The 111,659-nt window shown below is 50.9% G+C and overlaps 2 protein-coding genes and 1 long non-coding RNA gene across 8 annotated transcripts; 1 reads left to right on the top strand and 2 right to left on the bottom strand.

Annotated features, from left to right (window-relative positions):
* Positions 1-39,559: 39,559 nt before the first annotated feature.
* LOC118526968 (uncharacterized) lies at positions 39,560-59,969 on the bottom strand. 2 transcript variants are annotated; one of them, XR_013448669.1, is made up of 4 exons: positions 59,627-59,969; positions 58,866-59,054; positions 58,700-58,785; positions 39,560-40,376 (listed from the first exon to the last, which is right to left on the bottom strand). It is a non-coding gene; the product is annotated as an uncharacterized LOC118526968 (long non-coding RNA). The 2 variants fall into 2 exon arrangements; XR_013448667.1 differs by having other exon boundaries at positions 58,700-59,054.
* An 8,831-nt stretch (positions 59,970-68,800) lies between these two features.
* On the bottom strand, positions 68,801-83,551 carry TPRA1 (transmembrane protein adipocyte associated 1). 5 transcript variants are annotated; one of them, XM_036078519.2, is made up of 12 exons: positions 83,386-83,551; positions 75,431-75,572; positions 75,158-75,290; positions 74,543-74,653; positions 72,526-72,612; positions 72,354-72,426; positions 72,166-72,245; positions 71,505-71,615; positions 71,286-71,346; positions 70,991-71,093; positions 70,772-70,852; positions 68,801-69,501 (listed from the first exon to the last, which is right to left on the bottom strand). In XM_036078519.2, the coding sequence occupies exons 2-12, from the start codon at positions 75,553-75,555 to the stop codon at positions 69,258-69,260; spliced, it is 1,209 nt and encodes a 402-aa protein (XP_035934412.1). In that variant the 5' UTR covers positions 75,556-75,572; positions 83,386-83,551; the 3' UTR covers positions 68,801-69,257. The 5 variants fall into 5 exon arrangements, 4 of the variants coding, with proteins under 4 accessions (XP_035934412.1, XP_035934411.1, XP_077930417.1 ...); XM_036078518.1 differs by lacking the exon at positions 83,386-83,551 and adding an exon at positions 82,865-83,167; XM_078074291.1 differs by lacking the exon at positions 83,386-83,551 and adding an exon at positions 82,501-82,790.
* Positions 83,552-87,476: 3,925 nt separating this feature from the next.
* Positions 87,477-108,328, top strand: MCM2 (minichromosome maintenance complex component 2). Its single transcript, XM_036078517.2, has 16 exons — positions 87,477-87,616; positions 88,582-88,811; positions 91,686-91,861; positions 92,004-92,264; positions 92,998-93,217; positions 93,497-93,704; positions 95,385-95,519; positions 95,835-96,026; positions 102,397-102,490; positions 103,339-103,589; positions 103,711-103,837; positions 104,435-104,547; positions 105,448-105,696; positions 106,573-106,755; positions 106,937-107,092; positions 107,470-108,328. Exons 1-16 carry the CDS (start codon positions 87,611-87,613, stop codon positions 107,578-107,580), a joined length of 2,712 nt encoding a protein of 903 aa, XP_035934410.1. The 5' UTR covers positions 87,477-87,610; the 3' UTR covers positions 107,581-108,328.
* Positions 108,329-111,659: the final 3,331 nt, after the last annotated feature.

Here is a 111,659-nt window from a genome sequence, read left to right on the forward strand (position 1 = left end):
CACCAACAGCTGTCATCTGTGCATGGCTGGCTCTTCTACTGGCACTCAGATCTCTTCTCAAATGTCGATCCTCACCCCTATGTCTATTGTCTCTCTTCTCTGACCACCAGAGAGCACATAGAACTTGCTTCCACCCTGTAGCAATTTCAAGGAAGGGAGGAGTAGGAGGAAATTGGGAGATGGAGTGTGTACCCAAAAGTGCACCCAACCAGAGCTTGGAGCTACCTGAGAGGGACCAGGTTGCAGCCACTGGCAAACAGCAGGAAGAAGCCAGAGACAAATGCCCTGACATCTGTCCCCTTTCACTCCCAGGTCCCACTGCTGCCTCCCACTGGCCACACCCAACTGGAGAGAGCCTGAGCATGTAGTCCAAAAAGTGACCAAAGACAGAGGAGGGTACCCAGAAGGGCAAATGGAGAGTATCCTACTGAGTTCACATCCCGGCTCCACCACTTACTAGCTGTGTGAGTTTGGGCAAGTTTCTTAAACTCTCTGTGCCTTAGTTTCCTCATCTGTAGAATAGAGATCATAAAGTGCCTGTCTCACAGAACCGCTTTGAATATTAATGAGCTAAGACAAGTAAATCACTTAGAACAGTACCTGAACATAGTAAGTGCCATGTAAAGGTAGCGTTTTTTTTTTTAAAGATTTATTTATTTATTTGAGAGAAAGAGCATGTGCAAGCGGTGAGGAGGGGCAGAGGGAGAGAATCCTCAAGCAGACTCCCCACTGAGCCCAACGCGGGGCTCGATCTCAGGACCCTGAGATCATGACCTGAGCCAAAATCAAGAGTCTGAAGCTTAACCGACTGAGCCCCCCAGGGGCCCCAGGAAGGTAGCATTTTTTATTCTGGAAGGGGCAAAACCAACATTAAAAGGGGCCATGGCAGATTGGACCCAATGATCCAGCATCATGGTCAGCACCCCTGCTGGGCCTCAGCAGCACCCGCTCTTCCCTTTGAGGACACCTGCGTTTGGCAACCTGTGTCTGTGAAGGGAGAAGTTGAGGGTTTTCTGAGCAGCTGGAAGGCAGGTAGCCTAGTTTGTGGTCCTGGCATTGCCATCTTGGGGCCTCAGTTTCCCTATCTGTTCAATGGAGGGCAGAGGGCTGGTAGTGTGTATACCTGTGGCCCTGTCTTCCTCCCGAAGACATCACCTCCACAGTCACTCCCAGGAAGGCTGTGGCTGGTCTCCAAGGCAACGGGGCATCTGAACCACAGGGAGAGTGTGTGAGGGACCACACTGGATCAATACCACTTCGTGGCAATGCTTGGAGACCTCATTCCTGCCTCCACCACATCCCCTCCCTCCAGCATGGCACAGCGACTCCCAGCCAGCTCACCCACCTGCCCTGCCTCCCCCCAGCGTGGTGGTGGCTGCCTGGGACCCAGGATCAGAGATGGACACCTCTCTCCCATCAACACCCATCTGCCTGGAGCCTCATACCACCAAGTCCTGGGAGGGAGGTCAGGTGCTATTTGCAGATGAGGAAACTGAGGCTCAAAGAACGGTAACTTTGGCCAAGTTCCCTCGGCTTCTTACCTGTCTTCCAAAGCCAAGTCCCTGGGCCTTCACCTGGTGGCCAGTGGGACCAGGAGCAAGTAGGAGAGGAAGGACAGTGGGCTGAGCTCAGAGCGAGGTTTTCAGACCTGTGGATCCCAGAGGTGAAGCAGCTCCAGGTGAGGAAATGGCAGAAGGAAGGCCTAGAAAAATCCTGGCACGTGTACTTACCACTGTGTCCCTCCCAAGCCCACGGCAGACATTGCTAATCAATTAGAACATTCATTTCCTGTTGGGCCAGCCTCAGAATCCTTCTCAACACAGCACTTCAGGCTGCCTCCTCCTGTTGGTTGAAGTGGGTGCTCAAGATGAAACCACTTGAGTCTCAGATCATCATCTGAAGGACAGTGAAGAGTGAGGGAGAACACAGAGGTCTCAGGATCAGAGTAGATGACACCCTGGGGACCAGGGACATGGGTGGAGGCAGACTGTGGCGGCCTGGGAGGTGCGCTGCCCAGCTCTGTCTCCAGGAAGGATTTGCTGCCCAGCTGGGGGCAGGGGTGGCCAGCAGACACTCTCCAGCTCTTCCTTCTTCGGGGTCTGCCTCGGCTGCAGAGTCCCCTGGTGTGAGGTGACCGTCTCCCCAGGGCAGCCCACATCCAACAACTCAGCAATAGAAAGGCCCAGGCACCTTGGCCGGACACGGGACAGCTCCGGTGGGCGGTATCCAGTCCCGAACACCCGGCAGGGTGACCAAGGTTTGCGGGGTCTGCACTGCAGTTTGACTTCTCCCTCTGCCCAATTTCTCCCCCTTCCTTATATAATACACACTGAAACCATCTCTGCATCTGCTTCCCGAGCACCCAAGCTGGAGGAGCTGGAGAGCAGGAGCCCAGGTAGTGAGGTGCCAGGCTGCGGAGAGGAGCTGGTGGCCTAGGGTACTTGCATTGGAGCAGGGGAGAGGGAAGGTGGGGCTGTAACCTTCCCAGGAGGAGAGATGCCAAGGAAAACAGAAGGCATCTAGCAGCCAGAGCTGCCCTGAGCCAGGCTCAGCCCAGTAGTTTGCCTTGGGCAGGCTGCCATACCATCTGAGCCTCAGTTTTCCCATCTGTGAAATGGAACATTACAGGGATCAAAAGGGATAAGAAAAGTGCTTTGTAAATGCTGCATACCCTCTCCTGATGAGAGCCTGGGGGTGTTGTCATTGTGCCCGGATCTTCCTTTTGCCTCAAGTAGCCAGCAGGACATGGAAACATGTTACCTTCCTGCTCCAGCCTCAGAGTCCCCGACTGCCCACCTCACCATGCAGTCAACACCTGTCAGATGCACCCTGCCCGGCTCCAGGGATTCCAGACAAGGTCCCTGCTCTCGGGGGCTTTCACTCCAGGAGATAAGTAAGGAAACAGAAAAAATAACCAGGATAACTCAGGCCTCAGTAAGTGCTAGGAAGAAAACAAATCAGAGCAAGGACTCAGGAATGATTGGAGAGGTGAGCCCCATTAGAGAGGGTGGTCAGGAAAGGCCTTTCTGATGTAGTGGCCTTTGAGCTGACACCTGACTACAACCAGAGAGTGATGTGGACATCAAGGGAAACAGACTGGCAACCATCATTTCCCCAGCCTATAACTCCTGGAGCCCTGGGGCATCCCAGGGCCTGTGCTGCAAACTGAAAACAAGAAAATGAAGAGTCCCAGGTCCTGCGGGCACTCTGAGGTGAGTGGAGGCATCAGACAAGCAAACAGATTATCATAAGTCAGAGAAGCGTTGCTGTAATAGGTAGGGGCTCAATAAGAGGCCTGGGGGGCAGTGGGAGCCCAGGGGAGGAGGCAACTCCCCAGCTCCAGGGCAGCGGAGGGGGTGGTCAGGGAGGGCTTCCTGGAGGAGGTGAGGTAGTGTGCTCCAGAGAAGAGAGGAAAGGGCATGCTCAAGAACCTACAGATGACACCTGTAATAGCAAAATCCTTGGGCTTTTGCACTCCACAGGGACTAACTCATTAACCTTCTGTTATGGACGGAATTGCATCCCCCCAAATTCTTATGTTGGAGCCCTAACCCCTGATGTGACTATATTTGGACATGGGGCCTATAGGAGTTAATGGAGGGTTATATGGGGTCATAGGGTGGGGCCCTGATCCCGTAGGACTGGTGTCCTTACAAGAAGAGATACCAGAGAGCTCGCACTCTCTCTCCCTCAATCCACGCTCACACTCCAAGGGAAGGCCAGGTGAGCACACAGCAAGATGGCAGCCATCTGCAAGACAGGAAGAGAACCTCACCAGAAACCCACCATGCTAGCACCCCGATCTGGGACTGCCAGCCACAGAAGTCTGTGGGGGTTGCCCAAGACACCCTCAAGCCAGCACCAAGAGGAGGCAACTATTTGCACCCTCACTTTACAGATGGAGCAACTAAGGCCTGGAGACCCCAAGTAACTTGCCTATGGTCCCCCAGCTGCAGGTGCAGAGTCCCCCTCCCCCTCCGTGCTATAATTACACACGGCCCTGACAGTGTACACCTGCACAGGTTTTGTGCCTACCCACCTCCTTTCTTTCCTTCTAGTTCTGGCTCTGGCCCTGGCCTGTTCCTGAGAGCCACGGGGGACCATGGGAAGAATCCCAGAACATTACTCAAGCAGCTGGAAGGTAGGGGATGGATTCTTCTGGAAGGAACTCAAGGCTTCCCAGCTTGTCCAAGCAACCCTGGGACCAGAACCCCAGGGCCTCTCCTCTCTCTGGGGCCTGTGACTGCCCCATCCCAAGTGAGGGACATAGAGACCCAGCCCTGAGGCACCTGCCACAAGGAAAGTGGATTGCTCATCTCCCACATCTTTGAGCTTCTCAGCCCCTACCCTACCCCTGCTGCCTCCGCACATAGACCCCTTCCTTGCCCCAGCCCCCATCCAGGTCTGAAGTGACAGCCAGGCTTAAAAGCTCCCGAACTAGATGCATATCTCTGCCTGGATATTCAGTTAGGAAACATCTGAGCATCAGAGAGCAGACTCTCAAGGGAACCCCAGCCCCTTCCTAGCCTGCTTAGAAAGGGATATGAAATGACTCTGCTGTTCATCGATGGATGAATGGAAAAACTCAGACAATGGAATGTTATTCAGCCTTGAAACAGAAGTCTGACACACGTTATAACATGGAAGCACCCTGAGGACTTCATGCTAAGTAACGTAAGCCAGTCACAAAAGGACAACTACTGTATGATTCCACCTACATGGGGTATCTAGAATCACCGAATTCATAGACAAAGTAGGATGGTGGGTGCAGAGGATGGGGCACTGAGTTTCCATTTGGGGAGACGAAACAGTTCCGGAGACGATGCTGGGGATGGCTGGGCAACAGTGGGAGTGTGCTTCACGCCCCTGCACTGCACACTTACAAATGATGAAGTGCTAAATCTTACGTTATGTGTATTTTACCACAATAACATACGGCAAACAAAACACAACAGACTCCAGGCAGGGGAGGCAGGGGGATGAGCTTCATGCTCCGGAGGCATGGGGAGTGCGAAGGCAGAGCTTGGTGGGTGGGTTCCCTGCCCTCACCAGCAAAGCAGGTGCCCCTTCCCTCTGGAGGAAGAAGAACACGATATGGGGGAGGGGAGCTGGAGGCTGCAGGAAGGCGGGGCCTCCGAAGGAGAGGAGTCAGGAGCTCGGCATCACTCTGCGCCTCTTCCCTCACTGGGCAGTGGGAGCAGCTCCTCTGATCCTGACAGATTGCCCACTGCTTTACTGCTGGCTATGTCTAATTCCCACCACACCCTGCGAAGCAGGAACCGAGAGGTACAGATGAGGAAACTGGGTTCGGAGAGGTGAAATGATGCCCAGTTTACACGGCAGGTGTGTGGAGAAGTGGAGAGTCCATCCAGAACCTACGCTTTCCACTGTTCTGCTGTGCTCCCTGGGCTGGCAGCTTCCAGTCCTAGAAGGGCCTGGAGGTCGGGTCCCGGGGCGCGCAGGTGGTGCAGCCTAGCGTGCCCTCAGAGACATGCTCACAAAGTGGCATGACAAGCTTACCCCTCCAGGTGGTGGGGCAGGGGGGACTAGCACAGCATGGGACCCTTGCGTTAGAATTGACCGCTGGGATCCCTCTTCTCCGGGAGGACCCTCAGCTTCTTCCATCTGTGCTTCTTCACTGCCTCCCTGGCCGTAGGTAGTTGGTCCAGGTGCAGAGAGATGGGGTGGCCATTCAATCATTTCTAATGTCAGGAGTCTTGAGCAGCAGGAGACATTGGGACCCGTATGAGGAGACACTGAAGATAATGTTCAGAAAGAGGCAAAGACCCCCCAAAAAAATGCCCCCAAAACGTGTATGATTGGGGTTAGAATGTGGAAAAATTGAAAGCTCAAATAACAATAGCTTAAAAGCGATGGAACTAATTTCTCTGTCAGGTACATTGTCCCAGGCTGGGATGGCGGCTGGCATGCTGGCTCCTTCTCCTTGATACTCACTCTTTTCACGTGGCTTCCACCCCCTAGTGCAAGCTCCAGCCATTGCATTCACATTCTGGCCACCTGGAAGGAGTGTGGGGAGTTTTACTGACCCACTCCCCAGTGAACCTGCTAAAACTTATAAAACAGAGCAAGATACTCTAAAGGCTCTGGAAATGGTCATAATGGCAAACAGCAAATAAAGAAACATTTATGCGAGGAAATCTATGAAAATTTGGTAAGAAAGGTGAGAGTACACGGTATCCCTCCACCATCCCACATGAGTGAGGCAGAGACTCCACTCCAGACGCCTATAGCTAAGAACACAGTGCTCCCTGTCCCCCAGCTCCTATTCAGAGGGCGTTCTTGTCAGGAGGAGCTTAACTTCAACAATTCTCATCCTGTCCCCAGCTACCCATTGCTGAGACTTAGTCCCAACTGACTATGGTCAAGAGGTGGGTGTTCCCTTCTTCCATTCAACCCCTAAAAATTAAACAATGGCAATAACAAACCCTGGAGTACGGAGGTGAGCAATACAATGTATTATCTAAAATGTCCAATTTCCAGCCGGATAGATAGATAGATAGATGGCAAAGATATAAGAAAGTATGACCCCTACACCAGTAAAAAAGCAAACAATCCAAATTGCCTGTGAGAGTGACCAGATGTCAGAGTTAATAGAAGACTTCAAAGTAGCCGTTATAACCATGTTCATAGCACTACGGGGAAGCATAATTAAAGAGGTAAAGGCAAGTGTGCTGACAATGCTGCATCACGGAGATGATATCAATAAAGAGGTAGAAATTATCGTAAAGGACCAATGGAAGTAATGGAGATGAAAATTAGAATAACTGAAACTTAAAACTCACTAAAAGGGCTCAAAGTAAATGGGAACTGGCAGAATAAAGAATTAACAAACTTGACGATACATCAATAGAGATTATGCAAGAACAGAGACAAAAAAAGAATGAAGAAAAACAAACAGTCTCGAAGAAATGTGGTACACCATCAACTGCAACAATATAAACATAACGGCGTTGCCGGAATACGAGAGAGAAAGGGGCAGAAAAAATAGTTGAACAAACAATGGCAGAAACTTCCCGAATTCATTGAAAACCAATAACGTACACATCCAGGAAGCTCAATGAACTACAAATAGGATAACGGTAAAAACATACACCATAGTAAAAATGCAGAAAGTCAAAGACAAGAAATCTTGAAAGCATCAAGAGAAAGGTGACTTTGTCACTTACAAAGGAACTTCAATAAAATTAAAAGTTGACTTCTGGGGAGGGGGGAAAGATGGCGGAGGAGTAGGGGACCCTATTTCAACTGGTCCCCGGAATTGAGCTGGATATCCACCAGACCACTCTGAGCACCCACGAAACCAGCCTGAGATGTAAGAAGATCTGGATCTCTACAAACAGAATATCGCAGGGGGTTGGTTTTGAGGTACGAAGCGGAGAGCCATGATCCTGCGGGCAGATATTGGAGGATAAACGGCAGCGGGAGGGTGCCTGGCCGTGGGGTCCTACACCGCCGGTGAGTGACAGCCTTGCGCACTGCGGACGGGGCACATACTCACAGACCAGTAGCGTCGGGAAAGGACTTTAGGGCAGCCCCCGGGGTGGAAAACCAGACCGGCGGGGTCGTGCGCACGCGAACCGCAGCCCCCCGACAGAAACCCGGAGCGACAGCCGCGCACATGCGAACTGCAGCCTCTGAGACGGAAACCCGGTGCGCCGGTGAACTGCAACCCCCGGGGTGGAAACCCCAAGTGGCAGAGTCACACGTGCACGAACTGGGAGCGGCTGGCGGCTTTAGAAGCACAAAGGGCAGAGACATGCCCCGACCTGGAGGCAGGACTGGGGGCGCTGCAGAGGGGCGCACAACCCAGGACGCTGCAGTTTATAGCAGCACAGACAGAAACGGAGACGGTGTGGCCTGGAGGGCTCACTGAAGAACAGACTGAGGTCTCTCTGCTCTGAGGCAGAGGGTTGGAAACGGTCTCTTCTGCTCTGACTCGCGGAAGAGACGCGGAAAGCCGCCAGGGAAAGGCGCCAGAGAACAAAAGCCCCAAAGACTGATTCCCACTGAGCCCATCCCCCGCCACAGGGGCGCAGGGCAACTCCGCCCAAACGGGGTTGCCTGAGTAACAGCGCGGCAGGCCTCTCCCGCAGAAGACAGGCTGGGAAAACACGCCAGCAACCCTAAGGTCCCAAGAAAACAGGTGCATCTTGCTTGGGTTCTGGTCAATAATTTGGACTCTATACATTCCCTCAAACACCCATCAACAGAATGACTAGGAAGAGGAACCCCCAAAACAGAAAAGACTCAGAGATTATGACTTATGCTGCAGATTTACAAATGGATGCAGATATAACCAAGATGTCGGAGATGGAATTCAGGCTAGCAATTGTGAAGACAATGGCTAGAATGGAGAAATCAATTAATGGCAACATAGAGTCTCTAAGGGCAGAAATAAAAGGGGAATTGGCAGAACTTAAAAATGCTATCAATGAGGGGCGCCTGGGTGGCTCAGTCGTTAAGCGTCTGCCTTCGGCTCAGGTCATGATCCCAGGGTCCTGGGATCGAGCCCCGCATCGGGCTTCATGCTCAGCAGGGAGCCTGCTTCTCCCTCTCCCACTCCCCCTTCTTGTGTTCCCTCTCTCGCTGTGTCTCTCTCTGTCAAATAAATAAAATCTTTAAAAAAAAAAATGCTATCAATGAGATCCAATCCAATCTAGATAATCTAACAGCTAAGGTAACTGAGACAGAAGAGAGAATAAGCGACCTGGAAGACAATATAATAGATAAAAAGGGAAAAGAGGAGGCCAGGGAAAAACAACTCAGAATCCATGAAAATAGAATCAGGGAAATAAGTGACACCATGAGGCATTCCAATGTCAGAATAATTGGAATCCCGGAGGGAGTGGAGAGAGAGAGAGGGCTAGAAGATGTATTTGAGCAAATCGTAGCTGAGAACTTCCTTAATCTGGGGAATGAAACAAACATTCGAGTCCTAGAGGTAGAGAGGACCCCTCCTAAGATCAAGGAAAACAGGCCAACACCCTGGCATGTAATAGTAAAACTTGCAAATCTTAGAACCAAGGAAACCATCTTAAGGGCAGTTAGGGGGAAGAGATTCCTTACGTACAGAGGGAGGAACATCAGAATAACATCAGACCTATCCACAGAGACCTGGCAAGCCAGAAAGGCCTGGCAAGACATATTCAGGGTACTAAATGAGAAGAACATGCAGCCCAGAATACTTTATCCGGCAAGGCTTTCATTTAGAATGGATGGAGAGATGCAGAGCTTCCACAACCGGCAGAAGTTGAAAGAATATGTGACCACTAAGCCGGCCCTGCAAGAAATATTAAGGAGGGTTCTATAAAAGGGGAAAGACCCCAAGAGTGATCTACAACAGAAATTTACAGGGACAATCTATAAAAACAACGTCTTCACAGGCAACATGATGACAATTAATTCATATCTTTCAATAATCACTCTCAACGTGAATGGCCTAAACGCTCCCATAATATGGCACAGGGTTGCAGATTGGATAAAAAAACAGGACCCATCCATATGCTGTCTACAAGAGACTCATTTTGAACCTAAAGATACATCCAGACTGAAAGTGAAGGGATGGAAATCTATCTTCCATGCCAGCGGACCTCAAAAGAAAGCTGGGGTAGCAATTCTTATATCAGACAAATTAGATTTTAAACTAAAGTCTGTAATAAGAGACACAGAAGGACACTATATCATTCTTAAAGGGTCTATCCAACAAGAAGATCTAACAATTGTAAATATCTATGCCCCCAACATGGGAGCAGCCATCTACATAAGCCAACTGTTAACCAAAATAAAGAGTCATATTGATAACAATACGTTAATTGTAGGAGACCTCAATACTCCACTCTCGGCAATGGACAGATCATCTAAGCAGAAAATCAACAAGGAAACAAGAGCTTTGAATGATACATTGGACCAGATGGACCTCATAGATATTTACAGAACATTCCACCCTAAAACAACAGAATACTCATTCTTCTCGAGCGCACATGGAACTTTCTCCAGAATAGACCATATACTGGGTCACAAATCAGGTCTCAACCGATACCAAAAGATTGAGATTATTCCCTGCATATTCTCAGACCACAATGCTCTAAAACTGGAACTCAATCACAAGAAAAAATTTGGCAGAAATTCAAACACTTGGAAGCTAAAGACCACTCTGCTCAAGAATGTTTGTGTCAACCAAGAAATCAAAGAAGAACTTAAACAATTCATGGAAATCAATGAGAATGAAAACACATCGGTCCAAAGCCTATGGGATACTGCAAAGGTAGTCCTAAGGGGGAAATACATAGCCATCCAAGCCTCACTCAAAAAAATAGAAAAATCCCGAATTCACCAACTAACTCTACACCTTAAAGAACTAGAGAAAAAGCAACAAACGACGCCTAAGCCACACATTAGAAGAGAAATAATTAAAATTAGAGCAGAAATCAATGAATTAGAAACCAGAAACACAGTAGATCAGATCAATGAAACTAGAAGTTGGTTCTTTGAAAGAATTAATAAGATTGATAAACCACTGGCCAGACTTATCCAAAAGAAAAGAGAAAGGACCCAAATTAATACAATTATGAATGAAAGGGGAGAGATCACGACTAACACCAAGGAAATAGAAACAATTATTAAAAATTATTATCAACAACTATATGCCAATAAACTGAGCAATCTGGATGAAATGGAGGCCTTCCTGGAAATCTATAAGCTGCCAAGACTGAAACAGGAAGAAATTGACAACCTGAATAGGCCAATAACCAGTAATGAAATTGAAGAAGTGATCAAAAACCTCCCAAAAAACAAGAGTCCAGGGCCTGATGGATTCCCTGGGGAATTCTACCAAACATTCAAAGAAGAAATAATACCTATTCTACTGAAGCTGTTTCAAAAAATAGAAACAGAAGGAAAACTTCCAAACTCATTCTATGAGGCCAGCATTACCTTAATCCCCAAACCAGGCAAAGACCCCATCAAAAAGGAGAATTTCAGACCGATATCCCTGATGAATATGGATTCCAAAATCCTCAACAAAATCCTAGCTAATAGGATCCAACAATACATTAAAAGGATCATCCACCACGACCAAGTGGGATTTATCCCCGGGATGCAAGGGTGGTTCAACATTCGCAAATCAATCAATGTGATAGAACACATTAATAAGGGGAGGGAGAAGAACCATAGGGTCCTCTCAATTGATGCAGAAAAAGCATTTGACAAAATACAGCATCCTTTCCTGATTAAAACTCTCCAGAGTATAGGGATAGAGGGAACATTCCTCAAGCTCATAAAATCCATCTATGAAAAACCCACAGCGAATATCATCCTCAATGGGGAAAAGCTGAGAGCCTTTCCCTTAAGATCAGGAACACGTCAAGGGTGCCCATTCTCACCACTGTTGTTCAACATAGTACTAGAAGTCCTAGCAACAGCAATCAGACAACAAAAAGAAATAAAAGGTATTCAAATTGGCAAAGAAGAAGTCAAACTCTCTTTTCGCAGACAACATGATACTTTATGTGGAAAACCCAAAAGACTCCACCCCCAAATTACTAGAACTCATACGGCAATTCAGTAATATGGCAGGATACAAAATCAATGCACAGAAATCAGTTGCTTTCTTATACACTAACAACGCAACTGTAGAAAGAGAAATTAGAGAAACGATTCCATTTACAATAGCACCAAAAACCATAAGATACCTCGGAATAAACCTAACCAGAGAGGTAAAGGATCTATACTCTAGGAACTACAAAACACTCATGAAAGAAATTGAAGAAGATACAAAAAGATGGAAAAATATTCCATGCTCATGGATCGGAAGAATAAACATTGTTAAAATGTCTATGCTACCCAGAGCAATCTATACCTTCAATGCCATCCCGATCAAAATTTCAATGACATTTTTCAAAGTGCTGGAACAAACAATCCTAAAATTTGTATGGAATCAGAAAAGACCCCGAATCGCCAAGGAAATGTTGAAAAAGAAAAACAAAGCTGGGGGCATCACATTGCCTGATTTCAAGCTATATTACAAAGCTGTGATCACCAAGACAGCATGGTACTGGCACAAAAACAGACATACAGACCAATGGAACAGAATAGAGAACCTAGATATGGACCCTCAACTCTGTGGTCAAATAATCTTTGACAAAGCAGGAAAAAACATGCAATGGAAAAAAGACAGTCTCTTCAATAAATGGTGCTGGGAAAATTGGACAGCCACATGCAGAAGAATGAAACTCAAACATTCTCTAACACCATACACAAAGATAAACTCAAAGTGGATGAAAGACCTCAATGTGAGACAGGAATCCATCAAAATCCTAGAGGAGAACATAGGCAATAACCTCTGACATCGGCCACAGCAACTTCTTTCAAGATACATCTCCAAAAGCTAGTGAAACAAAAGCAAAAATGAACTTTTGGGACTTCATCAAGATAAAAAGCTTCTGCACAGCAGAGGAAACAGTCAACAAAACAAAGAGGCAACCCACAGAATGGGAGAAGATATTTGCGAATGACACTACAGATAAAGGGCTGGTATCCAAAATCTATAAAGAACTTCTCAAACTCAACACCCAAAAAACAAATAATCAAGTCAAAAACTGGGCAGAAGAGATGAACAGACACTTCTCTGAAGAAGACATACAAATGGCTAACAGACACATGAAAAAATGTTCATCATCATTAGCCATCAGGGAAATCCAAATCAAAACCACACTGAGATACCACCTTACACCAGTTAGAATGGCCAAAATGGACAGGGAAAGAAACAACAAATGTTGGAGAGGTCGTGGAGAAAGGGGAACCCTCTTACACTGTTGGTGGGAATGCAAGTTGGTACAGCCACTTTGGAAAACTGTGTGGAGGTTCCTCAAAAATTTAAAAATAGAGCTACCCTATGACCCAGCAATTGCACTACTGGGTATTTACCCCAAAGACACAGATGTAGTGAAAAGAAGGGCCATATGCACCCCAATGTTCATAGCAGCGATGTCCGCAATAGCCAAACTGTGGAAAGAGCCGAGATGCCCTTCAACAGATGAATGGATAAAGAAGATGTGGTCCATATATACAATGGAATATTATTCAGCCATCAGAAAAGATGAATACCCAACTTTTACATCAACATGGATGGGACTGGAGGAGATTATGCTAAGTGAAATAAGTCAAGCAGAGAAAGTCAATTATCATATGGTTTCACTGATTTGTGGAACATAAGGAATAACATGGAGGACATTAGGAGAAGGAAGGGAAAAATGGGCGGGGGGAATTGGAGGGAGAGATGAAACATGAGAGACTATGGACCTGAGAAACAAACAGGGTTCTAGAGGGGAGGGGGGAGGGGGGATTGGTTAGCCCGGTGATGGGTATTAAGGAGGGCACATACTGCATGGAGCACTGGGTGTTATACGAAAATAATGGATCGTGGATCACTACATCAAAGACTAATGATGTATTGTATGGTGACTAACATAACATAATAAAATTAAAAAAAAAAAAGTTGACTTCTGAACAAAAACTATGGAGGCAGAGGCAAGAGAATAATATATCCAAAGTGCTTGAAGAAAAAACTGCCCACCAAGAAACCTGTCCAGCCAAGCTATCTTTCTAAAATGCAGATGACTTTTCAAGATGAACAAAAAGCAAGAGAATTTGTTGTTATTAGACCTGATTGACAAGAACTACTAAAGAAAGTTCTATAGGGTGAAAGCAAATAACCCCAGATAATAATTTAAATACACACACACACACACACACACATTAGTAAAAGTAATTATGTAATTATAAAAAATAGTATACATTTTCTCATAACTGATTTTAAAAGCAATTGTATAAAATAGTATGTATATAATATTGGGTCTTTGACATGGAGAAATGTAATAATATCATGTGTAATATATGCATCAATAACAGCAACCCTAACCCTGAGTCTGACCCTAACCCTAACTTTAAATTACTTTAAATGTATATGGATTAAACACAGAGTGGCAGAATGAATTAAAAACAGGATCTTACAATCTAAAAAAGTAAAACCCATAAAACCAGAGAGTTAAAAAATGACTGTCAAGGATGGGAGGATAGGGGAAAAGGGGAGACGTTGGTCAAAGGGTACGAACTTTCAGTTATACAATGAATAAGTTTATGGTGACTATAGTTAATAATACTGTATTGAATACTGGAAATCTGCTAAGAAAGTAGATTTTAATTGTTCTTGCCACACACACACACATAATGGTAACTGTGAGGTAACTTGATTGTGATAATTATTTCACAATATATGTATATTAAATCATCACATTGTACACTTTTTAAAAATCACATTGTACAAGCTAAATATTCACAATTTTTATTTGTCAGTCATATCTCAATAAAGCTCAGGGGGAAAAGAAGAAGAAATATAAAATATTAAATGTTCTATTAAACTATTAGAGAAATTGAAAGTATAAGTAAAGGGCGCCTGGGTGGCTCAGTTGGTTAAGCGACTGCCTTCGGCTCAGGTCATGATCCCGGGGTCCTGGGATCGAGTCCCACATCGGGCTCCCGGCTCAGCGGGGAGCCTGCTTCTCCCTCTGACCCTATCCCCTCTCATGCTGTTTCTCTCTCTCTGTCAAATAAATAAATAAACAAAATCTTTAAAAAAAAAAAAGAAAAAGAAAGTATAAGTAAAAATCTTTCACAAAGTACATTTGAGACCTAGATGCCTTCGCCAATAATTTTTACTAGAAATTTAAATCCAGAGATGAGGGGAAAAAAGGACCACTTCACAACCTGTTTTATGAGGAGAATATGATTGATATCAAAACCCAAAAAGACATAATGAAAAAGGAAATATCACTTAAGAAAATAAATGGAAGGGCACCTGGTGGCTCAGTTAAGTGTCTGCCTTCAGCTCAGGTCATGATCCCCTGGGATTGAGTCCGGCATAGGGCTCCCTGCTCAATGCGGAGCCTGATTCTCCCTCTGCCCACCGCCCCCCCCCACTCTCTATCTCTCTCTCTCAAAAATAAATAAATAAAATTTTTTAAAAAAGAAAATAAATGGAAAATATCCTGACTCAAACATTAGCCAATCACATCCAGTGACATATCAATCACAGCAACTCAAATTTATTCCAAAATTTGTAGGTTGGTTTAACATCTAGAAGTCACCATATTAACAGAATAGAGTAGAAAAAGCATATAATTATCTCCAAAGATGAAGAAAAATTGATTACATTTAACATATATTCATTAATTTTTAAACCTTATCAAGGTAGGAATAGAATGAAACTTTCATAATCTGAAAAAGGAAATATATAGAAACATATAGCAAGCATCATATTTAATGATGAAATATTGAACTCTTTCCCCTTTGAGATCAGGAATCAGTCAAAGGGACTCACTATCACCACTTCTATTTGGCATTTTATCAGAGATTCTAACCAGTGCAGCAAGGCAAAGAAAAGAAAAGGAATAAAAAAGAACTAAAACTGGAATTGAATTAATACAACATATATATAAAAATCTACTGAGTTTCTACAGGTAGTAACAAACTGAAAATAGTTTTTTTAAAGAAGCCACTATGCTAGCATCAATAAATATCAAATACTTACAAATAAAACTAAAGAAAACCTAAATAAATGAAGATATATATCATATTCATGGATTGTAAAATTCAATATTGTAAAACTGTAAATTCTTTCCTTTTTTTAAGATTTTATTTATTTATTTGAGAGAGAGAAAGAGAAAGCACAAGCAGGGGGGAGGGGTGGAGGGAGAGGGTGAAGCAGGCTCCCCACAGAGCAGGGATCCCAATGTGGGGCTCAATCCCTGAGATCATGAACTGAGCCAAAGGCAGACGCTTAACCGACTGAGCCACCCAAGCGCCCCAAAATGTAAATTCTTTCTAATTCCTGTGTAGCTTCAAAGCAGTCCTAACCAAAATCCCAGCAGGTTTTTTGTGGAAATTAGCAAGCTGATTCAAATATTTTTTTGGAAGAGCAAAAGGCCAGGAATAACGAAGACAATCTTGAAAAAGAAGAACAGGGGCACCTGGGTGGCTCAGTCGTTAAGCGTCTGCCTTTGGCTCAGGTCATGATCCCAGGGTCCTGGGATCGAGCCCCACATCGGGCTCCCTGCTCCGCGCGAAGCCTGCTTTTCCCTCTCCCACTCCCCCTGCTTGTGTTCCCTCTCTCACTGTGTCTCTCTCTGTCAAACAAATGAATAAAATCTTTAAAAAAAAAGAAAAAAAGAAAAAGAAGAACAAAGTAAGAGAACTTGTTCTACCAGTTATCAGGAAGTTATAAAGCTACATTGCTTAAGACAACACAGTTCTGTGCAAGGTTATGTAATCAAATAGACCAACGAAGGAGAAGAGACTTCCAGAAACATAGATCAGATGCTCAATTTATTGTTTTAAAACAGTTAACAGCTCAGAATGGGGTGTGGGGAATTATTTTTAATAAATATAAATAAAGTTGTTGGTTATCCATGGTTTTCTATGAGGAAAATATTAAACTGATCCCTGCCTCCCACCATATATAAGAAAATCAGGTCAGGTGGAATTGTAGATCTAAATATGAAAGGTAAAACGATAAAGCTTCTGGAAGATCATATAAAGAGAATATGTAATCTCAGGGTCAAAAAAATCTCTTTTCAATAAGATACAAGAAAACCTAACCTTAAAGAGAAACACTGACATATTGGAATGCATGGAATACATGTTATATATGTGAATATATATTTTTATATATTATACATATTATATGAATGTTATTTATATTGTGTATAAAAATACATAGGTGGGATACATATTGGAATATATTAAGTTAAAATGTCTAGAATAAGAAATTCTAGACATCAAAGACACCTTTAAAAAGTTGAAAGGCAAGCTACAGAATGGGAGAAGGTATTAGTGACATCTAACAGATAAAGGCTCACATCCAGAATAGGAAAAGTACTCCCACATTTCAATAAGAAAGACAGAAAACTCAAAAGAAAAATGGGCAAGAAACTTGAACAAGGGCTTCACAAAAGAGAATATCCAGAAGATCTACAAACACATGAAAAGATGCTCAGCTCATTGGTAATTATGGAAATGCAAATTCAAACCACAATGAGATAGATACTTTTACACATGCATGAGAATAGGTTAGAATTTAAAGTTCTGGCAAAATTAAGTGTTGGCATGATGTGGAATAATAGTAATTCTCACATTCTGCTGGCAAAACTGTGAATGGACACAACTCTTGGAATCCAGTTTAGCATTATCCACTAAAGTCGAAGACAAGCATACTGTGTGACCCAGCAATTCCACACCAAATTTGTTCCCAAATTTGATGAGATAGATAGAAATATCTATCTCATCAAATAGAAATATCAAATAGAAATGCATGCACATGTACGAAAGAGGTCACAGCAGCACATGAAGTGTTCAAGACAGGTGGGAAAATGTTCAGAGCTGCATTGTTCATAATAGCTCCAAACTGGAAATGAGCCACATGTCCATGAACAAGAAAATGGAAATGTAAGCTAAAGGGCATTTACAAAGAAATACCACACAGCAAGAAAAATGAACAAGCAGCTATACAACAGCATGGATGAATATCACAAACAATGCTAAATGGAAGATGCCAAACAAAAAGGAGACAAACCGCATGATTCCATTTATATTTTTTAAAAACCACAAAATGATGCAAACATGTTCTAGGGATGTAAGCTTCATACAGTGATAAAACTATTTTAAAAAGAGAGAGAGGAAGTAATTACCATAAAGTCAGGATAGTGGTCCTTTGGGAGGAGGACAGAGAAGGAAAGGATTAAGAAGGGCACAAAGGGATTTCTGATACTTAGAGTGTTCAATTTTCTGCCATGACTGGTGGCTCTCTGGGTATTTGCCTTGTGGTAACTCACTCCCGATGTACGTTTCTGTTTGGTACAATTTTCTGTATGTGTTCAAAATTCATGATGAAAAAATTATTTTAACTACTTCTGTTTCTTTGGCCCTGATATATTCATATTCACATGGACTCTTAACTCTTACACTCTTAAAGTACAATGCTAGCAGGTGGGCTGTTATCCTTTTCCAGATAAGGAAACCGAGTGTGGGCCAGGGCATGGGGGAGAGGGCCATGACCATGCTCAGGGGTAGAGCAGTAACAGAGCATTCAGTCACATCTGATCTTTTGCTTTACACAATTAATTTGTTGGGGGGAGAACAGAGGTGCAAATCACGTTTTCGTAAATTGATTTCATTTCATTTAAAATGCACTGGAGAGCCTGCCACTTCAGGAAACCCCAGAGTGTATTCATTTATTAATTGATTCAGCAAATGTTTATCAAGTGCCTATCTTATTCACAGAACTGTGAACCCCATTGAAACCTCAAAGGCTTGCCTTTTAATTTTCTTAATGGTGTCTTTTGATGTATAGAATTTTTTCATTTTTTAAAAGAGATTTTATTTATTTATTTGAGAAAAAGAGAGAGAGAGTGCGAGTGAGCACAAGCAGGGGTGAAGGAGGCTAGAGAGAGAAGCAGGCTTCCCGCTGAGCAGGGAGCCCGACGCGGGGCTTGATCCCAGGACCCTGGGATCATGACCTGAGCTGAAGGCAGACGCTTAACTGACTGAGCCACCCAGGTGCTCCTAGAATTTCTTCATTTTAATTTAATATATTGCAACATGTATCCCACATAAATGTATATTTTACATATGTAAAATGTATTCCATATGTATTTAATGCCTTCCAGTATGTCAGTGTTTTAAGGTTAGGTTTACTTTATTATTTAAATTTTCTCATAAAAATATTTTTTTTCAGTGGCACCTAGGTGGCTCAGTTGGTTGAGCATCAGACTCTTGGTTTTGGCTCAGGTCATGATCTCAGGGTGGTGAGATGGAGCCCTGTGTCAGGCTCAGTGCTCATCAGGGAGTCTGCATGAGATTCAGTCCCTCTCGCTCTGCCCTTGCCCCCTCTCATGTGCTCTTCTCTCTCTCTCTCAAATAAATAAATCTTGAAAAAAAATTTTTTTTCATAAATAAACCCTGCCTTAATTTATTAGTTATACAAGTCTATATTTTCAGATATTGATACATTTTAACTTTTTACTGTTTATTTTTCCTTATTCCAATAGTAGCGCATATTCTGCAAAACTGTAGAGCATTTAGAAAATAGGGGGAAACAAAAAGAAGAAAGGAAAACCACCTGTATCCCACCCACCCAGAGATAACCATTGTGGACATTTTGGTCTATGTCTCTATGTCTTTTCTATGCATGTATATATTTTTCTAACCAAAATGGAATCATTTTAAGTTTCTTTTTAACTTTAATTTTTTTTTTATTTTAAACATCTAATTGAAATTTATCCAGGAAAACAGAGAAGTATCTCAAATACATGAGCCATCCCACTCCTGATTTGGGTGGGAGGACTACAGATGTCAGGCACAGATTAGGGACGCATCACATGCACATGCCGGGGTGACTGGGTATCCCTTTCCTAGGACACTGTCTCAGGAGTGACCTCATTGTGCACCCACCCCCAGATGACTTCCGTCATCACCGTCAGCTGAGCACAGCACTGGGTCTGTGCAGAGACTCAAGTCCCCACTACTGGAGAGACCCAAAGAACTACATACAGTTACAAGACAACTGCCAGTAAGAATATACAGACAACTCTCTCCAGATCACCTTTGAGATTGCACCAAAATTCTCCTCCAGCCTTTGGGTAACATGGTTCTCTGTTGATTCAAGTCTCACTACCAGAATTTCAGCACATTCTGCTTATAATCCTATGGATATATTCTATTGTATGAAAGCCTACACTAGCAACCCAGGTTGCTGGCAGGACCTCATTACTTTTCAAAGAATAGAAAATTTGGTAAGTTGCACCTACCAGAAAGAGATGATATCTGGCCAGAACACTGCTGTCTGGAGTAGAGCTGTCCTTGTCCTCTCCAAAGGCAAGGCACTGGTGGGGGAAAGCAAATACAGGGCATGAGGGAGAGAAGGGGACCGATGACAGATGACTCCCCAAGATAGTGAGGTCTTGATCAATGATCAATATCAATGATCCAGAACCAAGCCAGCACCATCAGAGAGTAAGCTTGAGTTACCAGGACAAAAAGGAGGAGCCAGGAGAAAGACAGATTTCAAGAACTTGATCTAACATCTGAAATCCAGGAATTACCACTGGGGGAGAGAGGTAGTCATCAAGGTGATCTTCATAACCCTTTTCAGGAGAAATACGGCATGTTAAGACCCAAGAACAAGTGACCTGATAACCTTGGGATGAGGTGATCATGTCCCCAGTGGGTTATGTATGAATACCTCCTTTGCCATAATACAAGCTATTTTTATCTTTTCTTAGGGTACCAAGAACAACCTAGGAAAAGTTGGTTTTTATGGAACACAATTCTTGTAGCAAAGACACAGTCACTGATTTGGTCAGATGCCAAATGAATTACAAGCAAGAATTAAAATCATCTTAGCCAGTGAACAATTACTTCTTCACCAATTTGTTTATAGTTTATAAACCCCTTTTAAAGAAAGCATCTCAAAAAATGTACTGGAAATAGTCAGAGGGACCCAACTAAAGTCCTACTTTTAGGTTGGTAATTAGACCCAGTTTGATGACTCTTTTATTCTTTTTGGATACCCAGCATCTGAATCTTTTTTTAGTGTTAGGAGAAATTTCACCAGAGAAAGAATCGGCATCTCCTCAAGACCCTGGGCTTCGAAACTTTGGGAGACCCTCTTTTTAAAGGATAAATGCTTTCGGTAATAAGATAGTTGTATTGTGTCAGCAGCAAATACAAACATGCATTTATATATGGGGAAATGTGGAAATGTAGGTGTGGCTTGATACTGGATAGTCAAAGAATGGGGTAGTGAAGGAAACCTGTTTGTTGGCTTGTTTTGCTGCTTAGCAAATGAATCACCCTCAGCTATGGACTGAATGTTTTTGTCTCCCACAAATTCATATATCAAAGCCTTAACTCCCCAGTGTGATGGTGTTTGTAAGTGGGGTCTTTGGAGATAATTAGGTCATGAAGGTAGAGCCCCATGAATGGAATTAGTGCCCTTTCAAGAAGAGACGCAAGAGAGATGATCTCTCTCTCCACCATATGTACACACAGCAAGAAGGGGGACATCTACGAACCAGCAAGAGAGTCCTCACCAGGAACTGAGTCTGCCAGGATTTTGATCTCAAACTTCCCAGCCTCCAGTACTGTGAGAAAATAAATTTCTGTTGTTTAAGCCACCCAGTCTATGGTATGTTTCTTATAGCAACTTGGACTGACTAAGACACCCTCCTGAGAGTGACAAATCACTGCCTTATGAGTTGTAGCAGAGACAGAGCCCACCCACTACTTAGAAGCAGTTAAGAACCAGGATCCTGCTTTCCAGCTTCTCTCATAGTTAGCAAGTGCACATGACCCAGCATCTGCAGACCAAGATGTACAGATAGGGGCTGGAGGAACAGTCCCAGTTTCTGCAGCAGGACTCTGGAAGTGGTGTCCAGAGATTTAGCCATGTAAACAATTCTGTGATCCTTTTATACTTTTGTGAGATACCCAGTATCCTTGTCACAAGCTCTCTTTCTGAGTAAATTAGTTGGAGTTGGTTCCTGAGCTTTCCAACTAAGAAGCCAGATTGCTAGACTATGAAAATAGTAACATGCTATGCAGTAATGAGAACGACACTGTCTTCTAAGATGCTTCATTTAACCTCAATGAATAACCAAGAATTTCTTTGTGAAATCTGTACTTTCTAAAGACCTAGGTATGAATTTGTCTTATCACCTATACAAAATATGATATATAAGTTAGATGGCATCGATTGGCAGCAAAATTGTCACAGAATTTAAAAATACAAACAAGACTTTTGAAAATAGCCCCATTAAGTTGGCGTTCTCCTCTTCTCACTGAAATCTCTCAGAAACAGCAAGAAAATCAAACATTACCTTGATTAGAACTAGGATTTAGCTAAAACACCAAATCAAAAAATAGGTGAAGTATATGGAGGTACCTGAGTGGCTCAGCCGAGTGAGTATCCTACTCTTGATTTTGGCTCAGGTTATGATCTTGGGGTCATGGGATCAAGCCCCGCATCAGGCTCCATGTCAGTGTGGAGTCTGCTTATCTCTCTTCCTCTGCTCCTCCCCCTGCTCACTCTCACTCTCTCCTCTCTCTCCCTATATCTCTAAAATAAATAAATTAATAAAATCTTCAAAAATTAGGTGAAGTATAAAGAAGCAATAAAATTTGAGCAAGAATGTGGGGGAAAACAGTGTTAGAGAAAGTGCCCATGGCTGCAGGTACCAGAGAGAGTTGATAAGGTACATGTACCCAAGTAAGAACTAAAATCCTTTATCATAAAACCAAAATCCTTTCTGATGAAGAAAAAAAAAAGTATCACCTTCTCTGTACTCAGTTTGGGTCTGAAAAACAGTGAGCTGAGCTCCATAAGCAATCCCAGACAGAGGAAAAAGATATTTGCTCCAAGCCACCAGGCCATGTGGCCAGGTTAAAAAGAGAGACTTCATTCTGTGACCAGACCTACAGGTGACTGCACTGTCAGGTGGGAACAAGTGGACACTGAAAGATGCACACGTTAACTACAGCCAGCCCTAGGCTCAACCCTGTCCTCCATTGAACCTGAAATGAACAACTCATCCATGAAAAATTCCTTATGCAGAGATGAGTAATCAAAAATAATTGAGTATCAGATGTTTATAAAGATATCACAATAAATGAAAAATGAGAAGTCTCACAGAAAAATTAATAGCAGATGAATATCACTCACCAGAAAACATATCGCTTCTGAGCAGAACACAAATACTGAATTTTACATCATAAAGTATGAAGATTTAATGAAGTCACTGCCAATATAAAACAAGACAACAAAGTAGATACGTGAGCTCAACAAAGATATAGCTAGAGAAAGAAGACAAACCATGATGAGCTGGCAGAAACCAGAAAAGATCAGAAACAGCACAAAAGACTTTAGATGGAGTCCATCTATCATTTATCTGGACCCTCTTCCATGCAAATTCTCAAATGTCCACTAAAACCATGGTTCCAAACTTGCCCACACACCTTATACATATTTCCTTCCCTGTGAATTGCTTCTGTATACATGTACTGTGACTACCAAACTGACCTAGTTCCACAGGATTTGTCTTCTATTTGAGTTCTTTTATGTTGAAAAAACTGTGAGATGGGGCACCTGGGTGGCTCAGTCGTTAAGCAGCTGCCTTCAGCTCAGGTCATGATCCCAGGGTCCTGGGATCGAGCCCCGCATCAGGCTCCCTGCTCCACGGGAAGCCTGCTTCTCCCTCTCCCACTCCCCCTGCTTGTGTTCCCTCTCTCACTGTGTCTTCTCTGTCAAACAAATAATAAAATCTTTTAAAAAAAAGAAAAGAAAGAAAAAACTGTGAGAGGTTTTTCGCCCTCATTATTTCTACATGGCTTCTCACAATTTTCATTTCTCTGGTGACTGTTTAAATTCTTACGCAATCCTTGAATATGCTAGGTATGTGAGTAAGAAAATGAGAATGCACAAAACTCTTCTCCTCGATCTCATGGTCTTCCCTGGCTCTCTCATAAGTTGAAGCTTTCTTCTGGATGATCGCCACTTCCTTCACATGTGTCTCCTGGTTTGCTTTGTGTTTCTTTAACTGATCCCTATGATGCCGGACCTCTCCACATGGGAAACAAGGCTCATCCTGGTCACTCTTTGTAGCTTTACTCCATGGGATGGTTTTTCATCATAAATGTCCTGTGTTGGGTCTCAAAGAGATACCTGTACACTCCGGTTCACAGCAGCATTATTCACAATAGCCAAAAGGCAAAACAACATAAGAGTCCATCAAACGATGAATGGATAAGCAAAGTGTGGTCTCTACAGACAATGTTACTCGACCTTTAAAAGGAAGGAAATTCTGACACATGCTGCACCATGGATGAGCCTGAAGGACACTGTGCTCAGTGAAATAAGTCAGCCACAAAAGGACAAATCCTGTATGATTCCACTTATATAAGGTATCTAGAGTGGTCAAATTCATGGGGACAGAAAGAATGGTGGTGGCCAGAGGCTGGAGAAGGGGAAGAGCAGTTAGTATTTAATCAGGACAGAGTTTCAGTTGGGAAGGTGAGAACGTTCTGGAGGTGGATGGTGGTGATGGTTCCATAACAGTACGAATGTACTTAACACTTCTCAACTGTACACTTAAAAATGGCTAAAATGATAAAGTTTGTGTTACATGTATTTTACCACAAATAATTTTTTTGAATTTTTTTTAAAGATTTTATTTATTTATTTGACAGAGAGAGACACAGCAAGAGAGGGAACACAAGCAGGGGGAGTGGGAGAGGGAGAAGCAGGCTTCCCGTGGAGCAGGGAGCCTGATGCGGGGCTCGATCCCAGGACCCTGGGATCATGACCTGAGCCAAAGGCAGACGCTTAACGACTGAGCCACCCAGGCACCCCAATTTTTTTTTGAATTTTTTAAATGCCCCAGGTGGAAACTGATTTTTCTCATGCAAGCAAGGTTCCCAAATCCGGATAGTTACCTTGAAAAAAACTTTTTTTGACCCTTCATGATTTATCCCTTTGACCCAACTGGGACTTCTCCCTCAGCCTGATGACCAGCTCTCGATCGAGGAAGGCTGTCCCCAGGTCAAAGGGTGGCAGTGGCTGGATTCAACCTGGGTTCCAGAGTCCCCACAACCCCTGCATTGTGTTGTCCCTCCCATGATGTATACTCAAATAGGCTCTCAAATGCTTAGAAACTTCTGGAAGCTCCGTCTAGGAACTGTGGGCGGGTTTTTCCTGAGCCTTGATGTCTCTTCCCTGGGCACAAAGGGTGCCGAGGACTTGCCCACCACATTTCCTAAGCACTCTTTCCCCATAAACTGCCATCTCTTTTTTTTTTTCCAGACTGTGGATGTTTCTAACTTTTGCTATTATAATTGCCCCTACAGGGAGCACACTTGTAGCTACATCTTTACTCACTTAATTATTACTTTGGAATAAATTACTAGAACTGGAATTCTTGTTCAAAAGGTATGCGCATTTTAAAGGTTTTTGATACATATTGCCAAATAGCCCTCCCAGAAATGTTCTACAAATGTGCACTCAAACCAGCAGGGTATGCAAATCCCAACTTCCCTACACACCCCCCAAAACCGGGTCTTATCTCTTTGTTTTCCTCATCTCTTGCCAATTGCTCTGGTTAGAAAAAAAAAAAAAAAAAGTGTCTTATTGTGTTTGCATTTGCATTTCTATGATCGCTGGTAATGTTGAGCACTTGTCATATATTTATTAGCACTTGTGGTTTCATCTTTTGTCCGCGCCCTTTGTCTGTTTTCCCATCGAGGCGCCCATCTTCTCCTTAATGATTTATAAAAGCTCTAAGTGTACCTGCTTTCCTGAAGCAGGGCCCAGCTGCGCTCGGCACCGTCTCTGGTTGCCATGCAGATGTGCCAGTGGCGCGACCAGTCTCCATGGCCACAGATGCCCGGGTCTCAGCGAGGAGTGGAGTGGGGAGAACGTTGCCATGGCGATGCTACCCAAGCGGTGCCTGGCTCCCCTCCCACTCGCTGAGCGGCTTTCCTGGCCCAGGGGCCACCAGCCCAAGCAAAGGCTTTGCAGGCTGCAGGGAAGGAGGTATAGGGAGGCTCATGCCCCAAGAGAGCCAGGGACGAGTTTCCTGTGTGCACAGTAGTGCCCAGCCATGTGCCTGGCAGGCCTGGTCCCAGAGGGCTGGCCACCCAGACTCCAGGAGTCAGAAGTTTAGACTATTTCATCCCTAAATATGGAGATGTGTGATAAGACTCAAAGAATAAGCTGCGCATTGCAAAACTTACAAATCATGTCTCGTGGCCAGACCAAACTATCTGTAATGCACTAAATGAATATTTTATTTAAAATATTGGAATTATCTTGTTATGAGCACAATCGTGGAACATTATTTGTGTGAAGTGTGCTTAAAGTACTAATTTGTTAAAATAACCATTTAAAATATAGACTAATTTTTTAAACCATTGAGGCATGCCATCATGTTTTAACATGCCAAGATCCTAAAAGAAAAGAAAATAAAAACACAAAAACTGGAAGTGACTCTCTCAGCCTTGGAGAGGGCCTGTTCTCCCATTTTATGAGCTGAATTATGTCCCCCCGCGAAATTCATATGTTGAAGTCCTAACCCCTAGTACCTCAGAATTTAACTGTACTTAGAGATAGGACCTTTAAAGAGGTAATTAAGTTGAAATGAGGTCATTAGTGTGGGTGCTATCCAATGTGACTGGTGTCCTTATAAAAGGAAATTTGGACACACACGTGCTCAGAGGAAAGACCATGTGGAGATACAGGGAGAAAGATGGCCATCTACAAGCCAAAAGGAAAGGCCTCAAATGAACCGATCCTTCTGATGCTTTAATCTGGAACTTCTGGCCTCCAGAACAGTGAGGCAATACACGGCTGCTGTTGAAGCCACCCAACCTGTGGTATTTTGTTATGGCGGCCAGAGGAAACTAATGTACCCATATCATCCATTTCACTTCCTAAGCACCATGGGGAGCTGGCGTCATGATCAAACCCATTTACAGATGCAGACACAGGGGTTCCAGGAGGTCGGGGGTATGTGGAGAGAGGGATTGGAGTCGGGATTCGAATCTGGGTCAGCTCTTCTTTGGCAACTGTGTTTTCCCCACTGCATACACTTTCTGAAAAAGACTCTGACACTTTTCCTAGGAGGTGGAAAGGCTGCACTGTCCCCTTGCTTATAGTTGGGGAAAGTGAGACAGGGGTTGACATCCTCTGTAAGTTCAACACTGCTCCACCTCTTGAGAGCAGCTGGAAGGAAAGACTCCCTTCTCCTCAAACACCCCCAGCTCTGGGCGGTCCCTTATAGGCCTGGATGAGGGCTACTTGTACCTTTTGCATTCATGTATTCATTCATTCCATTACCTGACTCATATTTATTGAGCACCTACTGACATAGTAGCACTGGTCTAGGGAGACAGCAGTGAATGAGAAAGACAAATCTCTGCCCTCACAGAGCTCACATTCTAGGGGAGACAGAATATATCCATGTAATCTCGTAAAAGAAGATCATTTTAGGGAGTTGTAATGCTAGAATAACACAAACGATGGGATAGAGAGGGGCTGTGGCAGGAGGTGACTTGAGATAGGGTGGTCGGAGAAGGTGACATTTGAGCTGGGACCCTAATGATCTGGAGCAGCCAACCATGTGAAAGGTTGGAGGAGGCATGGTCCGGGTGGAAAGAACAGTAAGAGACATCCCCAAGGCTAGACTGAGCGTGGGAGGTCCAAGGCACAGGAAGGAGGGCAGTGTGGGGCATTGCTGACAGCGTAAGGGAGAATGGGAGATGAGGGTGGAGCCATCTCAGGTCCCAGGAGCAATGAGGGCCTCATCTTATCCCACCCTCAGGAGAACATGCTGGGAAGAATCCTGCCCCCAGGCCCTTCCCCTGCTAGCGCTGTCCACCTCTGGATTGCCCCCTGGGAGGCAGCAAAAGACATGAGGAAGGACATGAATTTTGGAGACAGAACTAGATTGGAATCTCAGCTTTGAACCAGCAAGTTATGTGGCCTTGAGCACATCAGTTTGTAGGAGACACTGTTCTGTGCAACCCAGATCCCCACTTCTGGACCAAGGCACTCATCCCCCCAGAGGCTTGAGGTGTTGAAGGTGGATGACTGGTGGCCGGGTCCCTAGGAATTATCCTTGGATGGTGGCAGTTGCTTTGCCCAAGATCATGCGCCTCCCAGAAAGGAGGGGGAAATGAGGGTGGGCATCCCACATCCAGGAACTAGCTGATGAGGGGTCCGAAATCCCGGCCCCTAATTAGGAGAGAAGGACCACTCTGCAGGGTCATCCCCAGCTGGCCCTGGCTGTGACTGTATGGCAGCCACATCACAGCCCAACTGCTTACTCTGACCAGCCTCGCTTGCCTCACTCCCCATGGTGTTGGTCCCGCATTCACTCCCTGATAAACCTCCCACATCTCATAGTTCATTTCCCAGGAAACCTGACCTGAGACACACTCCATCTCTGAGATACAGTTCCTCAGATGTACAGCGGCCATACAGTCATAAAGGTGAGGAGACGAGGCATGCAAATCTTCTTTACATGGTAAGAACATGGTAAGTCTTCAATAAATGTTGTTTTTCCCCTTTTCTGACCCTTACACGTATTTCTATTTCCCATGGGGCTCAAGCCAAAGTCTCACATGCAATATGTGCTCAGTGTGTTCTGGATTGAGTCAATACACAACACATGACCAATGCAGCACTCATCACACTTACCAGAAGATGAGGAAGAAACCGTTCATTGTCCCCCCAATATCCACTCTCACCTCTCTGTCATGGAAATAGAACTCTAGACTTTTAGCTGGATACTGGGTTTCCCAGAATAAATATTACATTTCCCAGCATCCCCTGCAGCTAGCTGTGGTCATGTGCCTAAATGCTAGGCACTGAAGCATAAGCAGGAATGATGTGTGCAACTTTGAGTGCATTCTTAAAATGAAGGGTCATGCTTTCCTCTTCCCACTGACTGGAAAGCATATGTGATGGCTGGAGCTAGAGCAGCCACTTTGGACCACAGAATAGCAAAGCAAACATAAAGCTGTCATATGTATCCTGAGCTGAATGCTCATTGTCTGTGCTCATCATGGCTTACTGCAGTGAGTCTCTTACCTCAAAGAACCTCACTATTTGCATATGTAAATTGAGAACAAAATTCTAAATGAAACCATATGTGATGAGTTTTACCTAATTTTGCCCAGGGAGGAAAAAAAAAATCCCTTAAACTGTAGGGTCTGGGGCTGTTAGAAATTCTTAATTCTAAATTAACTCTTCTTAATTAACTCATTGTGTTTCTATTTGCTTTGGGGTGTGGTCTTCCTTTCCTTGGAGTGTTAGAGACCTAGTAGGACCAAGGAAAAGCCCAACAGGTAAAGAAACAGATCTGTCCCTCTCAAAGAGAACAGTGAATTCATGTAAATTTAGTGTGAGCCTGGCAGGACTCCAGCAAGGCAGGCCAGAGACCCCAAGGCAGTCACCATGCTTGTTACTCTGTGATGGCTTGAAATGCCCTCAGAACTTCAGGCTCAATGGGAAAGAGGTCTGGTCCAGTGCAGGTGATGCAGGAGTTGTGTAGCATCTGGGCATTGAAGAGGAGGAAGGGCTTTCCTGGAAAGCAGAATGTCCTGGTCAGTGATATAGAAATGACCATGAGAATGGCAGGGTGGGATAGGATGGACACTGGCCTGGATGGAGGAAAGGGTCTTTGGGAAATTTGGGAAGAGGACAAATCCATAGGTTTGAGAGGACAATCAGTGAATGCATTGAGTTAGCCTAAATTAGATGTGGCTACCAGTGAATCTAAGGACTGGCTTGCCTGTGGCCTGGACACCAGCCTGTCCAGCCCAGCCACCTCCCAGCTGCCCCCCTGCCCCCATGCAGCCTTTGGGAATCAAGGGACCTTTCACAAGAGCTCAGTTCTGCTCTATGCACCCTAGGGGTACTATACAAAGTAGGCCATGTTCAAAATTTTCACAAGAATATTTTGGCATAAGAATTGAATAAATAGAGCAGAAACCCAGTATGAATACCAGTCATGCATATATCAGAATCTTGAGGGAAACCAAGGTAAAGGATACCCTGGGCAGTTGCAAAAACCTCTGACCTTTGGGACTTCCACATATGGAAAGAGGGTAGTTCCTCCCTGTTCCTCCCTGTTCCTCCCACTAAGGACTGCTCAAAGTCATGGACATTATATATAAACTCTGAAAAGTGGAGAGAATAAAGCAGACCCACTGGGGACCTCAGGGCCCAAGGAATGAAATGGTGGTGAGTTCTCTGAGTCTTCTTTACTCCTCACATATCCCAGCCTGGATGCTGGGGTAGTTGGTAAACTAGAAACACCAATAGGGTCAGAAAAAATTCCCAAGAGAAGTCTGCTCCCTCCAGTCCAACAACCAGGAAAGAAGAAACCCAGAAAAGTTATAGGCAATAGCTGTACTGCACCACCAAACAACACAGAAAAAAAAAAAAAATGAGGTCTCACCTCCACTCTGGCCAGGAGAAGCCACATTTCCACCCTCACCTAGTTGTAATGAGGTGAGCCCTCTCCTCACTGCGGGGGAGGGGGCATCAGAAGGTAACTGGGAGCTGGGACTCTTGCCACAGCCTAGCAAGCACAAGGCAGCCACCCTGAAATGTCAGCGGAGGCCATGACGGGATGGTAACAAGGTGTTCTTCCTAGCAAGGGCTGCACTAGCAGAGGAAAGCCCAGACCTGCCAGCTGGAATAAGAACCTCCCCTTCCGGGGCGCCTGGGTGGCTCAGTTGGTTAAGCAACTGCCTTCGGCTCAGGTCATGATCCTGGAGTCCCTGGATCGAGTCCCGCGTCGGGCTCCCTGCTCAGCGGGGAGTCTGCTTCTCCCTCTGATCCTCCCCCTCTCATGCTGTCTGTCTCCCATTCTCTCTCTCAGATAAATAAATAAAAAAATCTTTAAAAAAAAAAAAAAAGAACCTCCCCTTCCCCTAGTATCAAAGGAAGCCTAGTGGGGCACTGGACTTCCACCCTCACCTGGCAATAATGAGGTAACATCCCACCATCCCCACCAGAACAGCATCAGAGGAGATGTTTTAAATAAAGCTCAGAATCTCATAGCATATGTCCCCAAATGTTCGGGTTTCAATCGCAAGTCACTCTTCGTACCAAGATCCAGGAAAATCTCAACCTGGATGAGAAAAAACAACCAAAAGAAACTAATCGGAGGATATGGATGTTAGAATTATCTGACAAAAATTTTAAAGCAGCAATATGAAAATGCTTCAGCAATGAACACGATTGGAACAAGTGAGAAAATAGAAAGTCTCAGCAAAGGAATAAAAGCTGTAAAGAAGACTTATTTCATAACTGGGTGATGGGCATTAATTAAGGAGGGCACTTGATGTAATGAACACTGGGTGTTATATGCAATTGATGAATCACTAAACTCTACCTCTGAAACTAATAATTTTTTAAAAAGCTATAAAGAAGAACCAAATGGAAATTTTAGAACTGAAAATACAATAACCATATTTAAAACTCAATGTATGGGCTCAACAGGACAGAGGGAACAGAGGAAAGAATCAGTAAACTTAAAGATAAAATAATAGAAATTACTCAATCTGAACAACAGAGAAAAAAATAGACTTAAAAAATGAACAGTAACTCAAGGACCTAAGAAAGGGACTATAACGGAAGAATCTAGTGTTTGTGTGATCCAAATCCCAGGAGAAAAAAAAAAAAAAATCAAGGCAGGACTGAAAAAGCTATCAAAGAAACAATGGTTTAAAAATTCCCAAATTTGGGGCGCCTGGGTGGCTCAGTCGGTTAAGCGGCTGCCTTCGGCTCAGGTCATGATCCCAGGGTCCTGGGATCGAGTCCCGCATCGGGCTCCTTGCTCAGCAGAGAGCCTGCTTCTCCCTCTGCCTGCCTGCCACTCCCCCTGCTTATGCTCTCTCTCTCTCACTCTCTCTCTGTCAAATAAATAAATAAAATCTTAAAAAAAAATAAAATAAAATAAAAATTCCCAAATTTAGTAAAAGACATAAACCTACAGATTCAGGAAGCTGAGAAAACCCCAAACAGGATAAACCAAAAGAAATCTACGCCAAGACATAGCATATTAAAACTTCTGAGAACTAAAGACAAAGAACAAAATCTTGAAAGCGGTGAAAGAGAAATGACATCTTACATGTAAGGGGAAAACAAATTTGAATGTCAGCAGATTTCTTATCAGAAACCATGGAGACAAGCAGAAAATGGCACAACATTTTTCAAGTGCTGAAAGCAATGTTAACCCGGAATCTTATATCTAATGAAAATATCCTTCAGGAATGAAGAAGAAATCAAGACATTCTCAGAAGAAAGAAAACTAAGAGAATTTGTCACCATCAGATTTATCCTAAAGGAATTATTAAAGGAAGTTCTCTAAACAAAAAGGGAAAAAATAATAGAAGAAGGACTCTTGGAACATCAGTTAGGAAGAAAGAGCATAGTAATAAAAAATATGAAGAAATACAATAGACTTTATCTCCTCTTTAGTTTTCTAAATTGTGTTTGGCAATTGAAACAAAAATCAACACTATCTGATGTGATTCTCAATATATGCCAAGAAAAAATGTAAGACAGTTATATCAGAAGTTGAAAGACTAAAGGGATGTAATGGGATTTAAGTCTCTGCACTCTGGCTGATAAAATGGCCACATCAGTGAACTGATAAATTATGTATGCTTCGTATAATACCTGGAATATGCCAAAAAGTCTATATAAGCAGATACACTGAAAAGCACTACACATAAGTCAAAATGGAATTTTTTAAAGTTTCAAGTAACCCATGGGAAGGCAGAAAAAGGAAAACAGAAATTAATAAACAAAAGACAAAAAATAAAATGACAGACTTAAACTCTAACATATAAATAATAATATTAAATATAAAAGGTCTAACACATCAATTAAAAGACAGAGATTGGTATAGTGAACAAAACAACAGCAACAACAAGAGCAAAAACTGCATGCTGTCTACAAGAAATTCACTTCTGATTTAATGATATAGGTAGGTTGAAAGTAAAAGTGTAGCAAAGATAGTGAAAATACCAAATGCTGGAGAGGGTGTGGAACAATAAGAACTTTCACCAGTTGCTGGCGAGAATGTGAAACAGTACAGCCGCTCTGGAAAACATTTTGGCAGTTTTTTATAAAACTAAATGTACAGGGGCGCCTGGGTGGCTCAGTCGTTAAGCGTCTGCCTTCGGCTCAGGTCATGATCCCAGGGTCCTGGGATCGAGCCCCACATCGGGCTCCCTGCTCCGCGGAAAGCCTGCTTCTCCCTCTCCCACTCCTCCTGCTTGTGTCCCCTCTCTCGCTGTGTCTCTCTCTGTCAAATAAATAAATAAATTCTTAAAAAAAAAAAAAAAAAAAAAAACTAAATGTACATTTACTGTACAACCCAGCAATCATACTCCTGGGTATTCATCCCAGAGAAAAGACATCTTATGTACACCCAAAAAGTTGTACATAATTGACCATAGGAGCTTTATTTATAATTGCCGAAAATTAGAAAGAATCCAGATGTCCTACGACAGGTGAATGTTTAAGCAATCTGTGCCATACCTGCACCAGCAGTAAAAAAAGAACAAACTACTTGGGCACCTGGGTGTCTCAGATGGTTAAGCATCTGCCTTCGGCTCAGGTCATGATCCCAGGGTCCTGAGATCGAGTCCCGCATCGGGCTCCCTGCTCGGCAGGGAGCCCGCTTCTCCCTCTGCCTCTCTCTCTCTCTCTGTCTCTCATGAATAAATAAATGAAAAAAAAAAAAGGAACAAACTATTAATACCTTTAACAACTTGGGTAGATGGCAAAGGCATTATGCTGGGTGGGAAAAGCCAATCTCAAAAGTTCACATACTACGTAATCCCTTTTATATAAAATTTGTGAGATGACAAAACTGTAGAGATGGGGATTAAATTAGTGGTTGCCGGGGTTAGAAATGGTAGAGGGAGGGGTGGTCATGACAGTAAGGGGCAGCATGAGGGGGATCTTTGTGGCAAGAGACAGTTCTGTATCTTGATCACAGTGACAGTTACACGAATCTACATGTGAAAAAAGAACATGGAACTAGATACACACGTCATAGCAATGTCAATTTCTGGGTTTAGTATTATACTATAGTCATGTTAAGATGTTGCCTTGGGGAAGCTGGGTGAAGGGTACAAGGGATCTCTTTATATTATAGTTGCAACTTCCTTTAATTTTACATTTATTTTGAAATAAAAAGTTAAGAAAAAGATTAGAATGCAAAATTACTTTCTTTACTTTGACTGCATCCATATGTATTCATAAAGATAATGAGGAGAGCCCAAAGATTTGTATTTAGGTTAAAAAAAAGTTAACAGTGAAGATGTTTTCATGGTTTATTATTTTGTCAATCTGTAATGAAACACTATTAAATTGGAAAAAAATTGGTTCCATTTGGTACACAAGTAAATGAAAGCATATGTGTATTCACTTATTCATTCCATAAATACTGAGTACCAAAAAAGAAAAAAGTATCTGGCATCTTCAGCAATTTTCAGCAATTTCCCAACCTGAGATGCAACAGCAACCCCCTATTTCTCAGAAAGCTATCAGTACACAAGCGATCCCTAACTGTTGATCCTCCAGCCCTTCCAACGATTTTGTAAGCCCCTCACTCCCCATATTAAATCCTTTTCTGCTTGGGAGGGAAAGGGGTACCTCACCCAAATCATCCAGACATGATGTGTGTGAACATAGCCTGCACCAGGGTGGGAACCACTGGAAAGTACAAATCTGATGGTGCCAATCCCCTTTCACGGGACCATGTAGGCTCCTGTTTGCCCTTCATCCTTCTACTGGGAACTCGGGAACATCCTTCCCTGTCCACCTTCATCTCCTGAACTCCCTGTGCCCCCTTCAGGGCAGTTCCAGGTTCTTTCCACTCCCTGCCTTGCTTCTGCCTTTCCTTCTGCTCAGAATGCTGTTCGCTATGCCTTTTCCACAGTCAACCAATCTGTCTCTGGTCAGATTCTGAAGAAGCATTTAAGTGCATGAGATGTATTAAGTGTTCCCAGGGAAGCACAGTAAGGGCGCAGGGAATGTGAAACAGAGCAGGTGAGGAAGCAAGCAAAGTACAGGGCCAGGCCTGGAGACACTGGAGTGTCTGCTATGCCAGAGGCAAGGGAGCTGGGTTTTCCTCCTACTGCACCCATCACCATTGGCTGAGGGCCTCCTTGGACCCTTGCCACTCTCTGCACATAATGGAAGAGCAGCTCCAGGAGCTCAAGAGAAACCTTCCCAAGAAGGGTCACAGGTGCAGCTTCTGGAAACAAAAGCACAAGGGAGCCGGGGAAGGGGTGCTCAGAGATGAGCATGGGATCCATGAGGATCTGAGCTATGTCCAAGATAATATCCAGAGCAAGTGTCACCTCCTCTGCAAGCCCCCCAACCCAGGCAGGATGCTCAGCTCCCCACAGCACAGGTATTCCTCCATATCCGAACCCACACTGGCCTTCATAAGGCTGGATTGGACAGCAGACCCCAGGCCGGGCTCTCCCCAGAGATGGAGATGGGCGGCTTGGTGGTTTATTTAGAATGCTGGGAATACCCTCCTTGAAGGGAGAAGCCCAAAGAAGTGCCACAATATCAACTTTTATTCTAAGCGGCAGACTAGAGTTCACATCCAAAGATATCCATGAACATTGTACTCCTAGGCATCACCAACTTTAGACAAACATTTCCATGTATCTCTGCTGCATGTTACAGTTTTGATTACCAGACAGAGGTGGGCTGCCTGTGACAGACCTGAACACATCCTGGAAGCTGGTTCTATCTACGTCCCACTCAGGATGTTGCTAACTGTGAATAAAAGACAGGTCACCGGGAGATGCCACTGCAATCTTTCTGTCTTCCCCTGAGACTGTGAGCCCTTTGAGGTGGGGGCTTAGTCCAATTTCTCTGTACCACCAGAAACCAGCATTGAAGTTAGCCAAAGAAGTGGGGGTCAGAGACATTTTCTCTTAAGTGCATGAGTGAGTGCTATCTCCAGGGTCCGACTATTTTCAGAGGAGCAAAGCCAGAGGTGTGGCAAGTTCTCTCCAAAGCCTGATCAGACCCATGAAACAGCCTGAGACCCTCACCAGTGATGCTACAGCAAGAGCTATATAGGCAGAGAGGCAGCGGGCCCCTTCCCTGGATGCTAGGAGGCCCTGGGTTCCCCTGCCACAATCCTTTCTTTCTAGAATATTCCCTGGGCCCCTTCCATGTGCCAAGTGCTAGGGACACACAGCAAATAAAATGGACAGTCCCTTTGTGGCCATGACACGATGCTGAGCTACTCCCTCTGCCTCAGTGTCCTCAGGGGTAAAGAGGAGATTATAATAGCTCTTATATCACAAGGTTGCTCCAAGGGTAACAGAGTTAAAATGCATCAAGGGCTTGAACAGTGCTCAGCACAAAGTAAGTGCTAAATAAAAGCGCTTTGAGTTTTATTATTATTATTTATTAATATTTTTATTTTATCAATAACTTATTCAATAGGGTCATCTTAGAGAGGGAGAAGCACTGCAGGTAGGACAAAGCAGGGGTGGGATGCAGGTGGTTGGGAGGGGAGTTGCCTTAGATGGGCAGGCCTAGCCAAAGCCATTGCAGCTGAGTGATACCCTGAATGGTGGGGTAAGTTCCACAGAGCCCTAGAGGAAGCATGTGCCAGGCAAAGGGAAGGGCTGTGCAAAGGCCCTGAGGAAGAATCGGTCTACCCTGTTGGCCAGCGTGGCTGGAGCATGGGGAAAGAGTGCACTGGAGAGGAGGTTGGGGGTCCCCAGAAGAAGCCAGGTCTAATGGGGCATTGAGAACCACGGGGAGCATTGAGAGCTGTTCCCTCTCCTGGCCCCCCAGGATGGCCAACCCTTTGCCCCAAAGCTGCAAATGAATGCCCTTCACCTCTGCCTTCTGAGGAAGGAAAGCGCATCCCTGGAGGAGCAGACGGGAGTATCCACCGGTCCGCTGCAGGATGGGTTTGTCCTCACCAGACATGCTCAATGCCAAGCCTCAGGCTGTGGAGCCCAGACCCACCGGATGGTGCATCCAGCTTTCACGCCAATCTTGTCCTCGCACCCCATCCATCAGAGGCCCACACGAGGCTCCCTGGGGGGGCGGGGGGCGGTGTGTGGGAACAGCGAGTGTGCCAGCCCCAAGAAGAAGGTGGGGGTGGAGGGCTGACCAAGAGAGAGCTCTACAGTGATAAGGGATGAGCTGGTGGAGGCAGCCCTTCGGGGGGCCTGAGGTGGGCCAGGAACGAGGCTCCGCTCTGAGGCGAGTCTAGAGACCCTCCCCCTCCAAGCACCGCTCTTCCTTCACAGAGACACGTCTTTGTCTTTGAGACCACCCGCTGCCTGGAGTCCCTCCGTTGCTAGGTGATGGGAACTGTGGGGAGGGGAAGATGGGGAGCAGGGCAGGGTCTGGTTGGCCCCATAGTAGGGAGCCCTGACTCTCCAGACCCTGGTGGAATGCACAAACCCCCTCCTCACAGCGCTGCAGGCACTTGGGGACACACCCACCCCACGGCAGACAGGCTAATACGATCGCAGACACACCCCCACAGATGCACCGGCAGCCCCCCTGCAGAATCACACCCACACCATCAAACTGAACCAAAACAATCACATGCTCGTACACAAATACACACACCCCCGCACGGATCCAGACAGACGCAAAGCTCCCCGCGACAGACAGGGCTGATTCACACGAACACGCAGGTACAGCTGCCCGCTCTTGGACACGTGTGAGCTGAAGGGAGGGAAGGGGCCGCACCATGCTGCCCTGGCCGGGGCTGGACACACAAAAGGGAACCCCCCCCCCAGGGGAGGGAAACCTGGGACACCCAAGAAAACTCACTTCCAACATTGCCCACACTGTCATGCCCTCCAGGTCCACTTCCCACCCCAGTCTGGGTCTCAGATGCCAGCCCCACCTGCAGGGGCCACCTCCAGCCCAAACCCAGGGCCTTGACTCGGTGTCGTTGGCCAGCTCCTCACTACACCCCATCTGTTCATTTCTGTGTGCCTTCAATGAATATTCACTTGGGGACACAGCTGTGAGGGAAAGCCCTGCCCTTGTGGCATTCACAGTTTAGTAGAAAATGAACACATCATGCTTATAACAGGAAGCCTTGACCTAGTTTGGGGCAGTGCCCTGAGGAGGTGACATTTGAGCTGGGGTAGATAGGGCAGAAGTGGGGAGTTTCCAAGAATGTGCAAAGGTCCTGAGGACAAAGAGGATGTGGGGGTGAAAAGGATAGAGCAGAGACCAGAGCACAAGGAGCAAGCAAGGAGAGAGTGACAGGGCTGAGGTGAAACTGGGATCAGCAGGTGAGCCTGGCGCCTGGTCAGGATTTCAATTTATTCTAAATGCAGTGGGAGCCATGGATGAATCTAGGCAGGCAAGTGCTGTGAGTTCTGGGTGAAAGTCTAGAGGGGACACTGTGTGCTGGGGGCGTGGGGGGAGAAGTAGAGGCACAGCAGGAATAGAGAGGGGCAGATTTGAGCCCCATGACTACATGGCTGGCGTGAGATCATGTGCCTGGGCATATGTAGGGGGGCGGGGGGAGGAGCAGCATTCATAGGGGCTCTAGGTTTCCAGCTCAAGCAACAGGATAAATTGGGGGGGGAGCTCACTGACACAGAAATATTGCAGGGGCTGGGGACTGGGGCCAGGCCAATCCCGGACTCTTCCCTGCCCGGCCTGTGTCACGCCTCTCCCCACCGGGACCACCACCTCTGTGTTCCCAGCAAATCCAAACTCTTCCTCCGTTCCTTCAGCACAAGCCCCGTGCCTGGCAACATAAGCATAGGGACCAGGGCCCTGCCCTTACGGCCCTCCATTGGGCAACTCGCACGTACTGACCTGTATTCTGGTCAGCGCCTTGTCCTAAGGGAGGCTGGCGCCTACGGGACCAGACTGGGAGGGGTGGGGGCCTGACGCAGTCTGGGAAACCAGGCAAGGCTTCCTGGGGAGCAGGCTGCTTACCTAGTGGCTAGTGGGCACTCTAGCCTGGTAAAGATTGGGGTCTGTCATCCCCAAAATGGAACCCCAATCCTCGGTGCAGGCCAAACCATAGCAAATGCTATAGAAGTAAGCTAGAACCTCTGTGCGTACCGACAGGGTGTGAGAAGAAAATGTTAGAACTTCTATTTTGAATGTATGTTTCTCAAAAAAAAAAAGAAAGAAAAGAATATAATCTGCTTATCAGTACATCCTCTAAAGTGACATGTCACCTTCTCACCTTCGTGTGGCCCTGCAAGGCCCAGGTGTTGCAGAGGAGGGGAGAGGCGGGAGGGGTGGCCTGAAAGGCAGAGGGCATGCGCACACAGCTTCATCCTCCTTCAGCGCACTGCCGCGGTAAGTGGATTTGTGGATTACAGGCTCTGGTTTTAATTAAACTAACCCTAACAAAATGACCAAGTAGCTTAAGAAGTTTCCCGCAAAGGAAATGCGGACTGAATTTAATACAAGCGTGAGCTCAGGACAAAAAAAATAGTAACGCAGGCATTTTCCTTCACTCCTGGAAGGAATGTAGGGAGCACATTACTCAGTGAACTCAGTGTCCACCTAATCGGCTCTGACGAGAAGCTAACACACACACACAAAAAAAAAAACTCCCGGAGAAGTCTATTCGCAATGTGGGTTCACATCTGCGACCGTCAACGCCGGCCTGACCTGGAAGACATCCCGGGGGAATAACAGGTGAAAACACAGGTGGCAGGACAGAGTGTACTTTAAGTCCCATTTGTGATAAAAGACAAAATAATGAGAATAATATATGTTAACGTATGCACAGACCCCAGAGGGAGGGACACCAGTCCAGGCTCCCCTCCACAGGGGAGGGAAGCTGCTGTCAGCACCGAGCCTCTCCACTGATTGGAATCATTACAATGAGCACGTATGACAATTTTAATAAGAAACACAATAAAGAATTGTTAAGCATCTGATTTATTAATGCTTCATTTTCAAATAATTTTAAATTTACTCCAGAATCACAAAGATGAAAGAGAGTTCCCGAACACCCTCCCCGCAGCTTCTCCCACGCGAGCGTGCTGCATAACCATGGTGCGTTTACTGGACTAAGACATAGACATCGGTCAGCAGCATTCACGAACGTTCAGACTTGCCCAGCTTACCCACTAACGTCCAGTCCAGGCTCTGTATCGCACTTGGTCATCTTGTCTTCCAGGGTCCCCCCGTCTGGGACAGCTCTTCTGGCATGCCTTGTCTTTCACGACCTTGGCCCTTTTGAAGAGCAGCGGCCAGTTCCTCTGCAGGATGTCTGTGGCTTCTTCATGATTACACCGGAGCTGTGGGTTTGGAGGGAGAAGACCACAGAGGTGGGCGCCCCCTCATCACATCACATCAGGGGGTGCCTGCTACCCATACGGCTGATGGTTGCAGATGCTGCTGACCTTGAGCACTGGTTGAGGTGGTGTCTGCCAGGATCCCCCACTGTCCAGTTGTAGCCGGTTTTCCAGCAGCGTGAAGTTTCTCAGGGGTGGAGGGATCCGGAGTGGGGAGAGAGGCAGCGTGGGCCAGGTCATAGGTGACCTTGACTGTGAGCTCGGACCTTCTCTCCGAGGGAAAGGGAGTCTGAGCAGTGCTAGGCAGAGACACAGCAGGGCCCGCCATGAGCTGTTAATGTAGGGATGACGCCTGTGTGCAGAGAGGGCCCAGGGGCAAGGGAAGATGCAGGGGGCAGCGGGGAGGCCAGAGCAGTGATGTCCAGGTGACAGGGCTGGAGCTGGAGAGAAGAGGGGGGAAATTCAAGAGCAAGGGTGGGGTAAGACAGAGAAGCCTCTGGGAGTGGTGCTTCTCTCACTGGAAGGAGCAGAGAGTCTTAAAAGTTGCTCTCCTGGGGACGTCATCTGCCCTCCGCACCCCACCCCACCTCTGCAGAGAGCTGGAGGCACCTCCCGCTGCCAGTGCATAAACAAACCTCATCTTACCAGCTGCCTGCAGCCGCCTGGTGGGCTCCCCTGCGTTCTGGGCCTGGTGATCCCCGTGTGGGGATTCAGGGAGGTAAGGACGCTAGCCCAGGGGACACAGTCAGTCAGCCAGGCCTGGGGTCGTGGTGGAGCCAAAAGCCCGAATCTTTCCCCAAATCCTGCAGGCCTTTTCCTCCGCCCCAGTCGCATGAGGCGGACAGGCTACGCTCCTCTGTCCACCCCAGGGCCTCCAGGCCCTCCAGTCTCCCCACCCCTTCAAAACCAGCCCCGAGAAGTCTGCTGGCCCAGGGGTGGAGTGTGTGTGGGTAGCATATTCTGAGTTATCTTTTGTTGTGTTAACAAACCACTCCAAACTTAGCATAAAACAGCAACCATTTGATTCTGTTCTCAGAGTCTATGGGTCAGGAAGTCTGCCAGAGCCCAGTGGGGTGGTCTGCCTCTGGTACACGAGTCTGAGATCTCAGCTGGGAAGATTGAAGGCTAGTGGTGACGCAGACCACCAGGGGCTGGAATCATCTGGAGAGCCTGGCACCCGGGCTGGGGCGACTTGAAGGCCGGGCTATGGACGGGGGCAGACACATGTGGCCCCTCCATGGGGCTGGGGCTTCCCCACTGGGTGGTGGCTGGGTTCCCAGAGGAGCATCCTGAGAAGCAGTATTCCAAGAATCCAGGTGGAATCTTCGGACCTGCTCTCCCACCACATTCTACAGATGGTAAGGGAGTCACTAAGGCCCACCCAGATTCAAGGTCAGGGGTATGGGGGCAGTGGTGGGCCAAGGTCACACAGCAGAAGAGCCTGTGGGATGGGGCGGAGGAGAGTATTATGGGACTACCTTTGGAAAAGAGACCAGCCCCACATCCTTCAGCCCCCATGTCTGCGTGAGCCCAGGCTCCTGCTCCCAGGGTCACCTCCCCACTCCTGCCTCCACTGCACAGTGTTGGCCCAATCCATTCTACCCTCAGTTTTCCCACTGGCTACCCCCTTCCCCAAAGCAACTTGAAGGCCATTGCTTGCCCTGGGCTGGGTCTCTGCATTCAACTAGGGCCACACAAACTCCCCCACCCTGAGAGGGCAAACTTGGAGTCAGACAGCCCTACGTTCCGGTTTCAGTCCTGCCCCTGACCTGCCTCACCACCTTGAATGAACGGGTTCTTCTCTCTGGGTCTCAGACCCTCTGGCCCCAGGCCCAGGGGGGAGTGAGTGCCTCCTTGCACTTTGCACACCCACCCTAGTCTGTTCACACAGTGCCCTCCCTCTGTGCACCTCCTCAAGCCTCCCCCTCCTGCAGCTGGAACCGGGAGGCTGTCCGGCAGACCCAGCCCCTCAGAAAGCTCACAGCCCACCCCACTCCGGAACCCAAGCCTGCCGGTGACTGGGGTCTGGCCTCGATGGCGTGCCTGACAGTCCAGCTTCCCCAAGGCCACCCAGAGGCAGGCGTCCATCCGGACCAGAGCCTGGAGTGGATACCGCTGACTGCTCATCCACCCGTCGGGAGGCAAGTACTCCCACGGCAGGTGTCAAGAGTTCTGGGGGGCACAGCCCTGCCCTCGTGGAACCCACGTCCCAGGGCAGGAGACCAACAGTATATGACAACCAAACCAGTAGATGAACGCCAGCAAAGGAAAGACCCAGCGGCAGTGAAGAGGGACACTACTACAGGTTGGGAGTGGGAAGAGGACCCTGAGATAGAGAAGAGCATGCAGGGGGTTAATTAGGGCGGACTCTGGTGGGCCAGGTCTTAGTGGTTCATATGCAACCAACATTTACTTCTCAGAGTTCAGGAGGCTGGAAGTCCAATGTCAAGGTGTCAGCACACTCAGTGTCTGGTTCATAGAGGGCCCTCCTCTGGCTGTGTCCTTAGGTGGGGGGGAGGGGCGAGGGGGCTCTCTGGGGTCCCTTTTATAAGGGCAGAATCCCATTCCTGAGGCTCCACCCTCCATGACCTAATCACCTCCCTAAGGCCCCACCCCCAAATACCATCACACTGGGGGTTAGGATTAAACATATGAATGGGGGGTGGGAGGGCACACACTCAGTCCACACAGAAGGAAAGAGGAGGAGGCAGAACTGGGCAGGGGGAAGCACGCTGTGATACAGCTGCTCAGAAGCCCAGCCAACCCTACGGGAGCCTCTGCAGCCAGCTGGGCCTTTAGAGCTGCCTGCGTGGGGAGAAGCCCCCACATCAATCGCTCACAGGGAGGGGGGTGACCTCCAGGAGGCAGGTTTCTGCATCTGAGGGCACGAGGCCCCCATCCCCAAAGCTGCTGTCTGAGCAGCGTGCCACAGCTTCCCCCGTAGGTGCTGTTTTCACTAAGAAGGCCTCTGTGATGGTTCACTTCATGTGTCAACTTGACTGGGGCATGCTAGCCAGTTTTTTGTTAAATACCTGTGCAGATGTTGCTGGGAAGGTATTTTTTAGAGGGGATTAACACTGAGGCCAATAGACTTTGGGTAGAGTAGATTCTCCTCCCGAATGGGGGTGGGCCTCGTCCAATCAGTCGAAGGCCTGAATTCTGTCAGCAGGCTGCCTTCAGCATCAGGCTGGCAACATCAACTCTTCCTGGAGTCTGCCCGAAAGATTCCAGACTTTGCCAGCTCCCACAATCACGTGAGCCAATTCCCTGAACTAAGTCTATCTCTATCTCTCTACACACACACACACACACACACACCCATGTACACACAGGGGCAGGACAACAAGAAGGGCCTGAGTGGTGAGGAAAGTCCGAGCAGTCAGCAGGGCACAGACGGGCACTGGCTCTGCACGGAGCCGGGTGTGGGAGGGGAGGGATGCTTCCTCTGGCCACCTGGGGGAGGACAGACTGTTGGGGGCCCGAGGGGAGGCAAGGTGAGGAGGCGGTCACTGCCATCCAGGTGCAGGGTGATGGTAGTGGCAGGTGAGTCTGGAGGCAGAATCAACGGTCCCCCAGTGGCTTGGTTGTGTGCTCGAAAGGGCTGAGAGGACTCAGGAGGGAATGAGGGTGTGGCCAGGGCCCCGTTCCGGACCCCGCATGTACCCACGACAGTCGGTTTCAGCCTGTGTCTCGCAGCAGGCTCCAGGAGGCAGGGGACAGGTCATTTTCCAACCCTGTGTGTTGCTGCGCCCACAGGGCTGGGAACACCTGATGTGAGGCTAGCGGATGCGCCGCCTTTGTCCTCTGCCTGCCCACTAGTGCCAACGCGGGGGGCTCCAGGCTCTGGGCATGGCCGCTGCCCCAGCCCAGGCAACGGGGACCCCCGCCCGCACGGGCCCCAGAGCGCAGCTCTGCCTCGCAGAGCTCACACGAGCTGAGGAGATAAGGCACAAAATAATTAGTGAGCAGAGTGTATAATTAAGCGCTAAATTGTGTGTTTCGGACTCGCTGAACTGCGGGAGCGCTAGGTGGAAGGAGTCGTGCCAGGCTGGAGTGGCTGGGGAGGTGGCTTGTGCAAGTGGGGTGGCCATACAGGAGCAGGGGGACAGGCAGGCAGCCCCCCAGCCCCACAAGAGCAAAGCGGGGGAGGGGAGGACAGGGTCACCGGATTGTGCTGGGTGAGCACCAGGTGACCTCCGTGGGCTGCAGGGGTCTCATCTGTAAAATGCGCTGCCCGCATACCCAACAAGACAGCCTGGGTCTGGGACACCAGGGAGGTCCAGGCAGACAAACAGCCAGGCTACCACACAGACAGAGGGATGCACAGTCAGGAAGACAGGGGAGCAGTCGGATGGACAGGGAGACAGACACACGGGCACACAGACAAGCAAGACACGGCCAAATAGACAAACAGCTGGATCCGAGTCTCCCCGCTCCCGGTCCTGCAGGAGCCTGTCCAGAGCAGGTCCTACCTGCCCTCGTCTTGTTTTGAGAGGCTGGAAGTCTGAGGCTGCCAGGTGGCACAGGGCCTGCCCGAGTCTCAAGGAACCCTGCGTGGCAGGAGGTACTTGCTGAAGCCTTCAGAAGCTGGCAGCTGTGGGAAAGCACCCCAGCCCTGGCTGCAGGTCTTGGGGAGCCAGGGGCCAGGAGGCAAGAGTCTTTCAAAGGGGCCCAAGCAAACAGTAGTCAGAGCTGGGGCCCAGGTGGGCCTGGGCTAGAAGGAAGACGGGGAGGCAGGGGCAGTGAGGGTCACTCGCTCCCCAGCCGGGCCGTCAGGCCAGACACTGGAATCGGGGCAGCGTGTCCCTAGCACCGTGAGGGGCCCCGCGGCAGCAGGAGGCTCCCTCCTGGCAGCGCTGTGTTTGCAGCCTTGCTTCGCGTGCTGCCGCCTGTTAAACAAATATTGTGACAGGCCTGCTCTGTGCACTCGGGGACAGTGGCGACACTTGGCTGTCACCAGGGGCAGCCTGCAATGGGGGCACTGTATGCCACAGCAGAGCCTCTCCTTCCAACACAGGCAGAGCGCTCTGCCTAAACAAACACAGGCCTCGGCCGCCGCCAAATGAGACGCACCTCCCAGCCTGGAAGAGGTGCGCACTCAGGTCCACGGCCACACTCGGGCGCTCAGGCTTCACACACACGGGCAGGAAGCAGGCAGCATACACGGGCATCCATTTATCCATCCAACAAATATTAATTGAGCACCTATTGTGTGCCAGGCAGAATCCTGGGGCCTGGGATACAGTAGGAAACAAAGCAACCAAAAGCCGTGCCTTCATGGAATTTACATCCTAATTGGGGATGGTGACAATAAACAAAAATACAAAATGCCTGGGGGCTAAGAAGAAAAACCACAAGGTAAGGAGGGGGATAGAGTGTGACAGAGAGTGGTCAGGAAAGGCACCTGTAAGATTCTGAGGCAGAGACTCAAAGGAAGTGATGGAGCCAAGTGGGAATCCCAGGGAATAGCATCTAACCATCAGGAATAGCATATGCAAAGGCCCTGGGGCAAGGCTATGCTTGCCATGTTCAGGGACTGACCTGTAAGAGATGAGCGTGACTAAAGCCAAGTGAGGGCTGGGGACAGAGGTGAGCCCTGAGGCCTGAGAGGTACTGGGGCAGAGTGTGTGGGCTTTTCTTCTGAGGAAGGTGGGGGCATGGAGAGTGTGGATCTGGGTTCAGTCTTAACAGGATGTCCCTGAGTACTGTAGGGAGCCAGGGCAGAAGCAGGGAGGCTATTCTGACAATGGAGGGAGGGAGTGGGGCAGTTCCGGCCAGGGTGGTAATGCTGGGAGCAGGGAAAGAGGTCAGACCTGCAAGTATTTGTGAGCTAGAGGTGGCAGGATTTCTTTAGAGACCAGATGTGGGGATGAGGGAACCCCACGGATCACAGGCTTCCCAAATAATGCTAGACATCCCCATTCATTCACCTATTCATACGTGTATTTTTCTTTTATTTTTGACAGGGAGGGACCCAGGGAGAAACAAAGATGTTCTTTGCAGCATTAATTAGAAGAGTAAAGTTGGAGATAAGATACTGGCCCTAACGATGGGGTAAGAAGTAAACTGTGGCTCAGCCATACAACAGAGGAGTGAGCGGCTCTGAAGTTCAGGTCTTTGGAGAGTTTTCAATCCATCCGTCCCTCTTTCTCCAGCCAGAAACCCTGCCGAGCCATGTGGCCCTGAGGCCCCAAGACAAAACAGCCCCGCCCAACCCACAGGGACAGGGGTGGAGCTGGAGCGGCCCCTGACCAGACTGGGGGTGCCCGTTGAGGCAGTGACAGCAAGCCCAGTCCTGGAGGACGAAGGGACCAAGGGAAGGCTGCAGCAGAGATGGGGAGGTGCAGCCAGGCTGCGGCTGGCCTGCCAGAGGAGAGGAACAGGGGGCTTGGGCATGAGGCTATAGGACCTGAGAGGCCTCGACCACCTGGCTGAGGATGTGGACTTGGTCCCGTGGCCTCCGGCAGCCACTGAAGGACAGAGACATCGCCCCCTGGCAGCCGCTTGCAAGGAGCCTGGAGGGACCGGGCTGTGGTGGGGAAGGGGGGCCCTGGCCTGAGCGAGGGCAGAAGGAAGGCTCCTCTGCCACACACTCCCCCAAGGGGACAGAGTCCCCCATGCCCTGCCGCTTAGACCCCCACTGGACCCCTATCCTGCCCTTTCCTGCTGAACTTCCCCCTGCCCCTCTCTTCACTCAGCCCTGGTCCCAGCCTCACTGTGTGACCATGGGCAAGTCCCCTGCCCTCTCTGAGCCTCCAGGAAAGGGCCGGACCCCAGGGTCTGTCAGCCCAAGGACTCCTGATCTTGGGCCAGCCACTCCTAAATCCACACTTCTTGCAGAGCCCAGCGACACTGAGCCAGGGCCGGCCTGCAGCCCTCGGGGGAGCCATGTCTGTGATGGTGGTGCTGCTGAGCGGCCGATTCCAGCATCTTTAAACAAAGCCTCCAGATGGACCTCAGTGGCTAGGGAGGGCTGGACAGCCTGCTGCGCTAACCCGGCCGGCTGCCACGCTGGCACTCAGGGACTTTCTGCTAATTGGCTCCCAGGGGAAGAACGGCCACCATCCCCAGCCAACCCATCCATCCTTCCATCCATCCATTCACTCATTCATTCATTGAGAACCTGCAGTGTGGATGAGGGCACTGAGCTCGGCTCTGGGGACGCTGTGGTGAGCGAGATAAAGCACTGCACAGATGGTGCTCACACGCCGCTGGGGGAGGGCCGCGATGGTGCACAGGAAGAGCTCCAACACAATACGTGGCAAGAAGAGAGTTAAACGGGTGCAGTAACAGTGTTGGATGGGGGGGTTGCCTCTCTGAGGAGGTGACATTTAGGTTGAGACCTGAATGGCCAGATGGAGCCATGGTGTCAGGGGACGGGGCTCTAGGCAGAGAGGATGCCAGGTGTAAAAGCCAAAGGACCTGCTCCAAGTGAGGGGCCGTCCCAGGACCAGCAAGGAGGTCATGTGGCTGAACGGAGTGGGCAGGGGAGGGAGCGGAAGGAGAGAAGGTGGGAGATGTCAGCAGGTACGCAGCAGGTAGGAAGAATCTAGACTTTCTGCAGAATGCACTGGGAGCCGTGAAGGGTAGGTGAGGGCAGAAACATCCCCAGCAGCTGTGAGCCACTCCCTCTGCTACGGTGCCACCCACCCATGCACAACCCTTGCCCCCAAGCCCTTCCACTGGCCCACACTGCCCCCTACGGGGAGGTATGGTCTTGTCCATTTAACAGGTCAGAAAACAGGCTCGGGAAGTTGAAGTTACTGAACCAAAGCGATAAGGATCAGAAGCTGACGTTAGCAGGGACTCAGAGTCCAGCCATTCCAGCTGAATCCAGCCCAGAAAGATATTTCGTTTTCCCTGCCGTTTTTAAAATGTGAATCAGTGGCTAACATTGAAAAATTAGAAAACCTCACATAAACTATTTCTCGGCTTTCCAGTGTCTCTTGGATAGTCAGTCTATGGCCGCACTAATCCCTAGCCTTATACGGGGTCGACGGTGGCCGCCTCTTCAGACAGGGGGAGGGGGGACACTCTGGTTTGGCACAGATCCCCTTTCCGAACTGTATCACAGCTGGTCTTATCCCTCGATGTGTCCCCCCAGCCCTACAGCATCGGAGGTTGACATCCTCGTGGCCTCTGGTTGGGCCCACTGGCACTGTAAGCCCCTCCCTTGCTCAGCTGATGAGGGGAGAATACATCAGGAATTCTCTAAGGGGATTTCCACCACCACCACCCCACCCCCACCCCGCACTCCCTGATTCCACAACTATCACCTCACTTTCCTGCCCCAGCAGCAGAGACACCCAAGCCCAGCTTTAAAGAAATGGATTCAGAAGTCCTCACAGCCAGAGACCATGGATGAAACCATCCCTCAAGGGGAAACTGAGGCCTGGCAGGGCTCAGGGTCACGGTCAGTCTTCCCAGGAGACCCTCTGGAGATACACTGTAAAGAAGTACATTCTACCTAGATTCCTTGGCTCAGAGGCCCAGCCCTGCCTCTGTTCAACTGTGAGACTTGGGCAACAAGCCTCAGTTTCCCCATCTGTTCACTAAGGGGTTCATTGTAATGCTCTCTGAGGCCTCTCATATCTCAAGCACCCATTTAATTATCTGAGAAGAGAAACAGCTTGCCTCTCTGGAATCAAACTTAGCCACTTCCACTTCTGTCTGTGTGACCTTGGGCAGGTGGCTTAACCTCTCTGAGGCTCTGTTTCTTCATCCATAAAATGGAGATGTAATTTATGAGGTTATTGTGAGATCCCATCAGATGATTCCAGAAAAGCACTTAACACACAGTAAGTGTTCAGTAAATGTGAGCTGCCCAGTGCCCCCCTCTGCAAGGGTTTAGGCCAAGGTCATGGCCAACCCCACAATGTCCCAGGCTGGCATGGAGGCCAGCTTCCAGAGAAGGCCAGGCTCCAGGCTACCTCAGCCGGCGTCCCAACATCTGAGCAGTGGAGTCCCAGACTGAGGTCACCCTTCACTCCCATGTTACTGAGTCCCTCCCGTGTGCCAGGCACCCTTGTCAACATTGGAGAGAGGTCCAGTGGAGAACAAGGCGCTCTCGGTCTTTGGAGGGGGCTGCCCCTGACATTTTAGGGGCGGCGGGAGAGGAGAATAAAGCGGAGGAGTGGAACAGAAACATCCGGGTAGGAATTAGGGCTCCTCCAGAGCCGGTGGTCGGGGGAGAGCTTTCTGAGGAAGACAGGTTAGGAATGAGGGAGGGGGGCAGCAGGACAGGCAGCCCAGTGGAGGGCACTGCAAGCCGTGGGCGTGGAGGCAGTCACAGCCCCGAGGTCTGGCTGGAAGGGAAAGAAGATGGATGCGCGCCCTGTCCGGAGAGGACCGTGCTGGGGGATGGTGTCAGCCAGGCGGCAGGGCGTTCACGCAGGCCTCGAAGCAGCGGTAAAACCCAGCGCTGGGATTCTATTTTAAGGTGATAGGAGCCCCTGACGGTTGAAGTCGAGCTCAGCGGTGGGCTTTCCATCTTACAATGAGGCCAGCGAGCGCTCAACTCCTACCCTAGGAGTCTGGCCCAAGTCCACAGCTCAGGGTAAGAAAATGAAGCCTGAGGGAGCCCCGCCCCCCCCCCGGGGCGGAGGGAGCAGGGGCTGGGGGAGGGGACGGGCTGGGGTCTACGGTGGGGGGCACGAGGTGGGGCCTGGGGGTGGGGCGTGGCTGGGATGTGCCCGAGGGCCCGGAGCTGGGGTCCAGAGGAGGGGTGGGGGTTATAAGCCGGGCAGTGTGGGCTCAGGTCTGAGCGAGCGCTCCCCCACGTCTGGAGCCAGGCAGCAGGACGCACGCCGCCCCAACCACCGAGCGCCACCGAGGGGGGCCTGCCGCATCCCCACGGCGCCCCCCTCCCCGCCCCCCGCCGGCCGAGCGCGCCGTGCCCGGTGCGGCACCGCCCCCTGCTGCCGGCGCCGAGTATCGCACCAAGGCTGCGCCGCGCCCGGGCTGCGCGGGCTGCACGGGTGGGACGGGAGCTGGAGTCCGCGCAGCCTGGGGGCCGGAGCTGGGGGCGCAGAACGCCAGAGAGGGAGTGCGGGGAGCCGCACGGGGGAAGGAGGCTCACCCTCAACCCCAGCCCTGGCTACCCTCCTGTGACCTTGATAGCCCCCCAACCCTGGATCTCACTTGGCAGTGCGACATGGCCAAGGTCATGCATTTAGATTGCCGGGCCTGCCTGCAGGGCTGTCTGGCAGCGCTGTCCGCGCAGGCCAGCAGGCTGCATGACTTTCTGAGCCTCAGTCTCCTCATCTGTAAAACAAGGAGCTTAAAATCTCACCTCTCAAACCATTAAATCTGAGGAGTTAGATTCCAAGCTAAATTCTCCAGCAATTTCTAGATCGTTTTAGTTTAAATCTGCCTTACTGGGGCGCCTGCCTGGCTTAGGCGGTTATGGGTCTGCCTTCGGCTCAGGTCATGGTCTCGGGTCCGGGTATCCAGCCTTGCATCTGGCTCTCTGCTCAGCGGGGAGCCTGCTTCTCCCTCACCCCCTTGCTCATGCTCTCTGTCTCTCTATCTCTCTCTCTCAGATAAATAAATAAAATCTTTAAAAAAAATCTGTCTCATTCATGCATTTCCTTTCAGCTCTGGAATGAAGCAAAAGTAAGGTTGAACTATAGGGTCTCCTAACTAAAGATAATGGTTTTCAAGAAGCAAGACCCTCCAAATTCAAGTTTGTAGCTCGATTAAACATGTGCAAGGACCTACCTTGGAAGTCAAAAGATAAATGACACATCAGGAAAAATCTTCGCAACTCCTATCACAAAAGTCTAATACAGGAGTCAGCAAACGTTTTGTGTAAAGGGCCACATGGTAAACATTTTCATCTTCCAGGCCGTAAGGTCAAAACCACACAACTTTGAGGTTGCAGCCTGCCAGCAGCCCCAAACGATGAGTGTGGCCGTGCTCCAATAGAATTGCGTTTACAAAAAATAAGGCAGTGGGCCTGATGTAGCCTCTGTATGAGCCCTAGTTTGTCTAATTTAACCAATATGTAAAAAGCTCCTAGAAATCACGAAAAGACAACCCAAGGAGAAATGTGCAAAGAACATGAAGAGACAGTTTAAAGAAAACTTGTAAGGCCCCTACGCATATGAAAAATGCCCAGCTTCACACATAGAAAAGAAATGAAAATTTCATTTGTCCCTTATCTGAACGGCACTTCTGTCCAGTGCCAAGACACTCTGTCGGTGATGCCATGGGAAAGAGGTCCACTCCGTGCTGCTGGCGGGAGTGCAAAGCGGACACCCTCCCCAGGGGAAGCTGTGTGCATTTGTGCATCATGGTTACCCTCTGACCCAGCAGCCCCGCGGCCGAGCATGATCCCGCAGGCACACCCGGGTCCCCTGCTATGATTCAAAGTTACAGCCAGAGAGCCACTGCTGCAGTGTTTGAAAACAACCCACCCAGGAGCCAGTTACAGAAACCTTGCTTTGGGTGCATGCAGGAATATCACACAGCTGTTAACGGCAGAGAGGAGGCTCCAAGGCTGATATGGAAAATCTGCACGCTGGCAGACATTGAGAGGGAAAAAAGCAAAGTGCAGAACTGTGTATTTAGAGTAAGGCTTTTGTGTAGGAACAGGATATGGGAATAAGAGCCTATTTGTATGTGTTTGTACTTGTGTGAAGAAACACAGAAAGGGTCCCTAAGAAACCAGTACAAGTGCTTACCCGTCTGGGGAATGAGTGGTCAGGGGCAGGGAGGAGAGAGAGAGAATTCTCAGTATAGATCGTTGAAGTTTTTAAACGCTGTACGAATATATTTTCTCTTCAGAAACTTAAAATTCTTAAATCAACCACTATGGCTTTGATGCGGAGTGAGGGAAAGAAGCCAGAAGAGTATATATAGCTTGCTACAGTTTGTATGGGGAAATGCATGTTTCCTTATGTGTGAGTATCTGGAAGGACAACCCCCTCCCCTCGAAAAATGTCCGCAAATGTGGCCTCTGGGAGGAGCACGGGGCCGGGGGTTGGAGGGAGACTCACCTTTCATTATTGATCCTTTTGGATGGCTGGATTTTCTTTAATTTTTTTTTATTTTTTTATTTTTTTATTTTTTTTCTGCCATATACATGATTTGAAGTTTTCAAATCAAAAGAAAAATAGAAGAAGGCAGATGAGAGCCTACGGGCCATTAAAATAATACAGCAGCTCCCCAGGCGTGGTGTTTGCCATGAGCCACCTTCTGTTCCAAGTGTTTACATGCATTTGCTCCTTTCATGCACCTAGCAAGTGCCTAGGAAACTGAGGCCCAAAGAGGGGGGCGCCGTGCCCCGCACCACGCATGGACAGGCACGTGGCCCATTGAGTCCCCGGGGGACCCATGGGCCCACAGCTGGAAAACAGCAAACACTCACTGCTCAACGCTGGCATTCCCTCTGTAAAATCCACTCAACTTGTTGCCCAGCCTTTGCTTGAATACCTCCCCACAAAGGAAGCTCACCACTTTACAGGCAGGGCATTCCATGGCCAGGTGGCTCAGTTAAAAACTCCTCCTCACTCAGCAGGAGTGCCTCCCTGCCCCTGGCTCTGCCCTCTGAGCCACCTGCTCCACCTGCCAAGGAAAGCCACATGGGCCCACAAACATCAGGGCACCTAGGGCTGTTTCTCAGGCTGAGCAGCCCTGGCTCCCCCTGTCGGGTGATGCAGGCCGGTCCCGTTCCCTTTGTGAAGCAATGTGCATAACACATCCCCTTAAACATGGTTGCAGTGAGCTTCACAGGACCAGGGCCCACATGCAGGGAGCCCCAGCCAGTCTTTCCTGGCTCTCTTTATTCTGTGCTTTGGCCATAATTAGCCTTTGGTCTTAGCCAAGACTGGGCATACCTCAGGGCCTTTGCACTTACTGTTGGCTCTATCTGGAAAGCTCTCATTATGACTGCATCTTCTCATCCTCAGTTTCCGAGCAAGAATGTGACCTCCTTCGACAGGGCTTCACTGAATACTCTAGCTAACGTAGCTCTCATCCATTCTCTTTCCCATCTTTCCATTTCACTCTGGAATCATCTTGCTTATGTGTTGCTTTTCTTGTAATAGAATATGAGCCCCAGCAGACAAGGCCCTTGTCTACTCCATTCGCTGCTGTTTGTCTAGAACAGTGCCTGACATATAATAGGTGTTTGACACATGAATGGATGGATGGATGAATGCAGAGGCCTCTCTAGCCTGCAGGGACAAGCCAGGAGGGGCTGCGTGCCCACAGGGCTGTAGGTCTAACTATCCATCTCTGGAGTCCACCCTGAGCGGCCCCCACCCAGGCACCGTCATCAGTCTCTGCCCTTTCGCCCCTCTGCTCTCTCATCCACTGCACAGGGCAGAGGTGAGGCCAAGAGGCCACCCTCCCAGAGAAATATCAGGGCTCTAAATTCAATTTAAAACAGTTTAATTGCCTAATTGCTCTGCTCTTTGGTGCAGTTTGTTAACAGAAGCGATTCTGCAGCAGCCAGGCCAGCCTAGCAGAAAATTGGCATTTCAGCCAGAGGGAATTAAAGAGGCAGAGCACTGAACTGCCACTGATCCCAGCCAGCCCATTGCCCCTGCACCACCACCCCCAGCCCCACACGAGGCGTCACTCTCATGCAGGGCTTGGACAAGGGACGGGAGCGCCAGAGCTGAGCCTCTGTCCGTGCAGACACGCATGCGGGACTGAGCGGTGTCTCTGTGTTAGGAAGAGCAGGTGCTTCTGCCAGCATGTTTGGATCTCTCTGCTGTGTGCTTACCTAAGCATGGCTGTGCTTTCTCTTTCTTTATGTTTAAGCCATACTTTCAAATAGGGAACACATGCAAATGGTGTTTAAATTCAAGGTGTAAGTGGGTTTGCAGCAACAAGAGCCTCCCTTGCCCCCACCTTGATCCCAGACCACCAGTTCCCTTCCCCAGACCCAGACTGCTATGTTTCCTGTGGGTCCTTCTAGAGGTATTTTATGCTTATGTACGTATAAGACTGTTTTTATACAGATGATCGTATACCATAAACCTTGTTCTGCTTTTCTCCCCCACTTGCTGTATCTCGGAGACTGTTTCTTATCAGAGCTTATCTCGAGCTTCCTCATCTTTGTCATATTGAATGACCGCCCTTGATGTCTTTCATCAATCCCCTATTGCTGGACGTCGCGGTTGTTTCCAACCCTATGCTTTAGAAGCAACAGTGCCACCTCAATGTATATACATGCCTCATTTTTGCACATAGGAGGGTACATGGGCTTAGAACTCATATTCCTTTTCCAATCCAAATTGGCTTTTCCCACCCACAAAGCAACACTGGCATCCTACAGGAATAGGAAAAGTGCCCTAATCCTACAGACTCAGAAACAATTTCAATTATGCCCAGACTCTAGTGCATGCAGATTCTGACTTCTATTTCACCCAAATGGGTTCATAGCATTCAGACTATTTTGCAAGCAGCTCCTTTTTTCCTTCACTCGACAATCAATGATGCTCATCTTCCCATGTAAGTAAATAGCTCTGTTTTTGGTTTTGAGGGCTGAATAGCATGCCGTTGTGTGCTCTCCTACTACAGTGGATTTAACCACTCCCTTATTGGAATCCAGATTGTTGCCAACTTTGTGTTATTACAAGCTGCACTGCAGGGAAATTCCTTGAAGCTAAGTCCTGGCACACATCCTCTATTCTGTCCTTAGGGCAGCTTCCCAGAAATGGAATTTCTAGGTCAGAGGGTGTGTACTTTGGGGGGTGGGGGGAGACTGCACATTTTTTAAACCATTTGAAATGTATTTGTGTGTGTGTGTCCCTGTTGTGTGTCTGTGGGCTTGTGCCCGTAGGTTCGTGCAGGTACCCAAGCAAATCTGTTGCGTGGATTTGCATAAAGGGGGGGTGTGGGGGGGTGCTCTCTCTCCACCTTTAGTCTCTAGGAGTACTTGGCACTGCCCCTCCTCTGCCTAATATCTGCGGAAGTGAGGGACTGTCTCCCGTGTTCAGGGCCATGCTTGCCCTCTGAACTCAGCTGGCGGAGGGTCTGTAGACCTCACTCGGATTCCTGAGCTAAGTCTCATCTTCCCTGGATCCTCCCGGTAGCCAGGGTCAGAAGCCCAACCCAGACTGGCTTTATATTGCGGGGGAGACATCTGACTCATCGGCAGTGCGGGACCTCCGGCCCAGGTGGATGCAGGCGTTGAAAGACATCCATTCAGAACTGATTCTGGTTGGCTCTGTGCCGGCAGCACTCGGGTCAGCCGTCACGCGTGGAGGCAGAGACAGCCTGCCACTAGTTCCAGGCGTCCAGCTCCTCGCTTGTGACCCCAATTCCTTCTCTTTTCCCTGCCATTCCAGACATGGCTTGGGATTTCCTCGGATGGCCCAGCTAAGATCGCACGTCCGCCTGAACTATCATGGCATCCGAGGGACCATGGGACCACAAGCCAAAGGTTGGAGCCAGCTCTCCGGCCCCACCCCGCCCAGCCGGGCTCCCGCATCCCTGCCCCTGCCTGCTCGTCCAGCAGCCAACAATGAAGGGGTCGGCGCCGATAACTCTCGCCAGTTGCCTCACTCCTGAGATAGCTGTAGTCTCAAGGGAGGACTCCAGATATCCAAAGGCTTCCAGCCACAGAGCAGGAGAGGAACTGGGGACGAGAAGCAGTTATTTCACGTCACAGAAGTCAAAGGAAACTAGGCTTGACTTGCTTGTCTTTGAAAAGCACCAAATGATTTGGCAGAAGGGGTGACTAGAAAACAGTGGACTGTTTCACTGGTCCCCACTGCTGTTCCTGTTTTCCTGCACTGGCCCTCCCAACCTGAATGAAGAGCAGCGGTTTGAAGCTGAGACTGAACCTTCACCACAGGTGATGCTTCCAACCCCAGGTCCTATCAGGCTGGACTTCCGTGCTTCAGCAAACTCCTACTCATCTTGCAAAACCTCTCCCAAAGTCACTTTCTCAGGGAAGCCTTCCCTCACTCCCTCTGGCAAAGTTGGCCCAGAGTGACCTGTCTCTGCCCGCTGAGTATCCACCATCATCAGTACCCTGGGTTCTGGGTCTGATCTAGGGCTTCTGACTTCCCCCAGCCTCATATCCCTTTGTTCCATGAAAGAGGAGCTTAGGGTAAGGAGGATATTTTGATCAGCTAAAGGAACAAAAATTGTTTTCATTCATTCATGCATTCATTCATTCAGCCAATATATACTGAACACCTACCAAAGACCAGGCCTGTGCCAGGTGCCCCGACAGATATCACAATAACCAAATAATACCACAAATAAATGCAGCATTACAAGGGACAATGCGTGAAGGAGAGACAACATTATACAACGGCTGAGAACATGGGCTTAGAGCCAGACTGTCTGGGTCTGAAACATAGCTCCACCACTTACCAGCAGGATGAATGTGGCCAAGTCACTAAACCTCCCTGAGCCTCAGTCTTGTCATCTGTAAAATAGGGATAACCACAGTGCCTGCCCTTTTCATCCACTGGAAGGATTGAATGGGTCACTGGAGAAAAAGTGCCCGAGAGCCATGCGTGGCCCGTAGCAGGAACGAACATACATCTGTACAGCAAACTCCTGAGCATATGTAGCAGGCATGCCTCCCTTCTTTGGTGGGTCAAGGAAAGCTAGTGTGTGAGCAGGAGGCTGGAGGATAGTTGGGAATTAACCTTCTGCTTGGAGCATTCCAAGCACAAGGAGCCTGTGTGTGCAAAGACGCTGACTGGCTGGTGTCGTGCGGTGGAATCCCACCTCGAGCCCATCACGGTTCACCTGGACAAGAGGAAATGGGGGGAGGGGGCGCAAGGCAACCTCCATGAGGTGTATGGTGGAAAATGGATGACCCTTTCTTTCTATCATAAAGCGTGACCTTCAGCCCCAAAGGAGCAGGATACAAAGGAACAAGATACAAAGCATTTAAGGAAGATATTCAGTGTTTGATGTGCACTAAATTTCCAAATAAAACATTTTCAAATATGCAAGTGATCTTGAGTCGGCCTCTACAAACATGACCGTTTTCACACCACTGTTTCAGGTTTCATCCTTGAGATGGCTATATATGCTGCGTCACCAAGAATTTGTTTCATTGACCAGCTCTTTCGTGGGTGAGAAACAGCAGGGGCAGGTGACAGCAAGGGAGGGCTGGGGGCGCAGCGAGGCGAGAGGGCTACAGAGCGCCCTCTGGTGGCAGGCTCGAGGCATACAAGGCCAAGTCTCTGGGACTGAAGTAGAATTGCAGGGAGTGCCAAAATAATGTCTCAATATCATTCCAAACGAATTTAATCGAGTGGTTGTAAAGAAGTGATTTTATAACTATAAAAATTTACCGGTATGAAAATCTACTACCCTCAATAGCTTGCAGGTTAGTGTTGGAAAGCTAAGTTAGAGGGGCCCAGAGTGGAGTGTTCTAGAGTGTAGACAGGGGAGTGTGGCTCCAGGTAAGACTGGTGTGAAGGGCGGGGCCTTTGGGAGTCATGCTGCGGAAGCTGGAGGAGGGCACAGTGAGCCACAGACTCAGAGCTGCATTTATGTCTCTGGCCTCAATCTGCAAAGGGAAGATCACAGGGGCAGGATGGAAATGACAACATTGTTCCAGAGCTGAGGGGTGAGCGTGGACCAGGCTGACACAGGAGAAAGGGACAGGTAGACTGAGGTTATATTTTGGAAATAAAATGCACAGGACTTGGTAATGGATGTCGGGGGTGTGGGGGCAGGAGGCAGCAGGAGGACCTTCAAGCCCTGGCTTCCAGAACTGGGTGGGCAGGGCTCCCCTTTGGAGGGCTTCAGCAGCGCTCTCCTCGGCAGGAAGCCACCTGACGTTGGGGAGGGAGGATGGCATAGGTGGGCACACCTGCCAGTTCTGGGTGGACAGTCCTGGTTTATGCATATCATCCCTGCATTGTTGTTAATCGTGCCCCCTTTCACTCTCAGAGGGGTCCCTGTCTTCCTCTGAGTCATAAATAAAAATAAATATAATAAATATAAATAAGGAATGAATGAACAGGGAGAAGGGATGTTCTTCTTGATAGCAGAAGCCAACCTGTGAATGTGGAAGGATTAAATGGTACAGTTGGAAGGAAAGTCACCATCTGGCAACCAGCTTGGGCACCACTGTTTCTGGCAAGAATCAAAAGATTCTAGCAGGGAAAAGGTAGAGGGAGACAAGGGTGTCTACAGAGGCTCAAAGTACCTCCCCACAGTCGCCTGACTTACAAAGGGGAAAAGAGTAATTCTGCAGTGAAGAAGCCTGGCTGATGCCTCCATATTCAAGTGAGGAGAGTTAATGCCAACAAAGAGACAAGATGACATCAGGAGCCCTGTGACAGGCTGCGGTGGGGAGGACGCAGCATCGCTTCTGTGATATCTGTCCTGAAAACACATCGGCTGGATCTAATCATTAGGAAGCAGTTATTCTATAAAACAGAATAGTGTTCGAAGGCATCCAAGTCATGAACATCAATGAAAGACTGAAGAATGTTCCAGGTTAAAGGAGACTCGAGGAATAGGAAAACTCAGGGTCCTGAGTGTATGGTCCTGAACTGGATGCTTTTGCCATAAAAGACATTACTGGGGCAATTGGCAAATGTGAACAGGGTCTGTGGATCAGACCAGGGTGTCCTATCAGTGTGGCTTTCCAGATTTGGGGGGCTGTGCTATGAATGGTCTATCTGAGGGAAACACACAAAAAAGTCTTCTAGGTGGTGGGCATCACGTTGGCTGCAGCTCTCCGGTTGTCTGGGCAATAAGAGCTCTTTGTCCTGTCTTTATCTTTTCTGTGTGTCTGAAACTGAGGCCAGAGAGTAAAATGACTCACCTCCGGTCCCTCTTAGAGGCAGAGTCCGACTTATACCAGGCTCTCCGGCTTCTGGCCTCCTGCTGCACTCCTCTGCCCTTCCCAGCCTGGAAAAGAATTTTCTGCTCAGATGTGAAGTTTCCCTGAGTGGGGATGGAATCAGAGAGGTCAGAGACCTGTGACGCACGTTTGGCCAGCCGCCGCAGCCACCTGCCGGTTGCAGTTCTGAGACACACTGAGAAGTTCAAGGGTAGCATTCCTGACGCATGAGCTATCCTCTGACGGTCCAGGGGGCAGGACCAGTAGGCACAACCAGGGTTTTTTTCCATCTGCACCTTGTGAAATCACTTCATCAGCAGCATCCCAAGAAGTAGATCTGGAGGGCAGGGGAGGGCAGGGGAGGGAGGAGAAGGTCACGCAGCTGCCACAGCCCTGATGCAATTCAGGTATGCAGGGTCCCTCCCTCGGTCCCACCCAGTGTGTCTGTCTCTCAGCAATCTTAAGCTTTCGGGTCCCGGGACCCCTTTACACTCTGAAAGATTATCGAGGGCCCCAAAGAGCTTTTGTGGACGGGAATTTTGTCTGTCAACATTTACTGTACTCAAACTTTAATTTTAATTAAAATTAAAGCACACATTCCATTGGCTGTCAGAGCAATGACATCATCACATGTCTGGAAAACTCCACTGTGCACTTAGGACAAATGAGAGTGAGCAAGGCCAATAATACCTTATATTATTATAGAAACAGCTTTGACCTCAAGGGTACCCTCAAAGGGTCTCAGAAACCCCGAGGGGCGCGGACCCCAGGGGGAGAACCCCTGGCGTATGCCGTGTCCCTGCTCCGGGGATCACTACGACCACTTGGAAGAAGTGGAAGATGCATCCGCCTGTGACCCCCGGCAGTTCTTTCCCTCCAGATACACCCTAGAGAGACTCCCACACGCACCTGTGAGCCAGAAAGCCAGACACAAGAATGTGCCTGACCTCATCATCTGCCTCCACCGTTTGGAAACGACCTGAAGGACAGAATTGACAAGTAAACGATGTGCTGTTTGTATGACAGAACCCTAGCCAGTGTCTAGCGGTATCAACACACAGAAGTCCCCCAAATAAAACTGCTTGAAAAACACACATTGAGGGGCACCTGGGTGGCTCAGTCGGTTGGGCGTCTGCCTTCGGCTCAGGTCATGATCCCAGGGTCCTGGGATGGAGCGCCGCATCGGGCTCCCTGCTCAGCGGAGAGCCTGCTTCTCCCTCTGTCCCTCACCCCCCTCTCATGCTCTCTTTTTCTCTCTCTCTAATAAATAAATAAAATCTTTGTAAAAAAAAAACAACAATGAGAACACACGTTGAGGAGGGAAAGGATCGGTATGAAGGCACTCGATGAACTTCAAGCGCACAGGACGAGGCTGCATGTTGTTTGGGGCTACTCTCATCTTTGCTGCATGGATAAACCCGAAATTCAAGATTTCAGCACTCAAGGCCGTGGTTCCCTACTGTGGGGGCAGGGGAGAGAAATGGGAAGGGAAGTTTACAGAGGGGGGTTTCATTGTATCCATGATGTTTAATTCATAAAGTTATTTTTAAAGTACCTGAGTGACTGTGGGGAAACGTAAAACTGGGACAAGTGGGTGGTGGTGTCACCACCAGTTCATCAACTGAGTGTTCGCATTTGTGAGTACGTGTAGTGGAGACTGAGTGTGCCAGCCACCTACCTAATATCTGTTTTCCTTCTTTCTTACCAGTTTATCAGGGGCAGCATGTGCCCAGCTCAAAAACAAAAAAGAGAGAGAGAAAGAAAAAGAAAGCCCTGCATAGTCCAGCCTCCCTGCACCGTAGTGGCCACATCAGCAAATTGGGCCAAGAAGGTGAAAGTGAGGTTATTCAATGCATCTCATGGGAAAGATCCTCAAAGATGAAGGATGACAACCGACAGCACTGTTTTCTTCACCCCTCACGTTCATCCTGTTCTCCCTTTTCCTACCTAGAACTGGGTGGGGAAGACCATCGGAGTCACAGCAGCCCTCTTGTGATCATGAGGCCGCTGTGTGGATGGAAGGCAAGATGGCACAGCATAAAGGTAGGGGGAGCCTGGGCACTGATGATACCATGGAGTCCCGCACCAGCCTTTGTCTGCTGCCTCCTGACCTCACATTTTGTCAGGGAAAAATAATCCCTCTTTATTTAAGCCAAGTCCAGTTATGTCCACTCACAGCGAGGCGACGTCCCGCACCCATGGCTCCCCAAGCACGCTGGGAGCAAGCTGACTCTCACCACAGATGCAAATGGCATTTGCCCCAATTCCCTTACTTGTTAATCCCCCTCTACTCTTTGCCTTTTCATAGTCTATGTTTCCATCTTGTTGAGCTGCTTTTTTTTCCCTCCTCTTGGTGCCAAATAATGAAATTTCAGTACTTAGCCTTGAAAACTCTAAGCTTTTCTAACTGCTGGTAAAAGAAATCTCAGCAAGATAAGAAGCAAAAAATGTTCCCGCTTCCCCTACAGCTGCAAAAACACAGACGCTCCTCAGAATCATAGAGCTGGTTCCGGTAAGTGGTGGATTGAAAATGTTCACCAAAAAAACCATGCATGTTCTCCTCTTCAGTGTGGAGACTGATGTGAAAATGTAAAGCCCTGTTCTATTTTCTGTCAGTATGAACGTGTCCTTAGAAGGGTTATTTGCACAAAGGAGCCTTGTAAGATGCCTGGCCTTTGGGCCTGCCTGCCGTGACCTGTGAAATGTGACCTCAGCCCTCGCAGGCTGCAAGGCCCAGAACTGGGGGGTGCCTTATGGGAGCATTTCTCGCCCTGCCGATAATATTTAACTTGGCATCTGTTTTGTTCTGGAATTTCTGGGTCAAAACCTAAGAGGATCATTGCCACTTGCATAAAGGAAAAAATTAATAAAAGCTAAGATGTTGTTAGATTCTTTATTTGAACCAAGATTCTGAGACTCTTTTGTCTCGTTTTTTTTTTAAGGTTTACTTATTTATTTATTTATTTATTTATTTATTTATTTATTTGAGAGAGACAGAGAGAGCGAGCAGAGAGAGGGAGACAAGCAGACTCCCCACTGAGCGGGGAGCCCAATGTGGGGCTCAATCCCATGACCCTGAGATCATGACCTGAGCCAAAATCAAGAGTCAGGCACTTAACTGACTGAGCCACTCAGGCGCCCCTCTCTTGTCTCATTTAAATCAACACTGATCTACCAGTCTTAGTTCATGGGTTCCCCTGTCCAGAATGTCCTCCTGCTCTGCTCTCCCTTCATTTCATTAACATCAGCTCACCCCTCAAACTTGCCCAGAGTCTCCATCTTGGAAGGACCCTGCCCCCAGCAGAACTGGGCCTCCTTCTCCATTCCCACAGCCCCCCAGCATCTCCCCAGAGTAACTCCCTCCTCACTCACATCAGCCAGGACTCCTCTAGTTACAAGGGATAAGAACCCAATTCAAACTAGCCTGAGCAAAGAAGGATCTGCCTTAGCTCTGGTGCCTGGAAACCCTGACCAAGCTGCACTCAGGCACAGTTGGATCCAGGCACTTGGATGATGCTTTGTTCCTGTGCTTTGCTCCCTGTCTAGCCTCTGCCGTGGCTTGGGGTGGCTTGATCCTCAGAGAGGTTCTAGCAAGGGAGTGACAGCAGCTCCAGGACCACAGCCCACTAATTCAACCAACCCGGCAGAAAGAGACATCTTGTTCTTGAGGGCCAGAAGCCGCTCTGTGATTCTGATTGGCCCTTCCCCAAGTGTCACATTCATCTCTGAGCCATTCACTGCAGCTTCTCATGGGCTAGGCCTGCACCTGTGCCCACCATGGGAGCCTTGATGATATGGGAGGGCCAGTCCTGGAGAGGGGGGAGGGGGTGGTTTTCATCAGTACACTGAGCTGGCACAGAAGCCCCCCACAATGTGAGCTTGTAATTCGTTTTCACGTGTCCCTTCTGTGTCCAGACAGCCAAACATGGGAGCCTGGCACATAGTAGGTGCTCAGTAAATGTTTGCAGGATAACATGGATGGGAAGCACTAGATGAGGCCTGGACGTGTCACCTCGGTGCCACACCTCAGAGTTTCTCAGCTATTTCAAACCCCCATATGCCAGACTGGAGACGCAAAGAATCGATGTAGGCCAGGTGGACCTGTCATAACTGGGGGGGGGGGGGGGGGGCGGATACCCAAACTGGGATTGTTGCATCTTGTGAATTTTCTTTTGAGAAGCTAAAAATCTGGAAGTGTGTGTGATATCTAATATTTAAGTTCTGATGACTGATTAGAAAACATTTTTTAAACATCGTGCACGCCATGGGCCACCTGTTCATGAGGATAACGAGAGTTGGTATTTGAAATGTGCACAAGAAGGAAAAATAGAAGCTTCTGGAAGGCCACCTTCACAGAGGCTGCTCCCATGGCTGCATGAGAGTGCCGTCACCCCACACCGCTCTGGGAGTCAGGGGTTTCTGGGACCGACCCCAGGGGGGCAGGCCCACCACGTGAGGGTGTGGGCCGGGCCAGCCCCACGGCCAGGAGCAGACCCTGGCCCACTGGGAAGGCTGTCTCCAATTTTCCACCTCGAATCAGACTCATCTTCCCCAGAATGCCATTCGACACTGGCCAAGTGGAACTGATTTTGCATCTCAGCCTCCCGGAGCTCCTAACGAGATCTTGACTGGAGCCTGGCTTTAAACATTCTTCACAGCAGGTGTTTGGGTCTTGATTTGCTGGATGTGTTCAGCTGAGTCACTGTCCCCAAACAATATGAGAAATAAAACGCTGGCCACGCTCGGATGGCCAGCAGATGCCTCCTGATCCGCGGGGCCAATTACATGGGCCGCTCCCCTCAAGCAGGCCCGGCGCCTCCCCCAGGAAGGTCCTGCTTAGAAACAGAAGGTGGACAGCCCCCGAGACAGAGAAGCTGTTTGGTGCCAGGTCCTGTGCAGGATCGGGGGTGGGCATGGTCGGTGCCACGTTGCAGGTGGGGAAACTGAGGCATAGAGAGCAAGGAGCCCTGCCAAGGTCACTTGTGAGGGAAAGGCCGACCTGAGTCAAGGTCACATATGAGCGAAAGGCAGAACTGGGTCAAGGTCACATGCGAGGGAAAGGCTGACCTGGGTCTAGGAATGCTTGAACAGTGTGCATTCTGGACCCAGCTCTGCCATAAGCACCCCAGGGGGCTCTCTCTCCCCTCCAGGGCAATCCAGTGGGGATTTCACTGCACCCTTAGACTGTGTGTGGAGGGACTCCAGGCCCCTCTCCTGGGTCCAATGGCCCCAGCCACCAGGCTCAGAGCCCTTTCTATGTGGGAGGTGTTTCTGTGAGTCTCTGCAGTGGAGTGCAGTGGTCAGAGGCCTGTGGTCACATCCTGCCCTGCCTTGTGTTGGCCATGTGGCCTCTCTATCCCTCGGCTTCCCCATCTGTAAAGTGGGCATCTTAACAGCGTGGGACTCTGTTCCCCGTGGAGCGTCCAGAATGCGGCCTGCACACAGATAGTGTCAGGGAGTGCCGCTATCACAGGGCTCTGCATAACAAATGACTGTCATTCTCCCCCCAGGACAACCAGCCAACAACACACGGCCCCTGCCACGGCCCCGACTTTCCCTCCAACATAATACCTGCCGGTCAGCTCCCCTTCACACCCTTCATACCTGCTGCTGGTGGGGTGCGGTGTGGCAGCTCACTGTCCTGGGGCCTCCCTCCCAGCTCCACTTCCCACGAGACAGCAGTTGGCCCAGTCAGAGCCTCAGTGCCCTCACCTGTAAGTGGGGGTGACAGAAGCACGCCCATCTCGCGGGTACTTCTCAGGGCTTTAGCGGAATTGCCTCCTGTGGATGACCTGTGGCTGAAGAGCAGACCAGCTCTCGGAGAGAGAGCACCCCACCCCAAGATCCAGAAGAGCCTTGTCTTGGCCCCTGCAGAGTCTGGAGGCAGAGCCTCTACCTGCATCCCCATCTTGACAGGTGCTTCCATGACCGTGGCAGGACCAAGTCACATACTAGCAGTTAAATGCTTCTACCCAGAAGGGACACGTGTCACTTCTCCTGACATTTCACTAACCATAGTAAGTCACACAGCAGCATTACCCCTCTCCCTGAGGGGGGCAGGGGAGGACAATAATCCTATAGGTGTGTCCAGAAGGAAGAGAAGCAGAATGTGTGGGCAATTCTCCAGAGAACCCCCCCCCCATACAGGCACTGTGAATCCCAGTCCACACACATACAAGTGACTTTCTAGAATGCCACTTAATGTCCTACTTAGCCCTATCCTGCTGAGTAGGTGGAAGATTACACCCCTGTTATTCTTGGGGGCTTTCTGCCTGGTCTGTGGTTCTGGTCAAGTTCCCAGGATCTGGCACAGTGCCAGGATGTCAGGAGAGAAAAGCTCTAGTGCCATTTGTTATGGGCTGAATTGTGTCCTCCCCAAATTCACATGGGGAAGCCCTAACACCCAGCACCTCAGAATGCAACTGTATTTGGAGACAAGGCCTTTAAGAACTGATTAAGTTAAAATAAGGCCATCAGGTGGCCTTTGAAGAAGAGGAAATGTAGGCCCCCAGAGAGGCAGCAGGAATGCGCATGCACAGAGGAAAGGCCATCTGGGGACAGAACAAGCGTGCCAGAGAGAGATTGGCCTCCTGAGAAACCAACTCTGCCCGCACCTTGATCCCAGACTTCCAGCCTCCGGAGCTGGAAGAAATAATCATCTTGTTTTAGCCACCCCGTCTGTGGTACTTTGTTACGGCAAGCCCAGCAGGCCGGCACACCAATGGTCCTGTGTTCACACCTGTTATCACTGAGGCCTCCAGTGCTCCTGGCCATGGGGACCTGCAGATTTCGGAGCTCTGCTGTGTCCGTATCACACTTGGGCCAGGAGACCCCTTTGCAGCAGCCAAGGACCCTGTGCCCAGGGTCTTCCTCCCTAAGCTCACAAGGGTACTGTGTTATCTGGAGCCTGGCCTTACCCATGCCTGGGTCCTCAATACTCAGGGACACATAGACCTCACTCCCAAGGGAATCCCCACCTGTTTCTTTCCACAGCCCCTGCTGCCTTCTGTAGCCCAAGGCATTTGGGACAAAGTCAGGAGCTCATCCACCAGCTGTGGGCTTCCCTGGGCAAGGAAGGACAAGACCAAACTCGCACTGACATGGGAGGGAGTAGAAGATGAAGTTCAGGAAGGAAAAGACAATCACCATCTCAAAATATTATCCTGTCTCCTGCAAGTGACCCCTTGAGGGGCATGTTCTGATCCTCACATGTTTCCATTAGGGCCAAGTTTGATGTCAACAAGATAGCTTTTCTCTCGGGTTAAAGAAGCCTGTTGGTAGCAGCCCACGGCTGATACAGCAGCACCACCATCACTAGGGACAGGGCTTACTGTTTTGTCTATTTGAGCCTCCTCGATGCATGACAATGAGCTTCCCCAAGTCACCTCATCATCCAGGATGGCTGCTGGAGAGCCAGTCATCATATCTGCATTCCAGGAAGCAGGAAGGAGAAAGGCAGAAGGACAAAGGGAGCACAGCTCCTAGCTGTGCTAAAGAAAGTTTATCATACTTCTCCTAACATCCCACTGACCAGAACTTAGTCACATGAGTCACTGCAAAGGGGCAGGGAATGTCTCTTTATATCCAGGTGCTTCCCTGAACCACAAAATATCAGGTGTGGTCACTAAGGGAGGGAAAATAGGTATTAGGTGGCAACCAGTCATGTGATACCCTGAGTCACTCGGAGGAACTTGAAGGTCAGAGAGAGGACATGACTTGCCCCCAGTCCACAGCCCGTGAGCAGCAGCGGTAGGGAGGTAGGACTGGAACTTGGGCCACATAGAGTGAACTCCATCACCGTACCAAGGCTTCAGAAACCCCCACTTTCTGGCCACTCTTCGGCATGATGTTTGTTACCATCCAGATACAGCACACAGAATGTGGTCCTAGCAGAACAGAAGTGAGCAGGTCTTTCAGGAAAATCAAAAATTTGAATGGCAGACAGTGCCGGGAGAAGTTAACACGAGTACAGCCTCTCTGAAGAGCCTGTTGGTTCCGATTAGGTTCAACTGTAAAAGAAAAATCCAAAGGGATTTAAGCCAAGTAGGGACGTTTATTTCTCACGCATCCTCAAAAAGTCATCCTAAGGTGGACAGTCCAAGGCAACTGTGGCTGCACCAGCGTCAGGACACGGGCTCCTCCTACCACATGCCCGCTGGAAGAAAGGCACGGAGCCTAGCCTCTCCACCAGGAAGTCGCATGCGTGCTTGCATCCCATTGGCCAGAATTCAGTCGCATGGCCACACCCACCCGCAGGGACGCCTGGAAAATGCAGTCTTGTTCCAGGAAGCTGTGTGCCCAGCTTAAAAAAACTCCGAGATTCTATTACAGTGGAAGAAAAGGGGGACACGCTGGAGGACAGCTATTAGTCCCTGCCGGAAGACGGTAAGACAAAACTAATTAAGACCGTGTGCTCCCGTCATTCCACGTGCGTGAGTTACCGGAAGCATATTTATAAGGATGTTTGTCGCTGCATTGTCTGTTGTTGCAAAACGTATCGGGAACAAAAATCCATCCCAATGGGACTGGTTAAATAAATTGCCGTATATCCGTAATGTATGCAGCTGCCGGAGTGAAGCTGCTCCGCCACCTGACACGGAACGATCCGAAGATCAAGTGTGAAGTGAAGAAAAAACCGACAGAACGTCTACGTTCCCGGAACAGGGGTAATGTGCATACACACGTGTGAACACACATAGGCACTCGGGCACTCGGGCGGGCAGCGAAGCCCCTGGCCTTGGCGGTGCTTCTGGGGCAGGGACGGGGAAAGCGAATGCCACGGCAGGGAGGAGATTCATGCTCCACTGTGCACCTCCCTGCACCACGTGAACTTTTCTTTGCCATGTGCATGTTACCTATTAAAAAACAAACTTTAAGATGAGAACAAAAAGGCAGCAGGCTTCTAGCCTCTTTTCTTCTGTGCGTGCCTCCCCGTCGACAGGGCTGTTTGCTCAGGTATCGCACTGAGCAAACCCAGGCTGTCACTCCAGCCTCTCAGACGGCACAGGCGTCCCAGGCCGCTGGTACTGAGTGCGGCTCTGGAATGGCCTGTCCAGGCCTCCCGACCTGTCCCCCAACACTTGTCCTGCTTGGAATGCCCTGCAGGCCTCCTGCCCCCGCCCACCATCTTCCAGGAAAGCTCTGAGAAGGAACCTCCTGGCCCACTGACAGCCCTCTGGGCCCTGGATCCTAGGGAGCATGGCACATTGGCCCCACAGTCACAAGCCATGTTGGAGCTAGTGCCCTTGGTGTCCTGCCACGAAAGAGGGCTGGCAATGCAGGCAGGTGCCAGGCCTGAGCCTCAGCACCGTGGTCCCACTGAGACTGCCTCTTCTCTGGCGGTGGGAATGACATAACCGTTAACGCCCTTTTTCTCCAGCTGCCCAAAGACTCAAGGCCAAGCTTAGGTACAATGGCAGTGACATGGACACACGGCACCTCTCTCCTCTTGTTTACAGCTTGCTTTATTCTGACTTAGCCCCATGTTTAGCTTATCACATCGATTCTGATCATGTCAGTCCCTGTCATCGTACCTTCTGAGTGCCTACTATGTGGCAAGCACTACTCTAGGGGCTAAAAACAATCGAGTTATCGCTACTGCTCCATAAGCATCTACCGGCCCTTCACTACTTCCTAATCCTTATAGCAGCCCCTGCCAAGACGGGCCTCCTTATCCCCATTTCACGGATGGCGAGCTGGAGCTGGGGGAGGGGAAGCGGCCAGTCCAGGAGGGCAGAGCAGAAGGCACAGAGAAAGGACGGGACCTGCAGGGCTCACTCCAAACCCCATTCTCCGCGACAGGGTGGGGAAACAGCCGCTCACAGAACCATGGTTCCCTTTCCACGTCCCTCTTGTCTGCTCGGACAAGGGCCCGGGACACGGAGCACTGGGATCCGATTGCTCCCCACTTCCCCAGCAGCCAGCCTAGGGCCTGTGCACTGGCCAGTGTTTCTCCGTTGAGCAAAAGAAGGAGCCCAGAACCTCCCAGGGCTCGGGACGCAGAGGGACCTGCCAGGACCTCTGATTGTCGCAGTTTCTCACCCCAGCCCTCGGGCTCCTAAGAGGAACCTCCACAGCCACACCTTCTGCTCCTTTGGTTTTTTTATTAAAAAATAGATCAAGAAAATATACACACTTCAGCCCACCCGCCGGAGTGGGCTTTGAGGAGGCCAAAGCGCCATGGGGAGGAGGCAGAGGGATGAGAAGGGCCAGACCGGTCCTGGGTGCCCAGGCTTTGGAGAAAGGAGGTGCCCTCAGCCAGCCTAGCCAGGCCTGGCCCTGAGAGATCAGAGTCTGGGCCATGTTGCTGAGCAGGGAGAGGGCAGGTGGAAGGTGGAAGGGGGAAGCAGCCCCCAGCTAGAGCAGAGGTGGCCAAAGGCAACTGGGGGCACAGAAGGCGAGACAGGGCCTGCGTGGGGCTGCTGCCCACAGAAGGTCCCGTGACCTCGTCCTCCTCCCCCAGCGACTTGGCACTCCCTGGTTGTCTCTCCAGCCTGGCCTGCACAGGCCCCAGCAGGCCTTCCGGCCACGGTGGTCACACTCAGGCCCTGACAACCTTCCAGCGCTCACTGTCTGTGCTGTTGATGCTGCCCGTGTGGCAGGGCATGGACGCGACGTCGTCCAGGCAGGCTGCCCCACCGGCCGAGTCAAACTGTGTGCTAGCAGCCCCTGCTGTCTCGGGGCCTCCCCGCCGGGCCACGGCGTAGGGCTGGGGCAGGTGCACGTCCGGTTCCTCGGCCTCGTCCGTTTGGCATTTGTAGGAGAAGAGGATCTTGGGCTCCGAGCTGGTGGGGAGGGGAGAGGGCCAGGGGAGCCCCACTGTTTGGTCAGGAAGGCTTCCTTCTCTGAACAAGGCTTGCTGCCTAACGGCCACCCCAGGAGGTCCCCAAAGCTTGGACTCTGGAGTCCAGTGGGACTTGTTTTAAAACTCAGCCCACGTGTGAGCTCGGACAAGGATAAGTTTCTCACTTGCCTGTTTCTCACTGTAAAATGGGTATAACTCTGACCTCGAGAGGCTCTTAGCAGAGGGTAAACAGAGGTAAATTCTGGCCTGAGGTGCTCAGCAAACACCAGCTGCAACCTCCACCCTTGCAGCTTTTATGACCACCTACTTTGCACTTACTTAGTCCCTCAATCCTCAGGATAACTCTGACGGGGAAGCGCTGTACCCAATTTACAAAAAGGAGCCCAAGGCCAGAGACATAAATGCGTGTACAAGGTCCCACACAGATCAGGGCTGGGCTGAGAGCCAGTCTAGCCCCTCTCACCCCACCTCTGATGCCCTCTCCTGGCATTCCCCCCCCTCAGATCCCCCGCACCTCCTCGGACCCAGCACTTCTGCCACATCAGGGGCCCAGGATCCAACCCTCAATCCCCCATGTCCTTAGCATCTCATCTCCCTGCCACGCCTCCAAACACACACGGGCACCAACGTGCACCTCACGCTATGCTCCACTACACGCCCGCCTCCCGCAACCCTGCTCCTCTCCCCGGCCACTCCCAGCTAGAATCCGTGAGCGTGGTGATTTGTGTCTTCTTTGTTCCCTGTTGTGTGTGGCAGCTGCAGCAGTGCCCAACACCTAGTAGGTGCTCAATGAATGCTTGCTGAAAGAGTGAGCCAAGTATTCTAAAATGAAAAGCAAGCCAGTGTAGAGCCATGTGCATACACTCTCTTGTGGGGAAAGTATATATATATATCTGTGTGTGTTGCATATAAAATGTGTATATGTATGTAGGTGTACGCATGTGTGCATATGTATATATGTGTGTATGCATGTGTAAGTACAGACATACACACTTCATCTGCCTCATCCTTCCCGGTGTCCAAGCCTGAACTGGGAGGAGGGAGGCGCAGGACCCTGAGGCTGAGGATGCGCATGCGCAGGGAGCTGGAGGCGCAGTTCCATAGGCAGCCACGCGGGGGCGCCCGCGGCCCTCAATCCACCAGCCGCTGGGTGGCAAGCCAGGCACCAGCTACCACCCCTGTCCCACGCCCCCTACCTGCCCGCGCTGCTCCCGGCTCCCCGCGCCCCCCATCCCCGTGGGAAGACTCACCCAAAGAAGCCCCGGAGGAAGGCCACGTAGATGAGGGGCGCAAAGAAGCTGAAGTAGAGAAATGTGGTGGCATCTACACAGCTGGGGGGCAGGAGGAGCGGGTCAGGGAGGGGCCCCCTCTGGATGGAACCTGGGCTTAGCCTCCCCCTGCGCGCCGCTCCCACTCAGGCCTCGCCCCACACCCGAGCCAGCGGACACCCCGTGCCCCGCCCCACCTACCAGAGCCCCTCGATGATGTCGGCGCAGAGCAGCGCGCTTCCCAGCCCCTGCAGCAGGTTGAGCAGCGCCAGGATGCCCGCATACACGTAGAAGCTCCTTCGCGCTGGGGGGTTGGGGACCGTGAGGCCCTGCCCTTGCCTCCGCCCTTCATCCCCAGCGTGTCACCTGAGCCCTTTGGGCCCCCAGGAGGACCCCTCCCTCTCACCAAGGGCTCTCCAGCAGGAGAGTCACAGTTGCCCAAACAGACCCTGCCCTGCACCCAGCCCTGTGCCAGAGCCACCCACCAACTGCTTACAAGGCAGGGAGATGCGCTCCTTCAGCGGGGTCTTGGGGAGCACAACCACCAGAGAGTAGACCTGCAGAGACAGAGCAGGACTGAGAAGGATGCTGGGCACACCAGGCCCAGAGCTAAGCCCAGGACCAAGACATCCAGGCCTGCCTCAGGCTCTAGGTTCATGTGGCCACCCCCAGGGTGCCGAGACCCAGAAAGGGGTGGGGGCACCCTACGCCTCACCAGGAAGAAGAAGCAGGAGCTGACCAGCCAGAACTGGCGGCCCCCATGCCCGTAGATGTTGAAGTCCTCAGCCGACAGGTGGGCGTCAGGGTACAGGATCTCCAGTGTCCCCTGCAGGGGCAGGCAGGGGAGGGCCTCAGTCTCCTGCCACATGGAAAGCCCACTCCTAGGGGGCTCCCTGATACAAAGTACCCAGAGCCCTCCACCACACCAAGCCCAGCTCCCCAGCCTGGCCTTCAGAGTTCCCTGTTCCGGACTGCTCCCTGGCCTTGCCCTGCTCCCTACCCACCTAGCTCCAACACCCGGAGCAGGCTCCTAAGGAAGGAGCCTCTAGATGTGCAGCTCTGTGTGTGGTCTGCAAACCTGTATGTGCCCTACCTGGGCTGCTTGTTACAACAGCAGGTTCTAGGCATCCTCCCCGTTCCCACCCCAGCCTGGAATTGGAAGTGGATTGGAATAGTGGGGAGGGCGGGAAGAACCTGCCTTGTAAACAAGCACCCCAGGTGATTCCTTAGGCGCATTTAAAGTTTGAGAACACTGCACCTAATAAACGTTCAAACCTGGACCCAGAACTAGGGAGCAGGGGATGCTTGGCCTTCAGTGACCCCTGGCCTCCTCCAGGGGGACCCCAGAGCTGTACCTGCCCCACTTCCCCTCTTACCTGGGTGACAGAGTAGGCCAGGGACAGCACCGTGGTGATGGCCAACACCCGCTTGATGCTTGACTTGCTCTCCAGGTGACCTGGAAGAAACGTGCTGGTCAGTCAGCGGGAGCCAGCCGGGTGACCGTGGTGGGGTCGGTGCCCGCTAGGGAGGGACAGGGAGAGCGCTGGCCAAGCAGCACACGCACCAAAGGCAAGGCCCAGGATGACCACACTCAGCTCGATGGCCAACAGGAAGAAGCGGGTAATCTCCCACAGGATCTGGACACAGAGCGGGCAGAGTGTCAGCCTGGGGGCCCAGTCACCCCTCTCCCCAGTGCCCAGCATCCCCCCCGCCCTTGTTGGCAGGCCCAGCCACACCTTATCGGCAACAGTCGCAGCGTCCGAGGTGCTGACCGTCATGGACACCACGGCCCGGGCAATGCCCACCAGCGCCACCACGAACACCTGGTGGGGCGAGAGTGGGGATGCCATGATGAGGTCAGGGAACGAGACCTCTGCGAGTTGCAGGGCCTCTGCAGGAGGCTTGGATTCTTTGAGAATGGAAGGATTCCAAACCAGAAGAACCAGAAGAGTCAGGAGTGGGATGCAGGGAGGTGGGGAGATCCTCCACTGCCGGTAACCTCCGCCTGGCCTTCCCCTCTCGGACCTCAGTTTCCTGGCTACACTGGCAGCCTTGGAATGGCTAACAGGGGTAACGTGGTGGAGCCCCACTGCCAGGATCGAATGCCAGCCCTGCTGCTTCCTGCCTCTGTGACCTCGGCCGAAAAGCTACACCTCCGTGCCTCAGTTTCCTCATCTATGAAAGGGGGTAAAACTAGCACCTACTGTATTTGATGGTTGGGAGGAGCAAATGCATAAATCGATGTAGCGGAAGTGAGCCTGGCACCCGGTAAGGGCTAGGTACACATTTGCCTTTAGCTTCGTCTTATTAGCGCTTTTAATCCCAAGCCATGGGGGGAAGGAGGCTGCAGGGAAGAGACCTCAGAGACCCTGGGGAAGGCTGCTGCCCCAGCACGTCTTGCAGATGTGCCTGTGCTCAGCATCGACAGATTTTGTCACCCGGTATCCACTCTTCCTCTGGCAACAGCCTCCTTCCTCTCACATGGCTTGGGGTGGGGCGTGGGGGGCCTGCCCCCCCTCCCAGCTTCAGGGATGGGCCTGTAACCCAGGGCTAGCCATTCGGCACATGCCATTCCCTGAATTGGGGATGGGGGTGGGACCCAAGGGAGTCTAGTGACAGGCACAGCCAGGACACCAAGCGCAGCCACTGGGAAAGGAAGCTGGGGGGAGGCGGGGTTGCAAGCCTGGAGATGCTGGGGCTGCCTGGCTCCATGAACATGAGACTGCGAGAGACAGGGCCATTGGGGAAACCCCAGCTGAGAGGGACACTGAGACTGTGCCCCCACAGCCTTGTGGAGCCCCTGAATCCAGCCATGCCTGAAGCCCTGGGACTTGTCAGTTTCTCCATTAATACATTCCCTCCAGCTTCTGTGAGTTCACTTTGGTTTTCTGACATATGCAAACAGAAGAGTCCAGATCCATGCACAGTCTGTCCTTTGTGCCACAAAAATCATATGGAACCCTTGGGGAGACTGACACCACTCAACAGGGCAGGCTATAGAAGCAACAAACTGCCGTGTGCCTACTGTATACCAGGCTGCCGCCGGGCTAGAGCTATGCACGCTGTCTTCTCCGGTGCTCACAGGACCGCCGCAAGCTAAAGCAGGCCCAGCACACATGGTGTGGGAAGGGGGCCACCGAGGCACAGAGAAGCCAAGCCACCAGCCCAAGGTCATCCAGCACAGCCCGTGCTCACCACTGTCTCCTGAGCTCTCTAGAAAGAAGTCCCCAGGAATAAGAGGGCAGGGGCAGTGCTGAGTCCCCTGGCCCTGCCTCATGCTCCCAGGCCTCGGCCCTGGGTCCCTTCTCCCCTCATGCTCCCCCAGAAAGGGCATCTGCCTGCCTGCTTACCTGTTCAATAAATACAGTAACGAGTCAGAGAAGCAGTGGGAGAGAGAAGAAAGCAGGCCTCAATGCCCACCCCTGCCCACCACCAACTCACGGGGGCGGGGGCTCCGATCAGCTGGCAGCCCCTGGGGCCTCCACCAGCAGCCTCCAGGGGTTCCCCACAGCCTCTCCTGCCCCTGCCTGCCCACTGGCGACTCCTCTGACTGTGAAGTTCTGAGCCAGGCCACAAAGAGGGGGCCCAAGGAGCCACTCAGCTCTCAGGGAGTGGTAACTAAGAGGCAGAGAGAGGGGAGGACTCCGGTCAGTCAGGCCGGAGCCCTGAAGGACGGGAGCTGGACAGTCTGCACCCGGAACCCACACCTGGAGCCCATACCCAGGGCCGCCTTCCCAACCGCACCCCTACTACCTCTCCCAGGCAGCCCACACCAGCTCCACTGAATGATGAGAACTCGGGGTCTCCCGACAGGCAGGAAGTCTGCTCCAAAGAGGTCTCATAGAACCCAATGGGGATGGACGGCTGGATGGACAGACAGACAGATGGAGGTGGCCGTGGCCATTTCTTCCACCAGCCAGCATCTCTTCCCCTGCCCTCTACGAACGGCTCCCCAGTTTTCCTCCAGGGACCACCACCCTCCTCAGTCTACAGAGCCTGGCTGAGTTGACCCTACCCTCCTAGCCTCAGAGTGCCCCTTCCCAGCTAGTCACAGTGATTGGCTCAGGGACCAACAGGGGTCCAAGGTGGGCCGGTCAGAGGGAGTCCCAGGTCTATACTAGCACCACTCCTCTTTGGCTGGTATTGGCAGGGAGGCAGGATGTTAGCTCACAGCTGCTCTTGGCTATTTTTGACACCAGGCAAGGGAGAGCACATCTGAGACAAGGCCAGAGGAGAGCAGAGAGGCAGAGAGACAGAGTCCTAATGATGTCCATCTACCCCTGGATCCAGCCACGTCTGAAGCTGGTTTTCATTACAGAAGCAGTTAATAATTCCCTTTTTCACTTAAGCCAGTTGGAGTGAACTCACCAGGATATAGAAGGTGATAAAAATGGGGCTGGAGGTGAGGCGGATCTTGGCCCGAGCGAACGGAAGCTTCCAGAGCAGGAAGATGAAGAAGAGCACATTGGGGATGAGCAGCAAGAGGTCCCAGTACCGGACCCTAGCAGATGGGTACAGAAACCAGCCGACTGGTAAGGTTCTGTCTGCGACCCCTCAGCCCTGCCCCCCAACACACACGTACCTATGTACGCATGCACGCACGCACGGGGGAGACCCACTCAGGGCCACGGCCTGCCTCACCTGGAGGTTCCGATATCCTCATAGAGCAGCAGCAGACAGCGATGCGGCACGCTGATGTTGGGTGCCACGGGTGGGGGCAGGGCTGTGCTCCCGTTGGCCCAAATCACCCCTTCCAGGATGCCCATCCCGCCAGCAGCCGGCCCTGGGGGAGTGAAAGCCCCCATGTGAGCAGCGCAGGGCTTTGGGTCTCTGGTCTCAGGGACCCAAGAGCAGCTCCCTACAGTGGGCCTGTGGACCACTCTCCCACCCACCAGGCGGAGGGTGAGGTGTGGCCCCCCCACATGCCACAACACAACGCCGGGACAGGGGCCCAGTCCCCTGCCTCAGCCTCTGTCTCATGACCCACACACAGGAAATGCCACTCCCAGTGATTGAGCCTTACACTGTGCCAGGTACAGCAAAGTAAGCTACTCGGCATGACCCCAGCTCATCGCCCCGATCCTGGGGGTCCCGGGGACAGACAGGGAGCAGAAGGGCAAGGAGCCAGGGTCCCCCTGCCCCTGGAATGGGTCTAACAACAGCGTCCACCCTGGGAGGCTGTGGTGGGCACTGATGTCTAGCGCCTCCTACAGCCCACGCATGCACAGTCCGGAGCCCTTGGCGCAAGGCCCACAGGAGGCCCAGTGACTGACGGTGTGCAATCACACAGCCACCGAGCCCCAGAGTGGGGCATCACGCACACCTCAGGCAGACCACACCGCTTGTCATCCTCTGCTGCCACCTTGGAAAGGGAGACGCAAATCGGGGGGACATGCACTGTGCCAGGAAGACGCACGGAGGTCTTTAAGTAGAGAAGGGGAGGGAAGGAGAGGCACGGCAGAGGGGGCCACTGTGGGGGGGGGGCACTGTAGAGAGGGCCACTGTAGAGGGGGCCACTGCAGAGGGAGCTGTGTCTGCAAAGGCAGGGATGGGGGGCTGCGGGGGGAAACGAGAATCAGCAGGGGGGCCCATAGCCAAGCACCTCCGAATGAGAGGTTAGGAGTCCAGCCTAGAAGACAGGAGAGCTGGTGGCCTGGGGCCCTGGGAGCCACCCTGGACAAGGTGGGCTCCCAGGTCTCTGGGCTCTCAGGGACAGGAGCAGAGGAGCTGGGCCCACACTGATAGCAGCAGGGACTTCCTCAGGGAGCTCAGGGGGTGCAGGGCAGGTGAGTGAGGCGTGGCCTGGGCACCAGGACATAACAGATGCCAGCATTAAAATGATGACTGGGACAGATGAGGCCTTATGACCTAGAGTCTTCACTTCTGGGTACATTTGTAACAGCCCCAGGCTAGCAACGGTCCAGAGGCCCACCATCAGCAGTATGCACACGTACGTGGTGGCGCTCACATACACAGTGAAACAGAAAGAGAAAGAACAGGCTACTGCTGTGGGCAGCAACAGGAAAGGGCCTCACAGATATGGGGCTGAACGGGGCCAGTTACAAATGCACGTGTGCGGCCTGACCCCACACAAAGATCCAGGTGAGGGTCACCTTTGTGGAGGATGGAGGGCATAGTGGGGGGTGGGGAACACCAGCTTCTGGTGCTTGATTGGGGGGTACACAGGTGTGCTCACCATGGCAAAATTTATTGAGTCACCCACCTATGATCTGTGCACTCTTCTGTATGGGTTACACATCAGTAAGTTTTAAAAAATTAGAAAGATGTGTTCTGTTTACACTCCACAAGCGCAGGTCTCCCATTCAGCAAGGAGCAGCCCGGGCCGCTGAGCACCCTGTTGCAAGGATCTGCAAATGCCACAGGCACCCGTGCTTGTGCTGTCACTAACACGAGCCCTGAGCAGCAACAGGTGCAGGGCAAGGGCTGCAGGGGCATCCTTGCTACCATTCCAAGCCACGAAACGTGAGCGCTGCCTCTGATTGAAAGGGGGAGGAGACTGAAGCAGATGGGCCGAGACCTGGGGCTCAGGCTCCTCCGTCCTTCTCCTCAACAGGCCACTCGCTGGCTCTGGGATCACATGCCCATCTGCAGCTTGAGGCCAAACCAACAGGGAAAACATATGCCCAACACATAGTAGGTCTGAAGGAAGGATGCATTCTTCATGCATATTCTTCCAAGCACCACTTACTGTGAGCGAGGGATGAGTCTGGGGGCTGGGACACACCTGCCCTCCCAGGGCGGTCATCCAGGAGGGGAGCCAGGCAGCCAGCATGAAAACCATGCTAACAGAGGAGTGGAACTGAACAACGGGTAACACAATAGAGACTACCAGGGTCCTCAACATCCACCCTTCCCTTTAGTACTGGAGCCCATGGATTTTAGTGCACACATGGCTTCCCAGGATAATGGCTATTTTCCGAGCTTCCCTGGCCACTAGCTAAGGCCACATGACCAAGTTTTATCCAATCGGAAATGAGCAGTTAATTTAATGGGTTGGTGAGTTTCAGGCCGAGCAATCTCCTTTTCTACTGCCTGGGACAGGGATGTGCTGGCAGGAACAACAGTAGCCATCTTAGACCACAAAACTGAAACCATGTGTTGAGGATAAGAGAGAAATGAGGAGAAGTGTCTGGGTCCCAGACCCAATGGGCCTCCAGGCATATCCTGGACAGCGTGCACACAGACCACCATGCAATACGCAGGAATAATCTTCTATCTTGTTATCCTGACCTTTGTTTCAACAGCTAAGCCAGAATCCCAATGAATATAAAGAGGTACTGCTTTGGACTGGATTGTCAGACAAGCTGACATTTGCACTAGGTCTAAATAATTGAGAAGGAACCAGACTTGGAAAAATCTGGACAAAGAGCACACCGGGGAGAGAACAGTGAATGCAAATGCCATGAGGTACAAACAGGCTTGGCCTGTTCAAAGGGCAAGAAGCAGGCCAGTGTGGCTGGCGGGGAGATCAGAAAGGTTGGCAGGGCCAGGTCACACGGGCCCATATGACCACATGCAATGTGATTGCATTCTGAACGCCAAGAGAAGGGTGTCACAAAGGCAGGTGACGGGGTCCCATGTCCACGTGGAGAGGACCGCTCAGGCTGCTGGGGAACACGGACTGGAGCAGGGCAAGAGTGGAGGCAGGGAGACTGAGGAGCCACTGTACCAGTGGTTGTAGTGGGGGTGGAGTGGAGGGATCTGGGATACCTTGGGGAGGGTCAGCCAACCTGAGCAGCCCAGAGACACCCCCAGAGAATGCGGGAAGAACAAGGATGTGGTGGCTTCTGGCCTGGCCACTGGATATTTTGTAACAGCTAGGCCAATGCTACAAATGTGTCCCCACCAAACACTGCCCCCTTCTCCCTAGCTATCAAGGTACAACGTTATTCCAGGACCCCTCCGTGATGCCCTGCCGCACAGGCAGGGGCCCCTCCCCTGGGCCAGAAGCTGAATCTCAACTACGGTAGCCAGGGGCCTTGGGGTAGGGGCAGTGTGGAACAGTACCGGACACCTCAGCAGTGCGCAGGGGTGCTCCAGTTTGACACGGGGACGATGGGGGTGGGGTGCTATGATTTTTCGTGGACAGAGTCCAAGGCTGCCACATGTCCTGCAACACGTGGGACAGTCCACCAAATGAATGATCGTCTTCGTCTTTGCCAAGAGTGCCCTGAAAGGAGGCTCTGGTCAATGTCAGGAAGGGTGTTCTCCTTGCTGGGGGCAAGTTTAAGCAAGGGCACATGATGAAATATGGGGAAAGTCTCCCAAGAAACGTCTTCCTTGCTGACCATCAAGACACCCTCCAGGAGGAAAGCCCCTTCTTTGCACCTGCATGTGGCCGTTGAGGGTCTGCTGTGTGAATGTGGCCATGCTGAGCACAGGGCGTTACAGCTGGCAGGGGTGTGTGCCACCCCCCTCAAGACTTCTGCTTGAGAAGGACGAGAGGATGACTGGTAAGTGACTAGAGCTGAAGGAGAGAGATTCCACCGCCCCCTCTGCCCCAATCACCATTCCTTGTGGAGCGAACTTCTGGTCCCAGCAGCCCAATACCAGCTCTGGCCTAGGACGCGGTATCAAGCGACCCCAGAAGGGGCGGGCCCCAGAGAGCAGGCCAAGCACCCAGCAGCTGCTGAGAAGCTGAGAGGTCCCTTGTGGCAAAAAAAAAGCCAGTGAGGATGACCAGGGCCCATCAGCAGGAAGAATCAGATTGAGAGTCTGAAGGGGGAAGCATCCCTTGGTTTTGCCTGTCTGGCACCCCATTTTTCTGAGGGGGTATCTCAGCTCCCCCAGTCTCTGTCCATGAAGTTGAGGTACAGCCGACTCAAGCCCTTCAAAAGTCCACGGAGTGTACACGTGATCTAAGCCTGGCCAATCAGGATACTCCACTGTTCTGGCCAATGAGCATCAGCCTGGAGACTTTTGCTGTAATTGTTAAAACAGATACGTTTTCTGCTAAAAGTGTCATGGTACTGTACAGAGCTGGACCACTTTGACCCCACACATGGCTACCCACCTGAGAATAAAGCCAACACAGAGGAATGTAGAGCTGAGAGACAGATGGAACTCCATCTCAGGAGACAGAGCCCCATGTGAGCTCCTGGATCTAGCCACACCTGAAGTTAGTGCAACCCCTGGACTTTCTTTTTAGGTATAAAATCCAACAAATTCCCTTCTCTACTTAGGTCCGGTTGAGTCTGATTTCTCTAATTCACTAATGAAAACCTTCTCACTGACATGGGTTATGGAGCCAGGCAGCTCTGGGTTGCACTTCTGGCTCTGCCACGTACTTGCTATGTGACCTTGAGTGAGTCATTTCTCCTCTTGGAGTGTCACAGGGACAATAACACCTACCCAATAAAGTTGCCCAGAGGATCAAACAGGAACAGAGAAGTAAATGCCTACAAAAGGTCACACCAAGGTAACTGCTGCTTTTTTTCCCAGAGGAGGGCCTGGGGGGTGTAGAGGGAAGAAGGGTTTGGTTCCGAGTGCAAGGGCCCCTTTTGAAGAAACAGTACCGACTGCCCTCCCCCCACCAGTGCCTCTGCTGACTCGGTGACAGCGGCAGACATACTCGCTGAGCCCTCCCAGCCCGACGAGGGAAGTACTTCTGTTACCCCCGCGGACAAAGCTCGGGGCCCGCCAGCCACCTGCCAGGCTGTCTGTCTCTAGTGTCCAGGCCCCCAAGTGGCGACTTGCCAAGTGCCCCTCTCTGGGCGTCAGTTGCTCCACCTATAGATGGAAGGCTCTGGGCTCCATCTAGAGCTATGCTTCGCACAGCTGAGTGTTGTGAACGTGCAGATTCTGATTCAGCAGGCCTAGGCCAGGGCTGATGGGCCACACTGCTAATACAATCCCAGAGAAGCACTGTTGGCCATACCAGAATTGCCACTATGTGTCAGACCTTGTAAAATAACTGAAGCAATGATAAAAAATAAAACAGTGCACACTACCCGCAGACATAGGGCTAAGTGCTTTACATGTAGTACGCTCTTAACTATCACACCAGCCTCTGCATGAGAAGAACTACTCTTGTGCCCACTGTACAGAGGGGGAAAGGAGAGGCACAAGAGGGTTAAGTCACTGGCCCCACATTCTCCTCCCCCCACCTCAGGCAAGCTCCTGGGCGTGGGGGCAGAAGCCTGGGCAGTGACAGAGAACTAAGAGGTCTGCAGGCTCAGGAAATGGGGGACAGATGATGGGACAGGGGACAGGAGATAGTGGGAAGGCTGGCTGAGGGCAGGGAGAAGGGGTAGAGCCCAGACTCGAGGGATGGGGAAGGGAATTCTTAGAGGAGTTTCCAGGATGCTGAGTGGCCTAAGGCAACCCCAGACCTCTCCGGACCAGGGAAACTAGGACAGACTGTTTCTTCCACCTGGGAGGGACTTTCCTGACCTTGTTAACATTCCAGAGGCCATCTTCCCACCCACCAGTTGGGCCTCCAGCTCCCTCCCACCCTCCCTCTGTAGCCAGCCTATGGGGCAGGATGCCAGGCTGGCGCCAGTCATGCAGTGCCAGACCTGCAATGAGCCCCTGGAGAGGATCTTCCCTTCTGTGGGCCTCAGCTTTCCCATCTCTCATCTGTGCAATGGGATTGACCAGGCCTGGATGGAAAACCCCAGGGGAGACAGAAAGCCCTGAGCAAAAGAGAGAGGCTATATACTTCATAGCTGCTGTAACACCCCTCAGTGCTTCTGACCCCTAGCAGATTGTTGAGCTTCTAAACCCTGGAACCAAAACAGATTAAGAAGGCTCCATAGGCCCGAGGCCAGCCCTTCATCCTTCACCCTTGAGGCTGGGGGGAGGTGGACGCTGTCCCAGACAGGCCACTCCTGGTACACTGCCAGCAGCCCAGGCAGGAGCCCCCAGGATGAAGGGAAGCCCCCCCCCCAATCTGGCCCCTGCCTGCTGCTCTGCCTCAGGCCTTCCGTCCCCCAGCCCCCGGCTTCCACCTTGTTCTCCAAGCTGCTAAGCGTCCTCCTACCTCAGGGCCTTTGTGCTGGCCCTTCTGCCAGTCTCATCATTCAGGGGGCCTCCTCGGAGTCCTCCTTAACCATCTCTCTCGGCTAGCCCGCCCTGTGTTTTCTTTACAGCACTTGGCCTCCATCTGAAGTGAGTGGCCCTAGCTGGGTGTTTGTGTTTACTGGCTGCCCACCCCAGGCTGCTCATGACCCAATCCCCTAGAATAGTGCCTGGCACAGAATAAGTTCTCAACAAAATGTTATAATGTGGACAGATGAATCTCTAGAGAGTGCAGCCAAGCCCTTCGGGGGAGCAGGAGAAGGATCGCCCCGGAGGACCCCCAGCCCCATCCCTACTACAGAGGCAGAAGGCAAAGTTACTCTCCACCCTCCTTCCCCTGCGGAGCCTCCCAGAAGGCCCCTCCTGCAACAGCAGCCCCAGCCGCATAAACAACACCTCCTGCCCCTCTCCGGCTGCTGAAGGCCACGGCAAAGTTGGAGGCAGGTCCTGCCCCACTGTTTGTACACGGGGACAAGGCCCAGATGCAGGGCCACAGCCTAGATCTCTTCCTGCACAGCCTCAAGCCACAGGGTCCACCAGCCCTGCTAACTGGCCAGTCCGAGCCCCGTGCAGCTATATGGGTGTGCTCACTCCCCCTCCCCGAGCGCTCTGCCACCCCCATCCCCTCTGGGCCTCCCAATTACCCGTCGCCTCTCCCTTTGAGTCCTCACCCAGGGGCCCCTTGGCCCTCTGAAACTTCCCCAAGGGGGTCCTCTGAGGTTGCGCCCTGAGCAGGAAGGGGTCACTCCCGGAGGAAGGGGCAGCGACAGGTGGGCCCCGGTCCAGCTGTGGCGATGGGGGTGGAGGTGCCGATCAGCTCCCGGCTCTCCCGCAGCTGTCTCGGGGAGTCACTAGATGCACCCGGGCTCTGGGAGCTCCCTGCCGGGGAGGGGCTGTAGGTGCAGCGGAGGCCAGGGGGCGTCCCTGGAGCGGTGGTCCCAGCCGCGGCAGAGAGAGAGCCCCGCGGTAGGGCTTCAGGACGCGCGGCGACGGGGCTCCCCTTCCAGGTGTGGCGGGATAAGGTCACCTCCTTACCTGAGGGCCCCGGGCCGTGCTCAGGCCCCGCCGCCCGGGCCGCTCATCCGCCACCGCAGGGTGCGCCGCCGACCCGGCACAGGCCCCGGGACTCCGGCCTCCAGCCTCCAGCGCCCGGGGCGGGCGGCGGGGCCAGGGAGCGTCGCGCAAGAGCCGCCGGCAGCCGGCTCCGTAGGAATCGGGGGACGGCGGGAAAGGGAAAACGCGGTCAGCGCGCCGGGCCCACCGGCCCCCAGGACGGCATGCAGCCTTTCCCGGCAGCGGCGACCAGAAGGCAGGCGCGTCCTTTTCGTTCGGCCAAAACTGCGAAAACAGCCACAGCCCCTACTTATGGCACTCAGGCCCGCCCCCAGGCCCCAGTAGCCTATAGAAATGAAGCTACCCCAAAAAGAGGGCCCAAGCCGCGGAAGAAGCCAATCAGATCCCTAAGAGGCGGGGCGACCCGCTGACCTCTTAAAACGACAGGAAGCGGGCACTGCGGGGGAGGGAAGCAGCTTCGGGGTAGGGAGGCTGCTGCGTACCTTAGCCTGAAGGCGGCCAGGATCGCGGACCGGAGAGCTGAGGACACTGCCGCCTCTTGGCCCCCGCTCCTGCCAGCTGTCAGCAGCTGTCAACGGACCCTCTCGTTCCGGCCTGCGCTCCTCCTCCCGGGCCCGGCCGCGGCCCGACGGTCCAGGGAGGAGCCTCCGCGGACCGCCCCCTCGCGTGCCTGCCGCCTCGGGCGCCCCGCAGCGGCAGTCGGGCCGGGTGACCTTTGGTCACCTGGCTGAGGAAGGAAGGGTAGGGACAACCCCTCCCCCGGAACAACGCGTTTCCACCGCACGCCACGCTGCCTCCACGTCCACCATCAAAGCGCACTGGCATCCGGGTTTCAGGCACTAATTTTCACAACAACCTTGCAGGGCGGTTATTATTAGTCGCCTTTTCAGAGGAGGAACCTGCGGCTTAGAGACGTTAAATAACTTGCCCAAAGCCACACAACTAGGAAGTGGCAAAGCCTAGACGCGGGGGGTTTGAACCAACCCTCCTCTCATCTCTAACTTCGACGGTTCTTCAGGCAACTTCCTCTGGGAAGCCTTCCGTGATTGCCCCATCCTTGCGTTTCTGACATCTACGGCTGTGTTCACTGCGGGCTTTCCTTACGCTGGGCCTGCAGGGCCCTCCCGTCTGAGTCCTCCTCTCCCACCCATCCCCTCTTCATTCAGCGTGCTCCAGCCACAGTGCTTTCTGTTTCTCTTCCTTGAATATAGCAAAGCTTGTTCCTGCCTCCCACTCTCTTGCATCTGTCCCGTCTGGCTGGCTCCTTGTCACATGACCTCCTTCTTGACATCCTAGCTAAAGTAACTGTGCAGTCTCTGTCACATAATGCCCCTTTATTTCCTTCCAAGCACCATCTCTCTTACATGATTATGTTCATTTACTTGCTTCCTAGTTCATCAGCCATCCTCCACTAGAATTGTTAGTGTCATGAGGACAAAACCATGTTTGTCACATTCCCTGCAACATCCTGAGGCTGACTTGGCGCCTGGTGCAAATTGTAGACACCCATTATCACAGTAACCCCAAGACACACACCCCGTGATAACACAGCTGCTTCACAGTCGGGCTGGAATGAGATTGGCCCCGATCTTCTAAAACAGGAGAAGGAAGTCACCAGCTCATGACCATTTGGGTTTTGGTTTGTCTGGGACTTTCCCAGCCTGGACCGTGGTCAGCTCAGCGTGCACAGTTTCTGTATCAGCCGGGAGGAGCTGTGCTCCACGCTGATGCTTGCCTTCCTGAATGGGCTATGGGGAGTCAAGGTCACTTCTAGAGTTGCCAGGAAGCACTACTCACATTTAATTGGCAAAAACAAGTCCTAGGCCACTCCTAACCTCCAGGGGGCAGAAACAGTCCCTCCTACCATGTTCCAGGAAGAAGAAATGGAATATCTGTGACCAGGCCAAAAGACTACCCTCCATCTTAATTGTGTGTGTCTGTGTGTGTGTTTTGAGACAGTACAGACTTTCCAGGGCGGGGAATTTGCTATTACTATTGCAATGGACAATTCTGCATTCTATACTCTGAGTTTGGGGCCTCATGTGTAGGTTTCTGCAGGACTTCATTTGTGGAATAACTGAGGGTATCTATTTCATCCCCTCCCCTTCAAGGCAGAATCAGGGTCTTATTCGCTGCAGTATCCCCTACTCACAGGACAGATGTGGTGTCAGCAAAGTTCAAGAAATGGTAGTTTGACAAACAAAGCAAAACAAACAGCACTCCTAAGTGCTGTTCCTTGCTCTACACCAGGCTCGGGGGTGGTCATGCTCTCTGGGCCATGGCTGTTACAGAGCTGGGCTCCTTGAAAGCAAAAAAAGAAAAAAGGGAAATCTGCAAATAACAGAAACAACACGACAGTGCTCAGCTGTCAGAAGAAAAGTCGGTGCAATTGGATAACCATCGAAGCCAAAGGAGCAGCCAGCAAGGCTGACTAGACCTCTGGGATGGGCTGGCAGAATGTCACGTGGGTTCCTTGGTCTGTACGAGGAGAGTTTTCCCAGAGGTGAAGGTCAAGTGAAAGCCCCTGAAACTTGTCCCCACCCACCCACCTCAGCCAAGATAGTAGGTAAAAAAACAACATCACCTAGCAGGGGAAATGCAGAGATTAGTGCTACCCATGAAGATCTAAAGCATATGGAGTTGGGGGTGGACCTCATCATATCCCTAATGAATTCATCAATCTGACCTTAAAACAATACAGAGAATGGTAGTGGACTGCTGCAGACTCAACCAAGGAGTAGCCCCAGTTGCAGCTTCCGGGCTGGCATCCTTGCCGGCATGGGTCGGCATGGCCTCAGGTACCCATCTGCTGGCCTGAGATCTGACCGTTTGTATGAGGAACTGTTGACATTCACAGGGAAAGACAGCCACTCACATTTATGGTCTCGCCCCAGGCCAGTGGTCCCTCCCCCACCTTTGTCATCTTATGGTCCATTGGTTTACTGTATCAATGACATCCTACTAATCTGGCTGGCTGAATGAGAAGTAACAAGTAAATGAAGACCTCGGTGAGACATCGGTGCTCCAGAAGGTGGAGGATAACCCCTGTGAAGGTGTGGGTGCTCGCCACCTCAGTGGAGTCTAGCGGTCTGGGACACACCAGGACATCGCTTCCAAAGGACAAATGATTGCATCTTGCACACCCCATTGCAAGGAAGGAAGCACAATACCAGAACCTACTCTTTGGGTTCTGGGGCAGTATATTCAACACCTGAGGATTCTGCTCTGACCCATACATCTCTGGGCAACATAAAAGCTTCCAGCTTTGAGTGAGGCTCACAGCAGAAAGGGGCTGTCCCCTAGGCCACAGGAACCGTGGACCCTGTCATATTAGAGCCATATGCGGTGGGTAAAGATGCTGTGTAAAATTTATGGCAAGCCCTCGTGGGAAATCCTGCTGGATTCCAGGATAATCTGCTATGCAGCAATAGATGACTAATACAATCCCACCCACCATCTCTTCTCTGGCTTCTCCTCAGCAACTCCCAGTACCCCATCTCCTGTCCAGAGTCCTCTGTTGGTGCCTTCTATGTGCTCGGGTATCCCAGGTCTGAGGCTTGGGCTTCTCTTCTCACTGCACTCACTCGCTGGACGGTGCAACCACTCTCAAGATAATCTACAGCCACAGCCCGAACTCTCTCTCAAGACCTGAACATTAAATGGCCTCCTGGATATCTCCACTCAGGGCCCACGTTCAACACAGCCGGAAACAAACTTCTCCTCTTTCCCTCCTGCACTCCCCATCTCAGAGGTGGTGCCATCATCCACCTAGTCTCCCAAGCCAGAATCCCCGTGTCTTCCTGGATGCTTCCCTTTTGCTGTCCTCAATACCCAACGCCAGTAGATTCTACCTCCTAAATGTCTCTTGGAGATTTCCAGTCCTCATGATCCCTCCTACACCTACACGGGGTTCCACCCAGAGATGCTTGTTTGCTGCACAAAACTACTGAGGGCTGACCGACCTCCAGTCCTGCCCTGCTCACCAAGGGACCTGCCCTAGCCTGAGGTGCTTGTATAATTGGGGAAAGAACAGCAGCAACAGCCTGCAGCTTGGTTCAATCCACCACCACCCAGGAGCAGCCTGAGGGATTCCCCCTTCCTGGGCATCACAAGCTGTTTAACCAAAACTACAGAACTGCTTAGAGATCCCCGCTGTGCCATGCCCTCTACATCTTTACAAATGACGTTCTTTCTATCTTGAACGCCTCCGCATCTTTGCTTTTCTCGGTGAAAATAACTCCTACTAAAACATCAAATTGTGGCCTTCTACCATCCTGGAGCTGTCTGGGTGCTCTAAGTATTCAACCAGAGAGCTTTTGGAGTAGTTGAAAGAGACCTTCTGCTCACGAGACCTCAGAAAACAGGCCTCAGTTGCCTCATCTGTAAAACAGCCACAGGGCGAGCGAGGTCACGCAGGCGGCAGGTGGGGCTGGTCCCCACTGCCCCCACCCGCAGCTCCAGCTCCCACCCCTTTGCTGGAGGTCAAAGCCGCCCTGAGCCCGGTTGCTCACCAGGCCGGCAGGCGGGGCGCCTCGGAGGCGTGGGCGGGGCCTCCTTCTTTGGCCCGCCCCCCGGGCACGGCGATGGGGCCGACGTCATGACGCAGTGTTCCTTCAGACGCTTCCCGGGCTCGGGAGGGTCACGTGAGCCGGTTTTCGCGCGAAAACTAGTTGTTGCTGGAGTGGCGGCGGGGATCGTGGAGCTGCGATGGCGGTGAGGGCGCGGGTGTTCCCCGGCGGCCTGCGCGTCTGCCGTGCGGGAGGGAGGCGCGGGCGTGGGGCGCCGGCGGGTGGTCCCGGCGAGCCAGCATGTCGGCGTGGGCCGGGGGCGCGGGCGGTGCGGGGCGCTCCGGGACCTGGGGCGAGGGGCCGCGCATGTCGAGTCCTCAGGCCCTCGCCCCGCTCCGCCGCGGCCGGATCGGGCCTCCAGATGGGGTTGGGTCGCTGGGCTCTGGTTTGGAGCTGATGTCTCCCCTTTACTCCTCCCTTGCGGGGTCTGCAAAGCCAGCGGGCCCCACGCCGCCCCAGTCCCCCTGGGGATGCCTCCTCTCCCGCACCAAGCTGGGAGCTCGAATTCCCTAACCCGAGCTTAGTGGCCTACCCGACCACCATCATTTACTTTACTCCGCACCTGCTTGTGGGGCGCCCTCTCTATGCCTGGCGCCGGGAGTACACAAGACCGATAAGGCCCCGCATCTTCGTGCACATATTATTGTAGTGTTTTTTTTGTCTCTTTGTCTTATTTATTGTCTGTTCTCTCCACCAATCTGTAAATTCCAGATCGCTTATGTTTTGGTCACTCTCATGTTCTGTCTCCTGCCTCAATGTCTTGCATATTGTGGGTGGGAAGCCATGCTCACAGGAGAGGAATGTGGGAAGAGTAGAGAAACAGGTACATAAACAAATGAGGTATCCTTAGTGACTTGTCATGGAGAAAACACAGGGAAATGTCAGTGCCTGGAGTATTTGAGGATGTGATATTTGAGCTCGTTCCTGTGTGTTGAGAAGCCATTGGCTCAGAGAGCTCACAGGAGAGCATTCCAGACAGAGGGAACGTGAGATGCAAAGTCTTGAGGCTGGAGGGGTTTGGAGTGGAGTGGGGGGGAACAGGGTCACAGGTGGAGAGGACCCCCTTTAGGATGCTAAGTCAGCCCTCACCTTCTCGGTCCTCTCCTGCAGGAATCATCTGAGTCCTTCACCGTGGCATCCAGCCCAGCCCGGCGGCTGCGAAGTGATCCTCTCACCTCCAGCCCTGGGCGAAGCTCCCGTCGCACGGATGCCCTGACCTCCAGCCCTGGCCGTGATCTTCCCCCCTTTGAGGATGAGTCTGAGGGGCTTCTAGGTACAGAGGGACCCCTGGATGAAGAGGAAGAAGATGGAGAGGAGCTTATCGGAGATGGCATGGAGAGGTATTTTCATTCAAAGTGGCTTACTCAGCAGGTAGTTTTGCAGAGAGCCCACTGTGTATCCAGCGACCTTGCTTTGGGTACAGGGGAAGCAGAGGAATCAGTATCCTTGCCTATGAGTGCACCTTCATGCAGAATCTAGGGGGAACAGACAAGTCCAAGGAACCACAACATAGGCCCGAGTAACTTGCTGTATCATAGACTGGGCCCTAAGGCCTGGGTAAGCCTCAACTCTCTAAGATGCGCACCTCAGGGGATGCAAGGAGTCTCTCCTGTGGTGGACCACATCAGGGATGCCAAGGATGATTTGGAAGAACAGGAAGCAGGCAGCTGAGTGTTTTTCTGCAACTTCAAAGAAACTGGGGTGGGGGGGCGGAGGGGGCATCTGATTAATTAAGATTTTGATGCAATTCAGAAAATATTTATTACACCTGATCTGTACCTGGCCCTGAGTTAGATATTTTCACACTTATTAATAAAAATAGAAACATGTATTAAAGGTTATGAGAGTTAATGGTAAGGTAATGGAGTAGGCTCTGCAAGGGAGCAGGGTTAGATTTCTCCTGCTGCTCTACCCCGTATTTACAAGCAGGATTTGGTAGATATGCTAGTAGGAGAATTGTTTGAATGCCCAGAGCCTTATGAAGACTCTCCTTTGGGGCCTTCTTTTACCCTGACTCAGGGGTTCCAAACATGGTGTCCAGGCCATCCCACAGTCCATGGGGTGAGCCACCGGAGGGACTTGCAAGGGCTCCCTGGACCTTTCGGATCTTTGCTTTAAGTCCCATCACCCCAGATGATGAGAGCAGATGCGCCGTATGTGCCACACTATGGAAGGAACTGGGAGCCTTTGGACAAATCAGCCAGCTCTGAAGTTTTTACGTGAACACACATTTTGAATTCTCTTCGGCATGTATCTAGGGATGGCATCGCTGGCTCATATGTTTAACTCTGTGGTTCATCTTCTGAGGAACCGCTAGACCTTTTTCCAGAAGAGCTCCACCATTTTACATTCCCACAAGTGGTGTATGAGGGTTCTAGTTCCTGTGGTTCTTGCAGACACCTGTTATTTTCTGGTTTTCGGTGATAGCCATCCCGGTGGGTGTGAGGCGATGTCTCATGGGGGTTTTGATCTGTATTTCTCTGGTGGTTAATGATGTGGAACATCTGTTTATGTGCTTATTGGCTATTTGTATATCTTTGGAGAAATGTCTATTCAGATCTTTTGCCCATTTTATGATTGGATTGCTTGATTTTTTTTTTTTTAATATTATCGAGTTGTAAGAGGTTTTAAAATTCTGGGTACAGGTCCCTTATCAGATACGTGATTTGCAAATATTTTCTTCTCAGTCTTGCTATTTTAAAAATTTATTTTTTTTTAAGATTTTGTTTATTTGAGAGAGAAAGCAAGCAAGAGAGAGAGAGAGAGCACGAGGTGGGGGAACAGCACAGACAGAGGGAGAAGCAGACTCCCCACCAATCAAGGAGCCCAGCGCGGGGCTCAATCCCCTAGGACCCCACGATCATGACCTAAGCTGAAGACAGACGCTTAACCAACTGGGCCACCCAGGCCCCCCCTCCCTTTTTAATGGTGTCTTTTGAGGCACAGAAGTTGTTAATTTTGATAAAACCCAATTTATTAATTTTTTATGGACCAATTAGAATTTCACTGAGGACAGAGGACATCTCGTGTGACTTAACATTTTCTCAATGAGTCAGACAAATATGTTTTAACTGAGAACATTTAAGAATTCAGAAATGGATCAGCCCACACATTTACCTGGCTCCTCTGGGATCTGTTTCTGGCATCAGCAACATGGGATTACTTACTCTGAGTTTATTCAAAAAAAGAAAAAAAAGGTAGCAGGTCCCCCCCAATCACCATTTACTCTGAAAAAAGGGAGAATTCCAGAGGATCGTCTTGGGGAGGTAGTGTGGTATCAGAGAACAAGCCTGAAGGTTGTGGTTGGACTGTGTTTTGACACCCAGCTCTGCTGAGTGGCTCTTGGCAAAAGCCCTATCATCCCCATAATCCTGTTTCCTCATCTTTCAGATGGAGTAATGATGTCTGCCTCCCAGAATTGCAGGGAGGAAAGCCGTCCTTGCTCTCAGTGGGTTCTTTGTCCAGACAGCATTCCCCTTCAGATACCTGACAGGTGACATCGTGGAAAACAGGTCCTTGGAGGTGTTGGAGTAGCTGAGAGGGTTGAGCCAGTGGGCAGGCGTTTCAGAGAAGCTGGTTTGGCTGATGTCAATAGAAGACCTTCCCAGTACTTCAAGGGGTTTGACGTGGCATTGTCTGGGAGGGGAAGGTGCAGGGAGAATTTCTGCCCTGTTGGGGAGCTGGGGCTGGCTGGCTGAAGGGCCTTTCTGCCTGAAGGTTTTCTGGTTCTTCAGATTTGTTTCTTTTTGGATGCTCAGAGCTGTCTGGAGGTCCCCTCCCTCTGTTTTTTATTGTGGTAGATACACATAACACAGAATTTACCATCTTAATCATCTTTAAGTGTCCAGTTCAAGGGCATTAAGTACACTCTCGTTGTTGTGCAACCAATCTCCAGAACTTTTTCACCTCCCCAAACTGAATCCTATCGTATTTGTCCTTTGTGATTGGTTTAGTTCACTGAGCCCATTGTCCTCAGGATTCACCCACACTGTAGCACTGTAGTAAGAAAGTCAGACTTTCTTACTTTTGGAGACTGAATGATATTCCATTGTATGCACAGACCACACTTTGTCTCTGTTGGAGATCCTTTTGGAGCCTTTGTATTTCTTGCCTGGGGACTCTTCTGGCCTGCCCAGGCTGGAGTAGGCCCAGTTCCTAGGCCCGCTTTTGTTTTGTTTTTGATACTAACGGGGTCTGTTTTGGGGCTCCCTCAGGGACTATCGTGCCATCCCAGAACTGGATGTCTACGAGGCTGAGGGTCTGGCCCTGGACGATGAGGACGTCGAGGAGCTGACAGCCAGTCAAAGGGAAGCAGCAGAACGGGCCATGCGGCAGCGTGACCGAGAGGCCGGCCGGGGCCTGGGCCGCATGCGTCGCGGGCTCCTGTACGGTAGGTTCAAATGTCTGCACCTCCAAGGGTGCAAGGCTGGTCCTAGCTTCCAGAGCCTCAGGGGGCTGGAAAAGGAGTTCTGGGGAAGGCAGGTGGAAGGTGGTAGGAAAATTTCACTTGAGGGTACCCTTTTGGCCCCCAGACAGCGATGAGGAGGATGAGGAGCGCCCCTCCCGGAAACGCCGCCAGGTAGAGCGGGCCACAGAGGACGGCGAGGAGGACGAAGACATGATCGAGAGCATCGAGAACCTGGAGGACCTTAAGGGCCACTCCGTGCGTGAGTGGGTGAGCATGGCGGGCCCACGCCTGGAGATCCACCACCGCTTTAAGAACTTCCTGCGCACTCATGTGGATGGCCACGGCCACAACGTCTTCAAGGAGCGCATCAGCGACATGTGTAAAGGTGTGGCTTCCACGTGTCCCCGCTGCCTCTCTGCTCACCGCAGTCTGCCTTGCAGAATTTTCCCGTAGGGCGTCATTCACTTGGGCCTTTTAACAGCATGTTTAATAGAAATATGAAGTGCAGGGAATACTGAGCCACTTGCCCGTTGCTGGACAGGAGCTAGCACCTGAAGCCTGAGATGTCCGTCATCAGCAGATACAAAAAGCATTGCATGTCTGCACTAGGACGCTCTGCTGGACAGCTGAACCACAAAAGTATCTGACATGCTTAAAAGGTGGCAGATTTAATGTAGAAGTCTGGATTACTACTTTAGTCAGAAAATAGCACATTTCTGTGGACAGGAATTAAAAGGAGGCATGTGGATCTTGGTCCGCTGCTGTACACACCGCTCCCTTTTGTCTTGTATTTGATACAGTTTATTCACAGGTTTCCTTCCTGGTCCTTTTAGGCATTTTGAGTTTGCAGTCCTCCTGCACATATCGTTCCACTTAATGTGATTTCATATGTCGTGTGATGTCTGCATTTTAGATTGGGAAATTGAGGCTTAAGATGTGTCACTTGCCTGAGTCACACAGCTAAAGCAGGGCAGGTTTAGAAGTCAGGGCTGGGGTTTCCAGCTCTAAGTCAAGGATGGGGGGGTGGGGGGCAGGCCTTTCTCCTTGCACAGGGAGAGGGAAATTGCCTGCCGTGTCCCCGGCTGAGCTCTGTGCTTAGTCTTTCTTCCCGCCTCCAGAGAACCGCGAGAGCCTGGTGGTGAACTATGAGGACCTGGCGGCCCGGGAGCACGTCCTGGCCTACTTCCTGCCAGAGGCGCCGGCAGAGCTGCTGCAGATCTTCGACGAGGCTGCGCTGGAGGTCGTGCTGGCCATGTACCCGAAGTACGACCGCATCGCCAGCCACATCCACGTGCGCATCTCCCACCTGCCTCTTGTAGAGGAGCTGCGCTCGCTGAGGTGAGCCAAGGGCAGGGTGAGCCTGAGGCCCTGCATCCTCAGCACCCTGTGGCCCAGCTTCGTTCAGGGGAGCTCCAACAGGGCCATAGGTTTCTGGGCGGGCTGGCTGTGGCCAAGGAGCGCCCTCCCCGCCTGGCACTCTGGCTTGGACCAGGTGCGATGGTGTGGATCTGGTGGGATCCAAGTTTTCTGGATCCACCTCACTTAGAGCCTGACCTCTGGAGGGCATGGGTCAGTCATCGGTCTCCAGGCCTCTGATAGGCCCTCTTGTCCCTGCAGGCAGCTGCACCTGAACCAGCTGATCCGCACCAGCGGGGTGGTGACCAGCTGCACGGGCGTCCTGCCCCAGCTCAGCATGGTCAAGTACAACTGCAACAAGTGTAACTTCGTGCTGGGGCCCTTCTGTCAGTCCCAGAACCAGGAGGTGAAGCCGGGCTCCTGCCCTGAGTGCCAGTCGGCTGGCCCCTTTGAAGTTAACATGGAAGAGGTGAGAGTCCGCGCCTGCTGGTGGCTGCCCTTCCTGTCTACACCGGGCCTGCCCCACTTCTAAGGCAGTTAGATGAGCATGGCAGCCCCCGGAAATAAGATGGACTTGTGCACTGACCATGCCCTGAGGCGAACCAGATATGTCTGGCCAGCTGTTTAGTTTGGCCCGTGGGGTGTTTTTCAAAAATTCAAGCCAATATTTTAAAACCAGGGCATTTTGTTTAATATGTCAAAGTTGATGGTTTTTCTTTAAAAAAAAAAAAAAGGGGAAGTTCTGGTAAAACTGGGCTGATTCCTTGTTCAGCTGTCTCCTTAGAAAGGCACCTGCTTTCCCATCCCTCACTCCCATGGGGCTTCCCCTTGGCATTTCTGATACCTGCCTCTCTGTGGGCCTCTCGTTGGGGGCCTCTGGATTATAACTAGCTTAGACATTGCTGTGCTGGATTCAGGAGGCCCTGCTGAAAGCTTCTGGGCTGTTTGCCTTTGTATTTGAATGATTTCATCTGTAGAGTCGGGGTCATCGCAATACCTTCGGGGGATGCCCAAACCCCGTTTACCGCCTTGCTGCCGTGAATGCCGGTGGCTGAGCTCTCAGTACTCTGCACCTCTGAGAAGTGCCCTAGCTGGGACGTCCTTACCAGAAAGCGCCTGAGAGTTTCTGCTTGTGGCAGCCCACAGCCGAAAACAGACCTGCTCAAAAGCTCAGGTGCACCTTGCCTTGGGGAGGGTGAGCCCATGCCTTTGCCCAGAGTCTTCCCCTGCCTGTTCAGCTCATCCTCCTTAAGAGTCTGCTTTCCCGGAAGCTCCTTGAGAAGGCTCTTACATAGGAGCAGGGTTTCAGGCTCTGCTTCTACGTAAGTAATAATTACAGCTGAAGTTTCTGGAATACTTGCAAGGTACCTAGTGGGTGGGTGATGTATAATTCAGTTTTCATCACACCTTTTGAGGCAGGTGATATTATTGACCCCAAAGTCACCCAGCTAGAAAGAGGCCCAAAAGATTAGAACTCAGGATCCAGAGCAACTGCTTTTTTTTTTTAAAGATTTTATTTTATTTTATTTTGACAGAGAGAGACCCAGCAAGAGAGGGAGCACAAGCAGGGGGAGTGGGAGAGGGAGAAGCAGGCTTCCCGCAGAGCAGGGAGCCCGATGCAGGGCTCAATTCCAGGGCCCTGGGATCATGACCTGAGCCGAAGGCAGACGCTTAACGACTGAGCCACCCAGGTGCCCCATGTATGACGTGATTTAACCCTCAATGTGAAGTTGCACTCAGAGCCTTAGCATCCCCATTCCGCAGAGAAGGCATAGAGAGGGGACATCATTGCCCAGGATCACACAGCTTAAGCCATGGAGCTAGGGTTTGAACTTAGACAGCATGGCTGTGGCGTCCATATGCACCAGGGCTTGGCTACAAGCAGGTGCTTGACTGTCTTGCAGTAAGGAGGCATCCACAGGGGTAGTGGCAGGAGTGGGGACCATCCATGTGTTGGTCACAGCAGTCTCATTTTCTGCTTTGGCTGTCCATTTTCTGGTCAGCTGATGGAGATATAGGAAGCCTATCTGTTCTCCTTACTCATGGGGCTGTGGCCAGGGTCAGGTGACATAATAAGTCTGTGCTTGGAGGAGCGCGAAGTCGGCCATGCAGAGACAGGCCCCTGTGACCTCTTGTTTGTCCCACGCAGACCATTTATCAGAACTACCAGCGCATCCGAATTCAGGAGAGTCCCGGCAAAGTGGCGGCTGGCCGGCTGCCTCGCTCCAAAGATGCTATCCTGCTCGCCGATCTGGTGGACAGCTGTAAGCCAGGAGATGAGATAGTAAGTGGCCCAGAAGCAGGCCAGGGAGCCAAGTTGCTAAGGACATCAGCGTGAGCATCTGTGGTGCAGAGAGGGTTGCTGGCAGCGGGAGGGTAGGCTGAGGTCACTGGAGGAGGAACCTTTCCTCCTTGTAAAGGACTGGCCAGTCGGAATGTAGGGGGTAGAAGTTTTGCTTTGGTCTTCCGGGTTACTCATCTCGCTGTCTGGCAGGGAGGAGTTGAGGAGGAGAGATCGGACGGTGGAGGCAGCGGGGGGAGGACCCTGGCCCTGAGTCTAACCCCGGCCCGGCTCTCTGGGTTGTGTCCCCTCTCCTAGGAGCTGACTGGCATCTACCACAACAACTATGACGGCTCCCTCAACACGGCCAATGGCTTCCCTGTCTTCGCCACCGTCATCCTAGCCAACCACGTAGCCAAGAAGGACAACAAGGTCGCTGTGGGGGAATTGACGGACGAAGATGTGAAGATGATCACCAGCCTTTCCAAGGACCAGCAGATCGGGGAGAAGGCAGGTGGAAGTCCAGGCGGGATTGTCGTGCTTCCAGAGGAGGCCCCAGAACCATGGTCCTGATTCCCGGGTCTTGGGGTCTGGGCTCCGTTTCTTCATTCTTTCCCTTCCCAGCATTGGCTCGATCAACTTGCCTTGATCTGGGGGGAGGAGGGGGGCTGCGCTCTGGGGGAGGAGCTGGAATGCTGTCTTCGGGGACCCACCCCTCGACGGGATGGGGCTGTGATGAGGAGTCAGTGGATTGAGTCGAGCCCAGGCTCAAAGCTGAAACAGGTGGAGCAGTAGGAATAACTCCTCTTGTGAGGGTATATGCCCTGGTGTCAGACCAGGGGAGGACCCAACACCCATTTCTCTGGGAAGAATGCTACCCCAAGAGGGTTTTAGAGTTTTGGTTTTTTTTTTTTTTTTCTTGTTTTTTTTTTTTTTTAATTATAGACATTTTTGCTGAAGGTTGGGGAGCTAGGGATTTAAGAGCCAGACTCTCAGTTCAGGTCAATCAGTGCAGGCTCCATTTGGCTTACTGAGCAAATGGCATCCTTCCCTTGAGCGCAGGGCCACATCTGACGCACTCACCTCCATTACCTTCACTTGGGCCACCGAGATTTGGGGTTCCACCAGGAGAGGCAGGGGTTTCCCCAGCCTCGGGAGGACAAGAACTTCATTCTGCCAATATACCCAGTCCTTGAATACCTTGTAGGCCGTGTTCTAGGATCGTGGTGGGAAGTCAGACACAGTCCTTCCCTTCCTGGGGCTCATAGTTAATCAGGATCCCCGATAATAAGAAAGAAGACAAAAACACAGGATCTTTTCACTTAATCAGTAACATGGGAAGAAAGCCACAACCCATGATTCTTTGCTGCCTACTCTTCCCAGAGGAAGATTAGCACTAACACGATGGACATGTTTTCAGACTCTTCACTAGTATTTGAGCCAGTCTGTCCAGGGCTGGCGACCCGGCCCTCGCCGCTAACCTGGCACGCATCAGCTGTGTGCACGTGTGCCCGAGCTGCCGAAGGAGCAGTGTGCTTCTAGAACAGTTCGCTAATGCCGTATTCCCCTCTGCTGCAGTTCTCAGCCACTGCTCTTCTGCTCTGTTGAGGAGACAGGAGCGGCAGCAGATAGAGCGTGGGAGGCAGGATGTGCTTGACTTCAGGCTTTGGACAGGCCAGTCCCTGTGTGTGCCTTGTGCCCCAGACTTCCAGAACTGCCCCTAATGGCCCTAACATAGAAGGTTCTGCCACACTTTGGTGTGGTGATAGCTGCTGTTTTGTCTGCCTCTTTGTCCACACAGCTGACTTTGCCAGGCAGACGTGTCCCAGCATCATGGTAGTGACTGCTCAAGGTCAGTTACACCTGCACGCTTACACCGTGATCCCCTCAGGGTTGGAGACGGTGACTTCTAAACAGAGGTCTTTTAGAAGGATCTAGAGGGGAATCCTTCTAGAGACGATGACATCTCTGTAAGACACCTTTCTGAGACCCGTCGGGGAAGGAGGGCTGGGTGATACCAGGGAGCGTTGGTCTGTACTGACCGCTTTAGCCCACTGTCAGGGTGGATATTTTTACCAAGAACTTGGACAAAGACAGAAACCACACTCGGCAGTTTTGGGGACAAACTGAAAGGATGACAGGCTTGTCATGATGGGGCTCATTTGAACTATTTAAGCCAGAGGTTTGCAATTTGGTGGCCTGTGGACCACATGCAGCCTGCTGAGGGGTTTTGGTTGGTTGGTTGGTAGGTGGTTCTGTGTTTCCATTTCTTTTTTGTTTGCTTTTCTTTTTGAATTGGTTATCATCCTTTAGGAATTGAGATTGCACTTAAAAATCTGGAAGCCCCGGTTTTTGGCCGTCCAAGCACCCGTCAGTGCTAGGTCTTTGTTTCTGTCCAGTGATGACTGATGGGAAAGCTAAGTAAGGGGCGGTTGCCCTTGCCAGTGGGGCACGCTCCCTGCTGTCTGTCCCAGCCACCCCCTGCTCTGTCCTCTGCAGCGTGATGAACTCAGCTTGCCTTCCGGCCCATTTGGTTTTGTGAGCCCTGGCCGCTGACAGGTAGAAATAGTCAAGGGATAAGTGCCGTGTCTAACACTTAGATTTTAAAGAACTAACAGGAGAATCAGACTCCTTAGGTTTGGCTTTTGGCCTAATCATTGGTGTGATCAGATGAGTTGCTCGCCTCTGTACGGATGAGCTGACGGTAGGTAGCACCCACAGGAGAGTTGTTACAAGGATTACGTGGATGTGCTCGTGTGAATGGTGCGCTGCTGCGTGCTCAGCAGCTAGCTGTTTTGCACGTCGGTACAAAATTTAAACTAGTTGTACAAAAACTGGATGGGCGTGCCGCCCGGGACAATGGATGTTGAAAGCATAAAGGTCCGTAGGAGGATAAAAATAGCTTTAGGGCACGTTAGACATTTCCTGTGCATTGTCTTGTGCTCACAGTAGCTGTGTGGGTGGGAACTTGGCCGCACTTCATGTCGGGGCTGTTCTGAGCGGGGTGGGGGCGGGGGCAGGGGATAGGGCAGTGTGTATTGAGAATTAAGAGCATGAGCTTCAGATTCAGAGGAATCTGGGGTCAGGTCTTGCCTCTCTCATTTAGGAACAGACAGTTTGACCAGAGCCTTGGTTTGTTTCCTTCTTTTTGATGTGGGGGAACCAGGATCATTATGAGGGTTAAGTGGAATACTTCTTGGCAAATGTGTCATTCCTTAGCAGGTCTGGGTTTGAGTTTACCTTTTTTTTTAAAGATTTTATTTATTTATTTGAGAGAGAGAATGAGAGACAGAGAGCACGAGAGGGAGGAGGGTCAGAGGGAGAAGCAGACTCCCTGCCGAGCAGGGAGCCCGATGCGGGACTCGATCCCGGGACTCCAGGATCATGACCTGAGCCGAAGGCAGTCGCTTAACCAACTGAGCCACCCAGGCGCCCACCTTTTTTTTTTTTTTTTTAAGATTTTATTTATTTGAGACAGAGGGAGAGAGTGCGCATGAGCAGAGGGTGGGGGGACAGAGGGAAAGGGAGAAGCGGACTCCCACTGAGCAGGGAGCCCGACATGGGGCCCGATCCCAAGGCCCTGGGATCATGACTTGAGCCGAAGGCAGACACTTAACTGACTGAGCCACCCAGGCATCCGGGATTCTTCCTTTCTTCTTAGCCAGTACATTTGCCCATTACTCTCTCAGACCAGCTGGGTCAGCGACAGCAGCGTTAGCCTTAGCATGGTTGCTTCCCTGCCTTCTAGTCTGTAGGGAGGCCCATCTGGATGCAGCGGGTGCTTTGCAGGAGGGGAGTTGAGCCTGGGCAGCTGTGCATAACAGGCGAGAAGGGGGCCTGCTGCTCTTGGTCCTGGAGGGAGACATTACCTCATCCTTGCAGGGGTGCCTGCCACGGGAACAGCCCTGAGAAACAGTCTGGGTAAAGAGAGGTCAGGGACGGGCAGCCTTGCACACCCACAAGACGTCCAGGAAGATGAGACATCCATGGCGGACTGTCTCTCCTGACATTCCCAGCACAGGTGAGGGTGCAATGGAAGAGTCCTGCATACCGAGCGCTAAGCATCTGCTTGACACTGCATAGGTAATTTCCAGATAGTAATAACAGTAACAATCCTATAATGGAGGTGTTACGGGTGCCCGTGTTATTGGTGAATAAACGGAGGCCCGGGTTAAGTAAGCTGCCATGCAGCATAGCAGCTAACGGCAGAGCCAGGATCCCTGTTCACACGGTCTGGTCTGAGTCTGCGCGCCAGGGACTGCTCTCTGCTCCCTCTCCCTAAGTTACTGCAGCTCGGCAGGACGTGTGTGTGTTGGGGCGGTACTTGGTTATGGTGAGTTCTGTGGCCACCCAAGTATAAGTCCTGGTCTGAATATTGAAGCCTTATTGCAGAAACTTGCAGACATACACATGGAGTGGGTACAATGAACCCTGCATGTCCTTCCCCCGGGCTCCACCTGCAGCTGGAGTCGGGCCACCCCTGTGTCCTCTGTACTCACGCCCAGTCCCCTCAATGACTGCAACCAGTTCCCCACACAGTGTTTGACCTGCAGCCGTGGATCTGTAACAGGCCCTCCCTACTGCACCGAACCACAGCACCGAGGCCACACTTTAAAAACGGGTTCGCGGTTCCGTGGTAGCAAGTATTTCCTTGGTGTCCGCATTTCCCTGATTATCCTACTTTTTTCTTTTTTTAAAAGTCTCTTGGAGTTGATGTCCAAGTAAGGCCCGCACGTTGGGACTGGTTGATCTGTCTCTTAAGTCTCCGTCTTTAGGTCCCCTCTCCCTCTCTTTTTGTGGAAGAATCTGGGTCATCTGTCCTGTTGAGATTTTGACACTCTGGGTGTTGTAGATGGTCTTTGTCGAACGTAGTCCTGGGCCATCTGTTTTCTGTGAATTGTCAATGATGCACATGCATAATCAGTATCCAGGCTGATTTCTTTTTGGGTGGGGTCCGTGGCGAGATGGGCTAGAGGTCTTGTGTTCCCACCGTAGCACCTGGCGTCTCCTTGTCTCTCTGTGATCTTAGCAGCCACTGACGATCCTTGGCTAAACCTACTCATTCATTAGGGGTCGCAAAATGACGGTCTTCTAATTCCAAATCCTCCTTCATTTATCTTCTGGAATGCTTCTGCGTAGAGAAACTTCTCTTTATTAACTATTGGACTGTGCCTAGATAGAGGTCCTGTAGAAAAAGCAGGATTGTGCTTGATCCTTTCCCTTCATTTACCAGTTTTCAAAATAATGAACGGTTCTCCTCTGAGGTGACCGCTGAGTGTCCTCACAGATGAGCGGACTTAAACAACATCGAGGCTTCAGCATTGCAGTGGCCATCCGGGTGATGCCCAGCGGGTCCCTCTAGTTGCCGAGCATGAAGCCCATCGTTCTGAGTCCTATTGGCGTGACCCCAGGTCTCTGATAGCTTTCTTCTTTCTTATATAAGACACTGCAGGTTCTTTTTACACAATTCCTGCCCAGACCTGGGATCAGCCATTTCTCCAAATAGCCCCATGGAGAGTAGAATTTTCTTTCAGTGGGAAATAGTATTAAGAGAGGCCAGCCTCTGTAGACATCAGGCTTGGACCACTGTGCACCAGTTAATGCAGTTCTGTGTCTCCTTGGGCTGGGTTTTGCAGGAAATGTTAGGGCCAAGGAAAGAACCAGCAAAAGTGTCCAAGTGGAAACTGACCTCCACTCCTGACTTATTATATAAAGTAACGACAGGAGGCATTTCCAGCTCAGTACCAGTGGTATTGGCATATCCTCTTTCCAGAAGGACCTGCTGGTCATGCTGCCCCCTGGCAGCAGTGCAGAGTGGCCATCCGCAGGATAAACTGCTGACCCCTGACTCCAGCTCTTAAGAACGGGACATCTCCCACCTTCATGCTTCAAGGGAGCCCCGAGGGAGCAGTTCTTCTGTCTGGCTGGTGGGCAGGCAGGACAGCTGGATCCAGTGGGTGCCCTCCAGATTTTCAGCACTGACTTTCCTGCTTCGGCGTTCTCCCCCCCCCCCCCCCCCCCCCCGCAGGGCCTGCTGCGGTACAAGCCGCCTCGGTGTAACCTGTAAGGGGGAAGGAGGGGCATGCACTGCTTCTGTGGAGTCCCTCCATGCAGATGGCAGGAAGGTCGAGAACAGTAAAAGCGTGCAGGAGATGGAAGCTGCTTCCTACTGGCAAGACATTTCTTTGTTGTCTCTGGTTTCATCTTTAAAAATCATGCAGATTTTGAGATTCTCTTTTCCTCTTCTCTCTCTTTCTCTCACAAATAGATGTCTCCGTGACTTACCAGTTGAAATGACGACTTCCTGGTGGGCCCATCTCCTGAATGTTCCATATTTATCATATTTGGCTATCACAGCATAGCCGGGAGCCAGGCACTTGTATAAACTTGTATAAACCTCTCACTTAGGGCCCACCCAGTCCTCTGAATTGGGTTGTGATACCTGTCTTCCATTTGAGGAGACTGAGGCTCAGGCAGCCACAGAGCCTGTGGGAGGTGTCTTCCTACATCTGTGTTGTCAAAGCCCACCCTCTTCCCACACATGGCCCTGTTTCATGGGCCTGGGTCTTGTCTCCTTTCTGTGACCTTTGGGTAGTCCTTTCTGAAATCTGACTAGAAAGGGGGTCCGACTGACATTCTGTTAAGCTCTAAAGTTCTGTGATTCTCAGGAAAAGCCAACTAATTGCCCCGCCCAAGGTCAGAGAGCAGGGCTTGGTGCTGGGGCCTGGTGGGATTGCAGCAGCCGTGGTGTGGGCATTCTGGGGCTGGAGACATCCCTGTACCCTGAGATTCGAGCCGGTGGGGGACCTACCGTATGTGGGGGGTTGGCCCAGACTCAGAGCAGATGCGCCCGTTCTCACTGGCTCTCCCTCCCTTGCAGATCTTTGCCAGTATTGCTCCTTCCATCTATGGGCACGAAGACATCAAGAGAGGCCTGGCGCTGGCTCTGTTTGGAGGGGAGCCCAAAAACCCAGGTGAGTGGCGTTGGGTGCCACCCCCTTTCCCTCTGCGTTGCAGGTACCAGACAAGGCAGGACTTTGCATTTAAAGGTTGGGTGCCTGGGGAAAAAGTACATGTTAGCAGATGGCCAGACCATGTGTGGCTCGGTCATTGTAGGGAGAGTGTAGCCCGTGGCTATGGTACCTTGGGCGGTTTTAACTATAAAAATAATACATGAATATGTAGAGAGAATTACATCCTCTTCTTAAATTGTTAGAAGTCACAGAAAGATGGAAGTCCCTGCTGACCACCGTTTCTAATCCAGTCACCTCCTGGTGGGTCACTCCTGATCAGTGTGGTGTGTGCACTAGTGGACCTTTGCGTGGCCATTCACATAGACTTACACGTGTATTTACACAATAACACAATTCCATGGCATGCGTGTATTTCTGTTCATAAACACAGTATTTCCTGTACCTGCGTGTAAGTGACTGTAAAATACTCAGCTTACCTCTTCCTGCTCATTAGCATGTGTGGGGCATCTTATTGCACTGGTGCATGCTGAGCAGATTTATTCCCATAAGCGAGTGCATCAAGGTCCCTATAGCACAGCATACAGAGCTGTTCTTCTCAGTGGAAAACATCTGCATTGCTTCTAGTTTCTTAACTTTCCTAAGAGCGTCTTTATAGTAGTGGCCCTGTGCCCCCATCTCTCTGGGTTCAGTTCTCAGAAGTGGGATTGCTAGTCCTAGGGTCTTGCATCCCTTTCTAGAAAATATGCTTTGCTATCGGCTTAAGCAGACTGAGAAATTAGAGATAATCCGGCTATGTCTGGCACCCCTCCCCTCCCTCTTATCCCCACCTCCATCCCTGCCTCCTTCAGGGGGTAAGCACAAGGTGCGAGGCGACATCAACGTGCTCTTGTGTGGAGATCCTGGCACAGCCAAGTCTCAGTTCCTCAAATACATTGAGAAAGTGTCTAGCCGAGCCATCTTCACCACCGGCCAGGGGGCTTCAGCCGTGGGCCTCACGGCATATGTCCAGCGGCACCCCGTCAGCAGGGAATGGACCTTAGAGGCAGGAGCCCTGGTTCTGGCTGACCGAGGAGTGTGTCTCATCGATGAATTTGACAAGGTGGGTCCTTGGGCCCCGTGGCGATGGGATTCGGGATGTGTTGGCTTAGCCCTGAGTGGGGGGAACAGGTGTTAACGGGATAGCGGTCGGGGCAAGCATCACACATTTGAACCTCCTGCAGATGAATGACCAGGACAGAACCAGCATCCACGAGGCCATGGAGCAGCAGAGCATCTCCATCTCCAAGGCCGGCATCGTCACCTCCCTGCAGGCTCGCTGCACCATCATTGCCGCAGCCAACCCCATAGGTACGCCAGGCACGACGGCCACGGGGGCTGGGGTCTGCCACAGCGGGGCTGGACCCAGAGAGGCCTCACCTTGGGGAATAGAAGCCTGCAGCGTCCCTCGGCCAGTCCCGAGGTCTGAGGAAGGAACTGAGCATCAGAAAACCTTCCTCTCTTCCACGGTTCTTGCTGGGGCTGCATGGAAGCAAGACTTGGGGTCTTTTGTTAAGCCATGTTCTTAGAACCAGTTTTGGACATTTTCCTCAGAAGACAGAAAAATCTAGTGCGTTATCTAAGGTTGGGTGGAGTTGGTTGTTGATCCCAGTCAGCCTGTGGGCAGGGAACTCAGGCACCTCACCCACCTTATTCTAGGTTTTTCCTGCTGGGAGTTGATTAGACTTTTAGTCTAAAGGCTCTTTCAGGCAAATGCTCCAGGAAAGCCCTTTTCCTTGTCTTGTCGAGAAGGCCTGGCAGATGCAGGTACTGAGCATCCTTCCTTTTCCGAAGTCGTCTTTCTCTTGCGTCCCTGAAGCACCTTGAGTTTGGCAAGAACTTTGTGCTCAGAAGAAGAGCAGATCGAGGGAGCATGAGCCCTGATGGAGAGGTGCCTTTTTGTTACAGGAGGCCGCTATGACCCCTCGCTCACCTTCTCAGAAAATGTGGACCTCACGGAGCCTATCATTTCCCGCTTCGATGTCCTGTGTGTGGTGAGGGACACAGTGGACCCAGTCCAGGTACACAACCCCGTGTCCCGGGGCTCATGCAGTAAGTTCCGGGGACCTTGAGCGAGGCTTGGGGCCTGTGTTGAGTCAGGCGCAGAGACCGGGATGCCACTTGGACCGCGGTGTTTGAGAGTCAGCCTCGGTTTCTCTTTCCTTCACTGGCCCATGTCCGCTGCCCAGCCGGCAGAGTCCAGTCTCTGCCACCAGGCCCTTCTGGCCCGACCACCTGTGCCCACCCACTTCTTACCGCTTCCCTGCTGCAACCGAGTCCCGGCTTCTCTTGCTCAGATCCAGAAGACTGCCGTGTCTTGTGGTCGGTCTCTTGGCTTCCACTCCCACACCCAGTTAAGGCCTTCTCCAGTTGGAAGCCAGCCCATCTTCTGAAAACATAAGGTGGATTATGCCTCTTCTTAACCTGCTGGCAGCTTCCACTGTAACTAGCAGAGAATCCACTGGCCCCGAGAGGCCTCCTCTGGGCCTGTCTCTCCTCGCCTCTCCTCCTTGCCCCCTTCACTTCATCCACTCTGGCCACCCCACCTGTTTCCCTCCCTTGCAGCTGCCAGGCCTTGGCTTGTCAACATGCTCTTCGCTCTTCCTGGAAGGCTCTTTCTAGGTGGCTGTATGGCTGAGTCTCCTCAGGCCCTCAGTCCTGTGCATGGTCCTTTCTGTGGTTATTCTGAAAACTGTGTCTGTCTGCTCTTCTCTCACCAAGAGGTGAGCTCGAGCTTTGTCATGTGCACCGGTGACCCCCAGCACCCACAGCTTCCTGGCACAGAGTAGGCATCGGATGATACTGTTGCGGGAATGTCATCTTCCAGCACCTGCAGCTTTCACTTCTACCAGCGAGCCAGCTTACTCCAAGCCAGGTCATGAGACTCACTCTGTGACTTGCCCTCTCCCCTCTTGTCTTAGGATGAGATGCTGGCCCGTTTTGTGGTTGGCAGCCACATCAGGCACCACCCCAGCAACAAGGACGAGGGCCTGGGCAGCACGGGCACCCGCGAACCCGCCATGCCCAACACGTACGGTGTGGAGCCCCTGCCGCAGGAAGTCCTGAAGAAGTACATCATCTATGCTAAGGAGAGGGTCCACCCAAAGCTCAACCAGATGGACCAGGACAAGGTGGCCAAGATGTACAGTGACCTGAGGAAAGAGTCCATGGTGAGGGCCCAGGGCACAGCTGGGCGGGGCGGGGGGGGATGCAGGGAGGGGAGCTCAGCAAAAGCTTCTTTAGCTGTGCAGTCTGTTAATCTAAGAAGCGCTAGAGCTGGAACGCCTTTAAAAAATGATACGTAAATACCTTAGCCATTTTGTTTCAGATGGAACGTAAATGTGCGTGCATTTGTCTATCTGGGTATGGGGCCAAGGTCCCTTGAGTGTTGGCCGCTGGTTAATTTCTGTGCTGACTTTGTGAATCTCACCCAAACATGTGGTCTGAACAAGCATCAGTTCTTTCATAGTGGAGTGAAATATAAAGGCAGCTGGAATGTAGAACTTTTTTTTTTTTTTTTTAAAGATTTGTTTGTTTATTTCAGGGATAGAGAGCTTGAACCAGCGGGGGGCGGGGCAGAGGGAGAGAGTGAATCCCCAAGCTGACTCCCTGGCGCAGGGCTCGATCTCACGACCCTGAGATCACAACCTGAGCTGAAAAAAAGTCGGCCGCTCAACCGACTGAGCCACCCAGCGCCCCTGGATTGCAGAGTTCTTGTAGATTGGTAGGTCTCACCCACCTAACCCAGACAGCAGCTTCTTTGTTTTTTTTGTTGGTTTGATTGTTTTTTTTGTTTGTTTTTAACCTTTCAACTGCATGAGGTCCTTGGAGAGCATTTGACTTAGTTTTTATACAAACAGCTTTTTTCCCCACTTATGTTGCACGGGTGTGTGCAGCACTTGCGCATGACAGAAACGGGCAGCTGGGCTGCCCACGGTGTGCCAGGGGCAGAGAAGGTGCCGGCGGGATGGCGGCAGGCCGCGAGCGTGTGGCCACGTAGGAGCTGCTGGCCGCACTGACAAGGCCGGACACTGTCCTTCCTGCAGGCCACAGGCAGCATCCCCATCACAGTGCGGCACATCGAGTCCATGATCCGCATGGCAGAGGCCCACGCACGCATCCACCTGCGGGACTACGTGATCGAGGATGACGTCAGCATGGCCATCCGCGTGATGCTGGAGAGCTTCATCGACACGCAAAAGTTCAGCGTCATGCGCAGCATGAGGAAGGTGTGTGGGAGCTGTGTGGCGGCCACGGCGGGCATCCTGAGGCTCTGGATCTGGGCTCTGCTGTCCTGCCTGGCTGCTCGGGCAGGTCGTGACGGGAGCGTGGCGGGGACTGGTCATTCTGTAGTAGCCTTGAGGGTCCTGGTGAGGAAGGGCGTCATTTGACTGTGGCTGTTCCCTGCAGACTTTTGCCCGCTACCTTTCATTCCGGCGTGACAACAATGAGCTGCTGCTCTTCATCCTGAAGCAGTTAGTGGCAGAACAGGTGACGTACCAGCGCAACCGCTTTGGGGCCCAGCAGGACACTATCGAAGTGCCTGAGAAGGACTTGGTGGACAAGGTATGGGCACAGATGGGAGGGCGGGCTGCTCCGTGGGGAGCTGTGCGGCGTCTGTGGGGCCAAGAAGTCCTTGCTCCATCATTAAGTGGGCAGGCCTCGGATGGGAGCCATGTATGAAGTGTTCATGATGCGCTGAGCCCCGTTCTGTGCAGTTACACTTGACCGTGGTGAGTCCTGTTACTGCCATCCCGTCTCACAGAGGAGACAGACACAGCCAACTGGCAGAGCTAAGCTTTCAAGCCCTGTGTCCCGACTCCAGACCCCGACTCAGTTTACCGCCCCCACAAATGGGCCTTAGACGTTGCACCGTGCAGAGGCTCTGCGGCAGACCAGTGGAAGCTCACTTTCGTGGCTCACTTGACGTTTTCTCTTTTCAGGCTCGTCAGATCAACATCCACAACCTGTCTGCTTTTTATGACAGTGAGCTCTTCAGGATGAACAGGTTCAGTCATGACCTGAAACGGAAAATGATCCTCCAGCAGTTCTGAGGCTCGGGGCCATCCACAGTAGCTCGCTGAGATGCTGGTGGGGCCGACTCCACGCTCTCAGGCTCACAAAACCCAACTGCTGAGGGACTCGGAGAGGGCGTGCGGGGCCCGGGGCTGAACCATCCAGCTCCCCCCACCGTTTGCTGGGCTCAGGCTGGGCTGGGAACGAGGCTGTTTCTTTCTTCAGCTCCACTTACTGCTCCTCATGCCATCTTGGGTGGGCTCGCTTTGCCAGTGTTCCTCTTTCCCCTGCTTGGCAGCCCACCGCCTATGGGAGGTTGGTCTCCACTTTGTTCCTTGGACCAGAGTCCCTTGTGTTCAGGGTACCGCAGTCCGTTTTAGATGACCAAGCATATGAGGGTGTTAGGAGAACTTGTTGCCCTCTTGGTGTGAGTTCCGGTCCTGGATGCTTCTACCGCTTTGGCCAAAGAGCAAGTTCAAGGTATTCGTAGTGTTTTTCTGAACTCTGTCCTGCAGGTTTCTCTGGGCTTCTGTGAGTAGAGAAAATGTGGGCAGAAGAGCACACAACACGTGGCCCAGTGCTTTCCCCACCCCCAGCGCCAGGGATTGCTGTGGTCGTGAGACGGGAATGAGGCTTATTGTTGGTTCCAGTTGTGCCTAGCAAGGGCTGGTTGTCACCATTGCTGTGCTCCTTTGTTTTCTCCTACTAGCCACTCCCCGTCCTCTCGTTGTACATTCAGTTTTTGTTCCTGTAGTTTTTATTTTTAATAAAATCTAAATAATGGTGGCTGTTGGTCTGAATTATATCTTCATGTCATCACACAGGCTCTCCAGCACTCCCCTTGAAGGCCTTTCCCATCTTCCGTTTTTGGTGTTTGTTGGAGGTAGATTTGTCTGTAAGAGCTATCTTGTTTGTGGGTGTGCAAAAAGCAAAAATGGTGTGGCTTTGCCTAGGGAATTCAGTTGGTAGTTGCTGCCTCTGTGACGTCTATGGAATCCATGAGAACCAGCGAACAACCGACTTGTACACCTGGAGGGACTGGAGGTAATCTGGCCCTGCCTCCAAATGGAGCCGTGTCGTTCATCTCCACAGCATCGCCATCTGGCCTCTACCTGGAAACGCCCAGCTCTGCTCAGCTGCCCTTGGGTTGGGTGGACATCTACAGTTCTTAGTGTTTCTTACCTGAGATGAAGCAGAAATGTATCCTTATGGCTTCTCTCTTGTCCAAAATGTCCTTTCTGGAAACTTCCAGGATGAGTCCTTCCTGTGAAAGTCCTGCAGATGTTTGATGAACCTCGTATGTTTGATTTCCTTATTCAGTTCCTTGCACATATCCTGGGGAGTCCAATAAGGGGAAGGCCCTGAGGAATGTGGGGAGATCTCTAAGGAAGCAGTGTCGAGTACTGGGAAACTGAATGGGGGACAAGAGGGATGAGGAAGTGGCCCTTGTAAAGGTGAGATCTTTAGGAAGAAGAATGGGAAGGAGCCAGCCCCAAGGAAAGAGCAGTCTGTGTGGCTGAAGCTTGAGGGGTGGAGGGGAAGAGCTGGGGCAAGAGTTGGGCCTTGCAGTTGCGACCTGAAAGGAAAGATTTTCTTTACACAGCATTTCTGACACCAGATGTGTGGGTTCTCCACGCCACTCAATTCACTTTACAGTCACACACTGGGTGGCCCACAATTTTTTTTTTTAAGGTTGTTTGAGAGAGTGCATGAGCAAGGGGGAGGGACAGACGGAGAGGGAGAAGCAAACTCCCCAGGGAGCAGGGAGCCCCAGATGGATGTGGGACTGGATCCCAGGACCCCTGAGATCATGGCCTGAGCCAAAGGCAGACGCTTAACCAACAGCCCCCCAGGTGCCCCTGGGTGTCCTACAATGTAAGGCAGCTCTGACATGACCTGGAATCAGCATGCAGACCCCACAGGGTAAGGGCTCAGTCCCACAGGACTGCACCCACTTCAGACACTGGTTGCAAGTAGTGGGACCCCAGGTCTCCCACACTTAGGTCCAACTTGCCTGCAAATCAGAGATTCCCATGACCCCCTCCTCAGGTTTGATAATTTGCTGTAACAGCTCACAGAGCCCAGGGCAGCAGCTGACTTGCTGTGACTGACTTGCTACATACTGAGGGGTACAAATGATCAGTCAGATGGAGAGAGACATAGGGCGGGTCCCAAAGAGTCCTGTGTGCAGGAGCTTCTGTCCCTGTGGAGTTTGGGGTGCGCTACCCTCCTGGCACATGGCTGTGTTCTTGTTCACCAACCCAGAAGATCCTTGAACCCCTTCAGTTAGGGGTTTTTCTGGAGGCTTCATTACATAGGCATGATGATTAAATCATTGGCCATTAGTGATTAGCTCAACCTCTAGCCCTCCCCTCCCCAGAGGTCAGGGGCTGGGGCTGAAAGTTCCAATCCTTTAATTCCAGGGTTGGTTCCCATGGCAACCAGCCCTCATCCTTAGGGGTTTTCCAAAAGTCACCTCCTTAAGCTCTGGTGTAGTTGAAAGGGCTTGTTAGGAATAAGTAAAGACATTCTTTTCACTTTTGTTACTTGGAGCTTCAGGAGCCAAGATAAAACCAAGAAAATAGAACAAAAGATGCTCCTATCCTCTTATCACTTAGGAAATTACAAAGACATTAGGAGCTCTGACCAGGAGCCCGGGGTGAAGACAAAATACATATACTATACATTGTTTATCCTATTCTTTAGAAACCAAGATGAGAGATCTAATTTTTTTTCATTGAGATATAATTGACATATAACCTTCTATTAGTTTCAAATGTACAGCGTAATGATTTGATCTTTGTACGTGTTGCAAAGTGATCACAGTAAGTCTAGTTAACATCCATCACCCCACATAGCTACAGATATTTTTCTTGTGATGAGAAATTTTAAAGACTTTCTTACCCTTAGCAACATTAAAATCTACCATCCAGCACTGTTAACTACAGTCACCATGCTGTACTATATATTTTTACAACGCTACCCAACAATATCACACAGACCTAATAAGGGCTTGAGTCTGATTGCAGGAGCCGGCCCTTGAAGGGTGGTAAGCAGGGGAGTAACAGGGTTCGGCGTGTATTACAGGAGCTCCTGGCCCCTGTCGACTGCAGGAAGAAAGGAGGAAGAGGGGAGCAGATGGCAGTGGTCTGAACTAGGGGGCAGGGGAAGGTGGATGCAGTTTAGATGGATTTTGCAATTTCAGCAAAATTCAGTGATGGATAAGAAGTGGGAGTGGGAGAAAAGAAGAAACTGGATAATGGTAACCAGGTTTCTAGCTTGAGAAACAGGTTGAGGTTTAGTGGGGGGAACCAGGAGCTTCACTGTGGGTGTATTGGCTAGAAATGCCTTGTAGACATTAAGTAGCAGTGTGAACTTTGCAGGCAGATTTGAGCCTGGACTGCTGATAGAGTTTCGGGCATGAGCTATAATCATCTGACAGCCATCACAGTGGGCTGGGTGTAATCATCCAGCAGAGCGCAATGAGAAATGAGCACTGAAGGAGACTTGAGGGCCCATTATCTGAACCAACAAAGGACACTTAGGAGTGGGCAGAAGGCCGGAGGAAAATGAAGGGAGGGGTGCTTATGGAAGCCAGAAGAAAACAATTCAGGAAGGTTGAGGTCAGTTGGGGCCAACAGCTGTAAGTTCAGGTAAAATGACAAGCCTGTCCACCGTACTAAGTTTCATTGCTTCTAAGATGCCATCTACTATAAAAATCACCATTATTTTATGTGCTGCTAAGACAAAAATGCTAACATTTAGAATGATTAGATGCCATCAACCATAACACATCCCAGCTTAGAGATGCTGGGGAATTGTTTCAGATACGCATCTTAAGTGGAAATGGGGTATTTGTGGTAACATGGAGGCTGGTGGTGACCTTGATGAGCACTGTTCATAGAATAAGGGGGAGGTAAGTGGTAAAGCAATAGAAGTTGCACATCTAGAAAAGTCTTGAGAAGTTTGGCTTTGAAGGGGCAGCAGAGAAATGGGCAGCTGTCAAGGTGTATAGGATTAAGGGAGTTTATGTATTTTAGAACTGGATAATCAAAACTTGTATTCATGCAATAAGAGTTTACTAATGGATTAATCTGAAAGATAACTGAGTGAAAAA

Source organism: Halichoerus grypus, chromosome 1, assembly GCF_964656455.1.
Source record: "Halichoerus grypus chromosome 1, mHalGry1.hap1.1, whole genome shotgun sequence".
Lineage (NCBI taxonomy): Eukaryota > Metazoa > Chordata > Mammalia > Carnivora > Phocidae > Halichoerus > Halichoerus grypus.

Bases quoted from the DNA above. Each gene is read 5' to 3' on its own strand.
- TPRA1 (XM_036078519.2), bottom strand. From the start codon at position 75,555: ATGGGCATCCTGGAAGGGGTGATTTGGGCCAACGGGAGCACAGCCCTG. The intron at 71,094-71,285 runs GTAAGCAGTTGG...CCAACCCCCCAG, and splicing joins GGAGCGCATCTCCCTGCCTT to CGCGAAGGAGCTTCTACGTG. The intron at 70,853-70,990 runs GTAGGTGGGGCG...CCTGCCCCCCAG, and splicing joins GACATCATCGAGGGGCTCTG to CTGTGTAGATGCCACCACAT.
- MCM2 (XM_036078517.2), top strand. The intron at 95,520-95,834 runs GTAAGTGGCCCA...CCCCTCTCCTAG, and splicing joins GTAAGCCAGGAGATGAGATA to GAGCTGACTGGCATCTACCA. The intron at 106,756-106,936 runs GTGTGTGGGAGC...TGTTCCCTGCAG, and splicing joins TCATGCGCAGCATGAGGAAG to ACTTTTGCCCGCTACCTTTC.